Consider the following 144,179-nt stretch of genomic DNA (forward strand, 5'->3'; position numbering starts at 1 on the left):
AGAGGACACTGCCATTTATGGAATCCCTGCTGTGCACTAGACCCTGGGCTGAGCACTTTATTCAACCTCCTGACACACATGGCAGAGAATGCCAATACCCACCAACATCCAGTTATCTTCTTCCTGGGCATGCAGCTAAATGCCATTTCCCTATCAATGGAATGTGGATGAGAGTCATACACAGATGTCCCTTGGTATCCACAGGGGATTGGTTCCAGGACGCTGGTGGACACCAAAATGTATGGATGCTCAAGTTCTTCACATAAAGTAGTGTCGCATTGTCATATAAACTATGCACATCCTCCTGTGACATTAAATCATCTAGATTACTTATAATACCTAATACAGTGCAAATGCTATCTAAATGGTTGTTATATTGTATCTTTTATTTTATGTTTTATTATTATATTGCTATTATTTTTATTTTTTATTTTAAATGTTTGTGGGTTTTATTGATGGATATTTTTCTCTAAATATTTTCAATCTGCAACTGGTTGAATCTGCGAAGGCAGAACCAGTGAATACAGAAAATCGACTGTATGTCACTTTCCAACTTGTCCATAAAAACCGCCCACACGTTGTCTTTGGCCTTCTCTTCTTTGTCTACCAGCTGAATGGTGACACTTTGGGTGACCTTGAGTATTGAGGAAACCTGCCCCCAATATTTCAACGTAGGTTCTTTCTATTTTCCATAAGTGTCGGCTGGCTGAGAAATAAAGAGAAAGAGCACAAAGAGAGGAATTTTACAGCTGGGCCGCCAGGGGTGACATCATATACTGGGAGGACCATAAGGCCCACCTGAGCCTCAAAACCAGCAGGTTTTTATTAAGGATTTCAAAAGTGGAGGGGTGTACGAACAGGAAGTAGGTACAAAGATCACATGCTTCAAAGGGCAAAAAGCAGAACAAAGATCACATACTGCTGAGGAAACACGACAAAGGGCAAAAGGCAGAACTCCTGATAAGGGTCTATGTTTAGCGGTGCACGTATTGTCTTGATAAATATCTTAACAGAAAACAGGGTTTGAGAGCAGAGAACCAGTCTGACCAAAAATTTACCAGGATGGAGTTTCCCAATCCTAATAAGCCTGAGGGTACTGCAGGAGACCAGGGCATATTTCAGTCCTTATCTCAACCGCATAGGACAGACATTCCCAGAGCGGCCATTTATAGACCTCCCCCCAGGGAATGAATTCCTTTCCCAGAGTATTAATATCAATATTCCTTGCTAGGAAAATAATTTAGTGATATCTTCCCTACTTGCACGTCCGTTTATAGGCTCTCTGCAAGAAGAAAAATATGGCTCTTTTTGCCCGACCCTGCAGGCAGTCAGACCTTATGGTTGTCTTCCCTTGTTCCCTAAAAATCGCTGTTATTCTGTTCTTTTTCAAGGTGCACTGATTTCATATTGTTCAAACACACGTTTTACAATCAATTTGTACAGTTAACATAATTATCATAGTGGTCCTGAGGTGACCTACATCCTCAGCTTATGAAGATAACAGGATTAAGAGAATAAAGTAAAACAGGCGTAAGAAATTATAAAAGTATTATTTGGGAACTCACAAATGTCCATGAAATCATCACAATTTATGTTCCTCTGCTGCGGCTCCAGCTGGTCCCTCTGTTTGGGGTCCCTGACTTCCCGCAACACTTGAGAGGTTTAGGTTAAAGGTTGTACAACCCCTACCAGTCTAGGTTCTTGAGTGGCTGCCAACCACATGAAACTGGGGTATGAGAATAGGCCATTGAGATCAAGGGGTTGTTTATTATGCAGCCATTAATTTACTCCAATTCCTACAATCTATCTCACCACCTGGAAAATAAAAATTAAATCACATCTTTTTTTTTAATCCAAATAACAGCTCAAGGCCTCACCTGTCTTATTGTCAGGAAGTCCATTCTCTCTCACACAAAGCCAGACCCCATCTACATCCCAAATTGTCCAAGAACTTCCCAGGAACACTCAGTCAAAAGGACTCCTGCTTCCAAAAAGTCATGTGGAAAGAGAGGACATTAAAAATCTGACCAATCCTTGTTTTCAGTCATTACCATGCAGTTGGTCCCATATAATCTGGTGGGCATGTGTCTTCTGCCCACTGCTACAGCAATGCTGCTGCAGGTCTGACTTCCGCCATGCCATGGTTAGCTTCCATACTTGTGCTCCAAGGTCATTGTTCTCTTTGTTCATTCTCACATGCTCAGCTATTGATCCCCAAACACAGTGGTCTAGGATGGTTGGATCCAGAGAAGCTTCCAGCTCCAGCACATGCTGCACCAAATCAAGCCTCCTATGCAAACCTCAGTCCTGAGCCTACAGCATCAACACAGGTACCCCTTTCCCTCATGGTAGGATCCCCTTGGGGCTTTTAATATTCTTCTAGGCAGATGGATCATAGTGAACATCTCCCTGAACCACCAAAATAGGTTTCCTTAATTGCAAATCTCAGAGAGCAAAAGACAGGGTCTCACTGGACATGGTGGCTCACACCTATAATCCCAGCACTTTGGGAGGCCGAGGTGGGCAGATCACCCAAGGTCAGGAGTTCGAGACCAGCCTGGCCAACATGGTGAAACCCTGTCTCTACTAAAAATACAAAAATTAGCCAGGCATGGTGGTGGGCACCTGTAATCCCAGCTACTCAGAAGGCTGAGGCAGGAGAATTGCTGGAACCTGGGAGGCAGAGGTTGCAGTGAGCCAAGATTGCACCACCGCACTCCAGCCTGAGTGACAGAGTGAGACTCCATCTCAAAAACAAAACAAAAGACAGGGTCTCATCCCTTCCTTTCCTGAAAGCCCCTTGCTCTGGATGAAAATCCATCTCTACCCAGGGGAGAGTAGTCTGCCTCAGGAAACACATAATAGGTTCCTACATCAGTCTCTGGACTGTTAAACAGGGCATTCAGTTAACTTCTTAGAACAGAGACACTACTCCAAGGAAACTTTCTGCCTCTGTCTATATAAAGGCTAGCAGTTCATCTTGAAAATGCACACACTATCTCATTTAAAACTATAAATAAATGCTATCATGGTTCTCAGTTTGCAGATGAAGAACCAGAGATTCAAAGAGGCGGGGTGGCTTGCCTGCAGCATCACACCTAGCAGATGGTCAGCCAGGACCATCTAATGCCAAAGCCTAAAGCTTGTACCTAAACCCACCTCCCTGCCAGTCCCACGAGTCTGCCAGGTACCTTTCACATTTCTCTTCCCCGCCCAACCCCTTTCCTAGGTTTTCCTTTTCCCCTTCCCAGCTTCTCTGCTCCCAAGTGATCCTGTGTCTCCTGACCCTGCTACTTATGCTAAGTCAGCAGGAATGTCAGCATCTGAAAGCTGCATCTTAGGAGTAACTCCCTCTTGCAAAGCTGGGGTGGAGTCATGGACAGAGCCCAGATTTTTAAGCCAAATAGATGGGAGCTCAATTCCCAGGCTTGCCATTTACTAGCTGTGTGGCTTTGGCAAGATACTAATTATTTCCACTTTTTTAATAAGGACTTCACAGGGGCTGACAGAAATTGATGATTGTTGCATTTTCCTGCTAAACCAATCTATGCTTTGTTCCTTCTGCTTCCCTCCCATCAAACCAACAGATATGACTGGGTGCAATGCCTCACGCCTGTGATCCCAACACTTTGGAAGGCCAAGGTGGGAGGATCACTTGAGGTCAGGAGTTCAAGACCAGCCTGGCCAACATGGTGAAACCCCATCTCTACTGAAAATACAAAAACTTAGCCAGGCATGGTGGCATGCATCTGTAATCCCAGCTACTTGGGAGGCTGAGACATGAGAATCACTTGAACTCGAGAGGTGGAGGCTGCAGTGAGCCGAGATTGTGCCACTGCACTCTAGCCTGGGCAACAGAGTGAGACCCTGTCTCGAAATGTGTATATATATGTATGTGTGTGTGTGTGTCAAACTCAGAGGTCTATAATAATTTTAATATTTTATGTGGAGGGCAGGCCCTGGCTATAAAAAGTTCTAGTTTGGTTACAACTGTTAAAATAGACTTTTTTGAACCTCTCATATGAAAATAATCTGGAAAGCCAAGTTTAGTGGAAAGAGAAAGGGATTTCTAAATTTCAAAAAACTGTCTTTACTTATCCAGAGAATGTCCAGGTGCAGTGGCTCAAAGCATAGTCCCGGTACTTTGAGAGGCCAACGCAGGAGGATCGTTTGAGCCTAGGAATTTTAGACCAGCATGGGCAACATGGCAAGAACCTGTCTCTACAAAAAAAAAAAAAAAAAAAACCAATTGCCAGACATGGTGATGTGCACCTGTGGTCCCAGGTACTCGAGAGACCGAGGTGGGAGGATTGCTTGAGCCCTGAGCCCAGGAGGTCAAGGCTGCAGTTAGCCTGAGCCAGGTTTGCACCACTGCATTCTAGCCTGGGAACACAGCGAGACCCGGTCTTTAAAAAAAAACTTTTTTTTAAGAGGAAAGCTCAGAATCTGAGCACACAATTTTATTGTAACCGAGGGTAGAGAAAACTGAGGATAAAACAGGGAGGGCATGAAGAGGCCCTGGCTGGATATGCAGTGGAAAGAGACATTCAGAGAGGATGAGACTGGAGTCCCTGAGGACACTACCTGGGCCCCTGACAAAGATCCATCCCAGCATCCCACTCTCTTGCAGGGGAATTGGGACTCAAGGCAACAAAAAGTCAGGAAGAAATTCCAGATAAGGCTGAAAAAGATGTTGAGAACATCCAGATAGGAGCTTTGCCCCACTTCCAGCACAGTACAGGAGCAGCAGAGCTGCATCGGTGAAAGCAGAGCTGCAGTGGGGATGTGCGAGAGACCGGGAACTTCCCATGTACCCTATCCCAGGGATGCTGAGCAGCCACACAGACCATGAAACTTGAGGTCCAGACAAGGAGGCAGCCTAAAGCAGGGTCCTCAATAATGGATTGAGGACAATCATTAATTAATGATTAATTAATCCTCTGTAATGACAGAGTCCACGGCCAGGAGCAACAAACATGGCCAAGGGGAAAGGGACACTCATTTCATCTCCATCAGATTCAGCAATAACAGGCAACACCTGGAGATACACAGGGTAGGATATATCAGCAAGAGCCAGTGAAAGCCACAGAATGGCCTGAAGACCAGAAGGGTTTCCACCCCACCGCTATGAGAAGACACAGGCTTCCCCCTCCTCTAGCCTCCATCTTAAAAAAAAAAAGGAAGCTGGGCATGATGGCCAGCGCTTGTCATCCCAGCTACTCAGGAGGCCAAGGTGGGAGGATCACTTGAGCCCAGGAGTTCAAGACCAGCGTGGGCAACATTGCAAGACCCCATCTCAAAAAAATTTAAAAATTTGAAAAAAATCAAAGGAGGAGAGTGAATGGAGAAAACTTTCAAGACTGAGCATTTACCAAAGAGAACCTGAGTTAGCCTAAAAAACAATTGGTTTTTTTTTTTTTTAACTTTTAAGTTCAGAGATCCATGTACAATTTTGTTGTACAGGTAAACGTGTCACAGGGGTTTGCTGTACAGATTATTTCATTACCCAGGTGGGTATTAAGTCTGGTATCCACTAGTTATTTTTCCTGATCCTCCCCCTCCTCCCAGCCTCCACCCTCAAGCAGGCCCCAGCATGTGTTGTTACCCTGTATGTGTCCATGTGTTCTCATCATTTAGCTCCCACTTACAAGTGAGAACATGTGGTATTTGGTTTTCTGTTCCTGTGTGAAAAACAGTTTTTAGGCCGGGTACGGTGGCTCAAGCCTGTAATCCCAGCACTTTGGGATGCCAAGACAGGCGGATCATGAGGTCAGGAGATCGAGACCATCCTGGCCTACACAGTGAAACCCCATCTCTACTAAAAAATACAAAAAACTAGCTGGGCGAGGTGGCGGGCGCCTGTAGTCCCAGCTACTCGGGAGGCTGAGGCAGGAGAATGGCGTAAACCCGGGAGGCAGAGCTTGCAGTGAGCTGAGATCCGGTCACTGCACTCCAACCTGGACGACAGAGCGAGACTCCGTCTCAAAAAAAAAAAAAGAAAAAGTTTTTAACCAGAAAACACTGAATCGCCTTTAACAGACAAGTCCATGCTTTCCACAGCCCTTCGCCATCAGCAGGAAGGGGCATGAAAGCAAGATGAGATCAGCCCCAAACGATCCAGGGTGCTGTTCTGAGGGTACTCTGCTGAGCTGCAGGGCACATTTTGGAACCCGCAACAAACTCATCTCCTAGGATTAATAGAACATCTGTCAATGCTCGACAGTGTCAAGCCCCACCCAGAGCAGGCACTCCGTGAACATCAGCTTGTCCTCCTCCTCCAAGGTTGGAATTTTATGCAATCCAAGTGTTTGGCTGGAAGGCTCTTCCTGACACCCTGTAACTGTACTATGGTGGAGGAGGCCTGCTCCATCCATGTATTCTTGTACTCAGGCGTGCATGCATTCAGCAAACGCACTGTGTATCCAGATGCCAGGCCGTGTGCTGGCCTCCGGGTATCCAGGGATAAATGAGAAATAGCTCCTGCCCCCCAGAATTGTAAAGCCACAATTACAATCCTGTGTTCCAAACGCTATGATAAAAATAGTAGCCAACATTTACTTATTACTTACTGTGTTTCAGACATTACCTTTTCTCTTAACGTTGACAACAGCTCTATGTGGGAGAGCCAGCTGGGCCCCAAGGGCATGTGTGAGATTCTATGGTAGCACAGTCTAAATAGAAAAGAGTAAGAGAAGGCTTTCTAGAGTGAGGAATGCCTAAAGCAGAGTTTGGCCAAGGAAAGGGGAAAGGATACAAGAATTTGAGCAAAAGGAAGATAATCTTGTAAGATACAATAAATCTTTCTGAGTTTCTCTTCAAAGGATTTAGCCTGTTAACTTCCTTATCCTTTGTTCTCAAACTCAACTTTCTTGTTCTTCCTTGCCCCTAGTTACCGTAAACAGCCTACCCCATTCCCGTTAGCGCTAATCAATAACTCATATCTGTTCCCTTGGTGACCTCTACCCATTGTTCCCCCAAAACTGCACGTCTCACACACTGCACCTTTGTACCTCACATCCCTCTCCCCTTCTATATTTAGGAAAATATGTATAAGTAGCCAATTGGGTCAGCTCGGATTTTGCAGTCTGACCCCAGACCATGGGGGAGTGACACTGTGTTAAGGATAAAAACTCCCTGGTCTCCTTTGTTCTCTGTGCTCTTGTGATTTTGACTGACACAAGTGACACCCTTCTGCAGAAGTAAATTGCCTTGCTGAGAAAATTAAACTTTTGCCTGAGTGCTGGTTTTACTTCACGGCACTGAGCATTTATTCCTGCAGCATTTTATATCCAACAATCTCTTGTATAGCAAATCAAGTGTAAGTGGTTTATTATGGCTGAGGGTGGATTCTGAGCAGAATGTAGTGGAGGCAGGCTGGTAGTTGGGACACAGCCATGTCCCATCCACCACCCCAGGTGCCCTCCTGCCTCAGCTGGTTACTATGAAATGACTGAGATGACCCCCTCCCCATCAGAAGCAAATTCAAAGGGCAGATCCGTCTTGTTCTCTGATGCCTTCTTTCCATCTCACTGCCACCAGGACCAACAACATCACACCAGGAGGCAGAGCAGAGGGAGGCACAAACTCACCAGTCACAGTCCAGGAAAGAGGCCTTCCCAGTGGCCAAGGCCAAGCCTTCTCCCCTGAGCTACTCCCATGAGAGGGCTGACCCCTCAGGGGAGTTTGTGCCTCAAAAGGCCCTTCCTTGTGTTGAGCCAAACCTGTCTCCCTGTCACTGTCACAGGTCCTAGGCTGACCTGTGAGGTCACATGAGGCATGTGTCTGTCCCCTCTTGCCCATAGCGGCCTTCCAAACTTTCCAAGAAAGAGCCATGCCATCTCCCTCCCTCCAAAGGTTCTGGAAGTAAGCAAGCATCCACGCCAGGTGGAGTGGATGGGATCAGTGGATTTGTTGAAAGGGCCTTCACAGATTCTTCCCGTGGAGTCTACGGCCCATGTCAGGGAACATGAAATGCCTCAGAAGGACCCTCACACTGCCAAGGCTGCAGGATCAGGGCCTACAGGTCTGGATCAGGTTATCCAAGACAACCATGACACCTGAGCATGCCATTTTGACATGACAAAATTGGTCTCATGACATGACACCTGGTCTCACACCCAAGGCTGCAGCTGTGGAAACACAGAATTCCTTAGATCCTGGATGTGTGGCCCTCGCTAAGTGGGAGACTCGAACAGGTGATCCCAACTTGGGAGGCTGAGGCAGAAGAATTGCTTGAACCCAGGAGGCAGAGGCTGCAGTAAGCCGAGATCATGCCATCACACTCCAGCCTGGGCAACAAGAGTGAAACTCCGTCCCAAAAAAAAAGAAAAAAAAAAAAAAGCAAGTTTCATTAGCCAGGTGTGGTGGCACACACCTGTAGTCCCGGCTACTCAGGAGGCTGAGGTGAGATGATCACTTGAACCCAGGAGTCTGAAGCTAGCGAGCCATGACGGTGCCACTGCACTGCAGCCTGCATGACAGAGTGAGACCTCATCTCTAAAAATAAGATTTTTTAATTTTAAAAAAGAAGCACGTTTAAAAAAATTGAGCACAGAACCAACTCAAGAGGTTAGCAGCCAGGATAGTGGTTAGTTTTGCCAGGGGGTGGCTGAAAGGGGGCACCAAGGTGACTTACGGCATGCCGGTCATATATACTTTTTTTATTTGGGTGCTGGTTATACAGGTGTGTTCATTTTTGGAAAATTCCTCACACTGCCAACCTAGGCTTAGTGCATTTTTCTGTCTGTATCACACTTCAATAGAAATATTACTCAAAGAAGTATGTTAATCTTAAAAAGAAATATGAACATGTTTGGTTCCAGTTTTGCAAAAAGATGAAAGCAAATACATGAAGATGTATGCATGTATGCATATATGGGGTGTGTGTGTGTGTGTGTGTGTGTGGGTGGGTGGGTGGGTGTGGTGTGTTTGCGAGAATTCTAAAGGTTACAGAATTATTTATAGTAAAACGTTAAGAGTGGTATTACCTATGTGGTGGGATGTATTAGCCTATATTAGTTATCTCTTTCTGTGTAACAAATTATCCCAAAATAAAGCAGTTTGAAACAGTAAACATTTATCATCTCAGATGCTTTCTGCAAGTCAAGGAGTCTGGGTAGGCTCTGGCTCGGGGTCTCCCAGGAGCTGCAGTCAAGCTGCCGGCCAAGGCTGCTGTCATCCGAAGGCTGACCTGCTTCCAGGCCCATTCATGTAGCTGTTGGCAGAAGGTTCAGAAGAAGCCCACCACGTGGGCCTCTCACAAGGCTGTTCAGAACATGCCAGCTGGTTTTGGAGAGAGAGAGGCAGGGGAGGGGTCTGGAGGCAGAGAGAGAGAAAGAGCAAGAGAGAGAGAAAGAGAAACTGCACAGTTTTATCTCAGAAGTGCGATGCCATCACCTCTCTGCAATCTACCAGTCACACAGACCAACCCTGCTACAGTGGAGGAGGCGCTACACAAAAGTGTGACTACCAGGCGGGAGGATTATTGGGGACCATCTTGTTGAATGGTGACAACATAGGATTTTTTAATTTTCCTTCTTTTCCTAAATTTTTACACCATGAACATATGTAACAAATTATACGGAAAGCTGCCAGCTGCTGGCAAGGGCGCTTCCTTTGCCCTGTTGTTGGTTTTTAGCCTTCCCTTATGGACCTCCTGGTTCCTTTTCCAATCCTATGTGCTCCACTGCCCTGCCACAGCCTAGCCAAGGATTGCTTCCACAGCCCAGTTCTCTGCCGCCATCTAGTGGCATCATCCAAAACTGCTGGCCCCAACAGCGGGCCATGATTCACCTTTTGGGGTCAGGAGGCTTCACCTGCCTGCAGGAAGGTAAAGCCCAGGCTCTCATGTTGGAGGCCCCAGAGATCTGCCACGTTCAGCCCCAAATAGAGCTGTGAAACCCCAGAAGGGATGGGATGGCTATCAGAACTTGGAAGTTTGGCCAGGTGCCGTGGCTCACACCTGTAATCCCAGCACTTTGGGAGGCCAAGGTGGGTAGATCTCCTGAGGTCAGGAGTTTGAGACCAGACTGGCCAACATGGTGAAACCCCATCTCTACTAAAAAAAAAAAAAAAAATTAGCCAGGAGTGGTTGTAGGTGCCTGTAATCCCAGCTACTCAGGAGGCTGAGGTAGGAGGATCACTTGAACCCAGGAGGCGGAGGTTGCAGTGAGCCGAGATCACACCAGCCTGGGCAACAAGAGCAAAACTCTGGCTCAAAATAAATAAATAAATAAAAATTTAAAATGAACTCTTGGGAGCCTAAATCTTCTCTATTCTTTCTGCCTACTCCCTCCGCTCTCCAGATACCAAAGAGGCCCTGGACTCGCAGACCACGCTCAGCCAGGAACAAAGAGGTAGCCCCTTGTTTTCTACAGCTTTACAGCTCGGAATCTATAACAAAGTGCTAGCAACAGGGGGTGCTCCAAAAACAGCCTGGGGTTCACACTCAGCTTAAAGAATGTTGTAACTTGACTAGTAAATTTTAAAATATACTGTAGCATCTTTTTTTTTTTTTGAGGCAAGGAGGGATAAGTGCTAAGTTTTAAACTGGTTACTCTTAAATAAGTACTCCATATTCATTGGGAGAAATTAGAAACTATAAACAGGTGAAAATTTAAAAAATCCACTCCTAATCCCACTATTATATTATTCTAGAGTTGTGTTTCTTTTCTTCTATACACTTATTTCTTAATGGGATTGTTCTCTGCTTATAGTTCTATTAATTGTTTTTCTCACTTAAGCTTTACACTTTATAAGACCACAGGTGATCATCTGGTTTTTCTTTCCCACGATATCTCAGTTCCTAGGCTATACCTGGGTAAGGCAGTTTTTATCAAACTAAGTGCTAGGGGCAGAGAATGTTGTGCTATTTTGCAGGGTAGCCTCGTTTGGTTATTTTTTTTAGTATGTGGATAACGGGTCCACAATACAGTGTCTCCCTGCCTCCTCTAAACCACCAGTGTGGGCAGAAAAGTTCTGGGACAACTTTGGTCTCAATCAAAACAGGAAGATGATGGATACTTTATCCCCAGCCCAAGCGCTGTTCCTAAGCAGAAAGCCCAGGAGAGCTAACGATACCATACTCTTCAGTGGAGGCCTCTAGAACACAGATATAGGTAAAATTTGCTGTTTTATTTCACATGATAGATACCTCCAGGTTATGTTTATAATTGCTTGTGTTAAGAAATAGACTTTTTTTATTATTATTATTACTTTTTTCCCTCTGTCATCCAGGCTGGAGTGTAGTGGCATGATCTCAGCTCACTGCAACCTCTACCTCCCGGGTTCAAGCAATTCTCCTGCCTCGGCCTGCTGAGTAGCTGGGATTACAGGCGCCCCCCGCCCCCCACCATGCCTGGCTAATTTTTGTATTTTTAGTAGAGACAGGGTTTCGCCATGTCAGCCAGGCTGGTCTGGAACTCCTGACCTTAGGTGATCTGCCTGCCTCAGCCTCCCAAAGTGCTGAGATTACAGGTGTGAGCCACTGCAGCCAGTCTGTTATTTAATGTTGACAATACGTACACCTGTGTATGTGCACACATACACACACACACAGTGTTTAAAAGGTGAGACAGTTTCAGCCAACCACACAGACAGTCCTAGAGCACATTCACCTTCCACAGTTATCAACCTCAACTCACCTCACTCACCCCCACCCACACGCTCCTCAGATTCCAATCACCTGAAGCCTGGCCATTCTCCAAGCAAAGCCTGTAGTCTCCTGCCCTGTACCTGCCCCGCTTTATCTCAACACTAAAAGTCACCCACTCATAATTCTCTGGGCCCGTTACCTCTTCCTTTAAACCTCCTCTAGTAGTTCCTGGCATTCATTTGGCATCTGCATCTCCCAGGCCCCAGCCGCTCCCTTGAGGCTCTCCTCAAGGGCGGGACTTCATCTCCATTCCACTCTGTCTCTGGCAGGCCTATGAGGTGTGCACTGCTGCTGTCCAAACTGTCTCGCTCTCATCTTCCCCCAAAGCAGGGGTTGTTTGGAGGGCGTGTTGCAGAAGATCCTTCATCCTGACAGGGTATAACTGCACTGCCTGCGTGAGACTGATGAGTTGGTGCATCAGGACAGGAAATGCCATTTTTCTTCACGTTTTCATCCTCTAACATGCTCAAGATTTGACTTACATGTACTGCTTGTCTGTCTCCCTTTATCGGCATGTAAACTCCATGAAGACAGAGATTTTTGTCTGTCTTGTTCACCACTGAACCCTCAGCCACTGAGGTACAGTGCCTGGTAAAGGATAGGAACTCAGTAAATCACAATTGAATGAATGCATGAATTTGTCTCACAAAAGAGATCTCACAACAAAATCCTCTTAGTCTGGTTTTTTTTCTGTTTTGTTTTTTTTTTTTCCAAGACAGAGTCTCGCTCTGCTGCCCAGGCTGCAGTGGTGCGATCTCAGTTCACTGCAACCTCCACCTCCCGGGTTCAAGCAATTCTCCTGCCTCAGCCTGCCAAGTAGCTGGGATTAGAGGCGCCCGCCACCACGCTCGGCTAATTTTTGTATTTTTACTAGAAACGGGGTTTCACCCTGTTGGCCAGGCTGGTCTCAAACTCCTGACCTCAAGTGATCCACCCAGCTCAGCCTCCCAAAGTCCTGGGATTACAGGCATGAGCCACCGCACCTGGCACTCTTAGTCTGTTTGAGAGTTTGCATCCGCATATGAGAGAGACAGGCATGAAATTAGAACTACCCTAATTGCCACAGTATCCCAGCAATTCTAGGATTCCTTGCATCCACCAATGAAAGCCCTCTAAAAATCCCAGGGGACCTGCGTATCCCCCACCAACTGGGTATCCATCCACCTGCAGACTCATACCTCCAACCTTCTGGGAACACACACAATCTTAAGATGCACAACCACTTTTTCCAAGCCTTCTCTTCACTAAATTGCCCTGAATATGTGTTACAGGCTGAACTAGGTCCCCTCCAAAACTCATATGGTCAAGTCCCAACTCCCAGTACAACAGAATTTGACTACATTTGAAGAGAGTGTCTTTGAAGAGGTAATTAAGGTAAAATTAGGTAAATAGGGTAGGCCCTGATCCAGTATGATTTGTGTCCTTATAAGGAGATTGGCCGGGAGCGGTGGCTCACGCCTGTAATCCCAGCACTTTGGGAGGACAAGGCAGGCGGATCACGAGGTCAGGAGTTCGACACCAGCCTGACCAACATGGTGAAACCCCATCTCTATTAAAAATACAAAAAAATTAGCTGGGCGTGGTGATGGGCGCCTGTAGTCCCAGCTACTCGGGAGGCTGAGGCAGGAGAATCGCTTGAGCCCAGGAGGCAGAGGTTGCAGTGAGCTGAGATCGTGCCACTGCACTCCAGCCTGGACAACAGAACAAGACTCTGTCTCAAAAAAAAAAAAAAGGAGATTAGGACACAGACACGCAGAGGGAAGACCATGTGAAGGCACGGGGAGAAGACAGCCATCTGTAAGCCAAAAAGAGAGGCCCCTGGAGGGTGGGGCAGGAGAACCACTTGAACCCGGGAGGCAGAGGTTGCAGTGAGCCAAGATCATGCCTCTGCACTCACTCTGGGCAACAGAGTGAGACTCTGTCTCCAAAAAAAAAAAACAGGCCTCACAGGAAACCAACCCTACCCACACCTGGATCTCAGCCACCAAAATTGTAGGAAGAAAATCTCTGTTGTTTAAACTACCAGTTGGTGGTACTTGTTCCAACAGCCCTAGAAAACTAAAACAATCTGGAAATCCCAAAGAGAAATGTTTTTGTTAAGGATGCCCAAGTAAAATGCAGGCCAGTAAACTGCTTGGTACATTGTAAGAAGGAAAAAAAAAGAAGAAGAAGAAAGAAAGAAGCAAAGGCATAATGCATTGACTTTTTTATATTTGGTATTTGTAAGTCTTTAAAAAAATGTTTTCAGGCCATTTTTTCCTTAAAAAAAAAAAAGCAACCAACAGCAATACTCTGTACAAGTATAACAAACATTAGAAATATGCATCATTCCAAAATAGTTACAAGAAAATTACAGTTTAGAGTCCACATCAACACATCCTATTCATATGTGTCCCCAAGGGAGAAAAAGCTACAGTATGTTAAACACACAGCTGCTACACAGTAGTCTGCAAACCCAGAACTTAAAGACTTTTGAGGCAAATCAACCACAGTCACCGAGGCTTGTTTAGCTCAGTAAGTACAATCAAGCATTTCAAAAGAGAACCAGGCTTTTTCATCCCAGATGAAAAACAAACGCGATCGGCTGCAACGCTGACCCCGCCCCTCCATCCCTAACCCCAGGGAGCCTCTGACTCAAGAAAGCACAAATCCAGTGGAGTCAATTCGGCGGAACTCTGGCTGGAGGTCACAGTATGGCCGCGGTGGGCAGACACCAAATGTCATTTCCTGCTGGTGCCGAGATCATCACTAGATTCGACTTCGGAGGCAAAAAAGTGGTGGTTTCCGGGAGATGCTATCAATGGCCCGAATCCCCCAAACGAGCCGGCCACCTAACTTTGGCCCTTCCATTGACACCGAAACCCACACCAGCTGCTTTTCTGTATGCAACTGTCAAAGACTGAGCAGGGCCGCTCACACCATCCCCCCGATTCCATTGGACTCTTCCAATTTGAGCTCATTGTTCCTGGGAGGGGTTGAGGCAGCTCGGAGGCACCCTCCTCTTGCCTCTGACCAACCCCCAGCCTGTGTGTCCTTTATAGTTACACATGAATCTTCCCTTTTCAAGCACTGTGCTATAAATACCCTTACCACCCCCACTGGCCCTGTCCCCAGCCCTTTTCAGGATGCAGAGAAGCATCGTGACCTTCGTGTGACCTGCCCATTTGGAATCCCAGACCGCTCCGCCGCAAGAGTTCCTCCCGTGATCGCTGGGGCCGCTTGCCCATTTCCCAAGCCCACACCAGGCGGAAGGAAAGAGGGTTACTGTGTTTTGCATTTTTATACAATGTGTTTACAATTATGTTGCTTTAATCTTTTAAAGGATTTAATCTTTTAAAGGATTTTTTAGCAACAAGTCCCTTCCTCTGACTTCCCGGTGGCAGTGATGTGGGCAGAGCAGAGCTCAGGAGCTCCCTGGGATTTGCCAGCCATCACAATGGTTTCAGACACATTGGAGGGGAGAGGACCACAGCCCACAGAACTGCTGCCTGAACAGGGACCTATGAATGAAGTACCGACTGCTCCGAGATCTGCATGAGTTGGAGGCAGGCGGGTGTGAAGGTGTGGGAGGAATCCGCCCACGCCCAGCTTCATGCAACGCCCCAAGGACAGCGTGGCTTCCCTGATTCACACCTACTGAGCCAAGGCCCCCTCTGAAGTTAGGTCAAGAGGGCCCGCCCTAGCCTGGCTAACTCATTCCTTTGAGGACCCGATACTCAATGAACTGCTTACTACCAAAAAAAATGCAAAGGATTCAGCAAAAAGTGCAATTTCCATTTGAGAAGTAAGATTCTCCCCAAAACATGACACCACCTTTTCATCCTTTCAGTACCTCAAAGGGAAAGGGAAATAAAAGGCATACAGCACTAACCCTCTGAACTACAGCCAGGGTGTTAAAAAGTGTGGTTCACCCTTTAGAACCCTAAAAGACCCATTAACACGTCCAGTCAGTTATCAAAGTGCCAGTGAGGTGAGGGGCGTGGCAGAGTCAGGAGGGACCAGGAGGCTGGAAGAGCCCGCTCCCATTCTCAACAGGACACACCTGTCCTGTTTACAGCAGGACGCATTACTGTGGAAACAGCCACAGGACTCCAGGGACTTGGTTATTCCTTCATAAAACCTTGTCAACTTCATTGCCTATTGGAGGTTAAACTCAAAACTTCTTCAAAATATAACCTGAGCCACAATATAAAATAAAAAAGAAGAAAAAAATCTTTTCATGTTAATGCCTTAAGAAGTTTACAGATTATGTACCAATAAAATAAATCCACATAAATTCTGAAATTCTTGGTGGACACACACCTGAAGCAAAAAAAAAAATTAATCTACATTTTAAAAATCAAAGTAATTACAGCAGCAGTATAGTGAAAAGAGGTTTTAAAAATAATAATTACATCTTTGATACAAATTCAAACTTTGTACACCTCAATTCATAGGAATGACTGTTTTTAAGAGCTTAGTATATATATATATATATATACAGTAGATTCCGATATGTGTCACGGCAGAGAGAGACAAAAGCCAGTGGACTTCGGGGAAGGAGGGATTAATCTGATGCTGAATTCACGCTGAAGTGTTCACAGATTGCCACGCTTCTGAACATACACACACACATACACACGGACACAGACACTTAAAATGCCAACCTGAGTAAAACGTTACTAAAAACCTAGAACATCATGAATCACTAAGTCACATATTGCACCTTTAAATAATCCTTCATACCAAATACAGACATGAGAAAAAGGATAATACAGGGACAGGAAAAGGATTTCTGTCACTGTAGGATTCCTCTGCTTCTCCCATTCCCACCCACAGAAATTCTCAAGGTGATATTTGAGTCGCCATTCTCACCCAACCAATGGGCTGAAAATGTTGCCAACAGAAGAGTCTTTGGAGAAAACTGGGAGGGAAAAAGGAAGAAAAAATGGAGCACAAATGTACAGGGGGCAGGGGACGTGGGGTCAGGGCAAAGAGGCCTCCCCTGATCAAATGAGAACAGAAATGTTACAGAGGAGGCAAACCTCTGATGCTAAACTACTGTTTAAATATTCCGTATATTCCAATTATGAGATTCAGTACAAAAATATAGATCTCTACTGAGTTTTGCCTGTGGAAGCATAATTCAGAAAAGGCACATGTTCAAATAGAAAACTCATTCGGAAGAGGCGCCACGTACCCCTCCCTGCGCAACCATCATCCACAATTAGGTATTTTCCATCGGCTAGATTCCAAGATACAGTAGGTAAAAATAGACCTCTGATACTTAAAATATATTCAACCCAACACAATCCTGGCTTTAGCATGTGAACCATATAAAATAGTCTTTTTTAAAAAAGAAATTGTTTTGGAAAAAAAATCATAGCTCCCTTTTCCTGGTTTTCCACAATCCTCAAGGGGGGGAAAAAAAAAAAAAGAAAAGTGACCTCATCCCATTGGTCATCAGGAATGCAGGTGATTTGCTCCCCACCCATCCACAGCCCCCGACAGCCCCAATTTGTCATCTGTCACGTGCAGCTTCATGCCCTCAAAATTAGTTCTCACAAAACAGAACAAAGAATTAAGATATTAGACATATAAAAACATGTCGACATCGGGGCCTGTGCCTTCGCTGTGGGTGCGACGGTCTGGTTCACTCCAGAAAGGTTTCTCCTTTGGAATTAGGCGATGTAACCATTGGTCTTTCCGAACGTGGTCACGGGCGCCAGGTTTTCATAGATTGTCATTGCAGTTGTGTTCTGGTAGATGAGATCTACTTTGGAGTCTTTCTGGGATCTGACAATATCCAAAACACACTGATTGAGGAAAACATACTGGTCCTGATAGAAAAAGGAAAGAGAGAGACAGAAAATGAACACGGGTCCCAGAAATGAGCACCCAAAATTATTTTCAAACAGGTAATTCCCCGGCGCCACTCCCAAACCCCATCCACCCAACAGCAAACGGTTCAGGTGAACGTGTTTTGAGACATAACAGCACTGCAGTGAAATCTGAAATCACAGAAGCAAGATGTCCATCGTCGAAGATTCTCAACCAGAAGAGCACACGCCACACCTCCCCTCCCCAAGGAGAAATGCCACAGTCTCGGGGAAGGGCACCGGAAGGAGGAAATGTAGAGGAAAGAAGGCACACGCACATTCGAACAATCAAATGTCCAACAAGATGGCCTTGGCTAGTGAGGCTGTGCAGGGTAAGAATCAACTGTTATGCCCAACCGAGGAGCGAGGTTAAAAGGAGATGATCAGGTGGAGCTGGACGAGGACTACCCTTCAGGCAAGTATATCAGAATCTGCGGGTAGTGATGAAAAAAAGGGGAAATGGGGGTATAAGCTGACACAGAAAAATATCCATGATACTGTAAGAGGAGGAAAAAAAAACACAGAGAAGCAACATATATAAAACAGGATCTGGCCGGGCGTGGTGGCTCATGCCCATAATCCCAGCACTTTGGGAGGCCGAGGCAGGTAGATCGGCTCAGGTTAGGAGTTCGAGATCAGCCTGGCCAACATGGTGAAACCCTGTCTCTACTAAAAATACAAAAATTTGCTGGGCATGGTGGTACATGCCTGTAATCCCAGCTACTCAGGAGGCTGAGGCAGGAGAATCGCTGGAACCCAGGAGGTGGAGGTTACAGTGAGCCGAGATGGTGCCACTGCACTCCAGCCTGGGTGACAGAGCGAGACTCCATCTCAAAAAAAAAAAAACGGATCCAATTTTTTCAAAGTGCTGTGTGTCTGTGTGTGTGTGTGTGTGTCTGTGTGTGTGTGTCTGTGTGTGTGTGTGTTTGTGTGTGTGTGTGTGTGTCTGTGTGTGTGTGTGTGTGTGTGTTTACAGATGTACGTCAAGAGCCTTATAAAGATGGACACCAAACTATAAACATCGGCTACCTCCAGGAAGCAGGACTGGGAAAGGAAGAGTAAGAGAAAAATATATTGAGGCCGGGCACGGTGGCTCATGCCTATAATCCCAGCACTCTGAGGGGCCGAGGAAGGCGGATCACGAGGTCAGGAGATCAAGACCAGCCTGGCCAACATGGTGAAACCCCGTCTCTACTAAAATACAAAAAAAATTAGCCAGGTGTGGTGGCACGCGCCTGTAGTCCCAGCTACTCGGGAGGCTGAGGCAGAGGAATCGCTTGAACCCAGGAGGCAGAGGCTGCAGTGAGCCAAGATCACACCACTGCACTCCAGCCCGGTGACAGAGCAAGAATCCGTCTCAAAAATAAAAATAAAAAGAGAGAGAGAGAGAAATATGTTGTCAAATGCTTTCATATGAATAAGTATTGTTTTGAAAATATAAAAAAGATTAGACTCTAGTAGCAGGGATAAGAGTTCTGTGTTTCTCAAAAAAGGATAAAAGATTGAGAAATACTACTTTATATAATCATAGCAGAAAAAAGACAATCTGTCTTTTGACCAACACAGGAGGTGAATTTCACTCTTTCCACAACAACCATCAAGCTCACCCCAGAGCACACAATGTACCCAGGCATCTAGAACATTCCCTGCTAGACTCAAAAACACAGCATATATTCATAGAGTTCTAAATCGGTACAGGACGATAGCCTGATACAAAATTAATATTCTGCTCTCATCCTGGTCAAGGAACATTCACCCCTTTGAGGAAAGCAACTTTGCAATATGTTCTCTGTTGAAAACATGCCTCAAAAACACTGCTTCTCAGTAACATTTTGGGTAAAACCAAATCCAACAGTAGTACAGAAATTATACCGTAGATATTAAGCATTCCTTTTCTTCACTGGTCAGCCACCCTTCTGTAGCTATGATAATTGATATTCTTTTAAATGTACAAGTCTGAGTGAGGATAAATTGCTGTATTAACATTTAAGCGGCATTATGATATGTCACATCATTAATGTTTGATGAGTTTGTTTCCTTAGCTTATTTTAAAGATGGTTAGATCTTAGAAACAAAGAATGGAAAATACCAGTTTTATGAGTTTAAAACCCAGAAGCCAAAGTTCAAAGATGTCCCAAGATTATTTAATGAGTCAGAGGCAGCAAGGTAAAGAATCCTGACACTATCTCTGGTTGTAGTTCCATTACTGACATCAGTACTACTGTCACTTGTACTGGGTAACTTAATTCCAAGTCAGCTTAGAGTCTGCAAAGAAATCCAGTGTTAGTTCACAGCCAAGAGCCAGAAAGATCTGGAAGGGTGACATATTTTAACACGAGTGCATGATACAATGCAACCTTTTAAAAATGGAGGGAAAGGGCCAGGCGCAGTGGCTCACGCCTGTAATTCCAGCACTTCGGGAGGCTAAGGCAGGCAGATCACTTGACGTCAGGAGTTCGAGACTACCCTGGCCAACATGGAGAAACCCCGTCTCTACTAAAAATACAAAAATATAGCTGGGCATGGTGTGCACGCCTGAAATCCCAGCTACTTGGGAGGCGGAGGCAGGAGAATCGCTTGAACCCAGGAGGCAGAGGTTGCAGTGAGACGAGATCACGTCACTGCACCCCAGCCTGGGCGACAGAGCGAGACTCCATCTCAAAAACAAAAAAGAGGGGAAGGGTGGAATGTCAAATACAGATCTTGACCTCACCTCTGTCTGCACCATTAAAGGCCTATGCATTCGAAGGTCATACACAATCCCATACACATCCACGGTGTTCTCATTCTCTATCTGGTAGATGAGACGATCAATGGCAATGAAAGTGCCCGTCCTTCCGACCCCAGCACTGAGAGAAAAGAGAAATAAGCCTATTACAGTGGGTTTCCTCAACTGCAAGCCTCTTAGAGTTCCTCATTTGTACATACATCTTGCTTTCCTTCACTGTCACACTTTGAGGGCAATGTGCAGGATCAGTACACATTTGCTCAGGTGAAGCCTCAGCAAGTCAGACAGCACTAGCTTGGGACTGGGGCCTAAGTCCCAAACTCACATTTGAGTCAAATGCCACATATACAACCCCTTGCTCGAGCTTCTTCAATCTCAGTCCCATTCAAGTTGCCACCATAACCTAGGATGGCATGTTTCATCGATTTATTCCCCACTGGGCAACAGAGCCCCTCCTGTCTTCTGTCCTAAATTAATTCCTTTAGCTTCCAAACTAACTTCTTGTTAGGCGTTGGCAAACTTTTTCAGTAAAGGGCCAGAGAGTAAACATCTTAAGCTCTGCAAACCATATGGTCTCTTTCTGCCGTTGTAGCAGAAAAGCAACCATAAACAATATATAAATAAATGGGCATGCTGTGTTCCTAGAAAATGTTGTTTACAAAAACAGCAGCTGACCAGATTTGATCCATGGGTTACAGTTTGCCAACCCCTGTTTTGGAAGTTCAGGTTTTAGGGAGTAAGTCCATGGTTGCTTATCCAAACCCTTTCCTGAATTCGTACATGCCTATTACATTCCCTCTTAGGCTTTGCTTATGTAAAGTGCTGATAAATATATAATAACATTGGAAATCTGTCGCACATGACGTGCCATCTGCATACCTGCAATGCACCAGAATCGGCGATTCGGGAGGACTCTGCTTCATGTAGTCACGAACGAGGTACCGGAAGTTGATGAGCAGGTCAGTGGTGTCCGGAACACCATGGTCTGGCCAGGAGGTGAAATGGAACTGTCTCAGAGGGTGACTTTCACTTGTCTGGATCTAAAAGCCCAGAAAATGAGTTAGATCCAGACAGAAAGGCCGCCTAACAACATCAAAAAGGCAGGGGAAATCAAGCACAGCCTGAGTAGTAACCGGGAGTTGTAATGACTAAAAATGAAACTTCACATTTGCACAGCAGCTGATAAAGTGCTTGCTCATCAAACCCTCACAATATGCCCAAGAAGGAGAGTTTATTATCCCCGTTTAAAGATAAGGCAGCAGCGATTCAGAGAAGTGAAGTCATTTCCCCCACACTGATTTTAGATGCAACAGAAGTCCCTTATCCTCCAGTTCTGCGTTCAGATCCTTCCCTTCCTGACACAGCTGCCTGTCAATAATGAACTCACCTCCTTAGAACTTCATGAGCCCCATCCCCGAGCCCCCCTGGGAATGTCACTGACCATAAAACCAAAAATAATTTACTCAAATACACCATGATAATCAGTGCCTTCTGGGCAAGAATGGCCTCATAATTCACTATGCCCCCTAGAGAAGCGAATAAAGTGACAGGTCACTGGCAAGCACCATGCAAGTATTTAGAATTGGAGAGAGCTGAGAAAGGACTCCCCCAAAAAACCATCCATTTCAACATCTGAAAGACAATAGAGCTCATTATTACACAGACTGGTTCCCTACCTCACTCCAAAGCATATACCTTGAAGCCCAGAAGCCCACCACAGCTGGGGCGGGTCCTGTCCCTGACTCAGCTGTACTCGTTATGCCCATACCAGGGAATGACCATACCCATGTGACCTACATCCGCGCCGCAGGCATTTCCATCTCCTTTATGACAGCTGCCCTTTGACACTCATTTTTTTTCAAATGTATATTCATGATAAGAACAATAAATCTGCAGTATTCAAAATTTGGAAAACAGCAGGAAACAAAGATAGAGTGAGGGGAGAGGTGCTAGAAGACCTCATCACAGATAAAGTTAACATTCACAAATGTAACCAGAAGTACTGATCCGAAGTCAGAAACCAGCTGTGAGAGATGGAGGTGGGGGAAGGGGAAGAAAAAAGGAGGGAGAGGGAGAGGGGAGGGGAAAGGGAGTGGGAGTGGGGAAGGGGAGAAGGAGGGGGAGAGGAAGAGGGGGAAGTGCGGAGGGTTATACTTAGCATTATCTTTGTGGAGGGCCGAAGGGGCTCGGGTTAGGGGTGGTAGTCAAAAGGAAACCATTAGCTCTGTAATGTTCTCAGTTTTCTAAAGGAAAATGTATTCATGCATTTTGTATAATTAAAAAATAACATGGTACTAAATGCCATATGGTGTCCTGGATCAGCTCCTGGAACAAAAGAAGGCTTTAGTGGAAAAACATGAAATTGGAATAAAGTCTGGAGTTTAGTTAATAAAAAATAATCATCATAGTAATAGCAATTTTAAAAAATGATGTGGACGACTCCACCCAAAATGCCCCTCCACAAAGCTAAGCCCCAAGCAGCGGAGGCAACCAAGGAGAAGCCAGTCGGTTCAAATGAGCAAAATCTATAGAAATAAGCATGACAGGCCAAGCACAGTGGCTCACGCCTGTAATCCTAACACTCTGGGAGGCCGAGGCAGGCAGATCACAAGTCAGGAGTTCAAGACCAGCCTGGCCAATATGGTGAAACCCCGTCTCTACTAAAAATTCAAAAAAAAATTAGCTGGGTGTGGTGGCAGGTACCTGTAGTCCCAGCTACTCAGGAGGCTGAGGCAGGGGAATTATTTGGACCCGGGAGGCGGAGTTTGTAGTGAGCTGAGATCACACTACTGCACTCCAGCCTGGATGACAGAGCGAGACTCTGGAAGGGAAGGGGAAGGGGAAGGGGAAGGGGAAGGGGAACGGGAAGGGGAAGGGGAAGGGGAACGGGAAGGGGAAGGGGAAGGGGAAGGGAAGGAATAAACACGACATTTTTCTACTACTGTGAGCTGCATTATTTAGGTGGCCAGATCAGTGAATGGTAACAGCTTTGATGGCATCTCCAGAGGAGGAACTGAAATATTGAGGCCAGATCCTTTGAGACACAGCAATTAGTAAAGAATTAGTACTTAATATACTATACTTTATCCATGACTTATGGAATCTTCAAGAATAATCTCATAAACTAGACCCTAACCCATCAACCCCAAAACGCACCCAAAAGATTCAAGATTCAACTCCAATGAATCTACTTTCCAGCTTTCCTTTTATGCACTACTCATAATATGCATAAATTTTCATCTCCTAGAATGTTTCTCTTACATTACATCCTACCATGTCCCCATGGTAATTATATAGTCTACCCATCCATTGTTTTTCTTTTTTCTTTCTTTCTTTTTTATTTTTTATTTTTTTTTTTTGAGACAGGGTCTTGCTTTGTCACCCAGGCTGGAGCACAGCGGGCACAATCACTGCAGCCTCGACCTCCTGGGCTCAAGCCATCCTCCTACCTCAGCCTTCCGAGTAGCTGGGACTACAGGTGTATGCCAGCACACCTGGCTAATTTTCGGGTTTTGTTTTGCTTTGTTTTTGTAGAGACGGGGTTTCAGCATGTTGCCCAAGCTGGTCTCAAACCTGAGCTCAAGCGATCCTCCCACCTCATCCTCGCAGGCATGAACCACCACGCCTGGCCCATCATTTCTAACAACTGAATAATGATATTATAAGCAGGCGAGTCATAGTTGAGTTATCCATTCTACAAAAGCTAGATGTCTGCATGGTTTGCAAAGTTCTTCTCTATTATAAATAATGCTGAGACTCGTCTTTCTGAATAAGCCTTTTGTTGCATTTCAGATTATTTCCTTAGGATAGTCTCAGACTTCGAGCCAGCAAATCGAAGAGAACAGACATTTTTAGGCCTGTGATATAAACAGCAAAGAGTTACGCCAATGCACACACCCATCAACAGATACCAACGCTGCTTCATGGCACTGCCTCTATTTTCAAAGCATCCTTGTAAAAGGAAAAAGGCACATAAACTTGACTTCCTAGAATGCCTGCACAATTTAATTGGATTGGCTTTTGTAAATTTTGAGGGGAAGGGAGGCCATGTGCATAAGCCCTGGAATCCTATTAATGTAACTGTTATCAATTACTCCTAAGAGCAAGTAGCCGCTCCTGATGCCATATTTCTAACCAAATAATCCAAAAGGCTATGGTTTTTTCTATAAAATCTATGAGCAAGTCACCTGGAAGTGGAAAGAAAGGAAAGAGCTCCTGATGCAGAGCCATGCTCTTAAGATTCATTTTATTCAGCAATAACTTAGGAAATTCCCAAGAAAGTAAATTTCCCAGAAAAGTCAAGGGGTTGCCTTGGAGTATACATGCATATGGATTGTTCTGTTCTGAAAGGAAGGAAACAAAACATTTCTCACTGCATAGGAAAACATATGAGTTAATATCAACCTAAAACGTATCACCCCCAAATTAACATATGGTAATTACATGAGCTCGACTGATCCTGACTTCTTACTTACATTTTTCACTGTGAAATCTCTGATGGTCCATTCCGGAAGAACAATTTCTGATGTCATTGCCACAGTTATGTCTCCATAGTCCTGAGCCTGCTTGGAGGGCCAATACTCCTCACATTTGGTCTAGAACGAAATTGCATTTTTATAAGAAGACTCAGATCGTGCCATCTGCCATCACTAAAACCTCACAAGGGAGACTAGCTATTGAAAACTGGCATCAGAGACGGAATCAGACCTTCTAGTTGGGTTTTGTTTGACTCTTCGAATTGTTTTATTTTTTAGAGACAGGGTCTCACTATGCTGCCCAGGCTGGAGTGCAGTGGCTATTCACAAATGAGATTATGGCACACTACTGCCTCCAATTCCTGCACTCAAGCAATCCTCATGCCTCAGCCTCCCGAGTAGCTGGGTCTATGGGCACACCACAGCGCCTGTCAGAATTGTTTTTCTTATTTTAATTTACAATTCTTGCTAACTCTTAAAATTCCTCATAAAAATCCAGACTTATTTTCTCTTTAAAAATCAGATCTGCCTACACCAGGCCCAGCTTTCAGCATGAAAACTGATTTAGAGCAGAGCAGCAGCTGGTCCTTGACCTGGGACACCATCCCTATCCAGCTCCCTGTGCCCCTAGAGTCACCACTCCACAACTGTTCACTGACCTCATCCTCTCCCATAACCCCAGGCAGCTGGAAGAAAGGAGGACTTTTTCCCAAGGCTTTCAGATATACATTGGTTGCAATACAAATACACACACCAGTAAAGAAAATAAAATTAAATCATTCTGGGGTCTTTGATTTCTATAAAGTTGGTGGACAGATGTAAACAGAAATAACCAGGAAACGCCTGCTCTCCAAGAATATCTGAATCCCCATTTGGCAAAAGACGACACACAGACACACACGCTCTCAGCATTCTAAGGTGTGCTCTGCTGCTGGTAGTTTTCAAAGCTAATTGATTATCTGACTCACCTGAGAAGTCTGAGTTGTTTTGGGGTTTTGTTTTTTTGTTTGTTTGAGACACTCTCACTCTGTCATACAAGCTGGGGTACAGTGGCACGATCATGGCTCACTGCAGCCTCAACCTCTCCGGCTCAAGGGATCCTCCCACCTCAGCCTCCAGAGTAGCCTGGACTACAGGGATGTGCCACCACACCCAGCTATTTTGCATTTTTGTAGAGATGGGGATCTCACCATGTTGCCCAGGCTGCTCTTGAACTCCTGGCCTCAAGTGATCCTCCCGCCTCAGCCTCCCAAAGTGCTGAGATTACAGGCCTGAGCCTCTGTGCCTGGCCTTGTCATGTTTAAAAAGAGATGCCTGGGTTCTACCTCCAGAGATTCGGACTCTGGCTGCGGGATCTGTATTTCTTCAAAGACCCAGGTTCCGAAGAAAGGACCCAGGATCTGAATACACACTGGCAGGGAGTTGAGTCCCAGCTCAGCCTCTTACCAGGTGTATTTTTGTTTTTGCTGCTACCTTGTGGGCAAGTTCTTAACCTCTCCAAGGCTCAGTTCCCCCATCTATGAAATCGTAGTACTTCACAGGGTTGTTACAGGAAAGAAGTAACATATATGGAGAATCTAGTGCAGAAAATACACTCCCTTCCCCATTCACCCAGGGTCAGTAACACTCACTTCAATCTTGATTTTAGATGAACAAGACACCATTTAAATTCATCTTCATATTCTCCATTAATGTAATTATGTCATTTTTGTTTGTCTAACAGATAGATGTATAAGAATGCTTCATGTATAAGGCCCTGGGCTCAACAGTATTAAAAAATTCATTTGCATTCTTCTTTTTTTTTTTTTTTTTGAGACAGAGTCTTGCTCTGTTGCCTAGGCTGGAGTGCAGTGGTGCAATCTCGGCTCACTGCAACCTCCGCCTCCCGGGTTCAAGCCATTCTCCTGCCTCAGCCTCCCAAGTAGCTGGGATTACAGGCACGCACTACGACGCCTGGCTAATTTTTGTATTTTTAGTACAGATGGGTTTCGCCACATTGGCCAGGCTGGTCTCAAACTCCTGACCTCAGGTGGTCTGCCCGCCATGGCCTCCCAAAGTGCTGGGATTATAGCTATGAGCCACCACACCCAGCCTATCTACATTCATTTAAAAAACACTTTTGCTGGGCGTGGTGGCTCACGCCTGTAATCCCAGCACTTTGGGAGGCTGAGGCGGGTGGATCATAAGGTCAGGAGATCGAGACCATCCTGGCTAACACGGCGAAACCCCATCTCTACTAAAAACACAAAAAAATTAGCCGGGCGTGGTGGTGGGCGCCTGTAGTCCCAGCTACTCAGGAGGCTAAGGCAGGAGAATAGCGTGAACCCAGGAGGCGGAGCTTGCAGTTACCGAGATCACGCCACTGCACTCCAGCCTGGGTGACAGAGCAAGACTCTTGTCTCCAAAACACCAAACCAAAACAAAACAAAACAAAAAAACGCTTTTATTTCTACTATAGCCTATTCTCCTGATTCAACAAGAGGGTAAGGAGCCCACCCTCTATCACAAGCAACATGAGGATGGGCGTCATCTCTTACTGCTCTGTTATCTTTCCCTCCTCCATCCCCAGCCCCTAGCACAGGACCTTACATACACCAGGGGCTGGATAAACATCTGCTAGCCTACAATGAATTATAGAACTTTAAAAGAAATGATGCCTGATGGGCTCCCACTATCCCAGGGATAGCACCACTCCAAGTGTGCACCCTGGTGCCACAGCAGCAGAATCATCTGAAAACAGGCAGAAATGCAATTCCGAATTAGAAATTCTGAGGGTAGAACCACCCTCCTGGTGATTCTGATGGATGCTAAAGTTTGAGATCCACTGGCTTAAGGAATCAACTCCTATTCCTCAAACAATGAACCTACACTAAAAAACAACTCATAAAGCAAACTCATAAACAACTCATAAAAAAACAACTCATACACTAAAAAACAACATTAAGTCCCATTCCTAAGGCACAGCATTTTTTAGATTAGCATGTGTTTTTCAGTTCTCTTCACATCAATTTATGGAAATACAGAATTTTATTACTATAAAAAATCTTGGCCAGGCACGGTGGCTCACGCCTGTAATCCCAGCACTTTGGGAGGCTGAGGCAGGCGGAACACAAGGTCAGGAGATCGAGACCATCCTGGCCAACACAGTGAAACCCTGTCTCTACTAAAAATACAAAAAGTAGCTGTGCATGGTGGTGGGTGCCTATAATCCCAGCTACTCGGGAGGCTGAGGCAGGAGAATCGCTTGAACCAGGGAGTCAGAGGTTGCAAAAGCCAAGATTACACGACAGCACTCCAGCCTGGCGACAGAGTGAGACTCCATCTCCAAAAAAAAAAAAAAAAAAAAAAAAATATATATATATATATATATATATAATCTTTGATGGAAGCAGCAGAGGGATTTCAGGGCGTTACAGGAGAGAGGGGGCTGCTGAGGCTTATCCAGGGATAAGTCTGAGATTTTGCTTAAAGAAAGGGTTCCAGGCCAGGTGTGATGGCTCACGCCTATAATCCCAACACTTTCGGAGGCCAAGGAAGCAGGGTCACTTGAGGTCAGGAGTTTGAGACCCAGCCTGGGCAACACAGTGAGACCTTGCCTCCACTAAAAACAAGAAAAATTATCCAGGCATGTGGTGCACGCCTATAGTCCCAGCTACCCGGGAGGTTGAAGCAGGAGGCAGCCCACAAATTCAAAGCTGTAGTGAGCCATGATCACACCACTGCACTCCAGCCTGGCTGACAGAGGAGACCCTGTCTCAAAAAAAAAAAAAAAACCCGGGGGGGCTCAGTGCTCAACCTAAGTTTGAAAATCACCGAGCTGATGGAAACCCTCCTCTCACAGATGAAGATACCAGTTGCTTAGAGACATGATGGGCTTGTCCGTGTTCACGGGGCCAATGAAGGACACAGCCACACCGTCAACAGCATCTTGCACTAAGCCTGGGAGATTTTTCCACGGCACTAACCCGTTCCTGCTTACTAACTCCAGCCACGACGTAATAAATAGAAGACACTGATATTTGCCCACACAAAAAAGATAATGACAAAATTGTTTAAAGAATGTTTTTAAACGTTTCTCTTAAGGGGAAAAAAAGGCAGAAAACAAGCTTATAAGAATAAAGTGCTAATGTTCGAGGTTTTTTTCAAAGAAACAAGTGCTTTTTAAGATACCCTTCTGCCACAATAAAAAGCAATTAATTTAATGTAATTTTAAATTTCAAAAACCAAAAAACATACTTACTCTTCCCTGTTCAACACATTTGGTCAACATAATGATGGCATATACATTTTTCTCCCAAACCATACGCCAAAAATCTTTCAAAGTGTTCGGTAAAGGTCCTTGTGTGGCAATAAAATCTTTCTTGGAGTGGTAGCCCTAAAAATAGGAAACAACACATAGTCAACCTCAAAGAAACAGAAAGAAGCAAAGCGCTCTGAAGATTTCATCAAAACCGTCCAGTGCTGCGAGACCATCCCCCAACTTACAGGCATGTAGTTGGCATTGATGTAGTCGTCCGTTGAATGGGTCTGGACCGAAAGTTTGACACGGGAAATATCATCTGTGACATTAAAAGAGAAAAGGTCCGCATTATAAGCAAACGTTTTAGTAAAGCTGGACACAAAACAGAAAAAAAAAAATGAAATTCAAAATGGCAACACTGGGACTTGTGTCTTTGAAGATGCACAGCATGGCATTTCACATAGACCACCTCATTTAATCCTCATGGTCACTCTATGTGACCATGGCACAGAGCAGTCACACTATCACAGAGCAGAGCTAATGACTGGCATGGCCAGGATTTGAACCTGCAGCCTGACACCAGGGCCCAAGATCTTAACCACACCAGACGCCTTCCCACATAAAATGAACCTGTTACTATTAGCATCCTCAGGGGTCTACCATGAGCTCACATGAGGGAATATGGTAAACAATTTTATTTACTCCTCAAAACCACCCTACAAGCCTCTGCCCTGTTTCACAGATGAGGAAACTGAGGGTTATAGAGATTAAGTGACTTCTCCAAATCCATATATCTGGTGAGGGGCAGTCGAAATTCAAATCTAGTGCCCCTTCCACTAGGACAGGTTAAGTCCCTAGGTTAACCTTTCTACTCTGCCTCTAGCCTCTATTCTCATGCAAACAAGTTGTTATAAAAAGAGAGTACCAAGTTCAAGAATAAATTGAATGTATAAGACTACTATCAGTAGGAGGATCTAAAACACAGAATTATGTTTTATAAATATTATTGTCATCTCAAAAGCATACACACAAACTTGCCCAACCTAAGAGATGAAATAATAACCTTAGAACTGTGAGTGTCAGGCTGAGCCAGAAGCAGCACCACCTGAGTCTCCCTGCCTCTGATTGTACTACCTCACCCTCCTCTGGACAAAATAACATAGCAATGCTAAGTCCAGTACTGACCTGAGTCTCAGCCTAAAGACTTCCCAATAAAAACAATACCCAAACACCCACGTCCCAGCTCCCACTCCAGATCTGAGAATCTCCACAGACATTCACAAGAAGAGGCCGATAATCCCAAATTACCCTTAGAAGGGCAATACCCCCAGCCTAGTTTTAAAAGCATTTCCCTCAGAACATGGGCCAATATTCCTTGTCAAGTACAGGGAGATAAATGGAGAGAAAGAACCCAAGAACAATGCTGAATTTAAAAAGAACTTAATGTTTTAGTCCAGGAATGAAAAACACAGCTTCGAATAAAGACGATGATGTCCTGATGTAAAAATTATCTGCAAAGTCTATCAATTTCAGCTACATCAGAACATGGCTACAGTCTACTCATGCTCCTCTCTGTGCCCTAATCCCCACCCAAAAGAGAGATCACCATGAACTTTCGATGGAGAAGTATTTACATTTCATCTAATGGTTTGATGTAATAAATAATTCTCATTTTACACTCAATTTGCTGTTATCCCTGTTGACTAAGATGCAGACATTCCCAAAAACAGGAAATGAGCTAAATATAATTCATACTTAGCTATGGAATTCATTCAGCCCATGTGTCTGGACACAGAAAAGTGTGACTCCCTGTCTCGCTCTGCTCGCTTTCATTCCAGAATTATAGAATTGAAATAGTTGTGAGACAGAGGGGTTAAGAACACAGACTCTGGCCTTTTCCCTCAATAAGACAGACCTAGTACAAAGCCTAGTTTTCCCGACACTACCTGTGTAACCTTGGAAAGATCACCTAACCACTCTGTGCATTTTCCTTATCTGCGAAACAAATATTCTACTACCTACTTCATAAGGCTGTTGTGAGGATTAAATTAAAGATAATGTACCTAAATATAGTGCTTAGCACATAGTAGGTGAATAATGGATGGTTGTGGAAGTAGGTGACTAATGAATAGTTGTGGAAGTGGTTACTTAGGATCACTGATTCCCTCCCCTCTACAGTTAGAGATGTGATGGCCACTGACGGAAAACAGAGAAGATGCTGTGGATAAAATAACTTACAGGGCAGAACATTATTATAGCGATTCTTTCCTCTATTCTCAGCCAGTTCTGCTGCATATTTAGGCTGACTAATTCCAACAAGCTTCAGATCCTGAAAACAGAACAAATGAGGTGTTCATTTATTTAGTCTTCAAATATTATTCATATTTAGCATAGCATATGATAGTGAAACCAGCCCAACAGTCCCACAGACAAGTTGTTTTTGAATAAACATAGAAATTTATCCTTCTTCTATTAAAGCCTGTAACTTGTATTTGTTTTATCTGAGTTCCTTTCTCAGGAAAGGACCTTCAGGAAGTACCAAAGAACTGAAACTAGTCAGATCACTGTACCAGATGCCTCCTTGCCCTCCCTAGTTCCTGTTTTCTTACACATTGTTACATTTCTTTCCTGCTATATAAACCCCTGGTTTTAGTCAGTCAGGGAGACGGATTTGAGATTGAGCTCCCATCCTCTTGGCTGCAGCACCCGATTAAAGCTTTCTTCCCTGGCAATATTTGTTGTCTCAGTGATTGGCTTTCTGTAAAGGCAAGGAGCAGTACCTAGACCAAACCCGTGGTGTTTTGGTAACAACAAAACAAAGTAGAAATGTACAGGCAATATGGCTTAAATTGTGCCCCAAAAAGACATGTTGGATTTCTCACCCCTAATACCTATGAGTGGGATCTTATTTAGAAATAGGCTCTTTACCGATGTAAACAAATTAAAATGAGGTCATACTAGAATAGAGTGGGCCCTGAATCCCATATGACTGGTGTCCTTATAGGAGGAAAACAGACAAAGAGACATAGACACACGAAGGGAGATGGCCACGTGAACACAGAGGCAGACATGAGAGTGTCGCTGCCACAAAACTAAGGGACGCCTGGCACCCAGAAGCTGCAGAGGCAAGGAAGGATGCTGCCCAGAGGCTTAGGAGGGAGTGTGGCCCTGCCCACACCTTAATTTGGGATTGTGGCCTTTAGACAGTAAATTTCTGTTGTTTTCAACCTCCCAGTTTGTGGGGCTTTTTTATGGCAGCCTAGGAAACTAATACAAAGGTTAAAATATAGAAAAAAGGTTAAAATATAGGGAAAACTGCCTTCAAGCAGTTGCAACCTGGAGGAGAGGTGTACTGTACACAGAAAAAACTAACATTACAACAAGGCAGAATTAAAGAAATGCTGAATATTGATAACAAGCAACAGGGGAAACAAAGCAGTGTGAGTACACAGAACTCAAGTTCTCCTAATGGGATCCCAGAAAGCCCATGGAGGAGGCAGCATGTGCACTGTGCTGAGTGCTGAGCAGGATTTCAAGAGAGCAAAGGCAGAGATGCTGGACAGGGCAGCACATGAGGACGAGTGTGCATGGACACTCTGAGCAGGGCTAGTTCCTAGGCTGGTTGGAGCACAGCAGAGGGAACTGAAAGGCAGACACTGGCCAAGAAAGTCCTTGTGCAGGGCTTCATGTGAGCCTCACAAGCCACCCTAGGCCACACTGTCATCAAGCCCCAGACCTCTCCATGCCCATTTGGTTTCTTTCCAGCTCATATAGTTTCCTAAGTATTGTGGCTAATAGTTCCCTGACTTGAATTCCTAGTTTCTGTTAACAGTTTTCTAACTTTCAGGAAAAACAAGCCAATTTCTAAGGAAAGTGGCTGTGCTTCAGTCAGGAGTAGGCCAAGGTAGACATCCAGGACAGTATGACACAACAGGTTTGGAGCACAGGTGCACAACCCTGAGGTTATATAGCCATTTAATGTAACCTGTTTGGGTGAGTTCATACCTGGCTTTGAGCCACTATTACCTGTGAGCAATATAACTGCACTGCTGACTCTGTAGGAGACAGAATAAAGCCATGTCCCAACTGCCTACAGTCCCTCAAGTCCTTCAGCTACCTGCCACCCGTCCACCAACTCCCCTCGGACCCCAGCTTGGGTTAGAACCTGACACAATTAAAAACACAGTATTTACAGCAACGTACTTCATATTCCTCTGCGAACCCACAGTTGGAGTCGGCTTGCTGCTTCTTGAAGTAGGCCTCAAAATTCTCCACTCGGATTAACTTAGATCTAAGAAAACAAAACTTATCAGGATTTTTTACATTCAATGAAGTCCATATTCAATAGAAAAGTACAAGTTATTAAAAAAAAATAAAGAGATTACTCACTTTTTAGGTCTTCATGATAGAAAGGGAAAGAAAAAAATAAGCAATTAGAAAGACTCATTCATACTCTAGAGATGACAGTAAACAATCTTCCCAAAACAACAAAACCCAGGGTATAATTTGGCAAGAGGGGATCAGAGTACTATTATTCACAAAACACTAAAATATGAATCAGGAAATCTGATTTCTAGAACCTACTTTGTAAATAATTGGTTTTGTGACTTTAAGTAAGTGCTTCTCTCCCCTGGATCTTGATAACCTATATGACTTTTTTAAATCAAAAAATATGTATTTATTGGTAGAAGAGTAGAACATGTCAAGGAAGCTAGCTTCAGGAGACTAATAAAACATAGATTCCTTGCAGAAAACAGAGTTAGCAAAAACTTCCAGATGATCATGGTCAAAATGTGCCAATCAGGAAAAATGACAGCAAGTTCCATCAAAAATTATTTATAGATAGTCACTGAACAGATTGGAGGATTTAAAATAAAGCTCATAATTTGAGAGACTTACTTAATTTGAGAAAAGGACACTTCATTATTCTTTGCATCTTTCCTGTTTTGAGAGAAAAGAGACCCATTAGACAAAAAAGGATTCCTTCCTGTGCTTTTCCCTTGCGTATCTGGAGTTGATGTCACCTATGAAATAAAGGTGTTACACCTTTTCCTCGGGCATTAGTTCACAGATGACACCAAATCCTGCCCCCTAATACTAAACTTAATGACCCAAGCTGCAAATGCTAATTATAAATTTGTGAAGTTATTTTCTTTTGTACTATCTACAAGAATGAAAAAAATCATATCCAAGTCACTTTTAAGAATTTCCTTGCAAATATATAGCAGTGACATTACTTTAATGTAAAGCAAGACTTGTTATTTCATACTTTGCTTTTGAGAAAGCTCTTCTGATAAATGAATGCAATAAATCAAAAAACATATCAGATCCAGAACTGGCAAGTTGGTGAGGCATCTGCACACTCCTGCACTATTGACTCAACTCTGCACTGGTGTTTAAGAACAACTTTCTGGAAGGCAATGTGGCAGTATGTATCAAAACTGAAAGCATGCATACCCACTGACCCAGCACTCGCCTAGCTTGGAATTTAGCCTAAGGAAATAATCGTGAATGTGCCCAAAGATTCAGGCACAAGGATAAGTAACTGTGGCCAAGAAAAATTTTAAAAAGTGGAAACACCTAGGAAATTGGCTAAATAGATCATGGTACTTCCATACAGTTGAATACTTTGTAGCCACTTAAAATGATGATGAAATGGGCCAGGCATGGTAGCTCATGTCTGTAATCCCAGCACTTTAGGAGACCAATGTGGGTGGATCACCTGAGGTCAGGAGTTTGAGACCAATGTGGCCAACATGGCAAAACTCTGTCTCTACTAAAAATACAAAAAAAAATAGCCAGGTATGGTGGTAGGTGCCTATAATCCTAGCTACTTGGGAGGCTGAGGCAGGAGAATCACTTGAACCTCGGAGGCAGAGGTTGTACTGAGCCAAGACCGTGCCATTGCACTCCAGCCTGGGCAACAAGAATGAAACTCTGTCTCAAAAAAAAAAAAATGATGATGAAATGAAGCTGCCAACAATGTCTAAACTGAATAAAGCAGGCTAGATACTAACATATAACATGATTCCATGTGTGTGCACACATTTGTGTGCGAGTTTGGTCACATCAAAATGTTAAGAGTAGTTTTGTGTGGGTTCTGCGATTGCAGATTTCCTATTTATTTGTGCTCTTCTTTTCCGTATTTTTTGCCATAAGCATGTATTACTCTTATTTTTAACAAGAAACAATAAAACTGTTTTACCCAGCCACTGACTGATCCATCTCCCCCGCCCAAAATCAGAACCTAATCTGGCAGGGCGCGGTGGCTCACGCCTGTAATCCCAACACTTCGGGAGGCTGAGGCGGGCGGACCCCTTGAGGTAAGGAGTTCGAGACCAGCCTGGCCAATATGGTGAAACGCTGTCTCTACTAAAATCACAAAAATTAGCCGGGTGTGGTGGCGGTGCCTGTAATCCCAGCTACTCAAAAGGCTGAGGCAGGAGAATCACTTGAACCCAGGAGGCAGAGGTTGCAGTGAACCGAGATCATGCCACTGCACTCCAGCCTGGGGGACAGAGCCAAACTTCACCTCAAAAAAAAAAAAAAAAAAAAAAACAACAGAACCTAATCTAAAAGTTGGAGCATGTGCCCCCAACAGGGTGGGGTGGCAGCACAAGGAACCGGCCTGGGCCGCATGAGGACCCCTGGGGCAGGACGGAGATTCCCTGGTTGGCAGCACCTTACAGCAAAGAAATCCCAACTAACACACACAGGCTTCACACGCTGCACAGACAAGAGGGCGTGCCATGAAGTACAAGGACCAGGTTCAAGTTCTATTTCCACACCTCCCGACTCAGCTTCTGCATCCGTGGAAGGGACTTACCGGACCTCCCTCGCAGAGCCTCATGCATGAGATAATTCATGGAAAGCACAGATGCAGGCACACGGTGAGCACTCAAAAAAGGGCTGCTACTTTTACCATTTAATGACCTCATAGGGTAGTTGTACAGATAAAATAATAATAATAGCATCCAAGGTACAAGACACTGAGAAGTGCCTTATTCAATCCTCCTTTGCTTCACAACTTAGGCACAATGATTATCCTATCATAGACGAGGACATTAAGGCTAAGCTTCCTAAACAGCTGGTCAAAGACAGAGCTGGTGTTCAAACTTAGCTACCTCTAAAATGAAATCTCTTAACATGATAATACTATGAAACTGACTTGTAAACAAGAACATATCGTTTCAAAGTAGCATCCCACACTGCGGCATCTATCAGTGGCCTGATGTGACAGCTGGGAGCACATTAACATCACCCAACTGGGGGCACAGAGGAAACACGATTGGCCAAATGCAAAAGACTGTGGGTGAAGGGAACATGGCACTCATGATATCATTCCTTCCAATTCTGTGAATGTTTGAAATGTTCCTCAATAGAAAGCTTCCTTAAATACCAGAGTATTACTATTAGCATCAGCAGTATCACCTCTTCTTTCTCCAGAAGATGAAGCCTCCCACAGTCACAATAACCAGGGCACCAAAGATACAGCCAAAAACTGCTCCACAGATGACACCTGAGAAAAGTCAAAACGGGAGACGCTTGAAGAGGTGATCGTGCAGACCACATGACGTGCTAACAACCAGCCAGGGACCCTAACACCAGAGGGTTCAGGTATGTGTGGCATACACACGCATGCATGCGCGCGCGCACACACACACACACGTGCACACACACAAGAGTTAAACAGCTTGGACCTAAAATTAGTCCATGCACACGGAAGCCAGGTTCCTATTCCCAACCCACTACCACCTGGATGGTCTTGAGAAAGCTACTGCTCCTTGCCAGGTCTCAGTCTCCTCAACTGCAAATTTAGGGAACTAGGCTGGATTTTCAGGGATTTTTCCTGCCACCTCTGACGTGTTGAGACTAGCACCCACATATGAGCAGAGGTACCTACAGCAGCATCCATGCTCAGGAGACAGGAAACCCATTGGTTTACTGGAGAAGGATGTGGGGACTCCCTAAACTTTGCTTCTGGGACAGGCATTCTTTCCTGCACCCAACAACCACCAACTAGGAAAAAAAGCAGACAAACTAACAAGCCAGTCAGTCCATTCACCTCTGGCTTGAAGGTAGGGGATGAATCCCTCTTGGATCCCTGAAGCTCCTGTATCACTTAGGTCTATGTGATAAAGGGTAGAAGCACTTGACAAGGGTCCAAGACCAGAATTTCAGGCCTGCCTCTAAAGCCACCGTGTAACCCTGGGCAAGTTACTTCCCCTCTCTGGGCCTTAAGAGTCTCATTTCCAAAAAGCCGGCAGAGCACAGTGGCTCACGCCTGTAATCCCAGAGCTTTGGCAGAAGGTGGAAGGAAGCTTGAGGCCAGGGGTTCGAGACCAGCCTGGGCAACATAGCAAGACCCCATCTCTACAAAAACTTAGCCAGGCACAGTGGTGAGCACCTGTGGTCCCATCTGGGAGGCTGAGGCAGGAGGATCCCTTAAGCACAGGAATTCAAAGTTACAGTGAGCTATGATCATGCCACTGTACTCCTGGGCAACAGAGCAACACTCTGTCTCAAGAATAAAATAGATAGGCTGGACATGGTGGCTCACGCCTATAATCCTAGCACTTTGGGAAGCCAAGGTGGGCAGATCACCTGAGGTCAGGAGTTCAAGACAAGCCTGGCCAACATAGCTAAACCCCATCTCTACTAAAAATACCAAAATTAGCTGGGCATGGTAGCAGGCACCTGTAATCCCAGCTACTCAGGAGGCTGAGGCAGGAGAATTGCTTGAACCCAGGAGGCAGAGGTTGCAGTGAGCAGAGATCGCGCCACTGCACTCCAGCCTGGGTGACAGAGGGAGACTCTGTCTCAAAAAAAAAAAAAAATTCATAAAATAAAATAAACAAATCAATAAATAGAATTAAAACTATGAAGTAAAATATACAGGATTGAACAAGACAATTTATGTGGCTTCCTCTGATTCTAATATTTAAGGATTCGATGCATTGTGTCAAACTGTGCACCTGGCACATGAGGACTCAATCATCTTTGCAGGTTGGAAGAACAACTGGCACTTAGAGAAGGGAGAGTGTCGGGTCTAGGCTGTGGGACCTCAAAGGAGGAAGCCCACTGAGCCCGGTGACCCAGTGACATCTCAACCTCTGGGAGGGGGGAGTTGGGCACACCAATCCTCCTGAAGGTCTGAGGGAGGCATGCACACAGCTGGCCTTCTATGGACACGTGGAGCAAAATGCCACTGAACCGGTGCCACGACTGTTGTCTTCTCCCTACCTGGATCCTGGGGCAAGGAAACAGCATCTGAGTAGCGACTGAAGGACACGTAGCTCTCAGCCCCATCGATGAGCCCGTGGTTTTGAGGGTGGAAGGTAATGTTGGTGAAGCCAGCCACACAAGCCCTGTGGGATGACAAAGAGCAAAAAGAGGTCCCTGAGACGTGTCTGACCGCAGGCACGGAGAGCTTTATGCTCATGAGGCTCAGCCCCCAGAGAGCAAGAACCAGAAGACATTACCGGTAGGAGCCCAGAGGTTCCAGCTTCCCATTGTAATAGCCAAGCGTGGTTGACTCATTCCCAACATCAATTTCATATTTCAAAACTTCAGACAAGCTCTGAGAATGTCCCTTTTCTTCTGTTCTGATCAGGTATGTCACGTAAGTATCTGAGGCTCCCTTTTTGAAATCCTCATACGTGTATTTCAGGACATCTGCAGAAGGGTGACCAGCTAAGAAAGGTACACAGAAGGAGAATCATAAGAAAGTGACGGCAGAGAGACGACTTCTCCTGCATGTCTACATGGTGGTGATGCTGGGTGATAGTGATACCAGCAACCACCTCTCAAGTATCTCTCTGTGCCAGGGTTGACTCACGTTGAATTCTAAGGACTTCACCTACAGTGACTCACTTTATCCCCATGAATCCCATCACATAAGCTTATTGTCTCCATTTTACAGACAAGAAAACGAAGGTACAAAAGGCTAACAGGACCAGGCACAAGGTCACATAGCCTAGAATGTAGAGGTGGGTTCCCAATCCAGGGCGTCAGGCTCAGAGCCCAAGGTTTCATCCAATCACAGACCAGCACTGGTCCATCCGGCTGCTATGCAACATGGCCTTCCTCGATGGACTTGTTGACAAGCATCACAGCAGAATGACTAAGAGCTGGAAACAGACCCAAAATGAAAAGATAGAAAGAGAGAGAGATTTCCACCTCACTTTTTGAAATTTTGCCACAGGTTATTGCACCAGCAAATTTCTATCCTCCCAGATCCCCAACCCCCTGACAGTGTGTTTGGTCTCTATCCTCCTCGAGGAGATGAGGACAGCACCACAGTGGGAGAGAGTGGGCAGAGGAAACACTGCATTATTCATGCATAAAGCATCCCCTAGACCAGGCACAGAGGCTTATACTTGTAGTCTAGTCCCAGCACTTTGGAAGGCCAAGGTGGGAGGATTACTTCAGTTCAGGAGTTCAAGACCAGCCTGGGCAACATGGTGAGACCTTGTCTCTAAAAGAAAGAAAGAGGAGAGGGCAAGAGAGGCAGAAGGGGAGGAGGAGAGGTGGAGGGGGAGGAGGAGGAAGGAATCCTCTCAACAAAACTTGGGGGGAGGGGGGGAAGGAAATAGGAGAAGGGGGAGGAGGAGGGGGAGGAGGAGGGGGGAGGAGGGGAAGGAGAAGGAGGATGAGGAGGAGGACCAGGAGGATGAGGAGGAGGACGAAGAGGAGGAGGAGGAGGGAACCCCCACAACAAAACTTGGGCTTTTAAATCTAGGCCTGGGCCAGGCACAGTGGCTCACACCTGTAATCCCAGCACTTTGGGAGGCCGAGGCAGGTGGATCACGAGGTCAGGAGATCGAGACCATCCTGGCTAACACAGTGAAACCCTGTCTCTATTTTAAAAAATACAAAAAATTAGCCAGGCGTGGCGGCGGACGCCTATAGTCCCAGCTACTCAGGAGGCTGAGGCAGGAGAATGGCATGAACCTGGGAGGTGGAGCTTGCAGTGAGCCAAGATCGCGCCACTGCACTCCAGCCTGGGCAACAGAGCGAGACTCCGTCGCAAAAAAAAAAAAAGAAAAAGAAAAAGAAAAAATCTAGGCCTTATGCAAGCACTCAAACACAGCTACCAAAGAGATTCTCGAATTATTCCTTTCCTACCACAAAAAAATGTAACAGAGCCCTTTAAGGAAAAGCAGCCTTTAATCCACCTCTTCTCTCAGCTAAGGAAATACTCTGCAAATTCCCACTAGCAAATGCAAATCTTTTTCTATTTTCTTTCAAAGGAAATTCATCCGCTGAGGATGGCATGTGTGTACGTGTGTGTTGCGAGTGAGAAAGAGAGACAGAGTTGGTTAAAACTAATATTCTACCACCTAAAAGGTCCTGTGATGTAAAAGAGAAGAAAAACCTAGATCACAATCAGCAAGTTATGGGCCACAAACCAAATCCAGCCACCTGCCATTGTAAATAACATCTAGTGGGAATGGCCCCACTCATTCCTTCTGTATCTTCTGTGACTGCTTGCACACTACAATGGCAGGGTCGAATGCTGGCAACAGAGTCTATACCACCGGCGAAGCTTAAAATATTTGCAATCTGGCCCTTTCCAGAAAGCTTGTCAACCATCAGGCAAATACCTCACCCTCCTCCTCTGTCTGAGTACACAGCATGGGCTGCAGTGAGAAGACAGGAGTGTGTCTGCATCACTCATGTGCCTCAGTGGGCACAGAGAAAGCTCTGGTCACTGCATCACTCAGGTGCTGTTTAACCCACAGAGGCCTCTCCTTACCTTCCCCAGTGGTGAGAATGACAGCATAGGCTTTGATGGGTCCGTGGCTGGCTTCAAATCCACTGAACTTGACCTTTACTGAATTGTGACTGACAGATGTAATATTAGGGGATCCATCTGGAGGAGGGGGATCTAAAACAAAACAAAACACAATCACCCAATATTGAAAACCAAAGCAACACATTAGGTAGAGAACATGCTTCAGCGACCTCCTCAAATCTTACTCTGGAAGCTACATGCTGGGCTCTGCAAAGCAGCAAATCCAGAAGCAAAAGGCACAGAAGGAAACTGGTGAGGAGCAGAGACAGCAGATCCTGGGAAACCTGCCGAGCTCACAATGACCCCTTCAGGGCATCCAGCCAAATCCCCAGGGCAGGCACCCAGCAGCCTTGTTTGGTTTTGCTATTGTTGTTTTGAACTGTGCCTGCTTTTATTTTATTTTTTAACAGATTGATTGAAATATAATTAAAATACAACCAAGGAGATGAAAGACTTGTACAGTGAAAACCACAAAACATTGATAAAATAAAGAAGACACAAATACATACAAAGACATCCCATGCTCATGGATTGGAAGACCTGATATTGTTGGAAGACTTGACACTACTCAAAACAATCTATAAATTCAATGCTACCCCATCAAAATCCCAATGGCAATTTTTACAGAATATAAAAAAAAAAAAAATTCTAAAGTTCATATGGAACAATGAAAGACCAGGAACAGCCAAAGTAGTGTTGAAAAAGAATAAAGCTGGAGGCCTCCCACTTCCTGATTTCAAGATCTATTTATTCAAAGCTGTAGTAATTATAACAGTATATTACAGGCATAAAGACAGACATCAACCCACAGAACAGAATACTGAGCCCAGAATTAAACTCACATATACAGTCAACTTATCTTCAACAAGGGTGCCAAGAAGACACAATGGGGAAAAGACAGCCTCTTCAACAAATGGTGCTGGGAAAACTGAATAATGAGCAAAATAATAAAACGAGACCCCTATCTTACACCAGACACAAAAATAAACTCCGAATAGGTTCAAGACTTAAACATCAGACCTAAAGCTGTACACTGTTAAATTTGTTTAAAACAAAACACACACATACACACACACACACACACACACACATATCAGGGAAGAGCTTCTTGACACAGTATTTACAACAGTTGCTTGGATACCACACAGAAAGCACAGCAACAAAAGCAAAAATAGACAAGCAAGATTAAATCAAACTGAAAAGGTTCTGCCCAGTAAAAGAAACCATCATTAGAGTAAGAAGTTAGTATCCTTGCATGGGGAAGCTAACCTGCCCTTGTCCTCTCCCCTTCTGACTCGAGATGAGCCGGGTTCATTATCCTGAGATCTGGGGTGGAAGGAGAGTGAGAAAGAGACTGTGGTGGAATTCTAAGGTGTGGCCTTGGGAGCTGCACGCTGACAACACATGGACTTGGCCTGGCCCCAGGATCAGCCGGTCGGCTGAGAGCAAAGACGGGGCAGATGTCCAAGAAGAAGAATCAAAGATGAGGTGGGAGAGAACATACTTTCTACTGAGACCTGGCCACGGCACTGCCTCGTGTTCTTCATAAACAGTCCCCACATTTTTCCCAGAGTTGGTCTAAAATACCACCTAGAGAAACCCAACAGATCCTCTTCCCAGAAACCAGAAAAGCCCCCACAGGACCCTCCATGGATAACCTTCATGATTCTGCACCCTCCCTTTCCAAGCCAGGGTGTGGAGCCACTCTCTGAACTAACACAAAAGAAAGAACATGCTGGATTAAAGATGATCCACTCCACACACTCTCTCTCTACCTAAATTCATCTCACATATACAGTTTGGATTTTTTTATATTTTTTAAAAATAAATGAGATGGGATCTTGCTATGTTGCCCAGGCTGGTTTCAAACTCCTGGGCTCAAGCAATCCTTCCACCTCAGCCTCCCAAAGTGCTGGGATTACAGGCATAAGCCACCACACCCAGCCTGTTCTCATCATTATATATATTCAAGATTCAAGGAGACGGAAATCTGAACTCCAAAACAACCACAACATAATTGTCTAAACCCGCGGCTGATACAGCAGCCCCTAGCCACACGCGGCTGCCAAGCCCGAGAGGTGACCAGTTTGCATTCAGATGTGCTACAAGCATACAATACAGATGAGATATCAAAGACTTAGTACAAAAGAAGATGTAAAATAATTCATTAATATAGAAATTACATGTTGAAATACTTTTAATATACTAAGTTAAATGTTATTAATATTAATTTCAGCTATTCCTTTTTACCTTTTTTTCAATGTGGCTTCTGGAAAACTTTAAATTATACCTGAGGCCCACATTGCCCATCTAGTGGATGGTCCTGTTCTAAACTATAAGCTTCAGCAACCTCGCAAGTACCTGGCAGCAGTGCCCGCTGGGAGGTGCCGTTCCCATGTCTAACGGTCAACTGCTAGCACAGGCTCCTGCATTTCCCATCAGCTCTATGCCCTGTAGCTGGCCAGAGAAGGTCCATCCCCAGGTCCTTGCTCTAAAACTGGCAGCAGCATGCTAGCTCACCCACCACCAGACCTGGAAATCCTCTCCTTCTCAATGCTCTTCTCAGTCCAGTGCTCCGGGGCCCTGTTGTCCATACTTCCCATAGAGTCCCTCACCACAGCACACAGGAAGCTACCAACAGATGTGGGCTAACGGATGACCTGGCACAGTGGCTCAGGTGGGTGATCCCAACACTTTGGGAGGCCGAGGCAGGTGGATCACTTGAGGTCAGGAGTTCGAGACCAGCCCCGCCAATATGGTGAAACCCTATCTCTACTAAAAATACAAAAATTAGCCAGGCGTGCTGACGTGTGTCTGTAGTCCCAGCTACTCGGGAGACTGAGGCACCAGAATCCCGTGAACCCAGGAAGCAGAGGTTGCAGTGAGCTGAGATCGCGTCACTGCCCTCCAGCCTGGGCAACAAGAGCAAGACTCCATCTCGAAAAAATATAAAAGAAAACATGGCAATGAGTTATGCTGTAAAGAAAAGGAGTTTTTAGAATGTAAAAAAGGAGCCCCTCTTACTCTGCTTTTTTTTCTTTCTATAGAATTTCTATAGAATGAGAAACAAGTCTACGCCAGTAAAAGCAAATATTTCGGGGGAAATAAAAACACAAAAACAGGTTTCTAGTCCACACGTGCAGACCCACTGGGTCAGCCGCTCCAGGAGTGATCACCGTGCCGTCTGACCAGCCCCTGCCTTGGAGCCCACCTGTGATGCCAGTGGTGCAGGTGCTCTGCGTGGGGGCTGCCATCTTTCCACAGGACACGGTGGTGATGCTGATGTTGTACGAGGTAGAAAAATTCAAATACGTGACTTCCGTTCTATACTCAGTGCCATTCTCAGAGGAGCAGCTCTCCAGGCGGGTTGCATTGTCCCAGGCTCCACTGCTGACCTCCAGCTCAAAGCCTGCATTGGCACCAGGAGGGCAGGCCCATTTGAGAACCAGGGCTGGCTCTTTGGGGACCACTTCACAGTCGAAGGAGGCCACGGACGCGGGATCTGCAAAACAAGCACAGCACGGCATGAGATTCCAGGACTTTGGCCTTTGCAAACACAGAAATAAGGAGTAGCAGAATCCTGGTGATGAGGAGGTGGGTGGGTGACGTGGTGGAAGAGGCAGGGGCTGACCCTGAATTGGGCAACACCAAACTGTGTGACCTTGGGTCAGTCACCCAACTGCTCTGAGCCTCAGCTGCAGGACCCTTTGAAGAGTACATTGAACAATGATGTCCGGCACCAAGAAAGATGCCTGGAAGAGACCAGGGCTCCATGAGAGGCAGCTACATCGTCCTGTGAGAGGTAGTGACCTCCTCGCTTGCACCATCTCATCTTGAGGACCCACCTCCTTTTTTTTTTTTTTTTTGAGATGGAGTCTCGCTCTGTTGCCCAGGCTGGAGTGAAATGGCGTGATCTCAGCTCACCTCAACCTCTGCCTCCCGGGTTCAAATGACTCCCCTCTCTCAGCCTCCCAAGTCGCTGGGACTACAGGTGCATGCCACCACACCCAGCTGATTTTTGTATTTTTAGTAGACACAGGGTTTCACCATGTTAGCCAGGATGTTCTCAATCTTTTGACCTCATGGTCCACCCACCTTGGCCTCCCAAAGTGCTGGGATTATAGGCGTGAGCCACCAGGCCCAGCCAAGGCCCTCTTGATGGTCCTTCTGAGACAGGTAAGGCCCATACTGTCCCATCTGCAGATAAATCCACAGAGGCTCAGAAAGGTTAAGTAATTGGCTGATGATGACATGGCAGGTGGTGAAGCCAAAACTAGATCCCAGGTTTTCTAAGTCTAAGTTCAAGACACTCTCTATTCACATAACATACTGCATCATCAATGACAAATGGTATCAGCTTCCTCATCTTCAAAATAGAGTGTTATTTGTCTCTGAGGGCCAACAGATTTTTACTGAGGACTAAAATCAAACTAATCTAAATGGAAAACTCCATATTAAAACTGGAGGACAGTATTATCATTAATTGAACATCACAGAATTTTAGAGCAGGAGAAGCTCTACCAAGGCACCTAGTGCAACTCCCACATTCGCCACCCAAGGCCTGGAAAGGTAATCTGAACACCGCACCTACTTTCACAGTTCCTGTTCCACCCATACTCAGTCATAAATGCTCGGATACACTTTTTCTCTGGCTATAGGCTACAAATAACTATAGCTAAGACAAATATCAGCAATGAAAGGCACCCAGATATCAAAGATGGGTGTCTGGACCAGGTGGGATGGAACAGAGGTGACCCAAAGCTGCAGGGATTTCTGTGGCCACCCCACTGACCACTGAAAGGCCAGAGGCCATCACGGGTGGAGCTCCTACACTACCAGGGAGGCTGATCCCATGAGACCCCCACTTCCAAATCAGCCTGAACATATGAATGGCCTGGGCTAAAAAGGGAAGAGGTAGGAGCAAGGTGAGCATAAAATGAGTAGTGCACGGGTGCTGAGTGATAAAGGTGCTACAGTCAGCACTATGAGCAGAAGTGCCCCCCACTGTCTGCAAAGCCTTCCCTGGACTGCCCTGAAAGTATCCTCAGTTACACACAGGGCTCTTCTCTTTATCACACATTTTGAGTTGTGAGATAGGTGAGGATCCAGAAGGACACAAAGGCTGGGCATCATTTCAACAATAAACTTTCCGTCTTCTCCAGCGCAAAAGACAAACCAATGCCAGACATCATCCACGTCCTGGCCCAGCCCCACCCAAGCCTCACCTCCCACCTACACCCTCCTGTTCCTGTGGGTCCACTCCTCCCATCCTTGCCTCCCGTTCTTCCTCCAGCCTCCAGAACACGGTGGTGATGCTGCACAGGCCCCTCTGCACAAGCCTCTGCCTGTAATGCTCTCATGCCCTGATATCCAAATAGCTGCATCCTTCCCTTTATTCAGATCTTTGCTCAAAAGTCACCTTCTCACTGAGGCCTTTCCTGAGCATCCTAGATAAACATTCCACTTCCTCCTTCCAAAATAAAAGTTCCAAGAAGGCAAGGACTTGACTGGCATATGGTATATGCTCAATAAATATTTATTGAATGCAGAAATGATGAGGGCATGGAGACAGCACCAATAAGCTAACAGGATGCCTCAGAAAGCTCAATCACTGCACATCACACAAAACCAAACAAACTACAGACTGTGGAGGACTGACCTGCAAGGTCAGCACCACTCAGGGAGGAGTCCAAGAGGCAGCTGGGGCTACACTCACCTGTACAGAATGACTTCCAGCCAGGTTCCAGTGACTTGATTCTGTCCCCTACTTGTGTGAAGATCTCCACTGTGTATGATGAGCCAGGTATTAATTCAGTGACAGTAGCGTTAGTAATTCCAATGCCCGTGACTACTTGTGTTGCGTTGCTGGAATTTCCAACCTTCTCAATAAGCAGGCAGTAGGAGTACGTGGGAGAGGCGTCATCAAAGTTCTGCCAACTTAAAGTTGCTGCTGTGGTGCTGGTACTTACATCAATGTTGGACACATTGCTGGGCCCTTGATTTTAAAAAAAGGCAATTCATGTAAAAGCACAGATTAACCAGAATTCCAGGACTATTTACTATATCCAAAAATAGCCTGGCTCATTTTAGAAAGAATGAACAAAGCTAGTATTTGCTGGCTCAAAAGACGGAAAACTTCCCCAAAACACATCAAGAAAATAATTATACAGATTAAATCTCAAAAGAAGTTTAATTTAGGCTTCATTTAATACTTCAAGTTTATTTCAAATATATTTTTAAGATATAATTTCTAATCTGTTTTTCAAATCTAATAGATGAAGGAGAAAAATATACTAAAAACATATTACAAACATCTTTACCATGTATTTGATTCAAATATTTGCAAAACACCTCCCTCACTGTCGCAGGTAAAGCTTCTCATCTGGGCAGTATCTTCCAGTACCAACATGACAAGGTGACCCTTCTCTACTCTGTATTCTCAAGGAATGACTAGAACAGTTTCAGTCTCCACTCCCAAGGAATCACTTCTTGCTTCTAATGACAATTCTAGGTTCACATAGCTTGAAGAACAGTGCCCCATGGAGACAGCAGAACCGTTGCTGAGACCAGTGTTTTCAACTTTAGCAGTTTCAGGGTCAAGCTGGATCCTAGAAGCACACTGGCCATCATTTAACCAGTGCCTCCTCCAAGAGACGGTTAGAGAGGCTGTTCCTTAGAAGAGACTTACGTGTGTACTGTGTAGTGGAGCTGGGGTCCCCCGGGACGTGGTCCACTTCCGGAGAGATGGTAATGTTATATAAGGTGCCCGGGATCAGGCCCTGGAGAGTGACCACGTTGTCAGATGTGTTTGTGTGGTTAGAGCCATGCTTGGACTCTATGACTAAATGGTAGACATACTCGGAAGCATTGCCTGGGCTCTTCCACTCCAGCCGCATCTCCGTGGTGGTGACGTAGGCCACGTGGATGTCAAACACTGCACTGGGAGCTGCTCAGAAGAAAGGAAGAAGGGAAACCCATTACTGACTATCATGAGGCCTAGCTTCCTCTCCAAGTGCTGTCGAGAGAACCTGCTCTTCTGCCATCACACTTTCAAATGAGTTCATAAAAGGCACACTCCAAAATCGAGCTGAGAAATGCACACACTCGGTGCTCTCAAGAATTTTAGCTCTTCCACGACGCAGATGAACTTCCCAGTTTATCTTACCAGTTCTCTAGTTTTTTGTTCTTGTCATAAAAATGAGCCCTTAGGCTGGGTGCAGTGGCTTATGCCTGTAATCCCAACATTTTGGGAGGCTGAGATGGGTGGATTACTTGAGGTCAGGGGTTCGAGACCAGCTTGGCCAACATGCTGAAAACCCATCTCTACTGAAAATACAAATATTAGCTGGGTGTGGTGGCACACACCTATAATCCCAGCTACTCGGGAGGCTGGGGCACGAGAACCACTTGAACCCAGAAGGTAGAGGTTGCAGTGAGCCGAGATCACAGTACTGCTGCACTCCAGCCTGGGCGACAGAATGAGACTCTGTCGCAAAAAAAAAAAAAGAAAAAAGAAGACCAGGCACGGCAGCTCATGCCTGTAATCCCGGCACTTTGGGAGGCCAAGGCGGGCGGATCACATGAAGTTAGGAGTCTGAGACCATCCTGACCAACATGGAGAAACCTCATCTCTACTAAAAAAAGTGCAAAATTAGCCGGCTGTGGTGGCGTATGCCTGTAGTCCCAGCCACTGAGGCAGGAGAATGAATCGCTTGAACCCGGAAGGCGGAGGTTGCGTTGAGCCGAGATCGCGCCATCGCACTCCAGCCTGGGCGACAACAGCGTAACTCTGTCTCAAAAAAAAAAAAAAAAAAAAGCCCTTCAAGGGGTCATCTGAAGTGGAAATCACATTCAGTTTCTTGATATGGGTGCTGGTAACGAGGTGTGTTCAGTTTGTAAAAGTTCATGAAGCTATGCGCTGAGGATACGTCCCTTTTTGGTATGTATATTACATCTCAATAGAGAGGTTTTTTTTGTTTTGTTTTGTTTTGTTTTTTTAAATCACTCATTTAGAAGGAAACATCTCCCTGTGACACTGCCTGACATACTGAAGAGGAGAACTGAAATGGAGAGCTGACCTTTACTACGTTGCAGCATTTGAGGACGGATGAGGAAGGGAAGAAAACGGGCACACCCTGCACCCTCAGGGCAGAGTCAGAAGTGGAGTCCCCCACAGGAGCCCATCCGCCAATCATCTCCCGGCTGCACACTCAGCCACTTGCACCAGGGATGCCCGGACGTCGAGGCCCGGAAGTAACCACGGAGGCAGGGCCTGTTTTCCAGGGCAGCTTTCAACCCCGTCTCTCTTTACCTGGCAACAAACATCGCCTCCAGGGAGAGGAAATGGGCAGGTAGGGGACAAAAAAGGGAAATGCTTTCACTGCAAACACCTTGTCCTAAAAAATAAAAAAAAAGTGCCATGTTTACGTACAATCTACTCCAAAATTAATTTTTTTTTTAAATCTTAAGTGTGTTATCCTTAAAGAGAAGCCACTGGGAGAAGCCTTTGTTTCCTACTGGCAGATTCCTGGTGTCAAAGGAATTCCACAGACAAAAGACCATGAAAGGCAGCCTTTGCCTATAAACATAAAAAACTAGAAACAACCTAAATATTCAATAACATGGGGAGGGCTGTGGGCACTGTGATCTGGCTGCATGATGAAATATTCTGCAGCCACTAAAAACATGAAGACCATGATAACTATAGGGGAAAGTTGTGGCATAGACTGAGTAAAAAAAAAGAAAAATTCAAATACAAAATAAAAGTACTTGTAAAATAATTACAGTAATACAAGCAAAATGTGGACATAGAGAGAAAAGGAATTTGGTTGGGTTAGAAAAGTAGAGATATTTGTTTCTTTTCCTTTTTATTGTGGTAAGACATACATACCATAATATTCATCATCTTAACCATCGGTCAGTGTACAATTCAGTGTCATCAACATTCACAATGTCGTGTAACCATCACCACTACCTGTACCCAAAACACTGTTATCATCCCCAGCATAAACTGTAGCCATGAAATAATAATGCCCACTCCCTCCTCTGCACAGCCCCTGGTAACCTCTATTCTAATTTCTGTAGAATATTAAGTTGCCTAATCTAGGTACTCAGGTAAGTGGAATCATCCAGTATTTGTCCTTCTGTGTCTGGCTTATTTCACTTAGCATAATGTCCTCAAGATCCATCCATGTTGTACCATAAATCAGAACTTCTTTCTTTTTTAGGCTGAATAATACTCTGTTGTATGGATGAACCACATTTTGTCTATCCATTCATTTGTTGATGGGATCTTCGGTCCCCCTTTGGCTACTGTGAACAATGCTACTACCATAAACACTGATGTACAAATAACTGTCCAAGGCCCTGTTTTCAATTCTTTTGGAGATATACATAGGACTGGAATTACTGGATCATATGGTATTCATTTCCTTTTTTCAAAATTGCTTTTAATGCTGTTAAGCTGACTTTTTCCAATAACAATAAAGGTTGTTCAATAATAGAAAAGTAACTCCCAAAGAGTTCAGATCTTATAGCAAGCCTTCTTGACTTTCATTCAATGGGACCACTGAATGAAATGGGTCCTTTGAGACAATGGAATTCCAGGCGGGTGTTAAAATTACCATGTGAAAATTACCCTGCAGAAATACTGATATTCAGAGGAAAGAACATTCATAATAAACTATAGTAAAAGAGATGCCTTCTCCTCACTAATACTAAACTTTACTGCTGTACCACATCAAAGTGTCAATCTACATGGTGGATAAGCACTTGGTCTTAGACACCAGACACAAGTCAGTTTGCCTCATCACTCTGGGCCAGTTACTTAAGTTCGCAGAGCCCCCATTTCTTACTCTAGGACAGAAATGATAATAATACCTGCTCCATGAAGTTGTGTTAAAAATGTAAAATACAGTATGAGAGCACTCAGCACTTTGCAGACCCCCAACATATTATATTATTGTTACAGTAAGTTCTGAGCAATAGCAAGTAGCACGATATCACACATCCCCGTCAGTGGTGATCCTCTTACCATTATCCACATCCTTAAAAGACAGAAGAAACATGTTGATGTTAAGACTTCATGTCAACAGTCTAAAATGCAGACTTGCAAAGGGAATACTGCATTTCATCTGAGGGATGCATTTTAGTAGACCCCTTATTTCGGAAGCAGATCCTCTGAATGACTATTGGTGCTTAACCTAACCAGCACAGTTGAAGAAGCTTCTTCAAGGAGAATCTCAAAAGCCTAACTCATTTCATGTGTGTTTCAAGGAATCTGTCCCATTTCTTTATTCTATCCTCTGTATAAAAGATTTCAACTATCTTGAATCAAAGATCTAGGAAGACTGTATGTTTTTCAACCTTTCAAAAAAAATAATTTCAAATTTTTAAAACGATAAAAAACATTACTCTCTAGAATTTTCCAGAAGTTTCTCCTGTGGGGCTAGAAATAATTTAATAATTTATTTAAACTGGTTCTATTTAAAAAAATTTTTTTTGAGACAGGGTCTCCCAGGCTGGTGCTGGTCTGCAACCGCTGGGTCAAGCAAATCTTCCTGCCACAGCCTCTCAAGTAGCTGGGACTATGGGTGCAGGCCACCGTAGCTGACTACAGAATGATTTTATCAATTTCAATTAGCCTAGAACTGACAAACTATCACATCACAGTGTTGTTTATGAAAGACTGTCAAGAGTCCACCTGCCCAACACAGCACAGTAGTTAATTTCTGACACATCTTGACCAGAGGTTCTTAAACTTTTTGCTCTCAGGACTTCTTTACCTTCTTAAAGGTTATTAAGGCTCTCAGAGAATTTGTATTTACATAGGTTATATTTATTAAGATTTACTATATCGGGGATTTAAAATGAAGAAATTTTTTAAATGTAAGAATCTACAGCATATATTCCATTAGCCCTCAGAGAGACAAGGTCATCCTATGTCAGATCAAAGTTGGAAAACTCCAAAAGAGAATGAGAATGAAAAAGTCAAATAACGTTTTAGTATTGTTACGATAATACTACCTTGGAGACACCTTGAAAGAACCTAGGGATCCCTAGAGAGCCCTGGACCACAATTTGAAAACCACTGATCTAGCCCAGAGGTCAGCAAACATTCTCTGTAACGGCCAGAAAATAAATATCTCAGGCTTCACAAGCCACACATTCTCTGTTGCCACTACTCAATTCTAGCACCAAAGTAGCCATAGACAGTACATAAGAAAATGAACATGGCTGTGATCCAATAAAACTTTATTTACAAAAACAGACAGTGAGCCAAATTTGGCGTAGGGGCCATTCTTATCTGCCAACTCTGTTTCAGATGATGGAATTCCAGGCAGGTGTTCAAATCATCTTGTAGAAATATTGTATTAAGAGGAAAGAATATTCATAATTAATTGGCAAGTTGGGGAAAAGGCAGATTACAAAACCACATGTACAGATGGCCTCAATGTTTGTCAAAGAAATACATATATATTTGTGGGCTGGGCGCGGTGGCGCACACCTGTAATCCCAGCGTTTTGGGAGGCTGAGGTGGGTGGATCACTTGAGATCAGGAGATCAAGACCAGCCTGGCCAATATGGCAAAACCCCGTCTCTACTAAAAGTATAAAAATTAGCCAGGCGTGGTGGCGCACACCTGTAATTCCACCTACTCAGGAGGGTGAGGCACAAGAATAGCTTTGCTTGAACCCAGGAGGTGGAGGTTGCAGTGAGCCGAGATCACGCCACTGCACTCCAGCCTGGGTGACAGGGTAAGACTGTCTCAAAAATATATATATGTGTGTGTGTGTGTGTGTGTGTGTGTGTGTGTGTGTATTATATATACGTATTAAATATGTATGTATTAAATATATGTAAGTATACATGTTTAAAAATTATAAAATGTCATACATCAAGAGTGATTATCTCTGTTTGATGGTTTCCATGTAAGTTTTTTCTACTTGCCTGTATTTCATAAAATAAGCATTACTGTTATTACGAAAATTGTTAAAGGTTTTTCTTAGATAATTAAAAGAAAAACAATATTTGGAAACATTATGCTTATTAATTATGCTGATTTCCTTTAAGAAACATGACGGTTTAACAGAAAAGCCTATTTGCTTACCAGTTCTATTGCAAACTGTCCGAGACGCCCCTTCAGTCCCATTTGGTCCTTCTGGAACTATTTCAAAGCAATACTTGGTTCCAGGGAACAAGTTACCGATGATAATACTTTGGTTGGTGGTTATTTCTCCCCAAGCAACCTCCCGCACACAGGATATGCACATGATATGGATCTGAAAGGATTCTGCATCATGGCTACTCCACGCTAAGCCGATCTCCGTCGTGCTGACCACTGTCACTCGGAAGTCGGAAACTGGACCAGGGGCTATGCAAAGAAAGTAAACAACTAGATTAAAAATATATTTCTCCAGGAGACAGGGATGTCCCACTTCAGAAAATATTTACACTGAGATGAAATGTACACTTAGGACACCTGATCCCTCTCTTTGTCTTCTTTGTATCATCATCTACAACACGAGCCCCTCAGAAACAGCTGTTTCTGGCCATGGAGAGAGCACTTGACCATGAGAGTGCAGAAGCTCCGTGCTCACACTGCACACAGTCATTCACAGGAAAGGAGAGGAGGCGTGAGCTCCTGTGGTCCAGGGCTCAGGCTCTGGAGGAGAACCTTGGCCACAAGGGCTGCTTTATCTCGAATGCATTACTAGCCTCCCAGAGCCTCTGTTCAGGGACGGACAGCAGAGACCACTCTTGACCCCCAAAATCCATTTCCCTGTTTTCCCTTCATCATACCCACCCAGATTTTTAGCACTGTGTGTGCACAACTGTTCAAACAAAGACCACATTTCCCAGACTCCCATGCAGCTAGATGTTGCATGTGACTAAGTTTTGGTCAACAGAGCAAGAGCTGAGGTACTGGGTGACTTCTAGGAAGTGTCCTTTAAGGGTGGAGCACAACCTTCTGTCCTTCCTCCTTCTTATAGCTGGAGTGTGGATGCGATGACTGGAGCTCACGCTGCCTGGCTCTAGAACCAGCACTACAGCGGTGGCTGCAGCTTCCTGATCCCAGGATCACAGCTCAGAACATACAGCCCTGGATCCAGCAACTACAGCAGCGACTCCCTGATTCCTCCCTGTGCTGTCTGTGACCAAGGTGGTGACTCTCCAGGGGGTCAGTTCTGCAGCCTTGTCCAGGAGTCATTTCTTGGGGCCAGGCCTAACGCCTGCTCCCCTGCTGTTATGAGCTGACTTGTGCTCCCTCACTCCCAAATGTATATGTTTATGTCCTAACCCTCAAGACCTCAGAATGTGGCTGTCTTTGGAGACAGTCTTTAAAGAGGTAATTAAGTTAATGTGAGGTCATGAAGGTAGGCCCTAATCCAGCAAGACCGGTGTCCTTACAAAGGGAGATGAGGACATAGGCACACGCAGACTAAGGACAACCACGTGAGGGAGAAGACAGTCATCTATAAGCCAAGAGGGAGGCCTCAGAAGAAACCACACCTGCCGCTGCCTTAATCTTTAACCTTCAGCCTCCAGAACTATGAGAAAGTCTATTTCTGTTGTTTAAGCCACACAGCCTTTGGTACTTGTTCTGGTAACCCTAGCGAACTAATACACCAGCTCTTCCAATGATTCTGCGACACCTCAATTGCCAGGATAAATCCCTTTTGGTTAAAAGAGCTCACAGTTTCTGTGTCATGCAATTGAGTCCTGCATAACCTCTACCGTCCCCATCCTGCCTAGCACTGGGCTTCTGTTACAGGAGGGAGAAATAAACCCGTCTTGTTTAAACCACGGATACTTGGGGTTTGTTGTTGTTGTTTTTAGTGGTGCTATTCGTGGCTGAACCTAATCCTAACTAATAAATAGTAAAAGAGTAAAGTAAAAGGTAAAGAAATGCAAGCATATTTCATTTTCCCAAAGAGCCATTCCAAAATACATCTGTAAGAATGCTAAGATGTGCTTCCTGGGAAGGAATGGACATTCTTGTGGGATAAGCCCTGGGTCCAGAGCCACACACACCTGGGTTCAAGTCCTGCTCTGCCACTCACTAGCTCTGCGGCCCTGGGCAAACTGTTCAGCCATGAGGGTATCGTTCCCCCATCTGTAAAAGGGGACCCCAATACCTACCATGGAGGCCACTGCAGTGTCTATAAACCTCCTGGCACAGTGCAAAATGCAGTGCTGGTGTCACTACTATTGTTTAATCGTATATAATCAATATTATACCACCATACCACTAGTGCACCATTACTGTTTTATTTTACATTATTGGACCTTCTTTGGAACCAAAAGCTTTTTATTTGCTGCATAAAATCTTATTTTAAAGGGACATTTAAACAAACAAAGATGAGATGCAGCTGTGCCAGTGATTCATTATAATGTCAGCACCCAAGACACAAGGGGACATGAATATCCAGGTCATTTTTGTCTCCATGTATTAATTCACTCTAGGTTTCCTCCACACTGGAAAGGGAGTTACAAGCGCAGGCTCCAGGTGAGAAATACCAGAGGCTTCATCTCACCTCTGCCACTTTCCAGCTGTGACACCTGTCTAGCACCTCTCTCAGCCTTGGCTTCCTATCTATAAAATAAGGCTACTGCCAACCATGTCACAGGGCTGTTGTGAGCATACAATGTGCCAGTGCGAGGAAAGCACGTCACACGAAGCTCGGCGTGTGGTCAGCTGACAATCACCATTACTATATCACACATCCTGTGTTTGGGCCTACCATGTAGCACGACAGCAGGAAAGGGTGGCGAGAGCCAGGCATGAACTCACGGGTGTACACTTGGAGGAAGGCCGGTGTGCCCTCAGTGTCACCTAGGAAAGGACACACTGTGATGCGGTAGAAGGTGCTTGAGCGGAGTCCCGAGATGACAGCGCGAGCCTCACTGACGGTGAGATTGAAAGAATCTGTCTCCCCCGCCACATGTATCTTGTAGGTATAGTTAGATGACGACTCATTATCACTGATTTTCCAGGTCAGGGTCAGGCTTGTGGCACTGATATTCACAACGGTGACGTCAAAAACCTGAATAGCATCTGTGAGAACACAAGAGGAGTTCAAAATAACCAGAACGGCCAAGGCAGAGGGAGGGAGAGGTCATCAGGGCATGCTGTCGAGCCCAGGAAACTCTCCTCTGCACCATCAGCCACGGCTAGGAAAGCATGAGGGTCCCAGCCAAAGTCAGGCATCATCAGGCGGTGAAGAAACAACCTGGCCAATGGCACCTACAGGGTTATTCTTTGCTCCTTTTTGTAAGTTGACTTTAGAGATTTGACCTAAATGATGACTTGGACTCTATGCATGTCTTACCCTAGGGCCAGGGGCACCCAGAAAAGTTGTCAAACACAAATGATGCAAAAGCGAACACTGCGATCTACGGGATGGCCTGACATCACAGAAGTCAGGACGAGGCAGGCCTGGGTTCTAGGGCTCACTCTGCTATGACACCCAATTGGGCCACAGGAAAACCACTGGAGCTCAGCTTCCTCATTTATAAAACTGGGAGAGCAATCCTAACCTCAAGAAAAGACAACCCAAGTGCCAGTTATTCGCCACCTGCCCACCCCACCCTCCCGACGTGTCTGCTGTCCTTCCCTCACCTGCTCTGTGCCCAGGAGGTTGACCCTGCACAAGGCGTCACAGGGAGGTCTTGCCACGTGGGCTGTGACCAGGTTCCACCATGAGCCAATGGGCAGACGCCTGAAGGGCCACAGGAGAAAGGAGTCGGTGCCTTCCTCCATCGCCTCCTGCTCTGGGCCTCCTGTTCTGACACAGCTGTGTCCTCCACTGCCCCAGCTCTCACTGGGCTCCAGAAACACCCTGTCCTCCTCTAGCCCTTCAGCCCTCGAGGTGGCTTTCTGCTGTGGACGAGTCTTGGGTGCCTCAACAATGTCCTCTGATGGTTTCCTTAACCCTGCCCCACCTAACTAGTCACTTGAAAAGTGCAGGGTGCTCTGAGGTGGGTGGAAATGTGTATTTGTTTGTGTGTGTGTGTGCGCGCGTCTGTTGCAACAGACTGAATGTTTCTGCCCCCATAAAATTCCTGTGTTGAAATCCTAACCCCTGATATGATGGTTTTTGGAGGTGGGGCTTTGGGGAGGCAATTAGGTCATGGATTACCTCCCTCCCAAATGGTATTAGTGCCCTTATCAAAGAGGCTGGAGAGAAACGCCTCCCTCACCCCTTCAACCACATGAAGACCCAGGGAGCCTGCAACCCGGAAGAGGAAGACGGTGTTCACCCAGAGCCCAGGCATGCTGCAGCACCCCAGTCTCAGACTTCCAGCCTCCAGAACCCTGAGAAATAAATGTTCATTGTTTATGCCATCTAGTGCATGGCCATTTGTTACAGCAGCCCAGACTGAGTAAGATTTATTTATACACACACACTCGCCCCTTAGAGAGAGGGAAAGGCTACTATAATGATTATTTACCAAGCATGAAGACAGTTCAACGCAAACCAGGATGTGTGTGAATTCACACCACCAAGAGCCTGAGATGTAATCACTACTACTCTGCTTTTGCTCAAACTGCTTTAAAAAACAGGGACCCCAGGCCCACACGAATTCATGAGTCATTTGAGCAAATCAGGCAAAGGGCCCTTCTCCTGGCTGGACCCAGCCCTGGGTGCATGGCTTGATGCAGGGCACACAGGCCAGATTTCAGCCCCTTTCACCCTCTCACGCAAGCTTACCGTGTGCAGTAAGCCAGCCGGACCCATGTAGGAGCCCTTTCCTCCTCCAACTAACCCACCCTCTGGAATCCAAGCCCTCCTCACCCGAGGGCCTCCCGCCTGCCACTCCTGCCAGGTCACTGCAGACCCAATGAAGTCAGGTGGCCTCTCCTACAGCCACATCCTCCCACCCACCCCGACGTTAGCAAAACAAGTACAAGGGGAAGGAAGGACACAAATGGACCCTCCTTCAATGTGGATACCACGAAAAGCTGTCATTCCTTACAGACATGGCTTCTCACCGATGTCTTGCCAAAACTTCTAGCCCCGTACAAGTAACACAGCCTGGCCAGTAACTACCGCTAGGTATTCCCAAACGTGTTCCCCTCCCGCTCTTTTCACCAAAGCCTCCAAATATTGGTGAACTTACAGAGTGAAAGTGCTGATACATTACAGCGAGGAAGCAGCAATGTGCATTTCAACAAGCATTTCAACAGAAAGACTGGTACGAATGACGAGGGCAGGCGACAAAACGAAAACTCACTTTCTTAACTCAAAGTAGGGGAAAAATAAGCAATGATGATCTATTTTTAAGAGGAAAGTATGACGCCAGTTTGTCTCATCGGCCACCACGCAGAGCTGTGAAAGACGGCGCGAGGCAGTGCCCCGTGCTCACACACGGGCTGCTCCGTGTATCTGATTTCACTTAATGAGAGATATGCACTGCCCATGGAGTTAAGAAGAAACTGAGCAGATCTGCTCTGTCCAAAATCTCCTCCAGAAAGCTCCCTCTGACATCAAAACTAGTTGTTATGCAAGAAATCACTCAGAATCAGAATCACAGGAGACAGAACACTGTGCTAGGAAACTCTGGCTGCCACCATTTTACAAAGTTCAACCTACTTGTCCTGAACTCTATGGTCTGGGGCTGTCCTTCTGTGCCATTCACTGCCTGGGAATAAACGGTGGCATTGTATCGGGTGCCAGGCTTTAACTCGACAAGCAGGACTTCCGTGTCTCGGGACTGCTGGCTGGAGGATGAGTCCGCAGGTCCCAGGAGGGACTCGTTGTGCACAGGGGTGGTGGGGCTGCCTGCCCGGCTTCTCTCTGTGTTGCTGGCATCTGTTTCAAGCACAGGAGACAAAAAGACATCAACCACAAGAGGGACACATCCCCCATCTTCCTTTGGAGCCCCCCGCCCCATCCGATGGCCATCAGACAGTGGCCACAGTTGGTGCTCCATCAATATCTGCTCCCTTCCTCCTCCAGAGAGAGAAGCAGCCCCATAAAAAGGCCTGATAGCTCCATCTCCATTTGTACTGTTATTCCAGTAGCACCACAGATATCTGGTGCTTCTCTTTCAAACTCTGCTTATTTCAGGTCATTCTCCCTTCTTTGGGACGTTTTCTTCTCCTGTCCCAGCATGGATTTCCAGGGATAGTTCTGGGAAGCAGACTTTGCTAATCAGACCCCACTCAAGACACGTTTCCCTGGACCAGACCTTGGCTGGTGGGGCAGCTGCAGGGTGTGAAACGGGAGCAGCTGGGCTCCTTGAGTGTGCAGAGGGAGCTGCTCTGAGAATGAAGCTGATAAACAGAAAGAAGCAGGAGGGAGGGATGAGAATTGCCTCATCTCTTTCTCTAAGGCTTCCCGCTAGCAGGAAAATCCACACGAGACAATAAATTGTTCCTTCTGTCTGAGCTATCCAAAGTCTGGTTTCTGTCACTTGCAAGCAAGGATCCTGACATCCACTCTGCGGCTCTGTTTTCCTAAGTGTACAATGCAGGTTAAGTTCCTGTCCTCCTCATGGAGTTAGCCTGGGGATCCTCTACAAATGCTCTGAAATCTGCAAATAACAACGCCAACGTCACCCAGCAGACGTGATAAGTTCCTCTGAAGGCCCAACTTGGGTTGACACAGCTGTTATTTGCTCAACTGAAAGAGAGAAAGCTAAAGGGGCCTCCACTTTCCCGGGTACCAGACTCTAAACAGTTTCAATCCCTATTGCTGTTCTCAGCCCCAATGTGTTCCCCTGTAAAATCAGAACATGTTTCCTTTCTTCCTCATGCAGGTGGGGGATCAAACTAAAACGTGGAGGAAAAGCCCTCTATAAATTCTAAATCTCCATACACATGGAAGAGCAATTTATTTTTTAAAACATTAAGATACTGAAAGTGAGAACCAGTAAGGGAGATGGGAGGTACCCTTTGTAACTCACCCAAGACCCCTTCTGTGCCCAGGGGGTCTCCCTCTGTCCTATTTGATTGTAGAAGATATGGGTTGATGCTGTATTGAACCCCTGGCTTCAGGCCTGAGATATTGACTGCAAAGTCTTGAGTCGACTCCTCATGGCTTCCAATGCCTTCAAGAAGCACCCGGCAGGAGGCAGTGCCATCGCCATTGCTCCAGGAGAGAGTAGCCTGCCTCACACCAGTGAGGGCAACACGGAGACCAGAAACTGGAATCGGCTCTATTTTAAAAACACAACATGCATTAATGGAATAAGAGATACGCAGTCACCTTCATTAAGAATGACTGGGGTTCAGTGCTGGCAGCAGGTTTTAAAAGAAAAGAAAAAAAGAAAGAATGAGGTCACTGAGGTCCTGATGTGACTCACTAAAAATACTTCCTTTCTATCACAGTCCAATGCATTTCCATCATTTCACAGCAGGGCTGGGGGAGAAAATAATAACGCGGAAAAGAAGCGAAAAACCTTAAAACTGAAATTGTTTAGGATCCACACTGGTCTCCAAGATTAACCCCAATAGTGACTGTACACTCTTCTAAATTGTCCCTTTTAAACAGTAGCATTTAATTACATGTGTTTTAGCTATCAGGAACAAAGCCTCAACTAAAGTGACTGCCTACTAATCTAAAGGTCTCAATTCAAGACAATGCAAATAACATCATTCTAAATTACCGCGACATTTGAAGTAAGCAGCACATTCGATATCCCAGCCCCAAGGGGATTTTTCAGAAGATATTCCATCTCCACTATGTCCTGGCCCTTCCTCCCATCACCTTACTTGGTTGATGGTAACATAAGTCAAACCACGTCACCCAAAATGACATGCACTCCCCTCACTTATCCGATAAGAACACAGAGACCCAGAGAGGCAGGGCGGTTTGCTCAAGAACACACACTCCCAGTAGCAGTGGGGATAGGAGAACCAGGGCTGCAGCTTCACGAACAGAAAAGCACAGGTAGGGCTGCAGATAGAGCCCTGCCTGAGGGCTGCAGGGGTCTGATGGTGAAGACGTTGGCCTAGATGATTCTAAGGCACCGTCCAGCTCCGAAACAGTGAGATGATTCCTCACAGCACATGTCTCTCATGCAAAGATTTCTAAATCAGGTCAGTCGTGTCTTTTTGTTTTATTAAGTAACGCGGAACCAATCAATTCCCAGCTCGGTGACTGTGGATAGCTGTTATGAACATCACTGCGCCACAGTGGTCTAGAGTTAGACTCTGGGTTCCAGCCCCACCACTTGAAACTCAGTAACTCTGAGACGCCAGAAGAAACTTAACTTCTCTACATTACACCGTCTTCCACTGCAGCCCCCAGGGTTACTGTGAGGACAAAATAACAGTAAGGACAGCGAGGCACACGGTCCGTGCTCAATACGCAGCAGCTGACGGACCGGCTCCAATGCAGCCCTGCGCTCGGGGCTGTAAGGCAGATAAAGACGCTCAGCCCCTCTACCGGTGCTTCCTGCCCCTCCGCATCCCCTTTCCCACGGCCACCCCCTCCAGCTCACCTTGTCCTCATCACCATTTCCAAGTTCTGCGCTCTTTTCTCTCATTCTCATCTCTTCTATAATCTCTCTGTGCTCTCCTTCTTTTCCTCTCTTTCACAAGGTAACAGAGCAAACCTTTACAGCGGGTTCCCCCCGCTCCCCCCCCAAAATAGGGCTCTAAGGAGCTCCAGGAGTTTTGTGAGGGTGCCCATGACACCCGTTTCTTTGGCTCTTTTCTCTCCAGTTCTTTTTGTTTTTACTTATTGAGCTCCTGGGCACGGTTTTGTTTAAAGAAACAGTTTCCTGACTAAAAATGTTGGAAGCTACTGGTTTCGTGTTTGCTGCTCCACGCTGGACCTCGTTCACCTCCAGCCGTGGGGGGTCCAAGAGCTCAGGCGCCCATGGGCGACTCCAGCCCCTGAGATCACACACCCCAGCCCCCAGGTCAGAAAACTAACAGAGGACCTCTTTTTTCAATTTTTGGTTCTCTTCACCTTAAAAAAGAGTTTCTCCACCTGTTTTTTAAAATGTTTGGTTCTTTTCAGCTTAAAAAAGGAGCTAAGTTTGCAGCTCTAATAGATGGCTTAGGCATTGACATCTAAGATAAATCAAAATCTAAACTGTCAAATCTGAATTAAAATTTAAATATCATCAAGCTCTTATTTCATTTGAAACACACACTTCTCTATAAAATACACCAAACTTCCCTGCCCAACAGAAACTCCCGGGGCATACAAACACAGCATCAATTTCCTGGGAGCTTAAAAGGCTGGTAATTACCATGAAAACACGTTTTTAAGGAAGTCTCTACTCCTGAGTCTTAACAGAAAAGTAGGTATTAACCAACAATAACGGAAGATTTTTAAAACCACACAGAAGTAGTCAGAACTTCCCAAAACACAGAGGGCCTTCATACTGAATGATGTGGCCACCAGAAAGCCGAGGCTTGCAACAACACAGCACCTTTTCTCCTCTTCTAGTTTATGAAAACCACTCTCTTCCCAACAGGCAACTTGAATGGACAAGGCCCTAGAATACAGGATAATACGAAATGGTTTGTCATCATCCCTGGGAGCCAGTCATCTTACCTGTGACGACATTTATGACTCTGGGATCTCCCCAAGTCTCATTGCCTGTTCCTGGAGTGATGGAGAACACATATGAAGTTCCAGGACGTAAGCCTGTGATGTTACACCATGGTCGATACACAACAGTAACTGTTGTCTCATTTTCCATCTCATTCTTTACCACACACTTGTACTCGGAAGCAGCTGAGTCGTTACTTTTCCAGGTTAAGATCACATTGGTTGGACTGATGGAAACAGCTTTAATGTCAAACACAGGACTGGGCCCTATATTGTTTTCAAAAAAAAAAAAAAAAAATTAATGCACTTCAAAAAGAAATGTAAGAGCGAGGTCTGCTCTATATGTCTAGTTTCCAGAAGTGACTTTCCAATCACAGAGTTTTATCTCTTTGCTTTCTAGACTTCCCTGCACCAGAATTTATTTAAATCCATATGCATACATGTATGTGTGTATGTTAGTAAAACAGAAGCCTTTGGAACAGAAGCAAAACTGATAGAAGTTGGTCGTGTTGGCTGTGACTTAAAAATGGGGTTAAGTCTGTATAGAAGCTGATACAAAAAGAGACCAAACTTTGGGAGGCCAAGGCGGATGGATCCCCTGAGGTCACGAGTTCAAGACCAGCCTGGCCAACATGGTGAAACCCCATCTCTACTACAAAAATACAAAAATTAGCTGGGCGTGGTGGCAGGCGCCTGTAATCCTAGCTACTCGGGAGGCTGAGGCAGGAGAATCACTTGAACCCGGGAGGTGGAGGTTGCAGTGAGCCGAGATCGCGCCACTGCACTCTAGCCTGGGTGATAAGACTGAGACTCCGTCTCAAAATAAAAAAAAGAGATCAAAGATGCAAAATGAGTCCATCTCCCCATTCTCAGAAAACGCCGCATGATGCAGAAGCACGTGCTAACTTTTTTGCCAAACCCTGACATCTAGAAGGAAGCTCAGTGGTTTTCTGACATAAAGATAGCAGGGGCAGAGCAGCATAAAAAGAAAAGAACTGGTCTTGGAACCCAGATCGGGGATTAAAGACCTGCTCCATCCATTAGCTGTGTGGCCTAGACTTAGTCCCTTCAAACCTCTCCGTCTCCAATTCCTCTGTTGACAGCTCTAGCACACCACACTAAACACGATGAATTATTATTGAACCACCATGATACGATAAACAAGGGACAAGATTTGGACATTAGAAATCTGGTTTCAGGGTCCAATTCTGCTAGTCGCTCACCGTGCAATTTTACTCAAAGTAATCTCACCTCTCTGAACCTTAGTTTCATCATCTTAGATGTACAAGATCGTAAACCAGTGGAAGCCATCAGGGTTACTAACTGTAGAACTACCAAATGCATGCATCCTAATTAAGCTGAAGACTGAGGAGTAATAATCAGAAACTGAAGAGTAAAACCCAGGTGATACAGCCATCATTCTCAAGGAGCTTGGGACTAATCCCAAAGGAGTAAAGATGGCATAAGTGTTACCATCTTGGTATGTGCATGGAAAGTGTGCCTCACCTGGCTCATGGGATATACAAACATTCATCCAATCAATAAAAAAAACTGCAGGAAGCCAGGCACACTGGCTCATGCCTGTAATCCCAGCACTTTGGGAGGCTGAGGCAGGCAGATCACTTGAGGTCAGGAGTTTGACACCAGCCTGGCCAACATGGTGAAACCCTGTCTCTACCAAAAATACAAAAATTAGTTGGGTATGGTGGCAGCCACCTGTGATCCCAGCTACTCAGGAGGCTGAGGCAGGAGAATCGCTTGAACCCAGGAGGCGGAGGTTGCAGTGAGCCAAGATCGCGCCACTACACTCCAGCCTGGGCAACAGAGCGAGACTCTGTCTCAAAAGAAAAAAATTAATTAATTAACTAAAAAGGCAGGAGAAGAAACAAGAGAAGGGAAAATGGAACAAGCAGGGAAGGATCCTGTGGCCCACAATTCAACAAACACCATGCCAGAAGGCCCCTCCAGGCTTGAGTGTCCTCTTTATAAAGTGACATGTTCACAGAGTCAGAGTGGCATATTTGGAAGATGATCGCAGCTGCTCCCATTTACAATCAATAACAATGATGGTGACGAGGATAATGATAAAACAGTAACAATAGTTGCAGTGGTACAGGTAGCAAGAACAGCAGCACTCCTTTTGAGAGGCCAACCATGTCCCAGGTGCTGTACAGTATGTTCTCATTTACGCCTCACAACAACTTCATGAGAAAAGTATGGCACCTTTTTTTTTTTTTTTTTTTTTTTTTTGAGACAAAGTCTTGCTCATCACCCAGGCTGGAGTGCAATGGCACAATCTCAGCTCACCGCAACCTCTGCCTCCCAGGTTCAAGCGATTCTCCTGCTTCAGCCTCCGGAGTAGCTGGGATTACAGGCGCCTGCCACCATGCCCGGCTAATGGCACCATTTTATAGAAGGAGAAATGCTTTAAGAAGTAAATTTTATTGATTCACACAGGAATTCTGGGAAGGTTTTGGAAAAGCAAGTTCTTAAGTTCAGAAAAGAAAGCACAGTTAACAGTATTTTTTGGTCAAATGTTTTTTCTGCATCTGCTGAAATGATCGTATGGTTTCTGTCCTTCATGCTGTTAACATGGTGTAGCACATTTATTGTTTTGCACAAGTTGAACCCTTTTTGCATTTCTTGGAAGAATCCCACTTGATCATGGTGAATGATCTCTTTAATATGCTGTTAAATTAGGTTTGCTAGTATTTGATTAAAGATTTTTGCATCTTGGCCTGCAGTGTTTTGGGTTGTAGCCTTGTCTGGTTTTGGTATCAAGGTAATGCTGGTCTTGTTAAATGAGTTTGGAAGTATTCTCTTCCTCAATTTTTGGAAGCATTTGAGAAGAATTGTCATTAGACCTTCTTTAAATGTTTGGCAGAGGACTGGGTGCGGTGGCTCACACCTGTAATCCCAGCACTTTGGGAGGCCAAGGTGGGGAGGTCACTTGAGGCTGGGAGTTCAAGACCAGCTGGGCAACATAGTGAGACCCCATCTTTACAAAAAAATTTTAAAAGTTAGCTGGATGTAGTGGTGCACACCTATAGCCCCAGGTACTCGTGACACTAAGGCAAAAGGATCATTTCAGCCCAGGAGTTCAACTTACAGTGATCTATGATCACACCACTGCACTTCAGCCTGGGTGACAGAGGGAGACACTGTCTCTTAGAATAATAATAATAATAAATAGAAATGGGAGATGTTCTGTTACTGATTCAATCCCCTAACTCATTATTAGATTATTCAGATTTTCTGTTTCTTCATAATTCAATCATAGTAAATGGTATATGGCAAGGAATTTATCCATTTCTTCTAGGTTATCCAATTTGTTGGCATATAATTGTTCATAATTGTTCCTTTGTATTTCTGTGGTATCAGTTTATAATGTCTCTCATTTCTGATTTTCTTTGAGTAGTGTCTCTTTTTTCTTAGTCTAGCTAAAGCTTTGTCAATATTCTTTATCTTTTCAAAAAAACAACTTAGTTTATTGATCTTTTCTATTGTTTTTCTAGTGTCTATTTCATTTATTTCAGCTTTGACTTTTATTATTTTGTTTCTTTTACTAATTTGAAGATTAGTTTGTTCTTGTTGTTCTAGTTCCTTAACGTGCCACATCAGGTTTTTTACTTGAGGGTTTTGTTTTTTGCTTTTTTCAGACAGGTTCTCAATACCCAGGCTGGAGGTGTGAGCTTGCTTTATATTTATATTTATAGATAGATAGATAGATAGATAGATAGATAGATAGATAGATGGAATCTTGCTCTGTTGCCCAGGCTGGAGTGCAGTGGTGTGATCTCGGCTCACTGCAATCTCTGCCCTCTGGGTTCAAGCAATTCTCCTGCCTCAGCCTCCCTAGTAGCTGGGATTACAGGTGTGTGTCACTACACCTGACTAATTTTTGTATTTTTAGCAGAGACGGGGTTTCACCATGTTGGCCAGGCTGGTGTCGAACTCCTGACCTCAAGTGATCCACCCACCTCGGCCTCCCAAAGTTCTGGGATTACAGGCATGAGCCACCATGCCCAGGGAGCTTTCTTTTTTGATGTAGGAGTTTATTGCTGTCAACCTTCTTGGAAGGGTTGCTTTTGGTGTATCCCATAGGCTTTAGTATATTGTGTTTCCATTTTCATTGGCTTCAAGAAATTTTTAAATTTCCCCTTTAATTTCTTCACTGACCCATTGATTGTTCAGGGGCATCTGTGACAAAACAATTAACAATAGTTACTATGGGAGATGGCAAGATCAGCATCACCCCTATTGGGGACCTGACCATGTCCCAGATCCTGTACTAGGGCTGTACAAGCATTTTCTAATTTATGTCTCACAGTAACTTCATGAAGGTGGTTATGGCACCATCTTAAAGAAGAAGAAGAAATATGTTAACAAATTTGCTTAAGAAGTGATGTTTGTCTCAAGATAATTTTTAGTTTCCCTTTTAATTTCATCATCAACCCATTAGTTGTTCAGGAGCATGTTGTTTAGTTTCCATACATCTGTGAATTTTCTGAAGTTCCTCCTGTTATTTATTTCTAGTTTGATGCCATCATCAGAAAAGACATTCAATATGATTTCACACTTCTTAAATCTGTTAAGACTTGTTTTGTGGTCTAACATATGATCTACCTGGAGAATGTTCCAAGTGCAATTGAAAAGTGTATATTCTGTAGCTGTTGGATGGAATATTCTGCATATGTCTGATACATCCATTTGGTCTAAACTGTAGTTTAAGTCTGATGCTTCCTTATTGATTTCCTGTCTGGATCATCATCCACTGCTGGAAGTAAGGTATCGGTTGCATTGCAGTCAATCTCTCCATTCAGATCCATTAATATATTTATATATTTAGGCATTCCAATGCTGGTTACATATATATTTACAATTGTTAAGACTTCTTGATTAATTGATCCCTTTATCATTATAAAATGATGTTTGTTGTCTCTATTAAAAGTTTTGAACTTAAAGTTTATTTTATCTGATATAAGGATAGCTACTCCTGGCTCTCTTTAGATTTCCATTAGCATGCAGTATCTTTTTCCATCCCTTCACTTTCAGTCTAGGCATGTCCTTGCAGGTGAGGTGAGTCTCTTGTAGACAGCATATTATTGAGTTTCCTTTTTTTTTTTTTTTTTTTAACCCATTCATGCACTCTATGTCTTTTGACTGGAGAATTTAAACCCTTTACTTTCAAGGTTTCTATTGATAGGTAAGAACTTACTACTGCCATTTGGTTGTTTTCTAGACTTTTTGTTCCTTTTGTCCTCTCTTACTATCTTCCTTTAAGTGATATTCTCTAGTAGCATGTTTTGATTCCTTGCTTTTTAATTTTTGTGTATCTACTAAAGGTTCTTCTTTGTGGTTACCATGAGGCTTATAAAAAGAATCTTATAGTTAAAACAAGTTATTTTATGCTGGTGACAACTTTGATCACATGCACAAAAATTGACCTCTACACTTCTAGTCCATTCCCCCCCTCACATTATTGTTTATGTCACCATTTACATCTTTTTATATGCATATCCCCCCCGCAAGTTACCGTAGTTATTATTTTTTAAGTATTACCTATTAATTTTCATACTAAAGATACGTATGACCATTACAGTATTCATGTATTCTGAATCTGGCTGTGTATTTTACTAGTCTTATCCTTTCATATGTTTTCAATTAATCATTAGTGTCCTTTTCTTTTGGCTTAAAAACGCTCTTTAGTATTTCTTATAAGACATGTCTAGTGGTGATGAACTCCCTCAGCTTTTGTTTCTCTGGGAAAGTCTTTTATCTCATCTTCATTTTTGAAGGCCAGTTCTGCTGGGTATAGTAATCTTGGTTGGCAGGTTGTTTTCTTTCAGCACTGTGAATATATCATCCCACTCTCTCCTGACCTGTAAGTTTCTGCTGAGAAGTCTGCTGGTAGCTAAAGTGGAGCTCCCTTATATGTTATTTGCTTCTTTTCTCTTTTTGCTATCCAAATCCCCATTATCTGTGATGTCTGACAGTGTGATTATGTTCTGGAGTAGTCTTGCTTGAATTGACTCTGATTGGGGTCATTTTTCATTCCCATACCGGATATTTATATCTTTCTCCAGGTTTGGAGAGTTTTCTGCTACTATTTCTTTAAATAAGCTTTCTACCTCTTTATCTTTCTCTTCCTCTAGATGAACTCCGATTCAAACACTACCTCTTTTGATGCTGTCCCATAAATCCTATAGGCATTCTTCATTCCTTTTTATCCACTTTTTCTTTTTCCTCCTCTGACTGTATATTTTCAAATAATCTGTCTTTAAGTTCAAAGATTATTCTTCTGCTTGATCAATTCTACTCTTGGTGCTCTCTACTACATTTTTCATTTTGTTCAAAGTATTTTTTAGCTTCAGATTTTCTGTTTGCTTAATTATCTCAATCTAGTCACTTATTGTTTTCCTCATTTCTTTGAATTATTTATCTGTATTTTCTTAAAGTTTGCTAGGCTTCCTTAAAACATGTATTTTGAATTCTCTGCCAGAGAGTTCATACATCTCCCATCTCTTTATGGTCAACCACTTGCACTTTATTTTGTCTCTCTAGTAATATCATGTTTGCCTGATTATTCTTGATCTTTGTGACTCTCTGTTGATGTCTGTACATTTGAAGAAGTAGGTTCTTATTCCAGTCATTGTAGATTGGCTTCCTCTGGAAATGCCCTTCAACAGTAAGCCTGTCCAGAGATTTCTGGGCAGACTATCTGGTATGGTCCCAACCCCTAGGACTACAATGGCCACTGAAGTACTAGGGGGTGCCCTAAGCCCAAATTTTTGTAACAATACTTAACATAAGCTCCCTAGGAATTTCTTTTATTTATTTACTTTTTTTTTTTTTTTGAGACAGAGTCTCACTCTATCAGGAGTGCAGTGGCACCATCTCCACTCACTGCAACCTCCACCTCCTGAGTTCAAGCAATTCTCTTGCCTCAGCCTCCCAAGTAGCTGGGATTACAGGCACGCACCACCACACCCAGCTAACTTTTGTATTTTTAGTAAAGATAGGGTTTTGCCATGGTGGCCAGGCTGGTCTCGAACTCCCAACCTCAGATAATCACCTGCCTTAGCCTCCCAAAGTGCCGGGATTACAGGCGTGACCCACTGTGCCCAGCCCCCTAGCAATTTCTAAAAGTTTCTCATATTACCCTAGAAATAATTCAATGATTTAACTGTGTATGTGAAATGATACTATCAATACTTTTAGAACTAACAAAACTATTGTATCACAATGTTTTTTATGAAAAAAATGTAAATAATTTAAATAATCTACCTTCTCAACAACAGGGGAGTAGTTAAATAATTTACAATGCTTCTAGACAAGTAATTCTTCAACACTGTGGTCTCAGGGCCCTTCTAACTGCTTAAGAATTATTAAGGCTCTTGGAGAACTTTTGTTTATATGGGTTATCTTGATTAATATTTACCATACTGTATTATAAATTAAAAAGATAAAGTTTTTTAAACATAACAATACAAAAGCATACATTCCATTAGCTGTTAGAGTGACAGCGTCATCCCATATCATATAGAATCTGCAAAACTCCACTGGACACTCATGATAAAATGAGAGTAAATAAGCCAAATAACATGTTAGTAGTATTATGATAATACCCAGAAATACCTTGAAAGAATCTAGGAGACCCCTAGAGATCTCTGAACCACAGTTTTAGAATCACTGATCTAACCCAGGTCTCAGCAATGTTTTTCTGTAAGGGCCAGAGAATAAATATTTCAGGTTTTACAAGCCACGTATTCTCCATTGCCACTACTCAATTCTAGCATGAAAGCAGCCATAGGCAGACTCAATAAAACTTTACTTACAAAAACAGGAAGTGAGCCATATTTGGCCCAAGAACCATTATTATCTACCAACCCTGATTTAGACATCAGAATGCCAGGCAGGTATTAAAACTGTCCTGTAGAAATGTACATACTAACAGAGAAGAATACTTGTAATATATTGTTGAGAAACTACATGTAAAGGATGACCTTGATACTTGTAAAACAAAATAAAACATATATATATGTATATACATACGCACACAGGCACGTATACATCTTAAAACTGTAAAACTCGTATATCAAGTGATCAGTGGTTATCTCCAGTTAATGATTTACTTGTTATTCTTTTCTTCTTGTCTATATTTTATATAATGAATATGCATTACTATCATTATAAAAATTGTTTTAAAGATTTTCTTAGGTAATTGAAAGAAGAACAATATTTGGAAAACATGACATTTTAAATTATACCAATTTCCTTTAAGAAACATGACTGCTCGGCAGAAAAGCCCATGCTTACCAGTAGCACTGGGAGTTTTTTGAGATGCTCCATCAGTCCCATTAGATCCTTGTTCAGGTGTTCTTAAACTATCATTGGCTCCAGAGTCTTCGCCACCCTCACTGGTATTTGTTGGCACCTGAGGAGTTCCAGTTCCATTCAGTTTGTAAAAGGATGCTGCTTCACTGCTGATCTGGGTTACGCCACTTTCCGCTGTGGCAACAGTTGTTACTGAAGGGTCATGAGTTGGACCAGGGGCTATGCAAAGATAATAAACAATTAGATTAAAAATACATTTCTCCAGGAGACAGGGATGCCCCACCTCACAAACTATTTACTCTGAAATGAAATGCAAACTTAGGAAAACTGATCCCTCTCTTTCTCTTCTTTGTATCATCACCTACAACATGAGCCCCCTCAGGAACTGCTGTTTCTGGCCACATGGAGAGTACCTGGCCATGAGAGTGCAGAAGCTCCGTGCTTATATTGCACACAGTCATTCACAGGAAATGAGAGGAGGCGTGAGCTCCTGTGGCCAAGGGCTTAGGCTCTGGAGGAGAACCTTGGCCACACTGGCCACTTTATTTTGAATGCATTACTAGTCTCCCAGAGTCTCTGTTCAGGGAGGTGCAGCAGAGACCACTCTTGACCCCCCCAACTCCATTCCCCCATTTTCCCTTCATCATACTCCTGGAGATTTTTGGCCCCGTGTATGCATGGCTGTTGGGAACAAAGACTACATTTCCCAGCCTCCCATGCAGCTAGATGTTGCACGTGACTAAGTTCTGTCCAACAGAGTGTGACCAGACGTTCCGTCTGACTTCTAGGAAGAGTCCTTAAAGGGTGGAGCACAACCTTCTGTCCTTCCTCCTTCTTAAACCTGTAGTGTGGATGCAATGACTGGAGCTCACGCTGCCTGGCTTCCAACACTACAGCAGTGGCTGCAGCTTCCTGATCCCAGAATCACAGCTCAGAACATACACCCCTGGATCGAGCAACTACAGCAGGGACTCCCCTGATTCCTCCCTGTGCTGTCTGTGACCAAGGTGGTGACTCTCCACGGGGTCAGTTCTGCAGCCTTAGTCTGGGAGTCATTTCCCAGGGCTAGGCCTAAAGCCTGCTCCCCAGCTGTTATGAGCTGACTTGTGCTCCCCCACCCCCAAATTCGTATGTTGAAGTCCTAACCCCCAAGACCTTGATCTTATTATAGCAGCCCTGGCAAACTAATACAGCAGCCCTTCCAATGACTCTGTAAACTCTCACTTCCCAGGGTAAACCCTTTCAGTTAAAATAGCTCATGGTTTTTGTTTCCCACAACTGAGCCCTGGCCAACATTCTACGATCTATGGTAGATGTCTGCATACAAGTGTTCTTCTGTAGCCCTGATTCATGCCTGTACAAGGTACCCACCAGTTTATTTATTAAACTAATTAACAGGAAGAAAAACCAATGGCAGAACTCTTCCCATTGTTTGCACAGGCTCTAATTACCATTATTAATTGAGATTTGCTTTATTAGAGGGTTTCAGCAAGATCTGACCTTGTGTATGCTTCCATGAGTACAATCTAATTATTTTATCTCTATTTTATCTCACAAACTGAGATTTTACCAATCAGGAAAAAAAGGTTCCCAAATGTTGGGAAGAAACAAAAGCCACTGGATTTTTTTGGTTTTTTTTTTCCCTAAAAGGTACATTTTTTAAAACTACCAACTACTATTATCTTTAATTCTTTTTTTTTTTTTAAACAGAGTTTCACTCTTGTTGCCCAGGCTGGAGTGCAATGGCATGATCTCAGCTCACTGCAGCCTCCACCTCCCGGGTTCAAGTGATTCTCCTGCCTCAGCCTCCCAAGTAGCTGGGATTACAGGCGCGTGCCACCACGCCTGGCTAATTTTTTGGTATTTTTAGTAGAGACGGCGTTTCACCATGTTGACCAGGCTGATCTAGAACTCCTGAATTTAGGTGATTTGCCTGCCTCGGCCTCCCAAATTGCTGGGATTACAGGCGTGAGCCACTGCAACCAGGCTTCAATTCTTATAGAAACGTTTTATGACCAAAAAATTAGTAAGACCAGATTGTCGGGGCCAAAAAATAAATAAATAAATAAATAATCCCGGGATGGATGGTGCCTTCAACTGAATATATTTAAGCTTCCGTAAAAAACTTGTAGTCATATCCTTATTTTTCTCATTTTATTACAGACCAGGGAATGAACCAGCACTGTCAGCAGTTGGGACTCAGCCCTGTACATGAAAGCAAAACATGCAGGAGTCCAGGTCTCGTTTTCCAAAGGTTATGCCAACCTTGCACACCATTCTTTAAATGTAGCAATGTAGCAACACAAGAAAATACTTAAAGGATAACAGTATATAAACAATATACAAATACTGTATTACAATTTCAACTAAGTTAAATCGCCCACAAATGGGGCTTGAAAAAAATTACAGAAAATATAAATTTTCATCATGATTGCACAATTAATTAAAACGGTGAAACCCCGTCTCTACTAAAAATACAAAAAATTAGCCGGGTGTGCTGGCGGGCGCCAGTAGTCCCAGCTACTCGGGAGGCTGTGGCAGGAGAATGGCGTGAACCCAGGAGGCGGAGCTTGCAGTGAGCCGAGATTGCGCCTCTGCACTCCAGTCTGGGTGACAGAGCGAGACTCCGTCCCCCCTTCCAAAAAAAAAAAAAAAAAAAAATTTCTTTCATTTTTGTTTCCACCCTTACTCCTACTTCTAAAGAAAAACTGGGGCCGGGCGTGGTGGCTCGCACCTGTAATCCCAGCACTTTGGGAGGCCGAGGCGGGCAGATCACCTGAGGTCAGGAGTTCAAGACCAACATGGTGAAACGCCGTCTCTACTAAAAATACCAAAAAATTAGCCAGGCGTGGTGGCACGTGCCTGTAATCCCAGCTACCTGAGAGGCTGAGGCAGGAGAATCGCTTGAACCCGGGAGGCGGAGGTTGCAGTGAGCCAAGATAGCACCACTGCACTCCAGCCTCGGCAACAGAGCAAGACTCCGACTAAAAAAAAAAAAAAAAAAAAAAAGGAAGAAAAGAAAAGAAAAGAAAAGAGAAAAATTGGAAACCGAGCAGGTTTTATTTAATAAATTAGCATTAGCATTTTCACATTGCTGTTAATGTTGCTATGTGTCCATCAGGGGGCAGTAGCGAACAACACAAGAATGGAAAGGAAAACGGTACTCACGGTCACCTGCGCACAGGATCTGAAACAGAAAAAGAAAACGGAAGTCAGCAGATTCATTCAGCCATGGAAAATGCAAATCAGAAATAAAGCAGTTGAGGATTTAATAATGGGGGTGGGGTGGTAAGAAGCACATTAAGCAAAGGTCGGCTGGTCAGGGTTAGGGCGTCCTGGGACATTAAACACAAGGAATCATTGGAACCTCGGGTCAATTACAAAGGATTAACTGGGTTATGTGGGGGCTGGCGGCTGCTGACTCCCAGTGCCCAGTGCTTCTCCCCAGACACATCCCCCCACCTCCAGCCCTCTCCCCAGAGCAACTCCCCAGGTCAGCACCTCCCTCCACCCACTGTGTGATGAGTTGAAGCAGAAGGACACAGAAGCAGACACCAGATTGTTGGGGCCAAAAAAGGGCAGTTGGGTGGGTGGGAGGGGGTAACAAGACCAGCACACCCCTTCCCCAGACCCACTTCCCAGTCCTGACAGCACGGTGGAAACCAGATGTGCAGCAGAAGAAATCCACTGGGTTTGGGATTTTCACTGTACAAAAATTCATCTTTTTCTATCAGTAGGTGGCAGTAAAATTTTTTAATCACATGTCAAGCAGCTTTGGGAAGAATTAGTGTTTGACACACAAGAGGCCTTAAAGGTTTAGCTGACAGTGTCAGCTGGGGAAGGCAGCAGCCCTCAAGGATATTCATTGTGATCCCTAATTATTTCCCTCTACTTTAAAAACCTAAAGTGATTCAAGGTTGTATACTCTACTGTTTCATAAACACATCTTTTTGGCGAATAGAATTTTTTTTTTTTTTAAGTAGGATTGTCACAAAGAATAAAATAATCAAAAAGGACCCCAGTGGAAAAAAACCATCCTCCTACTTTCCATGACACTTAGAATAAAATTCAAACCCAACCACAACCCACCAGCCCCTCTGGTCTCACTGCCCACTCACATTCTCCAAACTGATTCTCCCCTAGAGCCTTTACATATTTACTCCCTCCCACAAACACACTCTGCCCAGACCTTTTCATGGCCTGCCCAAAACGCCACCTCCTTGGCAAGTCCTTCTCCAAGCAGCCATGGAAACCAACAGCCCTCACTCTCCATCCATCACTGACTCCTCCAACCACACTGTGCGCTTCATGAGAATAGAGACCTTGTCTGTGCCCCGTGGCTAGAATGGTGGACACAGTAGGCGCTCCATAAACGGCACTGGAAGGAAAGAACAAACCCAGAGGGAAAAGTCTTGCCCCAAGGTCCTCCAACTCTAACTTCCCATTCCCATCTTTCACCCTACCGTCAAGTCCTTCACATCTCGGGCCTACCATTTTTCAGCTCATCTTTCTCCTCCAGCCCCTGCCCTTCAATCTATGCTGAGCCTCAATCCACAGTCTATGATGAATCATAGGAGAGAGGGAGAAAAAAGAGAAGTCAATAGCTAGGCAAGTCGCACACGGCAGCAAACATTTTTTTGCCCAGTTAGGGGAAAGATTAAAGTAAAAGCACTGTGGGAGGCTATACTTGGAAACGCATTCTGCGGATAAAAAGGAACTCTAACTTACTAAGTACCTACTATGTAACAGGCACTGTGCTAGGCTTTCTACATCCCTTGTCTCAGCACAGAACCATGGAGTGATGGCTAAGAGCTGGGACCTGGACTTAGACCACCTGAAGGAAGTCGTTCACTGCTTCTGGCCATGTGACTGTGGGCAGGCAGCTTGCTTAATTAACCTCTCTGTCCCTCCCTGTCTGTATCTGCCAATGGGACGATCCCTGCTTTAACGAGAGTTAAGTTAAATGATCTATTTGCGCTGCTGTTGTCACCATCATCATCCTTACCTCTTCACAGCAACCCTGTGAGGCACTTTTATACCCATTTTACAGATAACACCACTGAGGCTCAGATCCTCCTGACTGAAACCAATGTGTAATCTGAAGCTCATACTCTCCCCAGCATTGTTTTCCAAAGTATTTTCTGAATAATTTATTTTTATAATTTTTTTTTTTTTTAAGAGACAAGGTCTCACTCTGTCACAGGCTGGAGTGCAGTGGTACAACCACAGCTCACTGCATCCTTGATCTCACATGCTCAAGCGATCCTCCCACCTAAGCCTCCCAAGTAGCTGGGACTACAGGCATGCACCACCACACCCAGCTAATTTTTTTATTTTTGTATGGGGACAGGATCTCACTTTGTTGCCCAGATTGGTCACAAGCTCCTGGGCTCAAGCAAGCCTCCCACCTTGGCTTCCCAAAGTGCTGAGATTACAGGCAGGAGCCACCATGCCCAGCTTTTTTCTCCAAGTATTTAAATAGACCAACAACCCAGTTGCAGAGGGCACGGAGGCCCAGAGACAATAAGTGGCTTGTTCACGGACACACAGCCAGAGAGGACGCACAAGAACCAGAACCCAGATCTTGACCTCCACCACTCTCCCTTACATCTTCACAGCAAAGTCACTAGTACAGATGACCCAAAGCTTCTGCTGGTCCCCATAGCTGGACAAAAGGAGCAAATACTAAGAAAAGAGATCAAGCTCACAACTCAGCAGTGACAGACACGGGAAGAATGCAGTACGGCCCACAGTTCTGGCCAAAGACTTCCCTGTACACCCCAGGTGTGGCAGAAAACCCGTTAGTCACCAGATGTGCCCAGGAACATGCAGTGCTACCCAGAAGGTGGAAGCTTCTCTGTCCCCTTTCCTGAGGGGAAACCCCTTGCCGGTGAGCCTTCCAGCCTTGTACACTGCCCTAGAGATGGTTCTAGTTTCACATCCTCCTTTGTTTGTGCTGATAAGTCGAACCCTTTCTTTTTTCTTTTTTCTTTTTTCTTTTTTTTTTTTCCTTGCCAGCAGGAAAAAGCACTACCAGTCCCAACTGTGGTTCCAGTCACAAGGATCCTCCTCCAGGCCTCAGAGAAAAATAAACTGTTAACACGGCTTTCTGCAGCATCCCAATTCAGCTAAACCTGCAGCCATGACATCAGTGGTCCACTCTGAACATTGGATTCTTCCCACTCAAAAACTAAGGCTGGGCACGGTGGCTCACGCTTGTAATCTCAGCACTTTGGGAGGCAGAAGCAGGGGGATCACCAGAGGTCAGGAGTTCCAGACCAGTCTGGCCAACATGGTGAAACTCCGTCTCCACTAAAAATACAAAAATTAGCCAGGTGTGGTTGCATACACCTGTAATCCCAGCACTCTGGGAGGCTAAGGCAGGAGAATCGCTTGAACTGGGGAGACGGAGGTTGCAGTGAGCTGAGATCGTGCCACGGCACTCCAGCCTGGGTGACAGGGTGAGACTCCGTCTCAAAAAGAAAGGAAAAAAAAAAAAAAGAAACTAAGTCACAGGGATCTTACCAGCTGCATTTATACCTAAAACTTCTAAAATTTTCCCCAACTCCTCTACATGAAAATCCTACACGTACATACACATCAAAACAGACCCCCTACGTATTCTCCTCTTCCCCTCTGACATGACTGTGTCATTAAACCTGTCTCCCAGTCTGCAAACCTGAATAACCTGTGGTTCTTCCCTCCTCTTCATTCTTTCTGGGTCACACAAAGATGTTTCCTTGCCCAGCGCACCCTGACTTCCCCGCTTCTGTACTGTGCATATGGTAAACCAAGTCCTCATAACCTCCAGCCCTACATCACAGAAGCAGCCTCATCCTAGGGCTGAGAAACACTCAGGGCATTTCCATTTTCATTTCTTGAAGCTCCTGGGGCACACACATACATACAAAATTAGGAAGTACCAGAACAGGGTTGTACCTACTGCCGTATTATTTTTGGTTCTGCTTCTGTTAGAGCCTCACCCTGACTCGACCTATAACCCCTCATTTGGAATTTAAGGGACTTAAACGGGGGCCTTTTGTGAACACCAGTGGTGACAGCCAGGCCCTACTCCCTCATCCATATACCTGGTGGCCTCTCCCTTCAATCCACAGTAAAAAAATAAACAGAACTGCGAATTCCTCTTTCCAAAACATGCAGTATTAGCCAGGATCCTAGCTGGAGCAGATGACACACTCAACCAGGGTGAGTGAGGGAGAGTTTTAAAGGGTCTGTTTTCAAGGGTGAGGGTGGGGTTAAGGAAAACCAGTAAGGGATGGGCAAGAATCCTGGGGTAGCAGCAGCGAGAAAGGGCAAGGAGAGAGGCCAAGGCTGCTTCCCCTCATCTCCAGCTGGGGCCTCTCGCCGGGCTGGCCCACTGGAAGCTGGAGGCCAAGGGCACCCGCTGGTGTAGAACATAAAGGTCAGTCTCCTCCTGCTGGGAAGAGGAGGGTAGAGACGGGTGGGCAGGGTCTCAGGAGCCCACAAGAGATCCGCAGCACAGAGCTCCCATCACATCACCACTGACAGCCCGTCAGCCTGGCAGGTGTGGACTAGGGTGGTTAAGAGGTTAGTTCACCTTCCACTGTCACTCATGAGCTCTGGCACGTGAGGGTCTCGTGGAGCCATTGGTTTCATCTACTGTAAAATGATGCAGAGGCATCTGCAATACAGACCCCACATCTGAGTTGTCCTGAGACTCGAACAACAGAAGGTTCCTTAATTCCCAGCCTAACAGCCACCTTCTTGCCTCACTGAACCTCCGCAGCTACCGCCCTTCAATTCACTTGGTGACTTCCTGTGACTGCTGTAGCCCCTAGGAGCTCTCCAGGCTCTCAGCCCCTCTCCGTCCATCCCGCTGTCCATGCTGCTAACTGTGGCCCTGCAGGGCCCCAGGCCCCAGGTTAGGTGCCAAAGATGCAGAGGGTACTTAAGGTGGTCCTGACTCCCCAAGAGCTCACAGGCAAGAAAAGCAGTGAAAGATCTGGGTGCGCCAGAACCTGGTGAGCTTGCGGGATGGAGAGGGAGGGACTTGAGGGATGGGGAGGGAGGGGCTTGGGGATACTCCAGGGTAATATGCAGGGGTAGAGTGGCAGAAAACATGACATAAAGAGTGACCCTGTGTGAGATCTAATGCTGTTCCATTCTACTTATTATAATATTGACTAAACCCTTAGCTACTGGCCAATCACATGTCAGATGTTGTATTTATCATCTCATTCAAGCCTTACAATAATCCCAGCAGGGAAGAACTGTTTATCCCCATTTTACAGATGTAGACACCGAGCCCTGGAAAAGTTAAGGTCCTGACTGAGCATCTTACAGCCAGTAAGTCTAAGATTCAGTCCCAGGTCAGTCTGACCCGGAAGTCCTTGACCTTAACCACCCCCAGGGAGCACTAAGCTGGTTCAGCCCTGGGCAGGTCTCAACTGAGACCATGAAACCCAAAGGCAGTTCCAGGGCTGCAGGTCACAAACCCCCCGCCTGTCCTGGGCCTTGGGAACAGCCCCCATCAACCCATTTGAATGGACTGAATTAAGGCAGTTCGCACAAGTTTCTCAAAAGGAGCAGTGTTTGGGGGTAAATTCACGGAGCAGCCTGGATTTCAGCAAGTGACAAAGCTCTCCAGGTTTTCTGTTATCCACGTTGGGCTTTTAAGGATGGGTAATAAGTGACTGAATAGCACAATGGGTAACAATAGACTCTTTATCCTTCTAAAACCAAACCCACACACCATATGACAATAGTTATTTTTACCCACTGACGTAATTAACCAAAATGTGAACCGCTTCAAGCAATGTTTAAAATCAAATAGCAGTTTATGGGATTTGGAGCAGCACAGATTTCAACTCTGAAAGGCCATCATTCTTCCTGCTCTCCCATTTATCTGCCATGTGAGCATTATCCAACAACTCCCTATAAAACTGGTTCCTCAAAGGTAAATCATTAAAATGACAGGCTGGGTGGGCCCCCCCACTCGACCCAGAGGCCAGACAACGAACACCCATTGTACAAAGCTCCCCAGAAGCCAGGTGTGGCATTGTGGGGTAGCCTGAGTATCTCCCATCCAAAAGGCAGGGACAGGCAGGCCAGCAGGCAACCCGGCGAACAGTGCCTCAAGCACAAGGCATCAGGCACAGCAAGATGAGAACAGGCCGGCTTCCCTGCCTCATCTGCAAATAAACTCTGAACTTCATGCTGTCATCAGGGACTGCGGGGAAGGGTCAGAATAATGTACAATTCCAGGTCCCAAAAATGCCGTGGAAGGAACGAGAACCAACCACCCTGCAAAGATCCCCCTGGCTCATCTTTCCCCTTGGGGAGCTAGAGGCACGATGGCCTCTTCCAAGAGCACACAGAAAAAAGTAGCCAGAAGGGCTATTTTGGTGAGGCTGTGTGGACTTTGAGACGCACAGCTGAGGGTGAACTTAGAACTCCCAGGCCAGAAGTTTCCATTGGGTATTTTTAGCAATAGAACTATTTTCTCAAAGACTCTTAGGAGGAACTCCACACATACGGGTATAGAGTTCCACATTTCATACATATCTGTGTATGTATATACCGGGTATACACCTGGATAAAAGCAGCTTTTTCAAAGTTCAAATCACCTTGCTTTTTACTTTGAACATAACTGATGTATAATCAAATGAAGAAGCAGATGGTTTCCAGTGCATTTTAAAATTTGATGTGATTCGCTATTTGGGCAAATGTGTTGGTTGGTTTTTTTGGTTTGTTCTGTTTTTTAAATTGTTTTTGTTGTTGTTGTTGTTTGTTTGCTGTTTTGAGACAGGGTCTCACCCTGTGGCCCAGGCCAGAGTACAATGGCACAATCACAGCTCACCACAGCCTTAAACTCCTGGGCTCAAGCAATCCCCCAGCCTTGGCCTTCCGAGTAGCTCAAACTACACATGTGTTCCACTATACCCAGCTAATTTTTTTTTGTTTTTTGTAGAAATGGGGTCTCCCTATACTTCCCAGGCTGGTCTCAAACTCCTGGCCTCAACTGATCCTCCCACCTTAGGCTTCCAAAGTGCTGGGCAGGCATGAGCCACCACACTCCATCCTCAGCAATTGCTCTCATTACAATTTCAAATATACTCAAATACGAGAGTGCAGGTTGCTTTTAATTAAACTGAAAGCAAATGCTTATGGAACCCCTGACACACCTCAAGGAGCACACTTTAAAAATGTGTGATCTACCTATCCTTTGACTTTATGGAGGAAGAAAGGAAGTCCCAGAATGGTCTAACAACTCAACCCAGAGCACCCAGTATCGAGACTAAAATACAAATCCTGCACTCCTCCACAGGGCTAATCTCTTCATCTGAAGAGAGGGTCAGAGCTGGCAATCGCCAAGTCCCTATCTGAACCCTTCCTCCACCATGTATGATAAATCTGGGGGTCCTAAATTAAGACTCCCCTGTCTGAATCTAGCCCACTGCCATGCATTGCTTGACCTGTGATGTTATTAAAATCTTAAGTATTTAAAAATTAGGGAGATAGAAGTCAGGTGCAGTGGCTCACACTTGTAATCCCAGCACTTTTGAGGCTGAGGCAGGTGGATCATCTGAGTTCAAGGGAGTTCAAGACCAGCCTGGTCTGTAACATGGTCAAACCCCATCTCTACTGGAAAAAATACATATATATACAAAAATTAGCTGTGCATGGTGGTGCACACCTGTAATCCCAGCTACGCAGAAGGCTGAGGCAGGAGAATTGCTTGAACCTGGGAGACAGAGGTTACAGTGAGCCAAGATTGCGCCATTGCACTCCAGCCTGGGCAACAAGAGCAAAACTCCATCTCAAAAAAAAAAAGAAAATTAGGGAGATAGCATTTTTTAAATCTTGTTTTTTGGCTTCTCAAACAGATCTGGCTTTCTCCTCTGGCCACATTAAAGACATGAATTGGATCTGAGTGTCAGCCTCGCTTCCCATGGGGGAAGTGCTTGGAGTTCACAGCCATTCCCTAGTAATGTCACCCCAACGCTGAGGACAAATGGCAGTTGCCAAGCAACATGGCCCCCACGCTGTTGGTTTTCTGTATCAAACATGAGCATGCAAAAGACTGAGAGGCAGTATGCTTTTCCACCTTTTTCTCCATTCCACTTATTTATGTCCCCAAATGTCCCTGAAGACGGTGGTGTTTGTAACCCTTGATCAAAGTGCACCTTGCAACCAAAGTCCACGGGTTGAAATGATTAACAAACTGTTTACTTTCTAAGTGTCTCTCCTAGGAGAGGATTTCTGGCCCATGTGAGGTGTGAATAATGTGCACAGTGTGAATATAAAACGTACCATTCTGCTTGCCACTACCTTTTCTCCTCACCCCTGAACCGGCCCCTCACACTGCCACCACCACGATCCCCAAAAAAGAGCAAAAACCAGGGCAGAGAGTTTCAGTTCTTCAGTTGAAGACTTCTGGTTGCATGCACTTAAATCTGAATAACGAAACCACTCCATTAATCCTACCAGTTCTCTCCTGCACTGCTCGTCCACCTTAGAACATGGGTAAAAAGAGCTAACAGGCACCATTTACCAAATGCTTGCTGTGTTCAGGGCTAGCTCCCCACGGAATCCTCCCTTCCCCACTGCCCAGCTGACTGTATATACAACATATGCCTTCCTGACTCCACAGGTTCCACATCCCTCCCAGAGGAGGACATCGGCTTCCAAGTTCCAGGTTCACAAACTGCCTCTGACTGACCACAAAATGCTAAGCGGGTCTCTGTCTACACTCTGGCCAGAAAAGCCAAGGGTGAGTCCTATCACAGGCCCATGAGGAACATCAGCAGTGAGGTCAACAGACCCAGATGCTCCTCACGGAACTATCTGCAGTCACCTGGGTCCTCCCAAGGCTTTGCAAACAGAAGTTCCCACAGTCAAACGACCACCCCACCGACTCCCACCACACTACAGACATGAGGAAGACAGAGACAGGGTGGGGCAGAGGAGCCGCACGACTTAGAGTCAGGCCTGGGTTTGAAGCCTGGCACCACCACCTATTAGCAGGATGTCCCCGGGCCAGTGACCTAACTTCTTGCATCTTTTCACCTGTCAGTTACTATCCACTCTGCAAGCTTGGTGAGGAGATTAGCAGCACACAGTAGGGGCTTTAGAAACAGTAGCAAATGTCATGGACCCCAAAAGGGGAGTCACCTGGCACTGTCAGCCACTGAGTGCAGGAACTTTGAGGACAGCGGGATCCTACCAGCTACAGGAACCTGAGAAAGGCACTTACCCACTCCCAGCAACAAGCAATGCCAGGAGGGAGCTGAAGCAAAGGTGGGTAAAACGCTGATCAGTACTCAACCTGAGACATGGGCACTTGGAAGTCGATTTGATCTTTTCTTTTTTTTTTCTTTTTGAGAACAGAGTTTCGCTCTTGCTGCCTAGGCTGTAGTGCAATGGCGCAATCTCGGCTCACTGCAATCTCCACCTCCCGGGTTCAAACAATTCTCCTGCCTCAGCCTCCCAAATAGCTGGGATTATAGGCATGCGCCACCCCACCCAGTTAATTTTTTGTATTTAGTAGAGACAGGGTTTCACCATGTTGGCTAGGCTGGTCTCAAACTCCTGACCTCAGGTGATCCACCTGCCTCGGCCTCCCAAAGTGCTGGGACCGCACCCAGCCCATTTGATCATTTTCATAACTAAGAGAAAATGGCAGGGGGTGCTTGGGATAGCTCTGTGAAACTTGCTCTACATTTTGCTGTGAACCTAAAAGTGCTCTAAAAATAGTCTTTAAAAAAAATTATATATATATATACACACACACACAGTATTTACCTCATAAGACTGTTGTGGCAAGTATTAAATTATCTAATCTACATGAGGCATTTAGCATACCAGGGGCACACAATAAATAGTAACTAGTATTATAATCACTCCCACTAGCACGGCCTCGGGAAGGAGGGTTCAAGTGCTGAAACACGGGAGAGGTGAACCACCTCACTAGGACAAAGCAGGGCCAGAAGGTATCTCTGCGAACACAGAAGCCTGAACGACAGAGAGGGGCAAGTCAGTGTCTTGGATTCTGCTGCACGAAAGGAGGGACTTGGGCTGAAGTTCTCAGACTAGCTACATTCTTGTCTCCTGCTGCCCATCACGGCCAGAGCTGCACTGAACCCCCAAGGCAGCCACCGCACCTCCATCCAAGGAGCTCAATGCCCTCTGCAAAGCCTCTGTCACCCCCACAACACACACCTGTCAGTGGGGTCTGCCGAGTTTAGCTGGGAGCCCAGGACCCAGGTCCCCTCTTCCCCATGTGCCAGGAAAGTCCAAGGCTGGGCTCAGACATCTCAGGTGGTGGTGACAGGTCAGCTCTTAGACAGTCTCCTGCCTACAACAGTCCCTTTCAATTAGAAATTAGGGCATCATTTGACTTCAATCCAGACAGCACAGGAAACTGCCGCTGTTCTGCAATCCCCTTTCAACGATAACCTAAATACAACCATCAGCAAAGGCAAAACAAATTCAAGGCAAACCCATCTAGTCATCCTAAGACTTTTGATAAAATGGCACCTTAGCAAATCACATTGGGCAGGTACTCTCAAGCCAGAAATGCCACAAAGCAGACACTTTTATTTGACATCCATGCAATGGAAAAAGAACTCTGAGCGTCAGATAGGAGATCACTGGAGAGCTGGTGTACCAGAGCCTAACCACAATCAGAAAAGAGTGACAGGAGGAGACAGGTGATTTTCAACATCTCATCAAGCCTCGTGAGTGCCCTAAATCAGGGGTCGGCAAATGTCTTCTGTAAGAGGTCAGATAGTAAACATTTTAGGCCTGGCAGGCTTTACACTGTGCCCTTGTACTGTGAAACCAGCCATCGATGATACGTAAACTAACGACCTTCGCTGAGTTGCAACAGAACTTTACTTACAAGCATTAAATGTGTATTTCATGTAATTTTCATGTGTCATGAAACATTATTCTTTGTTGATTTTTTTTCTTCACCCATTTAAAAATGTAGAAACTATTCTTGGCTCTTGGGCACCCAAAAACGAGCAGTGGCTGCCTTTGGCTCATGGGCTGTAGTTTGCTGACCCTTCCCCTAAATCATCCATTTACCCTGGACAGAGCCACAGGGATGGACCCGCAGCATCTCAGAGCACGGACCGTGTGGTCTGGTCCTGATTCTATATCCTGGTTCTGACGATTGCTAGCTTAAGATCTGAGTTAAATTTCAATCTTCCCCTCTGAAAGGAAGGATTATGGCAGGACTCTCCTCAAGCCCTTAAGAGAATTAAGTGAAATAATATCAGGCATGAGGCAGATGTTCAAGAGAAGATAACTCTATTATTACTATCAATCATTGTTTCTAGATTTCAATCAACCCAATTTAAGAACACAGGATCTCAATGCTTGTCTGAATTTCCCATTGGAGATTTTTGGTGGATAAGACACGGGAAGGAACAAATGAATACAGGTTATTTAGGAGATAAAATGATTTGAAACGCAGGTCCACTGGCAACAGATGATGGTGCCTGGTGGTCAAGGCGGTGGGACCACAGTTGCCTTCTGAAAGTAGGCCCTTGGTGTCCAGGACATGTGCAGCCTGGCCCACTCTGTGAGGCCCACGGCATAAGCCTCACATTTCCATGGATTTACCTTATCCCGCTAGTTACAGCAGAAACTGTTGAGGTAAGAGGAGTCACACACTTCCTACCCACTGGAGCCTAGCTCGTGGCCTTCCCCATTACATGCTCATTCAGCACCCGCTGGGAACTGGCTGGTGAGGGGAGTTTTAATGGGATGTTCAGGGCCTGGAACAGAGCTGGCCTGGCCTCTCACAGGTCAGGCTGAATAGGCTTGCGTGGACACCAGGGCCTCCAGGGCAAGCAGTGAAACTGTGTGATCAGTCATAAAGGGGACGAGATCCTAGGGATTACCTATATCGACATCCTCTGTTTAGAGTTGAGGAAAGAGGCCCAGAAAGGTAAAGTGACTTATTCAGAATACCTGGGTCTGAAACTCATTCATTCATCCCAGTTCACTGACTGTGTCCCCTAAGGCAGGCCCTTTGAACTCTCTAGGGATGGAGCGAAAAAGCCCCCTCGTCTTGGGTTGCTTAAAGGCCGGCAAAAGCAACAAAGAAATAAACGAACAAAAAAACATTTCAGGCTGGGCGCAGGGGCTCACGCCTGTAATCCTAGCACTTTGCGGGGCCGAGGCAGGGGATTGCCTGAGCTTAGGAGTTTGAGAGTAGCCTGGGGCAACATGGTGAAACCCTGTCTCTACTAAAATCCAAAAACTTAGCCGGGCATGGTAGTGTACGCCTATAGTCCCAGCTACTCCGGAGGCTGAGGCAGGAGAATTGCTTGAACCTGGGAGGTGGAGGTTGCAGTGAGCTGAGATCACGCCACTGCACTCCAGCCCAGGCAACAGAGACTCCATCTCAAAAAAAAAAAAAAAAAAGAAAAAAGAAAAAAATTCTTTGGGTGGAACCATTTAATTTGGCGAGAATAACTGTTCACATCTTACCATTTTATGTCTCCACTTGATCTCGTTCTGAACTCTTCAACATACACACTTTTTAAAAAAAAAACAACAGATGTAAATCAATGCTTCTGTAAAGGAAAGGGTGAGTCACAAAAGCAGGACTCACATTTCAGGTACATTTTTCCATGTATCAACATACCTCAAATTCCCTGAATGAGCCATGCTGTCGTCCGCTACCTTGGCTCATGCTGGTCACTAGAAAGTGAGAGCTTCCTCACTCCCTCCTTTGCCCACTTAATTTCTGCTCATCCTTCTATGAAGATGACCTCCCTAAACTCCCCTCCCCACCACAGCCAGAGCCTTCCTCGGTGAGTCCGCTCAGCACTCATCTCTTACCACCAGGTGCTGGAATGTCTATGGACTGGCCTGAGACTCGATATCCATGCCTAGCACTTGAACTGACTGGCAGTGGGGCTGGCTGGGGAGCAGGAGGGTGGGCTGAAGGATGAGAGCAGGGACAGAGTCTGGGTGTGAAAACTAAATTTGATCTGGACAGCAGGAAGGAACACAGAAGAGCAATCAAGCCAAGAACAAGGTGAGAAAAAATTTCAATGGCAAGAAATCACAAAGGCGTAGTTCTCACAGGCTAGGAGGTAGCAGAACCATCCAGGGGAAATTGGTAAAAACACAAAGGCCCAGCATTATTCAGCTTCAATCAGCCTGGGCTCAAACCAGCCTGGGCCTCTGTTCTTTATCACAATCACTGTCGAGGTGACTCAAACAGTCTCCCAAGTTTGAGAACAACTGGCTTCAGGTACTTTAGAGAGACAATGTGGAAGGATGATACAGCCCAGGGTCTGCTCTGATCTGAGGCAGTCACAACCACAAGCCCCCAGGAAGGGCCTGAACAGCCCTAGGGGGTGAACTCAGGGGTGGTTTGGTTTGAGGAAAGCTCAATCCAGAATAAATTGAAGACATTCTTTAATGGTCTTTAAACAAACAAGGTTGGGGGGCGGGGGGCGGGGACCAGCACAGGAAACTGTTGGGCTAAAACCAGGATAGTTTTGGTGGAGAAAGTGGCCAAAGGGAGTGTCTCCCTCCGATGCCCTGTAAACTTCTGATAGCTTCTTCCAGTTCTCCCTTCCACAAATCCAGCAATCCAACAAATCTTAAAAACAATCCCATCGGCCTTCGCAGGAATTTGGGCTAAGAGTGATTTTCCTCACTAAGAACTCGACACGGTTTTCATACCAAGGTCAGGAAGACCAATCCTCTGCCCTTCAGTGCCTAGCAGATCATTTTCCCGCCTGCTGACCGGCATCATCTGTCCACACAGCACACGGCCGGTCACACTGCGGAGCCTGTGCTTTGCTTTGTGCGCTTTCAGGAAAGAAAATCGACACGTAAAAGGCACAATGGGTGCAGACACATCCTGTAAACTGCAATGAACTGTGATCAACTGAGTAAGTCAGCAATTTACAGAAAAAGAATAATGCTGTGGGAGTCAGGGTTGGGTTTGAGTCTCTGCCCCGTAACCCACTATCTGAATGCCACGGGGGAGCCACCAATTCTCCCAAAGCATCAGTTTCCACATATTCATGGGGGAGCAATGTGGCCAACCACAGCTGTGGCAGGAAAGAACTTCCACAAGCTCTTGCACAAAGTAGATGCTTGAGGCTGGGCACGGTGGCTCATGCCTGTAATCCCAGCACTTTCAGAGGCCGATGTGGGTGGATCACCTGAGGTCAGGAGTTCAAGACCAGCCTGGCCAACATGGCAAAACCCCATCTCTACTAAAAATACAAAAATTAGCTGGATGTGGTGGCGGGCACCTGTAATCCCAGCTACTCAGAAGGCTGAGGCAGGAGAAATCGCTTGAACCCATGAGGAGGAGGTTGCAGTGAGCCGAGATTGTGCCACTGCACTCCAGCCCGGGTGACAGAGCAAAAACTCCATCTCAAAAAAAAAAAAAAGTATATGTTTGATAAACATTATAGCTGGTTACACTCATAAGGTGCACACATCTTCAGAAGTAGCAACGTTTAGCTTTGAACAAAAGATATTCTTCCTCTCCTCCTACCCCTCTCTCTCTCTCTCCCCCTCTCACACACACAATAGTATTTTACCCAGTTGAAGATCATTATTAGCTATTAACAATAATTACCACATTGTACAAATAAATTGCATTATAGAAAGAGTCGCTCTCTTCCAAAGTTTCATTAACAAAGAAAAAGCTAAAATTCTCAAAGTCTCATAAGTCCAGTCCATCTTTCTTTGCCATCTAATAAAACACTTTTTATTTCTTTTCATGGGCTTAAACTTCACTAAAAGGCAAATTGTCTGAGGGCACGCTGCGGAGACAACAGGACTCTGTGTGTGCTCAAATAATCCCCTGTTCCAGTTGACTGTTTTCTATTTTTCTGAATAGACACTGGACAGAATTGGGAATCAGAAACGGTCCTGTGATCTCTCTAATTGCTTCCACAGACAAGTCCAAAATGGGTAATTTTTTAAAAAGACACAACTGACTCAAACTCCAAATGCTTCTCAAGGAGCCTCAGCCTTCTCTCCGACCATGGCCCGGCTCCCTTGGCCAGCCCTCACCCCCTCAGGGCTGGGCAAAGATTCACATGACAGAAAGGGCTGCCCCTCCAAAGACCCATCACTACCCAGAACTTAGAAGACAGGGGCCAGGAAGTCGGAGACCACATGTTCTCGGCTATCCATCCTCTTGCTACCCTGAAGTTGACCCAAAGCCTAATCCAAACTGTAACGTTTGGGAGCCTCTCTGTTACACAGAACTTCTGCACACCAAACACATCCTTAAAGGCCACATACCGACTTCAAATAACACACCCATCGCAGTAAACACGGCAGAAAAGCCCACCAAACCTCCAATTTGACACATCCCAATAGAGATCAGAGTCTAAGTCCCTCCAGCATTTTACTGGGGTTCTCCAAATCCTTGTATTAGATCTGCAAGAAAATAGGTCCAGTTAATCAAAAGGTTGGGCCGACAAGCCCACGCAGAGGCTAATGTCTTATCAGGAAAGAGTGCAAGGTTCAAATTCCCCACAGGCTTGACATCAGACAGACAACACTTCATTTCAGACATCAACCCCTGTCAAAGTTATTTCCCCACTCGGTAAACTTATGCCACAAAGATCTCATTATGGTACTTGGTTAGCTTGACAAAATGACTTTATTGCCATTCGTTAAAAAAAGATAGTAAGAAGCTCCAGCAAGGTGGTTTTGGCAAGGTCGCTTGGTGGCACTCTCTTTGGGACCTAACAATGTATGAATTTTCTTCTTCTTACGTGTTTTAGCAAATTAAACATCAGGGGAACATTGTACTTGGTCCTTGCTGTTCAAAGAAAAATTTCCCTGCTTGCACCGTGGCTTCCTGACATCCTGCCAAGTTTCAGACACTGAAATATGAATGGGATTAATAAGGATTAAGAAAGAGTAAATGCTATTAACAGCTCTTCTATTGCATGCATCTATCTTACTCAGGAGCCAATGGCCCACCAGGGAAAAAGAAGGGCTGGGAGGGAACTGAGCTCATTCAACACCTGCTCGCAGACAGCAAGGTCAGCAGTTAATAGCTGGGCTTTCTCCAACCACAATCATGTGTCTGTCAAAGGTCTGCACCACTCATCTTGACACTTAATCAAAGAACACTTCATCAAGGATCGTCAGAGCCGCAGGAGCCATTAGCAACCAGTGGCTTCCCTTTTGTTCTTTTCTTTTTTTTTTTAGGGCAGCAAAATCTTCTTGAGAAATTACATTTTATAAGAAACCCAAATAAACTCAGATAAAATAGATAATATTATTAGTAAGCCTTAATTTGAAAACTCCAAATTCACATTTACTTATTAGAGAGTATCAATCTATTTTAAAAAGGCAATTTGAGCAAACAAAAAATATATAAAATCGCTTGCTACATTTCCTTCACTTCTGGGTTTCATTTAGTTGTACACAATCAATAAAAGTCTGACTCACAGAGATATATAGTTGCTAATGGTAAAAGTTTAACAATTCATCTCCATTAAATAGACAGCAGAGGTTTCCTTCCTGAAGATGTCATAAAAACAAGTTAAGCTGGCACTAAAAGCAGCACATGGATGGTCACCAATGCTAAAAGTTTTAAATAATAAAAAGAAATATTTTAAAAATCGAACCAAACATCTAATGAAATTCCTGAAACATATCACAAAATATTTGATTGAGAAAGTTTACTCGTGTATACTCTCATCTTAGACAAACTCTACTAAATAATTTTTTAGAAGGATAAACATTTACCTCATTCTATGAAGCCAATATAACTCTGATACCAAGACAGACAAGGACAAAATGCGAATGAAAAGTTACAGAGCAATCACATACATGATCATTGAGGCAAAAATCCCAAAGTATTAGTGAAAATAAATCCAGCTATGTATAAAAACGAGAGTAACACGTCAAGTTGATTTACACCAGGAATACAAGAGTGGTTTAAAAATAGAAAATATAGGTCATTTATTATAGCATAGATTTTTTAAAATACATAAAGTCATCTCAATGAATTCAGAAAAGCATTTGATAATATTCAGCGCTCATATACGAAAAGCTGTTTGCAAACTCAGACTGGAAAGGAGCTTCCTTAACATGGCAATTTGCCCACGTTCACTGCAGCACTATTCACAATAGCCAAGACATGGAAACAACTCACGTGCCCAGCAGAGCCTGGAGGGCGTGATGCTGAGTGAAATATGCTAAACACACAAAGACAAACACTGCACAACTTCACTTGTATGTGGAATATTTTTAAAAAGTCAAACTCAAGCCGGGCGCAGTAGTTCACACCTGTCATCCCAGCACTTTGGGAGGCTGAGGTGGGTGGTTCACCCGAGGTCAGGAGTTTGAGACCACCAGTCTAGCCAACATTGTGAAACCCTGTCTCTACTAAAAATACAAAAATCAGCCAGGTGTGGTAGCAAGTGCCTGTAATCCCAGCTCCTTGGGAGGCTGAGGCAGGAGAATCTCTTGAGCCCAGGAGGCAGAACTCGCAGCAAGCCAAGATCTCGCCACTGCACTCCAGCCTGGGCAACAGAGCAAGACCCTGTCTCAAAAAAAAAGAAAAAAGGCACTGAATTTTTCAGCAGTAAGTAAGATGCTACCCTTATCAGTTTGGTAACTACCTTGCTATCCCACAGCAGTAGCTAGAAGCATCTACCCGCATTTCTTTTTTTCTTTTTTTTTTTTATTTTTATTTTTTTCTTTCTTGAGATGGAATCTTGCTCTGTGGCCCAGGCTGGAGTGCAGTGGTACAACGTCAGCTCATTGCAACCTCCGTCTCCCAGGTTCAAGCGATTCTTTTGCCTCAGCCTACTGAGTAGCTGGGATTACAGGCATGCACCACCATGCCTGGCTAATTTCTGTATTTTTGTATTTTTTGTAGAGTTGGGGTTTCACTATGTTGTCCAGGCTGGTCTCGAACTCCTGAGCTCAAGTCATCTGCCTGCCTTGGCCTCCCAAAGTGCTGGGATTACAGGCACAAGTCACCACACCCAGCCACCTACCTGCATTTCTAAACAGCACCCAGGGGACTCCAGAAATAACAATTCATGCTGCCAAAGCCTATAACCTACCAGCTTCACAGGGGAGGCTTACCTCTACCCCACAGACCAGCAATGAAAGCTTCAGGCCCAGTCCTATCCTCAGCAAACTCTGGTTCCCAGAAAACACGACTGGATCATTCTTATGGTTGGGAAGGGGACACCATCCTTTGAAATAACAGTCCTGCATAAAGAGCAAGGCCTCTTGGGAGGTATTTCCAAAAAGCTGACTTCACTCTTGTTGGTTCATCTAGTCTTGTCTTGAAACTAATTCTGAGGAAGCAGGTGACTTTCAGAATTTTTTCAATCACCTGAAGGAACAAAAGGTCAAATCCAGAGCAGAAAGGGAAGAGAAAAGTTGCATAAACTACATGTTTTTCTCCTGGAGAAGACCAAGTCAAGAGCTGCCTTTAAGCAGACAGTAATTATAAGATCACCTGGGTAGGTGACTTCCCCAGCAGTCACCAAATGCCCCTAACTAAACAAGCGCTATCCCGCCCTAAAGTTCTAAAGGATTTTACTTTGTAGCCTGACCCTTTAAATATACACACACACTTTCACACACTTAACGCCTCACAGGGAAATAACAAGAAAACGCAAATCTGGGATAGTAACGATATTAGGGCAATAGCAAGCTTCGACTGAGCTCTTCCCCTAGGCCAGGAAACATTCCAGCACCTTAAGTAATCCTAGTAACATCCCTGTGATATAAGGGATGCTCTCAGCTGCATTTTACACGTGGGAAAATTGAGGTGCAAACATAGGAAGGGAATCACCCAAGACCAGACAACTCACCTGCAGCTCCAAGGCACAAAGGCTCCTAACACTGCCCCGCCTTCCTCCTCCGGGCACAGCTGTTCCCTAAGAGCCCACACACCCTCCCCTTTCATCAAGGAGGGGTTTGCTGGATGGCAGATTGAAGAACACCTCCTAGGCAAACAGGTAAATGCCCTCATCTGAAGTCTTTGGAATGTGGTATGACAAACAGCCTTGGGTTTGAGAAGCACCACCACCTCCCCATACTCATCCTTTGGAGTGGGGCAGGCTGGGTGCCTTTCCCATAATGCTTGACATCATGAGGCAGATGCACCACCAGGACAAGGACTGGGCCTGAGTGACTCACAGTGGAGAGTGCTGGCCACAGGACCAGGCAGGCAGGACCAGGGGACGGACAGCACCAGGGCACAGGCACCCGACAGAATCGAAGATGGAAAAGCCAAAAGCCGGTGGCCCATGCTCTTTCTCAGGAAAGGGAAAGGTGCACTCCTGGCCTCTCGAATTTAAGCAAATTGGGAAATTGTTCATCATAAGGAATTTATGACATTCTGACCGTTTCAAATAAACCAGCCTTCTCTGACACTGAAGTGTGCTGGTCCAAAAAGCAGCATTCCAGGGCAGGAAACAGCCTGCGAGGCCCACGTGCACCCACTGCTGGTCTGGGAGGACAACAGAGGTACCATCCTGCTGCACAGATCTGTCTCTGAAGAGGGCCACCATGTTTGGCTCTGACCAGAAGATGACACCGAAGCCTTAGGGGTGGCTTCAGGAGACACGCGAAAACCAGCTACCGGGCTCTGTCAGATGCCAGGCCCTTCAAGACCAGTGTGAGCTGGGGGTCTGGGAGGGAGAGACCACCTCCTACTTCCTACTTCCTCCCTGAAGCCTGGAGAGCAAGTGTTTGAAGGAGACAAAAGAGGGTACCAGGAGGAAGGGAAGGATGCAGGGCGCCTGAGGCTGTGAGCCTCATCCATCAGCTAAGGATGCACGGGCAGGTGCTGCGCTGGGCAGGGGATGAGTGCTGTGTCTGCCCTCGAGGGCTGCTCCCGGGCCAGCACTGAATCACACAGTAGACTGGGAATTAAAGAGAGTTTTCTTGGTTGGGGGCAGGGAGAGGACTGAACACCTGCTTTGTTTAAAAATGTGTTTTCCGGCCGGGTGCGGTGGCTCACGCCTATAATCCCAACACTTTTGGAGGCTGAGGTGGGCAGATCACAAGGTCAAGAGATCGAGACCATCTTGGCCAATATGGTGAAACCCCGTTTCTACTAAAAATACAAAAAAAAAAAAAAATAAATAACTGGGCTTGGTGGCCGGCGCCTGTAGTCCCAGCTACTCGGGAGGCTGAGCCAGGCAAATGGTGAACCCGGGAGGCGGAGCTTGCAGTGAGCCGAGATCGCACCATAGCACTCCAGCCTGGGTGACAGAGCCAGACCCCGCCTCAAAAAAAAAAAAAAACAAACAAAAAAAAAAAAAAAAAAACACGTTTTCCAACATTTTCCTGAATAATAACAACCAATACCTACTATGAGATGACTACCCAGCAGCAGAGCTCTAAGGATCTTATAGGGAGATTTCATTAAATCCTCATGACAACGCTTTGCGGTATATGATAATTACCCCCATTTTACAGATGGGGAAACGAAGGCGCTGCACTTCAATGGCTGGCTCGAGGCTCTAGCAGCCAGACATGGCAGAGCCAGGCCTGGAACGAGGCAGTCTTGCTCAGGAGCCCACTCTACCTTACACCCTCCATAAAAATTCCTTCCATTTACTGTGAACAGCTCCAGGTGCCAAGCACCTTGCTACGCATTTTACATTTATCACACAGCAGGCCTTCAAATGAAATCTATCAACTCCACTTAAAAATTTATATATGGACACTATGACAACTAGATTTTTAACACATTTTTAAAAAGACTGAAAAGGCACACAACCATTAACAATGGGCTCCTCAGGTGATAGGAAACACGCAATATTTATTTTTTGTTGTGTGTTTTGTTTTGTTTGTTGTTGTTGTTTTAGGGTTTTGGGGGGTTTTTGTTGTTGTTGTTGTTGTTGTTGTTTTGAGATGGAGTTTCGCTCTGTCGCCCAGGCTGGAGTGCAGTGGCGCAATCTCGGCTCACTGTAACCTCCGCCTCCTGGGTTCAAGCGATTCTCCTGCCTCAGCCTCCTGAGTAGCTGGGATCACAGGCCTGTGCCATTATGCCTGGATAGTTTCTGTATTTTTAGTTGAGATGGGTTTCACCATGTTGCCTGGACTGGTCTCGAACTCCTGGTATCAAGTGATCCACCCACCTTGGCCTCCCAAAGTTCTGGGATTATAGGCATGAGCCACCGCTCCTGGCTAATGTTTATTTTTTCTAACGTTTCTGTGCTTGTCATGATTTCCACATAGGACATAGCTTCCTTTTACAATTTCTTTTTAAAATGGGGTTTTATTTCATGCCATTTAACCACAACATGTTGGCATGAATAAATAACCAAAGCAAAAACGTGCAAAGTGGTTCTTAAAGACACAGACAGCCCTCCTGGCTGCTCAGCACACTGACCAGGGATGAAAAATGGGAGCAGCACCGAAATTAAGAGATCGAAGTGTGTTACCTGAATAAATAATAGATGATGAACTCTTCGCAGAGTCACTAAAACAAAGCATGTGAGCTGACTTGGCAGAAGCCAATACAACATGCATTTCCTTAATACGGCATGGCAGGGTGGAGAGCGCATTTGCTAACATCACCCTGAGCCAAGCACAACAAAGCCTCAGTAGAGAAACCAAGGAGGGGGAGAAGGAGACAGCCTTGTGCGCAAACAGACCTATCCTGGGTACCTAGCTCATCCGTCCCGCAGAACACAAGAGCCATAAGAAGCAGATACTCAAGTAACATGGAGAGCAACATGGAAAGACCTCAGGACGTGGCCAGAGTCAGGAATCCTCAGGTGATGACCTCTATAGAGAGCCCATAGAAGGCCCACTGGACACCAAGAGCAAAGGTGGGCATTTTTCACACATCACTGTGCCCGGGTCTCGAGGACAATCCTGTGGCAGCAAGCCAGGAGCGTTCGGAGCTGTTTGCCAAGTTACCACGCTTCCTTCTTCTGCAAACATATGCAGCCACTAAAACTGTCACCAGGAGAGCCCGGTACAGCACAGCTTGGGCCAGGGCCACTCCATTCCCACGAGATAATTTATGGCAGTTATTACAAGCCTTCAAAAGGGAACATGGGATGTTCTTTGGTCTCGAAATCTGTCAGGATGTCATGAGAACTTCTACATGCTTGCTACTCTGTGATGTCTCTGTTAAAAGGGGGCCTCCCAGTCCTCTAGATGAGAAGAAAACATTATAAAGGAATGTTATTGTTGTCAATCATCTTGGGTCTCCAAGAAGGGGACAGGTCATCTGAAGAAAGGAAAGAGCGACCAAGCTGCGTACACACAGCATTTGACCCTGGGCAAAACACTTTTTATCTCATCCTCCAAAGACCTGTGCTGGAATTGGAGACAGAGATGCTGGTAGAGGGATTTCAAAGCTCTTCCTAGATCTTTGAACTCATTCAACAGCTAGAGAGAGAGATCACCAAGAGAGAGCTGAGAAACCAACGCAAGCAACAGCTAATATTACTTAGGATTGTAATCGCACATGCAGGGACCTTGCTGAAAACAAAGCCCTTCTGGCTGATATTGCTCACTGACCTATCACAAGGATCTATTTATTAACAGGTGAAGGGGAGGCAAGGAGAAGAAGGATGGGGAAAAATTTGCCAGGTTTTCCTAATCCAAATCATCTCATTAAATCTTCCCATGAACCCCTTGGGTAGGTATCCCACTTTCACAGGTAAGAAATCAGCTCATAAGTAACAGAGGTAGAATTTGAACACGGGTGTGTTCAAATGGATGACTCAAAACCAGTGCTCACGACCATCCTCTGAGGGTTTGTAGCCGACTTGCCTCAGATTTGCTGTGTGACCTTAGGCAACTCACATGCCTTCTCTGAGCCTGAAGTTCTTTATGAAATGAAGGCAGTATTCCTTTACTAATTCCTAAGGTCCCTTCCTGCCCTGACACTTTTTGGTTTTATCCACCTGGGTTTGAGATTTTACAGACCAATGCAGTTTCAAACATTACACACACCAAAATGTGACGGGTCGACAGGGGGCCACAACTTTTTACTTTGCCAAATCAAAGGTACTTACCACCTACTAACATTTTTGTCTCACAAAAGGAAATATTTTCCCCAAAAACATACAGGAAGGACATATTCTCACTGAAGAATGATCCTTTGAATCAAGTAATATTTAGCTTCATTTAGCTTCACGAGAATCTCAGCACTTTATCCTTTATCTCTTTTTAACAAGGACCGCTGAAAACTTCACAGGCTGTGTTCCATCTGCACACCAGTGTTTGGGAACCACTGTCACATGCATTTCCAACCATACTAATCTTAGGACATAAAATTTACTGTTGTTCCTGGCACACAGGAAGAATCAAAGCATTTTAGTTGTAGAACGAGCTTCTGTACTATGCGTTATACAAGTCAACTATCAAGATTGCTAAAGAGAAATAACACTATCATAATGATGCATTGTGTTATTATTATTATTACTATTGAGTCAAAGTGCTCAGTGCTTGACATGCATTAGTTCATTTAATTCCTCCAGTACAACTTTTTTGCCCATTTTCTATCAAAGTATGCATTTCCCCAGGTGCACAAAGATACGGAAATATTTTGGAGTAGAAAAAAACAGATTGAACGTATTTCATGGCTCAAAGTGGGGAAACACACACAGAGACATTTTTTAAAGCACTGCTGCTCTGAGAAGAGCACCCGGAAGTTATAGAAGAGCAACTAAAATAAACACACACAGTGTCTTCCTTGAAGAATAACTGGTCAGTCGAGAGACGCAGGTGGCCTGAGGCCAATGACCTCAATGGCTCAATAAATCGCAGGAAAAGATCCCATGGAAGGTCAATGCTGTCATCCTGGGCTATGGAGGAAGGAAACAAAGCTTCAGGCTACAAGACGGAGACAGTCTGGGACCCAGGATGAATGTAACTGAGCCTTCATCTGTCGCTACCTCAGTTTACCCATCTGCAAGATGCAGTGGTCCCCACATCTAAATATCCTTTCTGGGCTGGGCACTGTGGCTCATGCCTATAATCCCAACACTTTGGGAGGCTGAAGCGGGCGGATCACCTGAGGCCAGGAGTTCGAGACCAGCCTGGCCAACATGGTGAAACCCCACCTCTACTAAAAATGCAAAAATTAGCCAGGCATGGTGGTGTGTGCCTGTAATCACAGCTACTCGGGAGCCTGAGGCAGGAGAATCGTTAAACCCGGGAGGCAGAAGTTGCAAGGAGCCGAGATCACGCCACTGCACTCCAGCCTGGGCGACAGAGACTCCGTCTCACAAAAAACATGCATTGGTTACTTGGAAAATATCAGTTTACTGAGATTTGCACACATGAGGGAATGAGAGTGAAAGGACAAATAGTTTACTATTATTATAAAAATACTCTGACCTCACAGACCTCACAAATCCCTAAAAGGATCTCAGGAATCCCCAGGAGTCCCAGGACCACTCTTTGAGAACCATGGGTCTAGACTAAGGTCCAAGAACTTCCCACCCACTTAAGTATTCATTCATTCATTCCACAAACATTTACTGGGTACCCACTACATGCCAGACACTGTCCTGGGTGCTGGGAATTCATGAGTGAACAAAACAATGTCCTGACCTCATGCAGCTCACATTCTCACAGGAGAGGCAGACCATACACAAATAGACAAGTAAACTTACACTTGTCAGGTAGTATAAGTGCTAGTGGAAAAAAATGAAGCACTGTGTCACCAGACATTTGCACACGTGGGATGTGGTTTGCCTGGGAAGCCTTACTCAGCCAGCCTGAGATTTGCTAATTTAAGTGTTTCACAATAAAATAAGAGCTTTTTAGAAAAATAATATTTTTTATTTGAGACAGTTTCACTCTTGTTGCTCAGGCTGGAGTACAATGACATGATGTCGGCTCGCTGCAACCTTCGCCTCCCAGGTTTAAGTGATTCTCCAGCCTCAGCCTCCCAAGTAGCTGGGATTACAGGCACACACCACCACGCCCGGCTAATTTTGTATTTTTAGTAGAGATAGGGTTTCACCATGTTGGTCAGGCTGGCCTCGAACTCCCGACCTCAGGTGATCCACCTGCCTCGGCCTCCAAAAGTGCTGGGATTACAGGCGTGAGCCACCGCGCCCGGTCTTAGAAAAATAACTTAATACCAAAATGCTTGCAGACACAGGGTGGCGGAAAAGGGACCTGCCCTAGAAGAGCTGAGAGCTTACCACTGAGTCTGAATTGCTTTCCAACTGCTTTAGGAAGAGTAAATAAACCTCAGAGGTCATCTCACTTAGGGCATCCACCCCTCCAATGAGCCAACCAGACCCTCTGCTTACACACATTATCACTTCTGCAACCCCTTGCACCCATACGGTGCATTCACATACACTATGTTTACATGAGCCTTGCACAACTCCTGGAGGGTGGATACTATTCATCTATTTTACACACGAGGAAACTGAGCCTGGGAAAAGTTAACAAGTGTCACCCCTATTACGTAATACATGGTTTATTGCACCGCATGAATTTTTACCAAGTCTTTAACCTCTGATATTCCTCCATGTAAAGAGAAACTGGACCAGGCACAGTGGCTCACACCTGTAATCTCAGCACTTTGGGAGGCTGAGGTGGGAGGAACACCTGAAGCCAGGAGTTCCAGAACAGCCTGGGCAACAAAGCAAGATGACTTCATCTCTATTTAAAAAAAAAAAAAAAAAAAAAGATAGCCTATCAGGCTGGACAACATAATGAGAACCTGTATCTACAAAAAAAAAAAAAAATTTAGCCTGGCTTGGTGGTGCATGCCTGTAGTCCTAGGTGCTCTGGAGGCTCAAAGGCTGAGGCAGGAGGATGGCTTATGCCCAGGAGATAGAGGCTGCAGTGAGCCATGATTATACCATGCACTCCAGCCTGGACAACAGAGCAAGACCCTGTCTCTCAAAAAAAAAAAAAAAAAAAAATTAGCCGGGTATGGTGGTATAAGCCTGTGGTCCCAGCTACTCAGGAGGCTGAAGCAGGAGGATCACTTGAGGCCAGGTGTTTTGAGGCTGCAGTGAGTTATAATCGTGCCACTGCACTCCGGCCTCCAGCCTGGACCACAGAGTAAGATCGTGTCTGAAAAAATAAATAAAAAGAAGAGAAACTGGATGAAACTTTGAAAACAGACGTAAAGTTTCTTCCTCCAAAAGTGCCCTGTTCTTCAGATCCCCTCTTCTCAAACAGCAAGTTCAACCTGTGAAGAAGACAAAAGAGAGATGGAGCTGACGCTTCGTAGGTGCCAATATTTGGAGATATTGGCCCCATAAACATTTATGGAGACTACTGTGCGCCCAGCCCAGTTCTAAACAGTGGGGATGCAGAGAGGACGAAGAAAGACCAAGCCCCTGCCCTCTGGGAGCTTCTGTTCTAGTGGGCCACCGACAGCACAATACCAAGAGACTATTCACCACATCTACCCTGAAAGAGTTAACTACAAAAGTCGAGCTTCCTGAGACTTCATCAGTAGCATCAGCCCAACAACAGAGCCCTGTGTTCAATCTTGACATGGGCCTTAAAACATCCCTTTCAGGAGAAGAAAGAAGCTTTATGATGCTGCCCCTTCCCCCCACCCATTTTACAGATGGAAAAGTAAGCCCAGGGCCCAGAAGCCACACCCTCTGAATCTTACAATGAAGTCTGTGGTGGGACAGGAGAAAAGGCAGCTCTCCTGTCTCCCTGCACAGCCCTGGCCGCAGCCTGGCCCCATTCTCTCTTTTTATATCCCAGGAGGCCTCCTTGAACAACAGCCACGCATTTGTGGCGACCGACCAACACACAAGCCAGCCAGGGAAGTGACTATTTCAAGAGGAAAGGGGCATATTTAGCAGTGGTCCTCGGCGGCCACCCAAAGTCCGGCCAGTCCCACATCGTCGGCCAAGCCCAAGCCCCACATGGAGCTTCCTCTCCTCCCGGTTCGCCTTGCCAGCACAGTTCCCACCAAGGTTTTAAAAAAGAAGTGGAAGTTCCCTTCTGCCTGACTGGCCAGCACATTCCACTGACTCAGACTGTTCTGGGCACCACGGAGAAGACACTGTTCATTTTCCCTGGGCTGAGAACTGGCCCACATCCGGACCTGTCGCCGGCAGGAGGAGGCACTTGGCGGCTCGGCACAAGCAAATGAATGGCGTGCTATTTTTAACGCTTACTTCCTGTCTTTATTCCAGAAGGCTGGGCACCTGTGCCAGGGTTGCTGCAAGTGTGGTTTGCAGACCACCCGCATCAGAAACACCTGGGCGCTCCCGGGAAATTCAGATTCTGGGGTCCCACCCCAAACCTAGGAGTCAATCACCAGGAGTAGGGCTCGGGAGTTTTGAATCTTTAACCAGCTTTTCAAGTGATTCTTTTGTAAAATAAGGTTTGAGAATCATTGACAATCTGGGTCTGTATTCACTCATTCTTTTATCCACTCAACAACTCCTGAGTGCCCCCAATATGCACTGGGCTAATACGCCCTGGGCTATATGCACTGGGCTAAAGAAGTAGGACTACAAAAATAAATGGCACATGCTCTTGGCCTTAGGGCCCAAGGGGAGGCATGACACAGTGTGAGGTGCTAAAGACAGAGCTGAGGCACTTTGGGAGCTTAAAGGTGGAGGAAGTCAATCCTGCCGGGGTGTTTTACAGAGTTTTACAGAGGAGGGGAGCGTGGAGCTGAGGCCAAGAACAATCATTCCCTATCTCGGCTGATCTTTGGCATTCTGTTTGGCTCGGCCAAAGCCAACATGGTATACAACTTGTCCTCGCCAACCCAACACCCTTCTGACTTCTTGCAGGTACTCAGTGCACATCTGATGAATGAACAGAAACTGAGAATGGATTGGACACTGGAAACAGGAGCTAGGAAGCCACTCAGAACAGTTTTATGTGCCCCTATTGGCTAAGGACATTGGCACTGAGTCAGTCTCAGAGGGATTCCGGTCCAATTTCCCTTTTGAGTTACCGGATCACAGGCAAGTTGGCCTCTCTAAGCCTCACTCTTTACACTTGCAGAAGACAGACAATAGCTACTTCCCATAGTTGCAGTGAAGATTAAACATGCAGATAAAGCATTAGCATGCAGCACACAGCCAGGCACACGGTACGCAGTTGAAAAAGTTAAGATTTGTTCCATAGTAATAATAAAAGACCTGAAATTAAATCCAAGTTCCAGCACCAGCCGGCTTTGGTAAATCCATCCATCTTGGGCCTTGGGTGGTTTCTCATCTGCAAAATGAGAGGCTTAGACCAGAACCTCTCTGAAATATTTTCTAGCAATAAGACTCAATTTCTCTAAAGGTGTGAAGAAGGTTTTGTCCCCAGGAACTGTCCTGGACTGATGGGCATCTGCCCTCAGACTCACAGCATCTGAGACACCCATTCTGCACCTGCAAGCCAGGTGAAAATCATGCCTCTTCCCTGATGGGGGATATGCTTCGGGATGTTCTGCTGTCCTCTGGGGTCTCCCTTTTCACTCTGTGCTTCCTCTTTGTATCTTTTCACATTTAGAGAGTTCCGTGGGCAGCACTCTCCCCTGCCCCAACCCAGAAGCAGGCACTGGACTGTAGAGAAGTTGACCTCCCGGCCCTCTCTTTAAAGCAGTCATCAGCTTCCCCTATCATCCCAAAAGGCAAGTGGGGGAAAGCCTGAACACAGCCAGAAACAAAGCGCTCCAACACCTTAGGTCAGACGCAAACACACCCTTGAGAAGCTATGGCTTGGTAGAAGGCATTCTCCCAGGGGCCGCTCCTCCTCCTCCTCTGCCCGCCTACCTTCTCTGCACAACACAGCTGCCCCCAAAAGCCTCAGAGTTAGGTGTGGGCCTTTGACTTCACTGCCCAGTCTTGTCCGGCTTCATCAACAGGCAGCAAGCTGTCCAGCCATGAAAGTTGCACTAAACTCGCAACCATCCAGTGTCTGGGTTTACTCTAAGACTAGCTCAGCATCACTCACACACACTCACACACACACACACACACACACACTAGCGTCATGAAGGCACAACCGTTTCACCCTTCCACACACAATCCCCTACCTAAAGATGCCTACATCTAGAACACCACCACCAAGACATGGAGTGACATCAGAAGAGAATGGAAGGTCGGGCACGGTGGCTCACGCCTGTAATCCCAGCACTTTGAGAGGCCGAGGTGGGCGGATCACCCGAGATCGGGAGCTTGAGACCAGCCTGACCAACATGGAGAAACCCCATCACTACTAAAAACATAAAAATTAGCCGGGCTTGGTGGCGCATGTCTGTAATCCCAGCTACTCGGGAGGCTGAGGCAGGAGAATCGCTTGAACCCAGGAGGCAGAGGTTGTGGTGAGCCAAAATCGCGCCATTGCACTCCAGCCTGGGCAACAAGAGTGAGACTATATCTCAAAAAAAAGAAGGAGGAGGAGAAGGGAAAACTCTCCTGTGCCATCTCTTCCTCTAACCAAGCTTGACCAACCCATGGCCTGCATGCAGCCCAGGATGGCTTAGAATGCAGACCAACACAAATTCATCAACTTTCTGAAAACATTTTGAGATTTTTTGTGTGACTTTTTTTTTTTTTTTTTTAGCTCATCAGCTATTGCTAGTGTTGGTGTATTTTATGTGGGGTCCAAGACAATTCTTCTTCCAGTGTGGTTCAGGGAAGCCAAAAGACTGGACACCCCTGCTCTAAACTGTCCGTTGATCCTGCCTGTCTTTGCATTTCCAGTCATATGCTCACTCACCCTGGATGGTCTACACCTGGGGTCTGCTAACTTTTTCTGGAAAGGGCCAGATAGTACATATTTTAGTCTTTGCAGGCCATACAGTCTCTGCAGCAACTACTCAGGGCTGGCATGATTGTGTGAAAGCAACCACAAACAATACATAAATGAAAAGTATGGCTGTGTTCCAGAAAAAAAAAAAAAAAACATTTATAGACACTTACATTTGAATTTCATAGAATTTCCACATATCACAGCATATATTCTTTTGATTTTTTTCAACCATTTAATAAGGTACAAACCATTCTTAGCTCTCTGGGTATACAGAAACAGATGGCAAGCCATTGCTTTGTGATCCCTGGTCTATACCCCTGCCACCTCCTTCCTAGACTGTAGCAATGTTCTCCTACCCAGCCTTCCTGATGCCTCTCACTCCGCCTTTTAAATCCATCCCGCTCACTCCTACTCAGGCAGATCTTCCTAAAAAATCCACTTTAATCATCTCATTCCTCTTCTAAAAATGGTCAAACATCTTGGCTGGCACTTGAGGCCCATCTGTGTAGGGCTCCAAGACACCTTTCCACCCTTGTCTCCTAACAACCTGAACTGCCGAAACCCATCCTCTTAATTTTTGCACATAAACTGAATCCATCAGGCCGGGAGCGGTGGCTCATGCCTATAATCTCAGCCCTTTGGGAGGCCACAGTGAGTGTATCACCTGAGGTCAGGAGTTCAAGACCAGCCTGGCCAATATGGTGAAAACCTGTCTCTACTAAAAATACAAAAAGTAGCCAAGTGCAGTGGTGGGCTCCTGTCATCCCAGCTATTCAGGAGGCTGAGGCAGGAGAATCGCTTGAACCTGGGCAGCAGAGGTTGCAGTGAGCCAAGATCACGCCATTGCACTCCACCTGGGCAACAGAGCAAGACTCCACCTCAAAAAAAAAAAAACAACAACAACAACACTGAATTCATCTTTAGCTATTTGTCCCAGATCTCTTCCTTAAAACCTTCCCTGATCACCCAGCTCCAACTTAGTCTCAATTCCTATAGCATCTGTTTATGCCATTCACTTAGCCATTGAAGGGCAAGATACAATTTACAGGGATAGAAGTGTAAATAGATCATTCCGATAGAATAAAATGACTAGAATATTTGTTCACAAGGTTACAAATCATTGGAGAACAAAGCAACCAGCTGGGGAAAAATCAGAAGAATTCTCCTTAAAGGATTTAACCCTTCAACCAGGTCTTAAAGGTTGAATAGGGATTCATGAGCCAATATGAGGTCAGGATTTGGGAGCAGGGAAAAAGACCCATCTCAGGCTGGAAAGATTCGTGCAAAGGCATGGGGAAGGGCCAAGGGTGAATGAGTGGGCAGGTGGCAGGATATTGGATCAGGAAGACTGTAGCACGCTCAGTAAGGCTGTCGGGGGGAGTCCTGGCATGGTGCTGAGACACAGAGTAGGCCTTCAGGAAATATATTTTGGGACTACCATCAAAACTGGGAGGGTTTTCTCATTCCTGGAAGAGTCGGTCACTCCAAGCCTCAAAAAGTCAACAAACAAGAGCATCAAAGGGTCCATGGAGGGAAATTACTGGTCTTTAATCTCCCTGTCTTCTCTTTCAGCCCACACCCACAGCTCCAAGAAGAAGACCCAAGCCTCTGTTTTCTGCTATGTAACCTGCAACCCCACTTAGCCATCTTGGAAAATGTCACATACAAGTTAAGGCTTTAATTCTGTCCTAAGATCTTGTAACTAGGACAAAATAGTAAAAGTAACCTTTTTTTTTTTTTTTTTTTTAAAAGAAAAAAGATGGCCAGGCACAGTGGTTCACACCTATAATCCCAGCACTTTGGGAGATCAAGGCAGGTGAATCACCTGAGGTCGCGAGTTCAAGGCCAGCCTGGCCAACGTGGAGAAACCCCATCTCTACTAAAAATACAAAATTAGCCAGGTGTAGTGGCGCATGCCTATGATCCCAGCTACTCGGGAGGCTGAGGCAGGAGAATCACTTGAACTGGGGAGGTGGAGGTTGTGGTGAGCCGAGATAACGCCATTACACTCCAGCCTGGACAACAAGAGCGAAATTCCATCTCAAAAACAAAAAATGAAAAAGAAAAAGAAGAACGAGTTGTTCTTTTCTACCAATTGTAAAATCCCTTTCATTTCTCTAAGACATCTTTTTTCTGTTTTGGAACTTTACTGGCTTATGTTTGATATCTTAAAGGTGCAGATATTTCTGTAACCCTCCCCCTTTACCATTTAAAAGGATTATAAAAATAGAAGTTCCCCAAAAAATCTTAAATGCAACTGCCACAGGGTCTTCCATTGAGGCCAACTCCTACAGGCTTCAGGGGCAACTATTTCTGGGCTCGGGGGGGAACTTTGAAGTCAACTCTTTGAAGTCAGCCTGGTACTTTCTCAATACTAAAGGAAGTAAAAATGGAAGCTAAAACATGAGGAGGAAGACAGAACAAAAAAAGGGAAGAAGGCCCCTTTGAACACAAGAGCTCCCTGATTTCATCCCTTATCCAGAGCAACTCCAGACCGACGTGATCCTGTGGATATCAGCAAAACACTTTTTATATATCAAACAAAGACAAGACAGTGTCATCTCCCATAAGATTATAATTTATTAAAACAAGATAAGACAAAAAAAACAAACTCTAATACAATAGTGAATGTGCAAAACACCATTAGAGAAACAGAAGAGGCAAGACACCAATGCTTGGAGAGAAGCTACTATGGTCAGGCCCTGTGTGAGGTACTCCAGATGCACCTGCTCACAGGCATTAGGTATCCTCTGCCCCATTTTGTAAGGCACTGAGAACATAAATTGACCCACCCAAGATCACTCCCCAGGTAAACAGATGGGTGGGACTGGAACCCAGGTCAAGCCACCATGTTCTTCCTATAGGGTCATTCCAAGAGGAAAGAAAGTATACCTGGTTGGGCTAGGGGGAAGGACCATGAGAGGCTTCATGAACAAGGGGACCTTTCAGATGGAAATGGGATGACCAGGACTTTAGCCGGGAAGGAAGAACACTCCATGCAGGAGACTCAAACACCCGGTTCCAGGAGAGAAAACAACAGGCAGGCCAGCGGAACTGGACTTCCGGCTATGTCTCAGGGAATGAGGCTGGAAAAGGAGACATGGTAGAAGGTGCAGAACGCCAAGGTAAAATGTGGCAGCAAGCAGCAGCCACCAAGGGAAGGGACATAACATCTGGGAAAGACGTTAAGAGCCCAGCACGGGACAGGTGCGGTGGCCCACGTCTGTAATCGGAGCACTCTGGGAGGCCAAGGTGGGAAGATCGCTTGAGTCCAAGAGTTCAAGACCAGCCTAAGCAACACAGTGAGAACCCATCTCCACCACAAAAGAAAAAAAAATTTAATTAGCCAGGCATGGTGGCACATGCCTGTAGTCCTAGCTACTTGGGAGGCTAAGGAAGGTGAATCACTTCAGCCCAAGAGTTCCAAGCTGCAGTGAGCTATGACTGCACCACTGCACTCCAGCCTGGGTGACAGAGTGAGATCCTGTCTCAAAAATAAATAAGTAAGGCCAGGCGTGGTGGCTCATGGCCGTAATCCCAGCACTTTGGGAGGCCGGGCGGGTGGATCACGAGGTGAGGAGATCGAGACCAGCCTGGCTAACATGGTGAAATCCCCGTCTCTACTCAAAATACAAAAATTAGCTGGGTGTGGTGGCGGGCCCCTGTAATCCCAGCTACTCGGGAGGCTGAGGCAGGAAAATCACTTGAACCCAGGAGGCAGAGGTTGCAGTGAGCTGAGATCGTGCCATTGCACTCCAGCCTGGGTGACAGAGTGAGACTCCGTCTCAATAACTAAATAAATAAATAAATAAATAAATAAATAAATAATGCTAGCATGTAACTGCTAGTTTATCGTAGGTTTAATAGTTTTCAACTATTCTTCATGTTCTCCTCCTTTAGCTGTCTCAGCTAGTATACACCCACTAGCTGCCCTGTATGCAAAGGAACCTGGCCAAGGGACTGACAGCCATCACTGCCCCTTCACTGCACCTCAACCATGCTTGCTTAATGTGTAAAACCCACATAAAATGTTTGGAGGTGAGATTCTTCCATGCTGAGAGCACTGACTCCTAGCCCTAATTTGCTGAAATCTCATATTCTCATTAATTATTCCAGCAAGGGCCTTAGAATTCTCAGAATTACCTAAAAACTAGGGCACACTGCACTTTAGACAACGTTCAACATGAGAGTCAAAAAAAACTTTGAATTCCTGGCCTAAGGATTAAGGTTCAATGTCTCCACAACCATCACGTTAACACCGAACTTCACAGTTTCGCCCAAATTGCATCAGTACAATAATTGACTTTTCTCACACCAACTTTACTAACGACCCCTCTGGGTTACAGGAGAAAGGGTCTAATTAGACTAAGGCTCAGAAAGATGACACACTTTGCCCAAATTCACAGAACAGGTGGGAAGACAGTCTTTGCCACTCCCTAAATGATGCTGGTTTATATAATGCATCGTTGCCTAGAATCTAAATACTGTCTATTAATTTGGGTCTCATGCTGCGGAAATTACCAATTCAGTCATGATATATGTGATTCTTATCAAGTAAAAGGCTCTAAATATATCCATGCACAAATTAATCCAAGGTTCCAACCTGTCAATACTAAAGACAGCTGAAATAATTACTGCTGCAAAAATGTTAGGAACACAGAATACATGAAGATATTTAAGGTTCTCAATTTAAAGTCCTTTAAACCCTTTTTTTTTCTTTTTTTCGTTTTTAAAAATTACAGCCTGAGCAACATGGTGAAACCTCATCTCTACAAAAAATACAAAAATTAGCTGGACGTGGTGGCATGTGTCCACAGTCCCAACTACTTGGGAGGCTGAGGCAGGAGGATTGCTTGAGCCCGGGAGGTCAAGGCTGCAATGAGCCGTGATGGAGCCACTACACTCCAGCCTGGGTGACAGAGTAAGATCCTGTCTCAAAAATAAAAATAAAAACATGCTACATGGCTTATAAATTATAAACTATGGTTTTTTAAAGTTTAATATGCTTTAAATATAATTCCGTCATGTAAAATATATATAAGAAAACAGCTGCAAGCTGTCTTAAATATAATATTCTAAAGATTTACAAAATGAATGGGTCAACTGGAAATGCAAGAAAAACCTCTAAGACATTTTCAGCCACATGGATTTACTTTTAAATCACATATACATAGAAATTTTTAAAATAATAAACCATCACCCAGAAAAAAAGGAGAAGAGAAACTGAACTCGAAAAGTGAAAAGATGTCAAATACCTTTTTTTTTCAAAGGAAAAACTGATCAAGGGAATTGGGAAGGGATCCTTTTACTATGAGTCCAAAAGTCCTAAGTCTGGAAATTTTCAAGTTACAGTTGATCAGTTCACATTGAAGAAGCCGTAAACAGAAAATAGGACCTATTGGCAGCAAAGGAAAAGTGACTCGACAGTAATGACAGTTGTCTGTGCCAGCAAACACTGTGCTAAGCACTTACGTTATCTCCCCATCTTACAGATGAGAAAACTGAGGTGAGCAGTTCATGGGAAACAGATCAAAAGGCAGGACGACGGGTGGGAGGCTGGACTGCAGGGAGCATCTGCTAAACAAGGTCACCGTCATAGCAGCTGTACCTCCGGGGATCTCAGGAGGAGCTGGACCTCATGTGGGATGCTCACATTTTAGAATAGAGAGACTGCCAGTGGAGAAAGGCCGGGGCAGGAATGGCCAAGGCCCGCAGGGAACAGATCAGATAACTGGGGACATTTAACCCAGAGAACCTACCAAAGGAAATGAGAGAGACATACATAGCTCCCTGTGTATGACCCCAGAGGAACCAAATAGAGCCAGTGGGCACAAGGTGAGGCCTGGAGACTACCCGATCGTAAGACTGTTCTGAGCAGCAGAACCACGTTAAAATGAGATGGTATCTGTGAACACATACATCACTTAAATTAATTCGGACATTCAAGTACCATCATCATTTTTGCTGCAGCCACAAGCCATTTACACTATTATCTATTTAATATTTTTATTTAAATTGACCCGCATATTTTTTACTGAAATGAAATTAGCTTCACCCTATGTAATACTATCCAAGAAACCATGGGGTTTTAGTGGGTTTCATTGTTTTATGGGCTTTTTCTTAATACATATTAAAATAGATGACTATTAAATGTTCATCTGTGCAACATTTAAAATCATCCTGTAGTGCAGTATATCAACACATTGAGAAACACAGATCAAAAAGAGTCAAGAAAAACAGATCATTGGCTTTTGGGACAAAAGTCAATGATCTTCTGTTTCTAAGTGAACACTCCTGAATTTCTGTGCATTTCCAAATGGGTATGATATATATTGCTGTATCTATTTGAATGCTTTTTAGGAGTGTTGGAAAAAATACACCCCTGTACAAAGCACATTGCCAAGGACCTAGTAGTTTGATACTTCTCGCCACCTGCCATGGTTTAAGTGTTTGTCCCCTCATTGTAACAGTATTAACAGATGGGATCTCAGAGAGATGATTAGGCCATTAGGACTCCACCCTCATGGTTGGGTTGGTGCCATTATAAAAAGGGCAAGTTCAGCCCCCTCTCTTTGTCCTTCTGTACTTCTGCCATAGGATGGCACAGCAAGAAGGCCCTGGCCAGATGCTGGCACCTTGATATTGGACTTCCCAACCTCCAGAACTGTGAGCCAGTAAATTTCTGCTCATTATAAATTACTCAGTCTCAGGGCTGGGCACAGTGGCTCACACCTATAATCCCAGCACTTTGGGAGGATGAGGTGGGTGGATCACCTGAGGTCAGAAGTTCAAGATCAGCCTGGCCAACATGATGAAATCCAACCTGTACAAAAATACAAAAATTAGCCAGGCATGATGGTGGGTACCTGTAATCCCAACTATTCAAAAGGCTGAAGCAGGAGAACTGCTTAAACCCAGGAGGCAGAGGTTGCAGTGAGCTGAGATCACACCACTGCACTCCAGCATGGGTGACAGAGTGAGACTCTGTCTCCAAAAAAATGGCCAGGCGCAGTGGCTCACGCCTGTAGTCCCAGCACTTTGGGAGGCTGAGACAGGTAGATCATGAGGTCAAGAAATTGAGACCATCCTGGCCAACATGGTGAAACCCCATCTCTACTAAAAGTACAAAAAATTAGCCGGGCGTGGTGGTGGGCGCCTATAGTCCCAGCTACTCGGGAAGCTGAGGCAGGAGAATGACGTGAACCTGGGAGGTGGAGGTTGCAGTGAGCTGAGATCGTGCCACTGCACTCCAGCCTGGGCAACAGAGCAAGACTCCATCTAAAAAAAAAAAAAATTACTCAGTCTCAGGTATTCTGTTACAGCAGCAAAAGCAGACTAAGACACCACCTCTACTAATGTTTTTCACATTGTTTGACAGGAAGAGTTCAATCAATGGCCACTGTTATAATGAGTTATTATATCTGTTCAGAACCCCATTGAACGTTCCCTGCACTGGAAGAAAAGTGAACTAGATAGTATCTAACCCTTCTTTTAACTCGTCTGTAGTTCTAGTGAACCAATAATTATGCAATTCCAGGAAAACCAAGTCCCTCTACCTCTCAGAAAATAAGTAATATACTTTAACAGCAATTTGCACAATTACGTGACATTCAGACCAACTAAAGGTCCTATCATACGGTACTAAATTATCGACTTCCCTCTAAATTTGAAAATGTCAAAGCCACTTTTAATTAAAGAATATGAAAATAGCTCTGTCCTCCAAACAATCATAATGAATGATATTTGCTGCTGTTGATAAACTGCCAGAGGATAAACAATGAAGTGTACTTCAATAATCCCATTTAAGAAATTTTCCACACAGAATAATACATAGAACAAAAACTCTTAGCAATGGCACGTTCACATTTAAAATCAGATCACTAGCAGGAGCAAAAACAAAAGGCCCACGGAGAAATCCCCTTGCATAAGCGTATTACTCAGGTGAATTAAACTATACTTGCTGAGGGGGTTCAGGTAGTGAAATAAAAATAATTTAAATAGTGTGGGTACTACTCCACCCATACTATGGAGTTGAGCCTGAACTGGGAGATCTAAATCTACTGAGTCCCAATTCCTGTGTGCTTTTTTTATTTTTTTTTATTTTTTTATTTTATTTTTTTTTTAGACAGTCTTACCTGTCACCCAGGTTGGAATGCAGTGGCGGGATCTCAGCTCACTGCAACCTCTGCCTCCCGGGTTGCAGTGATTCTCCCGCCCAGCCTCCCTAGTAGCTGGGATTATAGGCGCCTGCCACTACGCCTGGCTAACTTCTGTATTTTTAGTAGACATGGGCTTTCACCATGTTGACCAGGCTGGTCTCGAACTTGTGACCTCAAGTGATCCACCCGCCTCAGCCTCCCCAAAGTGCTGGGATTACAGGCGTAAGCCACCACGCCCAGCGCCTTGTGCTATTTCTCAACATCCTGATGGCGAGCTAACCTTTAAGGATATGGATTTTCCATACAGGTAGCCCCTAAATACAATATTTTATTGGATGCCCAACCAAGAATACGGCACTTTTTTCAGCCATAAAAGGACCAACTGGCTGAGGGGAGCTTACTGAGATATGGTGAATGTTTCTCAATGTGGCAGATAAATATCACTTTGCTCATTATATTTTGGGATGATCCAAGGGATGATTTTCACTGATGATTTTGACTAAACATCATTTCTCCCACAGCACTGACTTTTCAGGGAGAACCAACTACAAATGAGATGCAAGTCCACGACATTAGCTGTTTCCTTGAACAACAACTTGGCATCTTTAATAGTGACTTTGGTCCAAAACCACAATAAGTATTATACAATCAAGTTGCATGTGTTCACCATCATCACATAACTGGCTTTCCATAAACAAATTAATTGTCAATGCAGTTTTTATCATAGCCATTTAGAATTGAGAAGATTTGGGCCAGGTGCAGTGGCTCATGCCTGTAATCTCATCACTTCGGGAGGCCAAGGCAGGTGGATTCTTGAGGTCAGGAGTTCAAGACCAGCCTGACCAACATGGTGAAACCCCGTCTCTACTAAAAGTACAAAAATTAGCCAGGCATGGTGGCACACGCCTGTAATCCCAGCTACTCAGGAGGCTGAGACAGAAGAATCGCTTGAACCCAGAGGCAGAGGTTGCAATGAGCCAAGATTGCCCCACTGCACTCCAGCCTGGGCATCAGAGCAAGACTCCATCTGAAAAAAAAAAAGAAAAAAAGAAAAGAAAATTTGAAAATGGGTACACATCTTATTCTTAACTGGTGTCACCTTCTTTGCACCTCCTAGGGTGATTTCAAGATTGGATTCAAAAATCACTTCCTCTCCAAAGCTGTCCTGGAATTCTCCCTGGGGCAGATTTGGAATGTCAAGGAACATAAAAATAAGAGTATCAGCAGACATCAGGATATGCCAGGCTGTGTACAAAGGCAGTTTCCATGCCTTTTCTCATTTAATCTTCACAAGAGACCTCTAAGTGTAGACCTTTCTTGATCTTCATTTCACACACGAGCAAAGTGAGGATTAGAGAGGAGAGGAACCCAGCCAGTGCTCCTGGAGAAAACAACGGCAGGGCCAAATTCAGTGCATGGACCATTCTGGCTCTGTGCTCCTCTGCCTGAGCTCGCTCTTCTATCTTAAAGTGGATCACATGAGCTCTCGCCGTCACTACAGTGCAAACTCCCTACAGGCAAGGTCCATGTCTATATTAGTCTGTTCTCACGCTGCAAATGAAGATATACCTGAGACTGGGTAATTTATAAAGGAAAGAGGTTTAACTGACTCACAGTTCCACATGGTTGCAGAGGCCTCACAATCATGGTGGAAGGGGAAGGAGCAAAGTCACGTCTTACATGGTGGCAGGCAAGAGGGCTTGTGCAGGGGAACTCCCATTTATAAAACCATCAGCTCTCGTGAGACTTATTCACTACCACAAGAATAGTATGGGGGAAACCACCCCCCAATTCAATTATCTCCACCTGGTCCCACCCTTGACACATGGGGATTATTACAATTCAAGGTGAAATTTAGGTGGGGACACAGCCAAACCATATCAATGTCTTTTCATCTACCCATTCCCAGCAACCTGTGCAGTTCCTGACCTATACCAGCTGATTTTAAAATGTTCGGTCAGTGTTCCTGCTGCCTAAAGCAGGCCATTCAATCAATAAATCAATCAATCTAGCCATCGCTAACATGTCTATCTCAGCCCTGTTGCCTCTCCAAATGAGGAATAAAAGAAATGATGGAAATCTGTATGTATTGCACTGTGTCATCTTCCTAAACTGAGTGCTCTGAATGTAATATCGCCCTTATCTTCTAAGCAGGCCGAGTCATATAATGAGCAGACTGTTCCTATTGGGCTGGATTAATATTTTTCGGGCCTAGTGAGATATGGGCCTTCTGGATTCTCATTAGAAACTAAGCACGTTAAGGGCCCCAAGGGCTATGGAAGCATTTGAGCACATGCTTCCCCCTTTTTCAGTTTCTCCCATTCTATTTCCACCCTGTCTATCATAGCTTTTTGCAGGCCTCTCTGATTCCTTCTAATATCTGCTTATCTAGAAAGGAAACTAGAAGAACTGCATTTGTTGGACCAATCTGTAAAACATGAATGAAAAGACTGTCCTCTGAGAAAAACAAGAAGGCATGCTTTGGGGAACTTCTATTCTCCTTGCTTGTTCGGGTTTCTTTTTCCTGTGGTTTGCCTCTTGGTGCAGAGCAGTGGTTTGGATAATTGCTGTTGCCTGGCCTGTCAAATCCAGGGGGAAAGAAAAAGAATACTTCCTGGGATAAGACTCTCCTCTCTTTCAAATTTCCAAATAAATTCACAGTCAGAGGGCCCTTCCCTGCCTAAGAAAGTCTGAAACTTTCTTTCCTGGACAATAGGCTGTAGAGAGTGAAAGCACATCCTACCTCCAGGTCCTACCAGGGGACCTCCGAGGAGGGACTTTGAAAGCGCAAGCAAGTCTGGCATTGAGGAAGTCATCCGCACCATTGGCAGTGGCATTGCTTTCCTTTCCTTCCCCCCATTGTCCGCAGAATGGTGTCTCCTCCAGGCCGGTGAGGAAGGTTCCAGGCCGGAGGCTCTGTAATTGCTCTGGGGGAGGGAAGGGGCAAGTCTGATCACAGGAAAGGGACTCCTTTCCAGGAGGCCTCCTAATCCCTTCTCTCTCCAGAGGAGAGAAAAAAGGAAGGGGCAGAGGGGGCTGGGGGTGGAGAGACTCATTCTGCTTCCTTCTTTTCTGTACTCCCCACCACAGGTTTCAGATTTTCTAAACCAAAACTGAAGATTTGCATTATTCTGTCTTTGTCCAAATTAATTCCCTTTTTCGCTGAAACCCTGGGAGGTACCCACAATCATTATTTAATTGTGACTCATTTAACCATTTAATTGTGACCCTGGAAGGTGCCCACAACTTCCAGGAAAACCATTTGTCAAGAATACGACTGGAAGGCTGGGCGCAGTGGCTCACGCCTGTAATCCCAGCACTTTGGGAGGCCGAGGCAGCCGGAATCACCTGAGGTCAGGAGTTTCAGACCAGCCTGGCCAACATGGTGAAACACCGTCTCTACTACAAACACAAAAATTAGTTGTGCATGGTGGCGCAAGCCTGTAATCCCAGCTACTTGGGAGGCTGAGGCAGGATAATTGCTTGAACCTGGGAGGCAGAGGTTGCAGTGAGCCAAGATGGTACCACTGCACTGCAGCCTGGATGACAGAGGGAGACTCAGTCTCAAAAATAATAATAATAATAATAATAATACGACTGGATAATTCCTATAAAACCAGCCCCTGACTAGTTTCCCAGTAAACGGTCACAGTGGAAAGGGGAGATCTGGATTCAGCTCAAGCTCTTCTGTTGCACCACCCTGTGCCCTGGAGCTGACTTAACACCTGAACCTTGGCCCACCGCCTACAGAGCGATGGTGGGGACCCATTAGGGTAACTACATTATGTTATGATACTTAATGTATAAAATACACAAGCTTTCCAAGTGGAAAGTCTTCAAAGGCATCCCTTGTTAACTCTCCAGTCTATCTCAGAGCACTGGAAAAGGAGTGGGGATTCTCACTTTTCACTTTTGTGCATCTACATTATTTAAGTACTTGCTGCAGTACGCATTAGTTTGGTTTTTTTGTTATTGTTTTGTTTTGACAGGGTCTCACTCTGCCACCCAGGCTAGAATGCAGTGGCATGATTATAGAGCTCACTGCAGTCTCAAATTTCTGGACTCAAACAATCCTCCTGCCCCAGCCTCCTGAGTAGCTGGGACTACAGGTGAACACCACCGTGCCCACCTACGTATTACTTTTGAGTTTTTTAAGAGAAGGGTTTTCATGTTTCAAAAATAAATCAAAGTGACAATTCCTTATCCTGCTCAATAACATGAAGGCCAGCATGGTATAGTGATTAAACACCAGGATTCTGAAGTTCAGCTGCCTGGGTTCAAATCCCAAACCTCACTTGGCAAATGCCTGGCCTCAGGACTGTGACTCCACCTCTCTCTGCCTTCTTCTCTCCACCATGTAACAGGGGTGACAATAACACAATGGATGGTTGGGGAAGGTTAGTAAGGTAATGTGTATAACATTCTTAGCACAGACCTGGCATAGTAACCACCCCATAGGGTCTACCTCGATATCATCTAGAAACATTACTTATAAGTAAAACGATGCATGAAAGGGCTTTGTAACCTATACTCTTCAACACAAATAGGTCACCACAGAGAAAGACACTTACTTTTTAAAGTTTTTTAATCTAACAGAGGATATACAATTTACAAACAGGAAAAAGACTTACAGATATTTCTAGAACATGTAAACGTGAATCTGTGTAATGGGGAAACACTGAGGAGTACCCCAGGTGGGGGTGTGAGGACAGAAGAGTGCAGATTTGGGCATGGGGTTCTGGGAGAGTCACCTCCTCCCAGGAATGACACACACTGAGGGGGCTTAGAGGAGGAGGGAGGACTCAGAAACCAAAGCAGTTGGCCAGGCACGGTGACCCATGCCTGTAATCCCATCACTTGGGGAGGCAGAGGCAGGCGGATCACCTGAGGTCGGGAGTTCGAGACCAGCCTCATCAACATGGAGAAACCGCTTTTCTACTAAAAATAAAAAATGAGCCAGGCGTGGTGGTGCACACCTGTAGTCCCAGCTACTCAGGAGGCTGAGGCAGGAGAATCATTTGAACCCCGGAAGCAGTGGTTGTGGTGAGCTGAGATCACGCCATTGCACTCCAGCCTGGGCAACAAGAGCAAAGCTCCATCTCAAAAAAAAAAAGGCAGTTGAGGAAAACAAGTCTCAGCCCCACTGGTGCTGGGGAGAATCTCTTCCTTCAGTTTCCCTATTAAATCTGCAGCTCGGGGCCAGATGCAGTGGCTCACGCCTGTAATCCTAGCACTTTGGGAGGTCAAGTTGGGTGAATCACCTGAGAACAGGAATTCAAGACCGTCCTGGTCAACATGGCAAAACCCTGTCTCTACTAAAAATACAAAAATTAGATGGACAAGACTCAGTCTCAGGCCCGTGGTGGGCGCCTGTAATCCCAGCTACTCAGGAGGCTGAGGCAGGAGAATTGCTTGAACCCAGGAGGCGGGGGTTGCAGTGAACTGAGATCTCACCACTGCCCTCCAGCCTGGGCGACAGAGTAAGACTCTGTCTCTAAAGAAATAAAGAAATACATTTGCAACTCTGGCTGCCTAGTGGGCTTCATTCCCCACTCCTTGTTCAGCAGGAAAAAAAGCTGAGGATCCTCAGGGAGCAGGAAGGGCTCGGGCAGCCTCTGCCTAAACAGGCAATGCCCAAGTTCAGCCCATGGTGAGCTGACCCGGCAGCTCCGACTGTCGCTGGGCTGCTGCTGCCCGGTGTCAGCTCAGCTGTTCGGACCCTGCTGTATCCTCTCCCCACAGAAGGTCCAGCCCTTCCCACTTTCTGAACCGACCCAGTCCTTAGAAGAAAAGACCTCCAGGTCCTCAAGGAAGGGCCATGACAAAGCCAGGGTTCAACGGCCTTCACCACCTTCCCGGACTCACAGAATTATACAAGAAGAAGAAAGAGGACCCATTTGACGCACAGTTAAAATGAGGGTGGAGGGGTGGGGAAAAGAGCCCGTGTACTTTGAGACCCTGTCCCACATAAAAACTAAAAACAGAAGGAAACACAAGCTGGGAGCAGCACTTAAAGGCCTAAAAACCTGATTAAGTCACCTCTAAAACGAAACAACTTTAGGCACCCACTTGAGAGCTGGACTTTCAAGGAGTAGAAAATCAACTCTCAGGCAGAAAAAAAAAAAAATCACTGAGAATCCAAACTAAAGCCAAAATATGAGCTGTTTTTAAACACACACACACACACATAAGCTGAGAACTTTCTACAACAAATGCCAGATTTCAGCTTGGGAGAAAAACAGAAGCCTTTGGATAAAATAAACAGAAGGGCGAAAAAGTTCCCCTCACATAAACCAAGGGGAACCTCCTTCCCCAGATCAAGTTCTGACCTTTATGTGAACTCAAAATAACTAGCTCATGATTTCACAAAGCAAAAGGAATGGCAAGCATTTTGAATGGTGCTAAAAATCTTAGTTCTTCTCTGGCTTTTTGTTAGGCAGCCAACTGTATCAGTCAGAGCAAAAGTAGCTGGAAAATGTGCACTTCCCTCCTCTGGGAAAGACTGGTGAGGCCATCACAAATGGCCACCCCCCAGCAGCCTGTTGGGGCACTGCCCCTATATGTGAAAACCAGAATTTTTAATAAGAACTGAGCAGGGAAGGCCGATTACCTTTCGTTCATTCATTCATTCAACAAATATTTATTGACTACCTACTATGCGCCAGTCACTATTTTAGATCAGTGAGCGAAAGAGACCAAAACCCTCCTTTTCAGGAGATAACCTCTCCAAAGTTAGGGGGGTTTTTTTGTTTTGTTTTGTTTTGTTTGTTTTGTTGTTGTTGTTGTTGTTGTTGTTGAGATGGAGTCTTGCTCTGTCGCCCAGCCTAGAATGCACTGGCACGATCTCAGCTCACTGCAACCTCCACCTCCCAGATTCAAGTGATTCTCCCGCCTCAGCCTCCGAAGTAGTTGGGATTACAGACATGTGCCACCATGCCCGGCTAATTTTTGTATTTTTAGTAGAGACAAGGTTTCACCACATTGGCCAGGCTGGTCTCGAACTCCCAACCTCAGATGATCCACCCACCTCAGCCTCCCAAAGTGCTGGGATTATAGGCATGAGCCACTGCGTCCGGATCAAAGTTGGGTTTTGAAATACAGGCATCAGTTCTCTCTTTTAACAACTAAATGGACATCTAAGACATTCCCCGACACCCTCATTTATACAAATCTGCTCTCACCTGGCTCCTGTTTCTGCATAGCTAGTAGCCTGGAATGCATGACAACTCCACTGCCCCTGCCTCTATCCAGGCAGAGACAAAGATAACCTGACCAGGAACAAATCTTAGCCCCAGGCTGACAAAGAATAGCTCTACCTAAGTATGCACCTGTTGGAAAAGTTGGCAGGGAGGAGATGATTAAATGGGAGAATATATGAGAAAGTGCTTCAGAAACAAAGCTGTCCAAGGGCAAAGCAGTCTTCTTGTTCGATCTCTCTTCCTTGACGCTGCTCCAGCACCTTGTCCAACCTCGCAGGCAATTTTCTATCTCCACATCGACATGGAGAACAACAGTTGCTCAATTACCTGCCAATGTTGTTGATAATGATCCTTTAACAATAACAACAAAAGAACAACAAGCACTGAGGATGTGCCAGGCACTTTTTTAAGAAACCTAGAAGTTTGTCTGGGAGTGGTGGCTCATGCCTGTAGTCCCAGCACTTTGTGAGGCCAAGGCAGGCAGATCACTTGAGTCCAGGAGTTAGAAACCTGCCTGGGAAACACAGCAAAACACACCAAAAAAAAAAAAAAAAAATTAGACAGGCATGGTGGTGTATGTCTGTAGTCCTAGCTACTCAGGAGGCTGAGGTGAGGGGATTGTTTGAGTCTGGGAGGCTGAGCCGAGATCACACCACTACACTCCAGTCTGGGCAACAGGGTGAGACCCTGTCTCAAAAAGGAAAAAAAAAAAAAAACTCTAAGTCCATGCCATTATGATCCCAATTTTACAGAGATGGGAAGACCAAGAGAAAGAAGGTTAAGGAACATGTCCAAAGTCACACAACATGGAGTGTTTCCACCAACTACACAAAGTATTCGGCCCTTAGTAATAAGTAAGGGAGGTATTTTTCCCCAATAATAAGTCCTCCCAAAGCAGGCAGCCCACTCAGGACACTTGCAGCCTCTCAAGGCCCCTCTGGGGTGGGACTCGCACCTGTGTGAGAGGCACATAATAAGAGACGTGGCAAGAGCAAACGCTGGTGCCAGGATCCCAGCTCTGTACTTAGTGTGTGGCCTGAACGGGTCAGTTGTCTTTCCTCGGACTGTTTCCTCACCCACCCGACAGAGATGATGATAGTATCTCCCTTACAGGGTTACTGTGCATGACACAGCACTGCCTGTGTTACTATCAGCAGCAGCAGAACCATTACTGCAGCACCTCTGAGCACGGCATCCATACCCCAGTCACGCCAGAGTCAATCCTCCACAGAGGGCTTTCCCAGGAGCCCCACCAGTGACAACAACCTGCAACCATTTGCCAACACAGGGTCATGTGGCCACTCCTACGTGTGAGTGAAATGAGAAGCAGGGTTGTGTTAGAAAGGAGAAGAGGGCCAGGCACGGTGGCTCATGCCTGTAATCCTAGCACTCTGGGAGGCCGAAGTAGGCAGATCACCTGAGGTCAGGAGTTCGAGACCAGACTGGCCAACACAGTGAAATCCTGTCCCTACTAAAAATACAAAATTAGCCAGGCATGGTGGTGCATGCCTGTAATCCCAGCTACTTGGAAGGCTGAGGCAGGAGAATCGCTTGAACGATTGATCGCGCCATTGCACTCTAGCCTGGGCAACAAGAGCAAAACTTCGTCTTAAAAAAAAACAAACAAAAAAAAAACAACCAAAAAAAAAAAAAAAAAACAAAGAAAGAAAGGAGAAGAGATTGAGATTAGAAGAAGCCAGTAGTGTCCTCCATGGTGGCAGAACCGAGACTGGTCGCCAAGCAGCACACTGCACACAAGAGCTCTTTGGGGGCAGCCTGAGCAGTGAGCAGCCTCTGCCCCCTCAGAGGAGCAAAGTCTCAGCCCCAAGAACTAATCTCAGCCCCTTCAGAGGCCCGCTAAGAAGCCACCTGACACACAGGACTTGAAAGCCGTGCATTATTCTGGAAGAGTAGAGATGAGGAAGAAAAGCAGGCTTGAAGCTGGCGCTGGGGGACCCTGGCTGCTCAAAGGAGGCAAATCCCCTAATTAATGTCTACAATAACAAATTCATTGAGATGGTGGTTCTAATAGAACACTACACAACCTAGAAGCTTCTTCCAGACTCACTAAAATTAACAGGAGCCCCTAAAAGAATCTGCCATTACCTCACTGGCTTCCAACGTCTCCTTCAATCAACCCTGCATCTTTCCAATTGCGCATGTGGGTAGAGCAAATGCTTCCTTTTGGAACACACTGGTTTATTTTGCTGTTTGTGTGGCAACATGAGTGTGGAACTTTAGAAAAAAAAAAAAACAGCTTCTGTTTCTATAAGTTATAGAAACGTGGCAGCTCACGGGAGCTGAATCTTTGTTTACAGTACACCATCCATACTTTAATGGAAAAGAGAGTTTTCCTGGAGTTTGCTTCCTGGCTAAAAACAGGACATCTCAAAAACGTTTTTCAAAAAATAAAATTGCATTCAAATGTTATTTCGTTAATCCACTTCTTGAATTCTCAGTAACCATATAGCCCTCAATCACTTTAAATTTTACTAATGGCAAAAATCTACTTTATAGACCTAGAGGGGGAAAAATGGGCATATCTTCACTTTCGAAAGCGTGATGTATTTCACTTAATCCGAAAAGCAAGCTAATTGGGGGCCAGTCACTCCATTTACCAGGGCTTCCCAGAACCCCTTTTCCATAGAGCACCCCATTCACCGTGCTCAAAGTTCCTTCATAGCTTCAATCAAACAGGGTATGATGATTCCTTAATGCAATTCGGGTTTGAATCCGGCGGCAGCTTCAAGAGCACAGATTCTTGAAGCCAAGACCCACAGCTAAAGCTCAGCTTCACCACACGCTAGGTGTGACCTTGGGTCAATTACTTATCCTTTCTTTGCCTTACCTGTAAATCGGACATGATAACTAACAGTAGCTACCTCGTCAGGCGGCTGGGAGGAAGCATTTGGCACAGTACCTGTCCTAGAGTAAGAGCTATGAAGCGTGCACTACCTTGTCACCCAGGAGACCATAACCCTGTGAGGGCAGGGACGATGTATCTTGCTCCTGCTCTATCCCAGGTGCACAGAGCACAACCTTCAGTATTTGTTACAGGACCATATTCTGTTCCTACTCTGTGCCAGACACTGTCTTAAGTGCGGAAGATGCATCAGTCAACTAAACAGACCAGCATCCCCCTGTAGCCTCCATTCTAATTCAGGGAGGGGCAGCGTTATATATTAGAGCCAGATCTATGGGTAAAAAGCAGAGCAGCCAGGCACGGTGGCTCAAGTCTGTAATCCCAGCACTTTGGGAGGCCAAGGCAGGTGGATCACCTGAGGTCAGGAGTTCGAGACCAGCCTGGCCAACATGATGAAACCCCCACCTCTACTAAAAACACAAAAAATTACCCGGATGTGGTAGCGGGCACCTGTAGTCCCAGCTACTCAGGAGGTTGAGGCAGGAGAATTGCTTGAACACTGGAGCCGGAGGTTGCAGTGAGCCGAGATCGCGCCATTGCTCTACAGCCTGGGCGACAGAGTGAGACTCCGCCTCAAAAAAAAAAGCAGAGCAGAGTAGGGGGCGATCAGGAGTACTGACCAAGAGGAGCTATTATACAGCGGTTGATCAGGGTCGGCCTCTCTGTAGGGTGGAGGAAGTGGGGAGAGCCCCACATTGTGCCTGGGAAGAAGGACCATGCAAAGCCCAGAGGCAGGCATGAACGTGATGTGTTCTAGAAACTACCAGGGCCAGTGTGGCTCTGCAGAGGGGCCAGAGAGGGCAGAAAATGAAGAGGCCAGGGAACTGCCGGGGGCAGATCATACAGGCCTTTGGGAGGATTGTGCCTTTACCCTGGGTGTGCCAGGGAATCACTGTGGGGCTTTGAGCAGAGGAACGACATGATCTGACTTCAGTTTTTAAAAAAGATAATTCTGGTGGCCTCGTAGAAATAGACTGAAGAGGGACAAGGGCAGAAGTGGGGAGACCACGAAGAGAGCTCCGCACTAATCCAGGTGAGAGACGATGGTGGCTTGGACCAGGGCGGTGGCTGGGGAGAGATGAGAAGTAGTAAGCTTCTGGGTTTGCTTTGAAGGTTGAACCCACAGACTGGCAGATGGACTGGATATGAGGTTTGAGAGAGAGGAGTCAAGGAAGACCCAAGGCTGGGTACAGTGGCTCATACCCGTAACCCTAGCACTTCAGCAGGCCAAGGCAGGAGGCCAGGAGTTCTCAAGACCAACCTGGTCAACATAGCGAGATCCCATCTCTACAAAAAAAAAAAAAAAAAATGTTCTTATTAGATGAGTGTGATAGTACACATCTGTAGTCCCAGCTATTCAGGAGGTGGAGGCAGGAGGATTGCTTGAGCCCAAGAGGTCAAGGTGCAGTGAGCTATGATCACACCACTGCATGCCAGAGACCCTGTCTCTTTTGGTTTTGTTTTTGTTTTATTAAAATAAAAAAAAAAAAAAAAAAAAGGCTGGGTGTGGTAGCTCATGCCTGTAATCCTAGCACTTTGGGAGGCAGAGGCAGGTGGATCACTTGAGGCCAGTAGTTGAAGACCAGCCTGGTCAACATAGTGAAACCCCATCTCTACTAAAAATACAGAAATTAGCCAGGCATGATGGCACACGCCTGTAATCCCAGCTACTCGGGAGGCTGAGGCAGGAGAATCACTTGAACACAGGAGGCAGAGGCTGCAGTAAGCCGAGATCGCGCCACTGCACCCCAGCCTGGGTGACAGAGCAAGACTCGGTCTCAAAAAAAAAAAAAAAAAAAAACAGGAAGACCCAAAAGTTTTGGGTGTGATCACCTAAAAGGATGAAGCAGTCATGAACTGTGGTGAAAACTGGCTAGAACCATTGGCAGAAGTAGTTTCCTGTTTTGTGGGTGTTTTTCTGGGGTGTTGGGGAGCTTTCTTTAATAGTCATTGTGATCAATATGCTTCTTCCCTACATCTGGCTTCCGAAAGGCAAGATTTTTTTTCCCTCAAAACTCCAGGTTCCCATCTGCCCCTCCACACAGTTCTCCCCCGCAGGGCGCAGGAGTGACTTCTCTCACTCAGGTGGTCTGCTCTTCCACCCAGAAGTTTTATGGGGGCTGCCGGCACCACTGCCACCACCTCCACCACCTGCCTCGACCCATGGGAGAAGGCCTCTGGGTACCCGAGGCTGCCTGTGACTGGCTGGGTACATCCACCTAATCTCAGCCTCATATCAGAAAGCTAATGCTGTCCCACAACTAAGCCGCATTCACCAAGCCCGTATTAGGAGTAAAGGTGATATTCTCATCTCCACCTTCTTTACACTGTGCCTCTCTTAAGTGGTTCCGAAATCTGAAATACAGGGTGCGTTTAAACCCCAATAATAAGCACCTTAGGACATTTAAAAGAACAACTAACGTTTACCCAGAGCTTTTCTAGCTCACTGGAACTTCGTAACACAGTCAGTTAATTAGCAAATGATGCCTAAGCACCTATCATTAAGCACTCAGAGCCGTGCACCACACCAGGCAATGGGGGGCGGTCTGTATCATTAGCACCATTGTACAGTTGGGAAGGCAATCAGAGTCAGGCACTCTGCGGTAGGCCACACCACCAGGACACAGCATGCAAGCGTGCCACCCAAGTCTTCTGACTCTAAAGTCCCTGCTCTTTTTATATGTATGAGCTGGGTGACCTTGGGCAAGTTACTTAACCTCTCTGTGCCTGAGTTTTGTTTTGTTTTGTTGTGAGACGGAGCTTCGCTCTTGTCACCCAGACTGGAGTGCAACAGCACAATCTCGGCTCACTACAACCTCCTCCTCCTGGGAGCGATTCTCCTGCCTCAGCCTCCTGAGTAGCTGGGATTACAGGCATGCACCATCACACCCGGCTAATCTTTTTGTATTTTAGTAGAGACGGGGTTTCACCATTTTTGCCAGGCTAGTCTCAAGCTCTTGACCTCAGATGATCCGCCCACCTCACCTCGCATAATCTCAAAGTGCTGGGATTATGGGCATGAGCCACCACGCCTGGCTGCCGAGTATTATCATCTGTAAAACAGAGATTAGAATAGCACCTACCTTATCACTTTATTGTGAGAGTTAAATGAGCTAAGTGATGCAAATACTTGGAAGAATAGCTGAGGTGGCAAGCACTCGGTGAAACTGTCACCATCATCATTATTCATGCCATGCCAAACTGCAGCTCTAATAGTTAAGATAATAGCTACCATTACTAAACACTTACACTGTGGCAAGAACTGTATACTAAATGCTTTACACACAACAACTCACTGAAACCTTACAATAATCTTGAGTTTTTGTACCTATTTTACACTCAGGAATCTGATGCTCAGAGAGTAAGGTCAAGTACATTGGCTAGAGCTCACACAACTAAGAGGGATCAAATCCAGGATTTGAACTCAGGTCTTATGGATTATCTGGCTGAAACATATTTACTGCATCAAGTAAAGCAATATGTGTGCGTCTAACTTCTATTCAGATGTTAAAAATGCATGCAGAATCAAGGGCATCTCCTTGATAAACAAAGCTCCTTTTGAGACACCTTCGCCCAAAAGTACAAAAGAAGGAAAAAGCTCCACAATTTGTGTTAACTTTATCCACAGTGTGTGATACTAATCATCCCAGACCACATCCTATACCCACCACAACCTGAAAACCCACTTCCTCCCCAGAACACATCCCAGGGAGCACAAAAGTCAACATTCAGCTCCGGCTTCTCCGAGAACATCTTGTATATTGACCTATGCATGCCAGCAAGTAACCGAGCTGGAAAAAACATTCTCCCAAAGCCTGGAAAGGGATCAGAGTGCTTTGGGTTGAAATGCATCGCGTCTTCAACACTGCTTATTACTCCCAGCACTCGCAGAGCTGAGCCAAGCAAGCTAGCAGTGTCCTGCTGGATCCCGAGGTCAGCGACCAAGACCAGAGACAGGCTAGCCCAGTGGCCTTTTCTGGACCCAACTTCAGGGATCTACCTTCCTCACCTGACCCCGAAGCCCCAGAGTGGAATGGGACCCCCATGCCCCTAGAACTGCACAGGGATATCTGTCAGCATGCCTTGGAAACTAGCCTGCCCTGAAGTATGGAACCTAGAGACCCTTCTGAGAATGTGGAGTAGGGGGTGGCACTGCTCTTCACTTGTCAATCATAAGACCAGCCCTCAAGGCTCCCAAGGCCAGAACTTACCAGAAATGTTGTAGAGAGGATGTGACTGTCACACTGGTGGGGGTGGGGAGGAAAGAGGCCAAGAATGAAAACCAAAAGGTTGACTGGATATTAACCTCAGAGATCTGGCGGGAGATTTGGGGCCTTTCAGACCCCAAGGATTACTGTTGCATCAAAAGTTCCCATGCTTGCAGGCATACAGCCAGGCAAAAATGCAGCCTGCTGCCACCAAAAGAATCCATATTCCCTAAATGCATGGTGAGTCCTGGCCACTCTGGAGGGTCATCTCTTGAGGGCTTACCATGTGCCAGGCACCATGCTAGGGGCCGTATTTTTTTTTTAATTAATTTATTTATTTACAGATGGGATCTCACTGTATCGCCCAAACTGGAGTGCAGTGGCGCCATCACGGCTCATTGCAGCCTCAACCTCCCTGGCTCAAGCAATCCTCCCACCTTAGCCACCCAACTAGCTGGGACTACAAGCATGCACCACTATGCCTGGCTAATTTTTGCATGTTTTGTAGAGAAAGGGTTTCACCATGTTGCCCAGGCTGGTCTTGAACTCCTGGACTCAAGCAATCCACCTGCCTCACTCTCCCAAAGTGCTGAGATTACAGGCGTGAGCCACCATGCCTGGCTGCTGGCGGCTTTATATACCCTCCTTCAGTTACTTCTTCCAAACACCCTGTGAGAATGGGGACTAGCCCTTTAAAAAAAAAATGAGGAAATTTACACTCAGAGGAGTTAAATAATTTGTTCTGATATAAAACAGACTCCGTGGTAGGGCAGAATTAAACCCTACTCTAACTTACAGCTCATGCTCAACTTGTTTTCATAAAAGGGCATCCACGGGGGCCACACTGTGAGAGGCCTGGCGTACACCAGGGACCATGAGTCGCGGGCAAGACCACAGAGAGGGCAAACAAGCGGTGAAATGAAACGCGACAGGAATCAGAAGATGACGTGCTTCTAACTACGTAGACAAGTCACTTCACCTTTCCAAGTCTCTTTCCTCACCTGAGAGATGCAATCTAAAAGAAGATATCGCAGACTAAGTACTTGGCACATAAGAGGAGCTAAGAGGTCATTTCTCTCAACGCGACTTCTTAGAAACATAGACAAGATGACCTCTCCTTCACAGAGTTTCAGTGAGAGCTGAGGGCCTGCAGAGCAGAAACTTCCTGGTAAACTCTAATTTGCTATGTAAGAGGCTGCACAATGGGGCCGCCGTCCAAGTCCAGCCCCAGACAAGTTTTGTTTGGCCATATATATTTTGTGAACTAGGGCCGGGCGCGGTGGCTCATGCCTATAATCCCAGCACTTTGAGGGGCCGAGGTGGGCAAATCACCTGAGGTCAGGAGTTCAAGACCAGCCTGGCCAACATGGTGAAACCCTGTCTCGACTAAAAATACAAAAACTAGCCGGGCATGGTGGCAGGCAACTGTAATCCCAGTTACTAGGGAAGCTGAGCCAGGAGAACTGCTTGAACCCAGGAGGCAGAGGCTGCAGTGAGGTGAGACCATGCCACTGCACTCCAGACTGGATGACAAGAGTGAAACTCCATCTCAAAAAAAGAAAAAAAAAGAAGTGAACGAGGTGCCAACATTTTTTTTTTGAGACGGAGTCTCGCTCTGTCGCCCAGGCTGGAGTGCAGTGGCCCGATCTCGGCTCACTACAAGCTCCGCCCCCCGGGTTCCCGCCATTCTCCGGCCTCAGCCTCCGGAGTAGCTGGGACTACAGGCGCCCGCCACCTCACCCGGCTAGTTTTTGTATTTTTTAGTAGAGACGGGGTTTCACCGTGTTAGCCAGGATGGTCTCGATCTCCTGACCTCGTGATCCGACCGTCTCGGCCTCCCAAAGTGCTGGGATTACAGGCTTGAGCCACCGCGCCCGGCCTGAGGTGCCAACATTTAAACAACAGAATATTTCCCATAAGAATATAATTTCCTGGCCAGGCACGGTGGCTCACGCCTGTAATCCCAGCACTTTGGGAAGCCAAGGCAGGCAGATCACGAGGTCAAGAGTCCAACACCAGCCTGGCCAACATGGTGAAACTCTGTCTCTACTAAAAATACAAAAATTATCCGGCGTGGTGGCACACATCTGTAATCCCAGCTGCTTGGGAGGCTGAGGCAGGAGACTTGCTTGAATCCACGAGGCGGAGGTTGCAGTGAGCCAAGATCACACCACTGCACTCCAGCCTGGGCAACAGAGCACGACTGCATCTCAAAAAATATATATAAATATAATATTATATATATAGTATTATATATAATTACATTATAATAATATATAAATATATAAATATATATAATTATATATTATATTTATATAATTACATATTTATATATTTATTATATGCTATATTATTTATATAACATAATATATAGTATATATTTATATAACATATAATATATAGTATATATATTTATATATAATATATAATATTATATTTGACCTCTCCTTCATAGAGTTTCTGTGAAGTTATATATATTTTTTATATATATATATTTCTTGCTTCTGTTGGAGGGGGAAAAAAGAAGATCTGGAAACACAAAGCCACATTCTCACATGATAGTAAGGGTGGGCGATGAGTGGTGGCCACCTTTTGGAGGACATGACCCCTCCAACTCCACACCAGGGTCCTTAGCACGCTTCCCTCATCTCCGTGGCTGCCAGGCCCCTGGCAGCTGGTGGCTCACGCACTGCACACTGAGGTGATGGAAAGGGCGCAGCTGCTCAGCCATTACTAGTTTCTCCATTTCTGATGAGTGTTTATTGCACTGTAAGATTTTTGGTACTACTTCCCTGTTACCCAGGGATGCATGAAGGACACGTATTAATGGAGGTAAGGTAGGGTCAGCCCTCTTGGGCAAAAAAGCTTGACACTCTCCCAACCTCTTCTCTGTACCCTGGGTTTATCTGTCCCATCCTTTGAGATTCGGGTTCCCACTGATTAAGATGCTCTCCTTAAAAGTATCAATGAAGAAACACAGACCCATGAGATCTCTGGCCTCGCCTGGCTTCAGAGGCACCCCCAACCACCCAGAGAGCAAAAGCCTTTGTCAAGCACGGTGGAAATGCCTGCCCTGCTTTCACAGCTCTGGCACTAACCCAAGGCTGGAAATGTTCAGGGCCTGCATTCCACGTTGAGGCAAGGAGTGTGTGAGGCCACCCCTGGGCTCCAGAGGACGTCTAGGATCTCCTGAAGTCCCGGCAGGGAAAATATCTTCATTAACGAGAGAGAGGAAATGCCTGCTGCAAGGGAACCACACTCACACATTTCAAGAGCCTGAAAAGTGTCCATCTATGCTCCCAGCACACACTCACAGTTGAATCACGCCTCTACTACGTTCATAGACCAAACATACACACTGAGCTGGATGTCACTGTAGACGGGCTGGCTCACATCTTTCTAAAAACTCTAAATTTAGCCACATCCTGACGGGATCCAGGGGCAAACCTACAGGCAATTCTAGACACTAGAAAGAAAGCGCAGAACAAGACAAAACTCTGCCCTCAAGAAGCTTAGATGCTTCACCTTCATACTGGGTTAAGCACCATTGCCATCATCATCAACATCGATCTTTATTATCACTATCATCACTGTTACCAAGGCACTAACATTCACCAAGTGTTCACTGTGTCCTGGGTTGCATTTCATTCTCGTTACATTCAGATATGACTATCATCTGCCTATGCAACACGAGAAACCTGAGGCTTAGCAAAATTAAAGCAATTTGCTCCAAGTCATAGAGGAAGCTAGGATTCAAACCCTGACTCCTGAACTCATGCTCAAAATGCCAGAGAAGCATCATTTTCTGATTTTCAGATGAGGGAACTGAGCCCCAACAAGTTTATGTAATTTGTCTAAAAACTAGGGAGATGTCTCACTCCCAAGCCCACAGGGCTGATGTGAAGAGTAAAGGAGACCAGTTATGCAATGCCCTGAGGTCAATGGCTGGCTTACAGTAAGCAGTCAACTGCTCTTAGTTATCATTAACATAATGATTCTGAGGTCCAGATGAGACCCACCCCACCGTGACCTGGAAAACCTCTCTGAACACTAGGAGTAGGTTTTTCCACATCACATTTACAGGATTAGCACAATCAGCAAAAGAATCATTTTCCTATGCCATGGGTGGGGGGAGGAAAGCATGATCAAGTGACTTCCTCTAAATAAAAAACAGAAAACACGGCCAGGCACAATGGCTCACGCCTGTAATGCCAGCACTTTGGCAGGCGGAGGCAGGCAGATCACTTGGGTCCAGGAGTTCGACACCAGCCTGAGTAGCATGGCAAAACCCTGTCTTTACCAAAAATACAAAAATTAGCCAGGTGTGGTGGTGCACACCCGTAATCTCAGCTACTCGGGAGGCTGTGGCAGGAGGATCACTTGAACCCTGGAGGTACAGGTTGCAGTGAGCCAAGATCGTACCAGCGGACTCCAGTCTAGGTGACAGAGTGAGACCCTGGCTTTTGGGGGGAAAAAAAAAAAAAAGCATCCTGGCCTAAGTCAAATGCAAGAGTCTTCCAGCTCAAGTCTGGATCCCAGCTGCCCATCACACAGCCCTGTGTGCTGTGAATCAGTGTACACACGCATGCACACGCCCACCACAACCACCCACACACACACACACAACGTCCCAAGCAGCAGAGCAACACTGCAGTCACAACCCTTTATGAAAGTAAAACAACAAAATGCCCAATAAGAGAATAAATAAAATGTGTTACAACAGATGCTGGAATGTCATGCAGCTGCTAAATGTGGTGCTTTAAAAGGACAATTATCAACATGAGAAGGCACTCACAATAACACATCAAGGCAAACAAGATACAAAAAAAAATGATATATGTATTCTGGGGGATAAAATCATAAGGAAATACAGCAAAATGTTAACAACATTGATACCTAGACAGCAGACTAAGGGATTTCTTTTTCTTTGGTGTGCCTTCCTTCATTTCCCCAGTTCTTTTTCTACAATGATCAATGTAAGGCAGGAGAGCTTTGTGGGCAAGTGCAGGTTAAAATCCCAGCTCTACCACTCACCTGCCAGGTGACCCTGAGTTAATGACGCCACTCATAACAGCAAAAACTCTGAACGACGTTATTACCTTTACAATGGAGGAAGAGTTAAACCCTGGGAATAAAAATAATGGATACTATGGGATAGAAAGATGTCATCAGTTGGCTGGGCGCGGTGGCTCATGCCTGTAATCCCAGCACTTTGGGAGGCCAAGGCCGGCAGATAACAAGGTCAGGAATTCGACATCAGCCTAACCAACATGGTGAAACCCCGTCTTCACTAAAAAAAAAAAAAAAAAAAAAAAAATACAAAAATTAGCCCAGCGTGGTGGTGCACACCTGTAATCCCACCTACACAGGAGGCTGAGGCAGGAGAATCGCTTGAACCCGGGGGGCGGAGGTTGCAGTGAGCTGAGATCACATCATTGCACTCCAACCTGGGTGGCAGAGCGAGACTCCACCTCAAAAAAAAAAGTCATCAGTTAACTGGCTATCACCTTCGAAAAGTACTATATTAGTCCTAACTGGAGGAAAGAAATATTCACCAGACGCCTTGGTAAAACTGCTGTTAGGGTTACCAAAACTGGCAAGTGAGCTATTTCCTAGAAACCAGCCACTCCCATGAGATGTATAAAACATAAGACCACTAGGACACCCCGCCTCAAAGGCTGCCTGCTACAGAAAGGGGCACAGTGCACCTCAGCTCAGATATGTGTTGCTAAAAAAGTGTGCCTAAAGGGGTGTTGTAAATTGAACCCAATTCATGACATAACAGGAGGGAGCTCTGTTTTACAGAATCTATGCAACAGAGTTATCTAATTTTATCATCAGAAAAAAAAATTCCCTAAATTTACTGTTCTATTTGAAGTTTTTTATAAATTGGATTTTCTAAGTATAAGACATCTCAGCAAACCGCATGCTCCAATGTTCAATGAACTCTCCAAATAAAGGCTCAGGGGCTTCGAATACAGTAAGCACTTAAGCGTTGAGGAACAAATGTGTGAAGAAATGTGTGAACAGGAACTATACATATCAAATTGAGGAAATCACAGTTACATGTCATCATACCTTGACCAAACCCAGAGAATGTACAATGCTATGCATGAATCCTAACAGAAACTACAGACTTTGTGTGATAGTGATGTGTCGATGTACGTTCATTGATTGTACCACTCTGATGGGAGTGTTGCTAACGGGGGAGGCTGTGCATATGTGGGGGCCAGGGGATATGGGCTATCTCTGCATCTTCCGCTCAATTTTGCTGCGAACCTAGAACAGCTCTAAATATAAAATTTATTTTAAGAAAGAAAAAAAAATCACATTTGACAAAACGTGACAGGTTTACTAGTCCTGTTATAAAAACAAACTCAGAGAGTCTGTGTGCATACACCAGAAAACACGCATTCTCAAACCATCTGACTGAAGAGGCTATGAAACCTGAAAGGCAGGTTCATCCACAGCTTTACGGAAAGCACAGGAATGTTCTGCTGACTATATATTCTCCACGTGTCTGTCAGCAGACTCAAAAGGGCCCTTCTAGTTTTCACCTGGTTCTTTTTAATAGAAAATGCTTTTATCCACAAAATTTCAATAAATCTAAGACTATGATTTTTCCCCCAAGTTTCCATTGCAGAAAGAAAATATTTTACGGGAGTTTCATATAGGAAGGCTCCAAGAGGCCTGCAATGTAATTTACTTTTCATGATGAAAGGTTACCCCACATTAAGCCCATTGTCAATCTGTCTGCCCACACAGAAGGCTGCAGTTAAAGTAGCAGGGTGCTACAGGTTTTCTAAGATAGTACCAATTTTTTTTTTTTTTTGAGACAGAGTTTCACTCTTGTCGCCCAGGCTGGAGTGCAATGGTGCGATCTCAGCTCACTGCAATCTCCACCTCCCAGGTTCAAGCGATTCTCCTGCCTCAGCCTCCCAAGTAGATGGAATTACAAAAGTGCACCACCACACCCAGCTAATTTTTGTGAGATTTTTTGTTTTGTTTTGTTTTGTTTTGTTTTTGTTTTTAGTAGAGACGTGGTTTCACCATGTTGGCCAGGCTGGTCTCGAACTCCTGACCTCAGGTAATCTGCCCGCCTCGGCCTCACAAAGTGCTGGGATTACAGGCATGAGCCACTGTGCCCAGCCGACAATACCAATTCTAAATGTTCCACCTTTCTCCATCTCCGTGTACATCCCGGCTTAGGGTTTGAAATGGTTGCCATGACTCAGTGGTTCTCAATTAGGCAAAATTTTGTCCCCCAGGGGACACGTGGCAATGTCTCCAGACATTTTGGCTGTCACAACTGAGCAGAGAGTTGGGAGGGGGGTGCTACTGGCAGCCAGTAGACAGAGGCCAAGTATGCTCCAAACATCCTGCAATGCACAGGACAGCGCTCACAACAAAGAATCATCAGGCTCCAAACATCAATAGTGCTGAGGCTGAGAAACTTTACCAGAACCTGAAAGCTTACCAGTGGGAAAGTTAAGGGAGCTTTAGAACCACCCTGCTCAAGACTATAAGTGAAGGTTTATTCCAAGCAGCAACTGTGCTCTCTGGGTGCCACACAGCGCTCCAGCATTGGATAAAGTGTCTGACTATCCAAACCTTAGATAGGCGTCAGCTGTACAGTGAGGATAACAGAAAAATCTGCCTTCCAAGACTGTGAAAGTGATGTGAGATTGTGTACATAAAGTATTTATTTTTATGTTTATTTCTGATTTTATTTTTATTTTTGAGACGGAGTCTCGCTCTGTCACCCAGGCTGGAGTGCAGTGGCACAATCTCGGCTCACTGCAATCTCTGCCTCCCAGGTTCAGGAGATTCTCCTGCCTCCGCCTCCCTAGTAGCTGGGAATACAGGCACGCGCCATCACACCCGGTTAATTTTTGTATTTTTAGTAGAGACGGGGTTTCGCCGTGTTGGCCAGGCTGGTGTCAAACTCCTGGGCTCAAGTGATCTGCCCACCTCAGCCTCCCAAAGTGCTGGGATTACAGGCAGGAGCCACGGCGCCCGGCCCATAACGTGTTTGGAGTGCTCCAGTGGCCAGCACACCGCAAACACAAAATGCATGAAAAACAAACAGCCAACTGAAACGCCTTCTGCACTGCAGCAATTGTCACGGCCGTAAGCTGTGCAGCGGCAGGCCTGAAGAAGCACCCAGCAGGGAGACGGGTCTTCCCAGCAGCGGGGCACAGCCACTTAGCAGGCAAGGAGAGCTGAGGCAGATCAGGTTCTGTGAGAAGGGGCATCAACAACTGAGCAGAGCTGCTTGGGGTTACCTGTACCCCCAAAGATGTCCTGGATGAATGCAATGACCTCCCACGCAAAGGCAAGCGAAGGAGGGGCCCAGGTATCAGAGATTCTCGTGCAGCATTTGGTGTAAGGAGGGCAAACACCATCAAAGAAAAGGATTCGAAACAGCAGCAGACTAAACTGCAACCCCCTCCAATGTGTCCTTTAAATAACATGGACAACAACAACTGAAAATCCAGTGTTCAGGGGCCTCAAACAGGCTCCCAAAATGCCCCCCAAAGCCATTAATGACCAGAACCCAATAAAGTTACTAATAACCAATCTGGGAAGTACACAGCCCCCACAAAAGCCCCACAAGAGGTGAAGGCTGCATGTGCAGTGAAACTTCTGTTTCCAAACAGAACCACCTGGCATCTGCCCCAGGCCACGTCAGCCCCACCCCGCCCCTGATCCCATGCCACACTCATGCTCACAAGGAACAGGAGGTCACCAGTGGCTCAACTTGAAATTTCCAGACTTCTGTTTTCTAAAACTTTGAGCAGGGTTTAAAAATTACCAGAGATTAGCCTGGGTGACATGGCAAAACCCTGTCTCCACCAAAAAGTGCAAAAATTAGCCGGGCATGGTGGCACGCGCCTGTAGTCACAGCTACTTGGGGGGCTGAGGAAGAAAGATCGCTTGAACCCAGGAGGCAGAGGTTGCAGTGAGCTGAGATCCCACCACTGCACTCCAGCTTGGGCAACAAAGTAAGACCCTGTCTCAAAAAAAAAAAAAAAAAAGAGAAGAAAAAAAATTACCATAGGTTAATATTGACAACAAATTTGAGAGGTTTATTTTAAAAAGCTTTTCACCCCAACCCTAACCAGGAGACCCCTGCAGCAGGCAGAGACCCTCACTCTGACCTTTAGACCAAGACAACTCACACTCCTCAGTCCAAATTACAACAGACACAGGACTTCACCTTTACTTGTTAGCAGCTCTCAACTTTTTAAAAAATGTGTTCAAGAGTTCACCAAAAAGTTAACAAAAGGATTGATAATTCTTCTGCAAACTGCTAATTTTTAAACAATTTTTATGTAGGGCCTGGCACTGTGGCTCACACCTGTAATTCCAGCGCTTTGGGAGGCCAAGGCGGGTGGATCACCTGAGGTCAGGAGTTCAAGACCAGCCTGGCCAACATGGTGAAACCCCATCTCTGGTAAAAATACAAAAATTAGCCAGGCATGGTGGTCCACACCTGTAATCCCAGCTACTCAGAAGGCTGAGGCAGGAGAATCATTTGAACCCAGGAGGTGGAGGTTGCAGTAAGCCGAGATCATGTCATTGCACTCCAGCCTGGGTGACAGAACAAGACTCTGTCTCGAAAAAAAAAAAAAAATTATGTAAACATATTATTCATAGAAAGGCAGCATAGGACAGAACTCAACCTAGGGTCTGTTCAAATTCAGGTCCTCTTCTGTGCAACCTGGGATAAGTTACCTAGCCTCTCTAAGCCTAAGTTTACATATAAGTAAACTGTAATAATTCACATAGGGTAGCGGGGAAGCACAGGGGAAAATGTAGTAACATGGTGCAATATAAAGCATTTAAGTAAAATGAGCTAAAATCCTAATTCTCTCTCCAGTCCCCAAACCCTAATCATCACCCTCTCCCCACAACACCACAAAAGAAACCATAATAAGGGATCTTTATCCCCAGACTCTCAACTCTATGAGAACAGGGAACTTGTCAGTCTCATCTACCAAAGCCAAGCTGAGGCCAGGGCCCAGCACAGAGTAGACACCTAATAACTATTGTTGAATGAATAAATGAATAACAGCAACCCTTAGCAAAGAGCTCTTAGTCTCCGTTTCCTTACCTACAAGACAGAAATATTACCCCGTTGTACCACTGTGAAGATTAAATGAACTAACTTGGCTGGGCACGGTGGCTCATACCTGTAATCCTAGCACTTTGCGAGGTGATCTGGAGACAAGAGGATCTCTTGAGGCCGGGAGTTCAAGACCAGCATGGGCAACATGGCAAAACCCCATCTTTACTAAAAATACAAAAAATTAGCCAGGCACAGTGGTACACAGCTGTAGTCCCAGCTACTCAGGAGGCTCAGGTGGGAGAATCACCTGAGCCTGGGAAGTCAAGGCTACGGTGACCCGTGATTGCACAACTGTACTCCACCCTGGGCCACGGGAGTGAGATCCTGTCTCAAAATAAATAAATGAGCTAATGTATGGAACTGTGCTCAGCCCGGGACCTCAACCTAGGTGCTCTATTAGGTAGCAATTCACCCCTTATAAGGCACAGATGAGATCACAAACAGAAGAAAACTCTGAAATGGTTGTTCAATGGTTGAACATGATCAGGAGGTATTTTCATTTTGTCCTTCACTCACAGGAACATATGTAGAACCAAACGTGTTAAGTACCAGGTGGCCAGGCCCTCACCCCTCCGGCAGGCAGCAGGGCAGGGCTGCAGCCTGCAGAAGTCAATCTATGAGGCCAAACAACCGGGCCACAACCACCTGCCCTGACCCAGCAAGGGTCTGGGAAGCCTACTCCACACTCACTGCAGCAGAACTTCTCTACTCAAATACTGCACCAGTTCCCTTCCACCCGTCACTGCCCAGATAGCCACGAGGGGCTCAAAACCACAGGCGGGCAGAGAAAAGGGAGGCGGAGAGAAGGGCAGAAAACCAAACTCTGGAAAGACAAACCCTTGATATCTGCAAGAGTCTGGAGCAAATGGTTTCCATTAATTACATGGACAAAGAGACACTCCCACCATCCTGAACTGAGACGTTCTCCCACTCAGTTCCATGTGGCAGGAACCAAAGCGGCTTCAATCTCGAAGGATGTCTCTGATCACTCTCGGGGCCCACTCATAGTCCATATTCATAGTCCAGGGACACCCAATCGGATCAGGGCAGAGAAAGCCCTGCAGTGAAGGAGGAGGTTCAAGCCCAGCTCTGCCTCTGCTCACCTGGGGGCACCAGGTGCTTCCCAAAACCTGTCTGGGCTCTATTCTCCCAGTGAGGAGATAAAATAAAGAGGTTCTAAGGAGTCCCTTCCAAGGTCTATCTGCATCAGAAGCAAGTTCCAAATCCAGGCCTCGAATTAACACACGGAGCCTAAAGTTGTCTAATTCTCCAATCCCAAATCCCATAACTACGGAGGGGGGAAAGAGGAACGGAATGGGTATCCCAAAGGTGCTGCTCAAAACCTGATCCTACTGCAATAAGAAGTGTTACCCAGAGAGAAGAAAAAAGGGAGTTGCAAAGAGAGGAACGAAACTGTGGAAGGTACTGAGCAAGTGAAAGAGGTCATCCCCAACACCAATATTCTTTCATTCACTCAGCAAACACTCATGAAGAACCTGCAACAGCCAGATGCTGTCAGCGGCTTGGCGCACAGCAGTGAACAAGACCAACGCCAACCGTGAAGGCTTCGACTCTGTCTGTGGTCACTGCTAAGTCCAGTCACCCCTTCCTTCCCCTTCAGCTTTGGTCACTTGACTTGGCCTGCATCCTCTCTCTGGCTTTAACAGAGTAGTGGGACAAATACCAGTCTTGGAAGAGTAGCTGCAGTCCAACTACCTTACAATCTGAAACAAATCTCCATTTTCTCATGTATGAAATGGGGTACACAGAAGCACCTGAGCCTGCCTGCCTATCTTACTTGTCTCTTGTGAAACCCAAAACCCAGTTGTTACATATGGGAAGTTAAGCAAATTAGTTATTCCCTCATCCAACCTCACTAGCCAGCCAACCAGCTTTGGAGATCCCTTAGCGTCCTGCTGAAAATCACATGCAACCACCACCCTAGCCCCAGCCAGGTTCCAGGGTGATCCAATTCCTCTTAGGCCCTCGCCACCTGCCAAGCCTGACCTCAGAGCAGCTGTGAAGCTGCCCAACCATACAGTAGCCCTCATGAGGTTACATTTCCCACCCCCGAGGCGGGACCCACTGAGGCAGTCAACCCTATGTCCAGCTGGGTGAGGAATGAGTTCAACCGCACGAAGCACATACGCCTCAAAACAAACACAAGTGAAAAACCCAATGGGAGACCTCACTATCCCAGAGACGGCTGTGTGGGCCAAGGCCAAAGCCCCCACAGCCCTGAGCATCAGAGGTTCCTCATGTCTTTCGCATGTGCCCAGTCCCTCCTGCAGGAGGAAAAATGCCCAGAGCCTCCTGAGCAAGCTGACCACCCAGTTTTGGAACATCCTAGAGTGTCAAAGCAACAGTGAAGGATTATGCCTCCCTTCAGAGGGAGGGGAAAGGGCTGCACACTGAGGACGTCAAAGGTTCCTCCAGCAGCAGCCTGTGTGGTTTCAAAGCCAATTAGAAGCTGTAAGACAGAGAGTCACTGGCTGCTGGCTCCCTTTAAACCCCGGCTTCCTCCACCTGTAGAATGGTTTTGAGAAAGAAGTACAATGCCGGGCACAGGGCATGCGTTCGGTAAATAGAGCCATTAGCCCACCATGGCTGGGCCCCTTCAGAGACCCCCACCCCACAGACCCCTCCCCAAGGATCCCACCGTCCACTTCACTGGACCTTGCCATTTTGAGACATCTCTCTGGGGGTGGGGGAGACTCAGGGTGGAGAAGGAACCAAAAACTCAAGAGAGGAAAAAAAGAATTATTCAACCATTTCCTTCCCTCTTCTGCTTTGACCGTCTGCTGTCTTATACAGGTGGCACTTGTTCTAGTCAACTGAACACTGAACTTCTCCTCAAGACAAAAAACCACTGCTTTCCCCTCACTCACTGATGCTCAGCTCCCACAGCCCTCTAGCCAAGAGGTTGCTGGTCTTGCTCTACCTGGGTCTTCCTGCCTGAGGAGCATGGTTCTGTTCCTCCAGAAACGAGAAAGACCCAACTAGCAGCCAGGCAAGGTGGCTCCTGCCTGTAATCCCAGCTTCTCAGGGGGTTGAAATGGGAGGATGGCTTGTGCCCTGTTCGAAGCTGCAGTGAGCTATGATCATGGCACTGCACTCCAGCCTGGGCAACACAGCAAGATCTTGTCTCTCCTTAAAAATAAAAATAAAATATCTGACTAAATGTGACCCCATTTATAAATATGGAGCTAAAAGAGAAAGTTCCACCCAAAAGGAAAGTGATCAAAGATTGTGAAAACCACGGTCTACACTTGTAGCAGGCTCCAGATCTCACAGGTCAATGCCCACTCTGTGGGAGTTTATTTTCTTTCTCATAAAGCAGGCTACCTACCAGCTACGATTCTATACTTTTCTAAGACTTTTCATATGATCAGAATCACAAATCAAAAGAAAATCTTTTATCAGACTTGAGCCTGATTCCAGGACTGGAAAATATGGTTATCTATGTTTCTTTGGGTCTTACGTTTCAGGAAGTCCTGTTCTACTCTGTACAACAGCTTCCTAATCAATCATTCTTCCTTCCCAGCTCCAACCCCAGCTCTCTCTCTCTTTCTCTCTCTCTCTCTCTCCCCCCTCCCTTTCTCTCTCTCTCTCTCTCTCTCTCCCCTCTCCTTCTCCCTTTCTTTCTCTCTCTCTCTCTCTTTCTCTATCTCTCTCATACACACATACACACACATATATACACACACAGGCAAAAGAGAGTCAGAACCCAGGGCCATAGATTTATCCTTGTAAATGTCTCCAATGTTCTAAACCGCTGTACTCCAATACTGAATACCCACCCCTCTAGCTTCAGGACACAGCACTGTTTTGGTTCAGAAGAGCGGAGGGGAGGAAGGGATTTCCAATCATTGGCAGAACATCAATTTCTAGTAAATTTGCTAAAATTAGTCATGTAATTAATCATGTAACTCAAAATATAATTTTCCAAACTCAAAAGACAGAAGGGAAAGAAAGAGAAAATACAAGACATGCTTTCCTTGTCACACAGGAGCACCAGAAAAGCTTTACCTGGATTGCCCCAAAATGAAAAAGCCCATTGGTTCAAACATTAGAAAAATATACCACGTGCTGGCCCCAGTGGAGCAACAATTCAGGACACAGAGTGTTCTATTCATGAGCAAAACATAAGAGAGATGTTTTCTTTGACTATTCAGAGCCTCAGTCATGTCCTACTGGGCAAATAAAATTCATATGACCAAAAAGACACTGAAGACGTAACTCCTCATTACTGCAACACCCTATTCAGCGGTCCTGTGTCCTTCACAAAAGGTGAACTCAGTCTCACAGGGATATCAGATTCTGAACTATTCAAAGAGATTGTATCTTTATTGATTCAATAAACAAGTACACCTTGGCCTTCGTGTAAATGCACACTATTTGAAAAGGAAAAGCCTTTCTCTCTCTCTCTCGCCCTCTCTCAAGAGTTGGACAACTGGGAACCTTCCAGGGCCCAAGCACCTAAAATTCTGTTTAAAATATTGTCAGGCTGGGTGTGGTGGCTCATGCCTGTAATCCCAACACTTTGAGAGGCTGAGTCAGGCCAATCGCTTGAGCTCAAGAATTTGAGACCACAGCAAAACCCCATCTCTACAAAAAATACAAAAATTAGCCAGATGTGGTGGCATGTGCCTGTGGTCCCATCTACTCAGGAGGCTGAGGTGGGAGGATCGCTAGAACCCAGGAGGTTGAGGCTGCAGTGAGCCATGATTGCACCACTGCACTCCAGCCTGGGTGACAAAGCGAGACCCTGACTCAAAAAATATTAATTAAAACAAAATAAAAGACTGTCATATTTCCCTGAGTCTCAGGGATAAAGCCTTTCAGCTTGAAATCCTGAAAGTGCCTCCTAATGCTCAGAAGCCACAGTCAACTCTTGTGAGACTTCTCCTCTGAGACACAAAGAGAAGCAGGGCCCTGGTTTCTTTATGTTTGTGATGAAGTTTGTAATAACGCTACATGTCTGGGAGTTCTACATAGGTTAACAATAAATAAACTGCGTAACACACATGGAATGCATGCACACAGTAGGCCTTCAACGAGTAGCAGTGGGTATGAGAGTTATTAGTCAAACCCGGGAATGGTCAAGGAACAGAAACACTCAGCCTTCCATCTCCCTGCATTTTCACATGAATCCTTCACTCCACACACAGTACCTGAGCCCCTACTGGGCACTAAGCACTGAGCTGGGAGGTACAGAAATGAAGAACGCGTGATGCCTGCCCTCAAGAGATGAATGATCAAGTTGAGGGGGAGACGGAGATAAAACCCAGCACAGTGAGCTCAGTGACACAGAAAAGAGGATGGACTCAGGGTGGACTGGACTGGCACAAATTTCCAAAAGTGGCCAACGGGAACTAGCCAGGTGGAAGAGGAGCAGGAGGGTGACACAGACTGAGGGTGCACCCAGCCTAAAAGGTCCATAAAAGGGCAGTGCACATGTACAGGACAACCTGGAGATCTCCATGGCTGCAGTGAACAGAAGAAAAGAACGTAAGAGGGCGTGGTGGCTGACACCTGTAATCTCAACATTTTGGGAGGTCGAGGCAGGCAGATCACTTGAGGTCAAGAGTTCGAGACCAGGCTGGCCGATATGGTGAAATTTCATCTCTACTCAAATTACAAAAACTAGCCGGGCATGGTGGCAGGTGCCTGTAATCCCAGCTACTTAGGAGGCTGAGGCAGCAGAACTGTTTGAACCCAGGAGGCGAAGGTTGCAGTAAGCCGAGATTGCACCATCGCATTCCAGCCTGGGAAGACTCCATCTCAACATCTCAAAAAAAAAAAAAAAAAAAGTAAGTAAGTAAGACAAGCTGGAGAGGTGAGCAGCCACCTATCCTATCACCCTGAGGGCAACAAGGAGCCAAAAAATAATTTTCGACAGTGGAATGGCACAACCAGATCTGCACTTTGGAAACAACTCTGTTTAGTGGCAGTGGTATGGAAAATAAATTTGTGGAGGCTGCAAAAAAGCAAAGACGAGCAAAACATATGGAATCCCTGTCAAAGCTATGTACATAAGGAGACTAGCCAAATTTGGGTTCTGGGGAAAGAATTTCTTTTACTCCTGGTAAATGTTTACATCTCACTCACTAGGTGCACACACACGTGCGCACGCACAGCATCCTGCGGGGCCCTGTGATGGAGTTCCTGGTGCTGTGTTGTTTAGCAAAGCCTGTGCTATCTGGGAGCTTCGGTGAGAAGTAACACCTACCTGCAGTTTGTCTCCAAAGAAAACAAATCTTGAGACTTGGAACTCAGAGGCGCTTGGGGACAGGATGCATTGGTGATGTCAAGAAAGGGCAAAAGCGGCCGGGCAGAGTGGCTCACGCCTGTAATCCCAGCACTCTGGGAGGCCAAAGCGGGCAAATCACTTGAGATCAGGAGTTCGAGACCAGCCTGCCCAACATGGTGAAACCATATCTCTAATAAAATGCAAAAATTAGCCAGGCATGGTGGTGCACGCCTGTATTCCCAGCTACTCAGGAGGCTGAGGCAGGAGAATCGCTTGAACCCGCGGGGTGGAGGTTGCAGTGATCCAAGATCACGCCACTGCACTACAGCCTGGATGACAATAGCAAAACTCTGTCTCAAAAAAAAAAAAAAGGAAAGGGCAAAAGGGAGACTGGGGGGACACTTACCTATTACTGTCAAACTTAACAGTGGGAGCCCTAAAGCCTCAGCCAGTGTCTCAATAAAACTTCAAAACTAAGAAGGGTGAGGGGAGAGACAGAATTAAGACACCTTAGCCACAGTGAAACCCACAGAGACCATGTCCAGCAGAGAGAAAGAAATGATGGTATTCAGAAAGAAAAAAGAGACAGGAAAGGAGCAGGGAAGATTCAGGATCAATTCACTAAGTCAATAAAGGCCACACACATGTGCATACACACACACACACACCATACTGTTGTATTTGACAAAGTTATATGGTATATGAACTGCAGAACAAGACACACTAAATGTAATCCCCAGCACTGCCATTTACTATACGACTTTGTTTAGGCCAGTTTGTTGTTTTTTTTAACCTCTCTAAGCAGGTTTTGTCACTGCCTGAACAACAAAACCCTATCTCATGGGTAGATGTAAGGATTAGAGAAATAGTGTGCGTAAAGCAGTTAGCACTGTAGCAAGTGCTCAGAAAACTGAGGGCTGTTATCAGTAGTCCTTGGTTTGTTGTTTTTTTTTTTTGAGACAGAATCTCGCTCTGTCACCCAGGCTGGAGTGCAGTGGTATGATCTCAGCTTGCTGCAATCTCTGCCTCCCAGGTTCAGGCAATTCTTCTGCCTCAGTCTCCCAAGTAGCTGGAACTACAGGCGCCTGCCACCATGCCCGGCTAATTTTTGTATTTTTAGTAGAGACACAGTTTCACCATGTTGGCCAGGCTGGTCTCGAACTCCTGACCTCAAGTGATCCACCTGCCCTGGCTTCCCAAAGTGCTGGGATTACAAGCATGAGCCATGAGCCACCACACCTGGCCATTTTTTTTTTTTTTTAAGTGTAAAGTGATAGCAAGTTTATTAGGAAAGTAAAGGGATAAAGAATGGCTACTCCACCAGGCGCGGTGGCTGACACCCATAATCCCAACACTTTGGGAGGCCGAGGCAGGTGGATCGCGAGGTCAGGAGTTGGAGAACAGCCTGGCCAATATGGTGAAGCCCTGTCTCTACTAAAAATACAAAAATTAGCCAGGCATGGTGGCGTGCGCCTGTAGTCCCAGCTACTCGGGAGGCTGAGGCAGAAGAATCACTTGAATCTGGGAGGCGAAGGCTGCAGTGGGCCGAGATCATGCCACTGCACTCCAGCCTGGGTGACAGAGAGAGACTCCGTCTCAACAAAAAAAAACAAGAATGGCTACTCCATGGGCAGAGCTGCCTATTTTCAGTAGTCATAGATGAAACCATCATGTAACTGATCAGAAAAAAAACTCTGAAGTAAGGCTGTCCTCCCCATTGATGCTGAATGGAAGGAAACGCAGATTCTGTGTCTCCTGCAGTAACCTGAGGTCAGCATAGAAATTGCTAAGGGGAACAACTTCATTGCCAACACTCTTGACAGGAACTCTCACCACTGGAAGTATTAAGTTACACCATGAACACTTGTTCACCAAGCATTTACTGGGCACTTACGACATGCAATGCAATGTGAGAGCCTACACTGCAGGAATGGCAGCCCAAGACCAGCTCTTGTCTTCAAGTAGATGAATCAAAAGACATGTACACAAATAACTGTAATACCAG

At 45.5% G+C, this 144,179-nt stretch overlaps 1 protein-coding gene across 3 annotated transcripts; it reads right to left on the reverse strand.

Annotated features, from left to right (window-relative positions):
- Positions 1–15,366: 15,366 nt before the first annotated feature.
- On the reverse strand, positions 15,367–87,784 carry PTPRJ (protein tyrosine phosphatase receptor type J). Of its 3 annotated transcripts, XM_009186067.4 has the most exons (25): positions 86,090–87,782; positions 73,772–73,790; positions 70,586–70,822; positions 62,270–62,533; positions 59,664–59,915; positions 58,349–58,567; positions 55,546–55,809; positions 52,861–53,124; positions 47,440–47,697; positions 46,468–46,746; positions 43,963–44,253; positions 40,713–40,844; positions 38,437–38,647; positions 38,198–38,322; positions 36,386–36,473; positions 33,854–33,895; positions 33,344–33,352; positions 33,158–33,245; positions 31,193–31,283; positions 29,200–29,273; positions 28,955–29,089; positions 24,715–24,834; positions 21,119–21,279; positions 20,225–20,360; positions 15,367–17,472 (listed from the first exon to the last, which is right to left on the reverse strand). In XM_009186067.4, the coding sequence occupies exons 1-25, from the start codon at positions 86,090–86,092 to the stop codon at positions 17,314–17,316; spliced, it is 3,921 nt and encodes a 1,306-aa protein (XP_009184331.3). In that variant the 5' UTR covers positions 86,093–87,782; the 3' UTR covers positions 15,367–17,313. The 3 variants fall into 3 exon arrangements, with proteins under 3 accessions (XP_009184331.3, XP_031509286.1, XP_031509287.1); XM_031653426.1 differs by lacking the exon at positions 55,546–55,809 and having other exon boundaries at positions 86,090–87,783; XM_031653427.1 differs by lacking the exons at positions 15,367–17,472; positions 20,225–20,360; positions 21,119–21,279 and adding an exon at positions 23,775–24,582 and having other exon boundaries at positions 86,090–87,784.
- Positions 87,785–144,179: the final 56,395 nt, after the last annotated feature.

The sequence above is a fragment of the Papio anubis genome, chromosome 12, assembly GCF_008728515.1.
Source record: "Papio anubis isolate 15944 chromosome 12, Panubis1.0, whole genome shotgun sequence".
Lineage (NCBI taxonomy): Eukaryota > Metazoa > Chordata > Mammalia > Primates > Cercopithecidae > Papio > Papio anubis.

Excerpts from the sequence above, each read along its gene's own strand:
- PTPRJ (XM_009186067.4), bottom strand. Across the intron at positions 46,747-47,439 it reads CTCCACTACACAGTACACAC|GGCCCAGCAATGTGTCCAAC; the intron begins GTAAGTCTCTTC and ends TTTAAAATCAAG. Across the intron at positions 40,845-43,962 it reads CTGCACCACTGGCATCACAG|ATCCCCCTCCTCCAGATGGA; the intron begins GTGGGCTCCAAG and ends GTTTTGTTTTAG.